The sequence below is a fragment of the Perognathus longimembris genome, chromosome 6 (assembly GCF_023159225.1).
Source record: "Perognathus longimembris pacificus isolate PPM17 chromosome 6, ASM2315922v1, whole genome shotgun sequence".
NCBI classification, from domain to species: Eukaryota; Metazoa; Chordata; class Mammalia; order Rodentia; family Heteromyidae; genus Perognathus; species Perognathus longimembris.
The window spans coordinates 57,332,991-57,477,169 of NC_063166.1; the positions used below are offsets into that span (position 1 = coordinate 57,332,991).

General features: G+C 38.5%; 1 protein-coding gene across 1 annotated transcript; it reads right to left on the reverse strand.

Moving 5' to 3' along the window:
* Positions 1 to 12,979: 12,979 nt before the first annotated feature.
* Sptlc3 (serine palmitoyltransferase long chain base subunit 3) lies at positions 12,980 to 110,753 on the reverse strand. The gene is made up of 12 exons (XM_048349366.1): positions 110,637 to 110,753; positions 87,892 to 88,074; positions 74,343 to 74,497; positions 73,606 to 73,745; positions 65,044 to 65,168; positions 64,501 to 64,594; positions 59,100 to 59,205; positions 53,828 to 54,047; positions 46,403 to 46,529; positions 21,688 to 21,823; positions 15,711 to 15,840; positions 12,980 to 13,126 (listed from the first exon to the last, which is right to left on the reverse strand). Exons 1-12 carry the CDS (start codon positions 110,751 to 110,753, stop codon positions 12,980 to 12,982), a joined length of 1,680 nt encoding a protein of 559 aa, XP_048205323.1.
* Between the last annotated feature and the right edge of the window lie 33,426 nt (positions 110,754 to 144,179).

Consider the following 144,179-nt stretch of genomic DNA (forward strand, 5'->3'; position numbering starts at 1 on the left):
TTTACATATATAACATTTTCACTTTGTACCAAGAAGAGTTCTGTTTGTATAGCCTGTCATGTTAGCAAACCCACTTCTTGATTATTTACTTAGTTCTTTTTATTAGGTCAGATTAATTGTAGAAAGTAAGACAGTTCATTATGACATTTCCATACATGCATATACCATAGTCTAAAGTGTTACTTTTTAAAGACATTTCTGAATTTCTGAAGGTTGCACAAGGGGGTTAGCATTTAACACACCTAAGTTCCAGTGTTTCTTGACTAGTTGCCTCTCCCATCACTCTGCTCTATCCTGTCTGTTTTCCTTTCCCAGTATTTCTTTAGGGAAAATCTTCAGAGGTGGAAGTTTACAGAAAATGTACATTTTTCTCATACATTGAAATTTGGAAAATGCTAATAAAATGTTAAAAGGAACTTGTCTTCTTTGAGTCTTATGAGTGTCATTCAAGAGGAAGACAATGAATGTAAATCTTTTAAATCATTTCTTGGTGCTCTTGTTAACTAAAGCTGTCTTTAACTTGCATCTTTCTTATTTTAAGCATTTCCCCTTTAACAGAGCATCTGTTTTACCATAAGCTTCGCAAATATAAATCCAAAAAGACCAGAGGAACATGACCACGATATTATGATGAGCGAGAATTTTCTAAAAGCACGCTCCTACATTCTTACTTCTTCAAGGTGAGGACCCTCCATATATAAGTTTTATTCTCCACTTCACCCACATATATTCATGTTGAAGGTTGTGTGGTGACAACTGAGGAAGATACCACATGGAGATGGGGTAGGAGTGGATTGCTGGGCATGCTTATGCATTTTAGTAGTGACCTCTTCTAGTCCTTAAACTGTCACTGAAGAGTAGCTTTGAACAAGCTGTGAAACTCTGAAAGGTCATAACCCAGGAGAGGAAAGGACTCCAGAAACGTGCACCAGGGAAGATGCAGATGGATAAACAAGCCATAAAACGGACCATATTTTCCCCTTCCTAACATTTCACTGATGAGCTGGCTCCAGGCTATTACCCTGTGAAAGTGAAATTTTAAAAGAACTAATGCCAAATAAACCTACACCAATCCCCAGTTGGCTTTCTTTTCACATCACTAAGGAAACCCAGGGGAGTCCTGCCGTGAAGTGTGACAATTTGAGAGGCAGAGTGAAGATCACAGAGGCGACAAGCCCATCACCTCTCTTTTCATATCCTGAGGAGCATATGGGACAGACTTAGTGTGTCCATAGTTCTTGTGGCTGGGTTGGCAGATGGATACCCATTGATCTTTTACCCAGCCCAGATCTTTTTAAGGTACCTTAATGGAGAGCCACCTGGACTACTGTGGACAGCACTAAGCATATTATTTTGAAGCAACTAGGCCAATGTATCCATAAGTAATGAGGAAAGATTTGTCTAGCTTGCTAATGTGGTTATGGCAGGATGTAGCCTCTAGGTCCTATAATGTATAGATTACTGTAACTGATTTTAGTACCTCGGATACTGTATATACGTGTATTGGAAGTAGGGAAGGGATAGGGAATACCAAAATTGAGAAACAAACGATAAAAAGACAAACCATTGCAATAGTGATACTTTCAAAATCAATTGGTGTAAACCAACTGTACAACTCATGGGGGGGGGACGGAGGTGGGGAGGGGGAGATGGGGAAAAATGAGGGAGGAGGTAACAAGTTGGATAAGAAATGTACATGCCTTATAAAAAACTGTAACCCCTCTGTACTTCACTTAGACAATAAAGAAGAAGAAAAAAATGTGCAATCATGACTGTCCAGATTCCTTCAAATAAATTACAAGGATCAGGGTCAAGTCAGTCATCAGATAAGGTTAAAGAGAATTCTTCTTCATGCTTGCTTTTCCTTTCCATGGGCTGAAGCCTGGAGCCTCAATCCTACAGTTGGGATCCACAGGCTGGAAAACAGATGAGGTCCTTGAAATACTATGGGGAGGAAAATGTCAATTAGAGATACAAATTGTTGGGAACAAGATATAATAATAACCCATCAAATTTTGTCATGAGAGTTTAGTTAACTGTAAATTACCCTTGTGGAATTTCTAGATCAATTTTGAGATTAATTTTGCTCAGAAGTATTATATTAGAATATTTGTTAAGTAACATAATATAGAAATGATGCAAAGAATATCAATTTCTGGAATCTTTCCCATACAAAAAAATCTTTATTTGGTTTTCCATCATTTGACAGATTGTTTTTCTGGACATAGAGTTTGAGATTGAACATTATCTTTTTTTTTAACTTGAAAAAAATTTATTTGGATCATACAACCATGTCACTAACTTTTACTTTCCTGAGTGATATAACAAATGTAACAAGACACAAGTTGCGTTCAACATTTCAGATAACCCAAAGAAAAAATATTTTTAAATTCTATAGCTTCTATTATTGATGATGTTCTTGTATCACCTTCCTGTGGTTGTACCTACACTATCTCTGTAATGTTATCTGAGTATATTGGAAACCGTGTATACTGGTATTGGAAGTAGGAAATTGAAAGGGAATACCAAATTTGAGAGACACAGGGTAAAAAAAGACAAACAACTACAAAAGCAATACTTGCAAAACTGTTTGGTGTAAGTGAACTGAACACCTGGGGGGGGGAAGGGAAAGGGGGAGGACGGAGGGGGGTATGAGGGACAAGGTAACCAACAGTACAAGAAATGTATCCATTGCCTAATGTATGAAACTGTAACCTCTCTGTACATCAGTTTGATAATACAAATTTGAAAAAAAATATTTTAAAATGCCAAGGGGGGGGGGGAGACAATAAAAGTGTTAGTCTTTTCCTGTTTACAGACATTTTACACCTTAGATTTAAAAAAAAATATTTAAACTTCCCAATCAAAATCACCATACATACCTCTTGAATTTTTACATCGAGGATTGAACATAATTGTGAAAAATATTTCCAAATCTGCCACAGTTAGTTCTTTAGGTCATAACACATTACACAAAGTTATAAACATGTCACTTTTTCTCTTGAAATAATGCTCATGAATTTGGTCCACACTAAAAAATATTTTGCTTTTACCATGAATTTGTTCAACTATGTACATATGCATATATTTTGTAAGTTGCTTGAAAACAATATTGGTATTTGCCCAATAACATTTCAGGATCAATGTATTTTAAGTTCCAAGTCTGCTGAAAACCTTAATTTTTAAAGTACAAATCCTTTTTCTGACTCTCCCAATGTTGGAGTCAATCTATCCATAAACTCAGGTGATTACAGTTTTCTATGATAACCAGGAAGCAACAGTATGAAACAAAAAACACTGAATGACATTCAAATCTTCAAAAGCAAACTGGGATGGAATATACAGTTCTCCACAATGGTCTACGCTGACAGCAAAGCAGATTTCTAGATGGGCAGATTCCTTTCAAGACTGGTGGTGAATGCTACAGCATGCCATCCACACCAATGGTCTTCTTATGAAAACTGTCCCCAAGTCCATTTGACATACTTTCAAAAACAGTCTTTAATCCAGGTGTGGCAGTACATACCTGCAATCCCAGCACTTGGGAAGCTGAAAGAATTATTCCTAAAAATTTGAAGACAGCCTGGGTTAAAGTAGCAAAACTTGGGTCTCAAAACGTTAAATGTCTTTAGTGCTCAAGTAAGAGGCCTGTGAAAACAACACCATACACAGCTAGGAAAACTTAATTTTTTTCATCAACAGACTAACTTCAACAATGGGGAAGCTGATGTCCTTAAATCTGAAGTTTGATGTACTCATTGAGTTAAAACTACGGGAGTTTCTTCGTTTACGCTCACTTGTCAATACCCCCAGGTCACAGGTTGTTTTCTTCCGCACCACCTCCTCCACAGGCGCCCTTCTTGTGGTTGCGGTTTGCCGGACACATCTCGCAGGAGGGATCTTCGTCTGCCTCGAAGAAGAGTTTCACAGCTTCCCGGTGGTTGGAGCACATCTCCTGCTCCTTGCCCAGCGTCGACTAGATGAAAGCCAGGGTACAACTGGCGGACGATCTGCACCATGTTGCCGAGCTGGAAGCTAGGGGAGGTTTTGCTGCGGGAAGGTCTTCTGGCACTGGGGGCAGGTGAACCTCCGGGGAGAGGGCGGGGAAGAAGACAGGTCGTCGCTGTAGAGTCTTGATCCTCTGCATCCATCTCGTCTAAGACGTCCATGTACTCTTCCGTGTAGATGGTGATGCTCAGGTCGTGTCTCAGGGTGCTGCCGTTGCTGCGGGGCATTCCCTGATGGTGCCCCGAGGCACCCAAGGGGCACCCATCCCCACCACCCCGGGCCCCAGCCCCCTCCTGGCTCTGGAGGGCGTCTTCTTGAGGGTCCCTCAGAAAACCTGGCGAAAGCTGTTCCACCTACCGATGGGCCCCCTTTCTTCTTCCTCCTCTAACTCAGAGGCCTCCTCCTCTTCCTCCTTGGACTCCGCCGACTCCCACTACCCCGAGTCTTCCGAGGAGTCCTCCCACTCGTCATCGCCCTCCTCACCCCACAGTCGCGTCACACACGCTCGGCAGAAGTTGTGTCCACAGCCTATGGACACGGGGTCACTGAGGTAATCCAGGCAGATGGAGCACATGGCCTCCTCCTGGAGCATCTGCATGAGGCCGGGAGTGGGCGCGGCCATTTTGCAGCGCGGTTGGGCGGGAGCGTCGGCGGCAGGGACGGCGGCTCCGGGCCGGGGCCGTGCAGGGCGCGCCTGCAGGCCAGTGGCCTCCGGGCTGCGCTGCCACGCGCGCACGCGGCTCAGGGTGGCGGCTCCGCGGGCCTCGCGGGCCCTGCTCGGCCCAGGGCGCGCGGCCCCCTCTGGGGACCCGCGGCCGGTCCTCCTCACGCTGCCCGCCAGCCGAGGCCGGGGTGGAGCTAGGCCCTCGCGGGTGTGCAGGCCCCAACCGAGCTCGGGTCCGCTGGGCCTGTACCGGGCTGTGCCCCTCACGCGCGGTAGGCTGGACGCGGGCTCCGCTCCGCCCGGCGTGCAGGCCAGAACCAGGCCGGGCCACTCACGCACCCTAGGCAGGACGCGGGCTCTGCTCCACCGGGCACGCAGTCCGGAAGCGGGCCGGGCTCGGCCTCTCAGGAGCGGTAGGCCAGACGCGGGCTCCGTTCCGCTGGGCGACTCACGTGCTGTAGGCCGAACGCAGGCTATGCTCCGCCGGGCCGGAACCGTGTTCGGCCCCTGAGGCGCGGTAGGCCGGACGCGTAGCCTCGCCGGGCGTACAGACCGGAACCAGGCCGGGCCACTCACACACCCTAGCCCGGACGCAGGCTCCGCTCCGCCGGGCATGCAGGCCGGAACCGGGCCGGAACCGGGCTCGGCCCCTGAGGCGCGGTAGGCCGGACGCGGAGCCCTGCCCGGGGCGCAGGCCGGAACCGGGCCGGGCCGGGCCCCTGAGGCGTAGTAGGCCGGACGCGGGCTCCGCTCCACCGGGCGCGCAGGCCGCAGCCAGGCCCCACCTGGCCCCGGTGCAGCGCTCTGCCGCTCTGAAGACTCACAGTTCGCAGGGTGGCGCCACTTCCTCTGAACATTACCTTCTTTCTGAATTCTGAAGACATTGCAACATTGTCTTTTATCATCCAGTATTGCCTGGAGATATTTCCCTTATGCTTGCAAATGACAAAGACCGGAAACCATATAAATGTGAGACAAAAATATTGTCAGTAGCAAAGGGTCCCTAGATATTGAAAGGAACCTGCTTTTCCTCCTCTAGATTGGTCAAGCTTATAAAAATGATGATTCTCAACACTGGTATGGGCTGAGGAATTGGGCAATTTATACAGTGTGAATTGGAAATAAAATTGATATGACCCCTGAGAAGTTTTTTTTTTGGGGGGGTGATATTTAGTAGTGAAAACAGTTCCTTTTACTATTTAGAGGAGACTTGTTTTGTTTCTACCTGATAATTTAAGCTTTTCTGTCTGTCCTTAGTGCAGCAAAACTTCATAAAGACGTATCTAAATGAAAGCCTTTCATTAAAAACAACAAACCTCACCATCTTAATACGATTTTATTTTCATCTTCTGTTTCAGCCACATAGAAATATTTCTTTTTATTGTTTCCTTCATTTTTCCCCTTGCCTTCAATGTTTCCCATTTGTTTTCTGCTGTCTTTTTATTAGACGGATATTGATCTTCCTGTTGAGATGCTCTATATCCTTAAAAAATTTCTCTCATGATTTAAATTTATATGTTTGTTCTTGGTGTTATATTCTGAGAGATTTAAAAGCATTTCTTCTTTGCTTTCTATAGATTTTTTTCACAAAGTATTGAATGTTGAGGATTTTTATTTTTCATGAAATTTGGGTGTCTTTTTTGTATTAGCTTGATTTTTGTTTGGTAGATGTGACAACACTGGAAAAGTTTCTTTCCCTCAACTTGTCTTTTCTCAAGTATCTGGTAATCCTTATTCATAATGTTGTTTACTGTGACTAACTGTCAAATTTCTCTTCTGCCTGGATATTATAAAAGTGAAAGAAAAATAAAAATGTATTTTTCATGAGAGTTTCATCTTATAAACTATAGACATTTTTTTTTTCTTTTTTGGCAGCACCAGGTACCACAAATATAAAGCCTCATGACTGTTAGGTTTGCTTGCTTGGCTGGTACACTGCTGAGCCATTCTTCCACTCAGCTTTTTGTTATTTTGGAGATGGATTCTATTGGATTTTTATACTTGTGCTGGCTTTGAACTGTGAGATCCTCTGGATCTCAGTCTCCTGAGTAACTAAGATTATAGGCATAAGTTGCAAGCACCCACTTCACTAAAATATCTGAATGTTTCTATATAAAATTTAGATAACATCAACTATTGAACTTATTATCTTTCATATTTTATTGACACTAGTTAGGTTTGTTTTGTTAATAAAATCTTTCACAAATATATGTTTTGAAGTTTCACTTAAGAATTTTTTAGAGTTAAAAATGTTTCATACCTATTTTGTTGGAAATGTAACAGCCTATTATCTAAGTAGAGTAGGAATTCTGTTAGAGAAGTCTATAATCTGTGACTTTGGTTTAGGGAAGCATTTATGTCTGTGAACTTTTTAGGGGACCAGAATAAATTATTTGAATTGTGTATGGGCACTCTAGAATAGTTTCATGACAATTGCAGTTTTTAAAAAACCACACCTATTTATGAGGAAATCATGTATTGTTGCAAGAGATATTCTTTTACCCTTTAGAAGAATTCGTGGACCAATTGACTGGCTCCGCATGTTGAAAGATTTCATTTAAATGATGCAAAAATATTTTTCTGTTGCTACCCATTCACTTTTCACACCCCAAACTTTATTCATGCTGAGGATAGCAGTCAAGTTGTAGAGTAGATTGAGCTCATCGCCTTGGAGCCATTACACTTCTTTGGTCTTCCTTACACATTTGCTCCACTCATGCTTCAAATCTGGAAAAAACAAACTTACAGGCTAGAGAAACAAAGAAGCAGCAATTTCCTTGCCTCAGTCCTTGGCCTGTGATGAAGTAGAGAGCACCGATGTGGTGATTGGAGCCAGACCTACCCTTGGCCATGGGCACTGCAGCCCAACTAAACCTAATTAAGAAAGATCCTGAATAAACTTGGATAAGAGCCAAAATCACTAGTCCCTTCAATCAATATTTTTGATATAAAAATTAGCATCTGGCATGAATAAAAGGGAGCACTGTTTCATGCTGCAGGACAAAAAAATCCTTTTGCTTCTATTCTGGCTTTTTGTTGTTAGAAATTTTATTGGTATCTGTCTATGATAAATTCAGAGAGCAGTTGACTTCATAAAGGTCAGATTTCAGCCTTTCAAGGGGACCAATGGATGCAAGAAGAAGGGGAATAGCAAGTTCTCTTAGGTTCACACTGGCATAAGCGTTTAAGTTTTCCAAATGAGTAGTGATTTGACTTGTTTTTACACACACACATACACATATGTATATTATATGTATATATATATATATACATATACTATTGAATGACTCCTTATATGCATATTTTAGCTGAAGTGACATTTTAAGAAAGTGGATTTGGTAAGGAAGAGAATAAGCAACCCAGGAAAGAATGGTGTAATCTTAGAGTCATGGAAGTCTATTTTATACTCTGCTAATCCTGGTAGGAATACTGTTACTATCTAAGAAGTCCTCATTAATCTCTGCAAGAGTCGCCAGAAGATGGTGTATGTTGCAGTTCTCAGCAGAGTCTCTGGTACATTTTAAGTGATGAAAAGTTAGTACTGTCTTTCAAGATACCATATATCAATTTTAGACTTTATTTCTAGTTTCGATCCAGGGGATTTCACGTACAGGCGTAGAAAATGTAAAGGTTGACTTTGGATTCATTCTGATGCTTTTGCTATTTTGATGCAGTATTATTTAAATGAAATTTGAAGAACAAATTAACACATCCTTACCTTTCAGAGAGACTCGTTAGTGGCGGGAGGGAGGGGGAGACATAAAGGCTGGCTTGCTTTCTCATTTTGGCATACTTCTAAATGGCCAACACGGTTGCACAGTTCCCCATGGGACTGACTAAGGCTTTTGTTAGAATTATGTCACAGTTCTCTATTCTTTAACTCTAACCCAGTCATTCTCCTATTGTGTATGAGCTCAGTGATGTTCCCATAAATATTTAACAGCCAACTCCCCAGATCCTTGACTGTAGTGTTGGGCAGTTTCCAAACACTACAGTCCAGGTGCCAATAGTCCTCCTATTCAAGCTACCAAAGAGACATCATTGAATGAAACATTTGAAAAAGATGTGCACAATTGGGCTTCAAGAAAATTTAAGTCTGGAACTATACAATTTTGGGGGGAAGGTAGGAAGAAAAACTGGGAGGAATCAAGGGAACAGGTTACTGTTTGGGTTACTGTTCACAAACAAATGTCTTCATTATCTGACTTATGAAACTGTAACCTGTCTGTATATCACCATTACAACAACAAATTTAAAAAAGGAAACATAAGTATGTCCCACCCACCTCTACCAATTGTTCCCAGGAAAATTCCAGAATGTAAATGTCTACCTCAACTTTCCTTCAATCAGCACCCCCACCCCAAGACAATCTAAACAATATCAACACAAAACCACTGATTTTTTTTCTGCTGTCAATTTTTGTGATTAATTAATTTATCTAAGAAACTAAGATTCATAAGCAGAGTAAAGTTAAATTGGCCATCTCAAATATTTCAATAAAGCACAGACATGATATACACATGTACGCATACATACACTCCACATAGTTTATGTTCCAGCACCACATGACAATGTCTTACTGTAATTTCCTGCAGCATTTAACTTCCTAAACACTACATAGTTGGGCAGGGTATTTGGGAAGAATAGATTTCAAATATATTGTTCATAATGTTTAGAGACTAGAGAAAAGTTCAAAGAATTCACCAGATGATATTAACATTGCCATTGTTACAATTGTTATTATTGTTATAAATCAAGCTTACATTTAAAAGAGTTTTAAGTGTCATCATCAGAACTTAGAAGTTTAGAATCAGAATAAGCCAGTTACATATTGGACATCTTTGACAATACAGGGGAACATTGTATGTTTCAAAAAATGTTGAGAATTTCACCCTACTAAGGAACTGTCATTGGAATGAATAAGTAATAAGAGGTTGAAGTTTTGTTAAAGATAGGAAAGGAGACATAAAGGACATCACATTTAAAGGAGCAAACATATATATATATATATATATATATATATATATATGCATATATAAAAGAGGCATCTTGTAAGGAATACTATAAAAGAAAAGTAGAGTAGAAATTTTTCCCAATTATATAGAAAACAATTCTTCACTATTGGCTTTATTTTTGTATAAAAAGAAGTTATTTTAAAAAATGGAAGAAAATATCCCAATGGCATAGCCATAGCATAGATTTATTTTACTTTATCACTCTTAAATTTGAACAAAAATCAGAACAAAGTTCCTAAAATCAGAACAAAGTTCCTGATATCTTTTTAGAGACTACTGATATACCAAAAAGGTCTATTAGGGTCTCTCAAATTTTGTTATATGTTCAAATCACCCAGGAAATCCACAGCTATTTGATGCCATGGGGCACCGTAAATTTTGGAGGCTGTGGTTTCTGTCAACCAGAACATGCTGAAAAGCAATATGGCCAGACATCAGTGACACTTTTATTCTATGTTACGTTTACAAATGAGGCTATGCATTTCCTTCCTTTGCAAATACATCTTCCTCACAATTAATCATTTTTTTGTCTTCTACTTCCTTAAAGATTTCTTTGTAGAATAATATCCTCCATTTCTCCATCATCTAATGAGATTTTCATCTCTATGGCTTTATGTTCTTTCTTCTTTTGTTAAGGAAAATTGTGTGTGTGTGTGTGTGTGTGTGTGTGTGTGTGTGTGTGTACACATGCAAACAGATGGGTTGGGAGATGCATAACATTGTTTTGTTGGAAAATTCTCTATCTCATGTGATCCAAGCTTGAATATAGTTATTAAGACTCAAGAGTCCCTATTGAAATCAAAGTCTTGTTAGCCTAGCAATAGAGAATTCTTTCTTGTAAAAATAAAAATATTCTCACAACTCACCTTCCTAACCAACTTCATTCTACATGTTGTATATTCTTAAATTACTGGCTCTATGGAGTCAGTTTCTCCTAATGTACTACATGTAATTCATTCTTCATGGATTACAGTTGTTCTGCTGTGTGTATATTCAGTGTAGATTTTAACAAAAATAAGTCTTTTTTTTTCTTGTATGAAAAATCTAATAAGTTGCCCAGGATTCTTGACAAACCTGTATAAAAAGTTATAAACCATCACTCTACCCTTCCTGTCAGACAGTTAAGTAATTTATTCTTCATAAAGAATTGGACTGAAGTTCAATGCAAGTAGGAGGGGTAAGCATTCCTCCTGAAGAAGAAACCTGTTCACCTAGGGAATTAAAAGATAGGGGTTAAAATATGTAAACATAATAGACAAATTCAGTAAAAGGGGGGATGTTTATTGTTTGCTATACTTTGGGAAAGACAGTATCTTTCTGCCCTCTTTACCTCTTGTTTACCTTTATAGAACCCCAGAGATCCATGAATTTTGGACAAGTAACCAAGAGCAACTTCATTTAAATACATGTAGTAAAGAGGGAAAACCTATACAGCTTGCTTTCTATGACTATGCTTTCTTTACACAGGTAATGTCATATCTATCTGAGAAGAGTTGGAATCCAACTATCAAAATCAGTCATTTGATAGGGCCAATGTAATTCAGAAATCATTTCTTTTTCTCCTCCAACTTAACAGTATTCTTTTAGTTTTAACCAGTCTTGAGGAACTTCATCACTGTGACTATTAAACTGATGTACCTATGGGGGATTATAATTTATAAAAAAAGATTTCCAGTCTAAATACCTTTTCCTCATACAAGCTTTGAGCATTGGGGTGTACTGCTCTATCCAATGCTGTGGGTTGAATTTCTGTTTCAGTGCACAGCATGAAAGCTTGGGCCCATCTGTGTCACACAAAGCCAAGCCTCTCTTGAAGTGATTTGTTTATAGTGTCATTTGATGGAGTGGAATGTTCTGTAACTCATTCGAACTGTTACAGAAGCTTGGCTAAAAGGTCACCACTGCTCTTTAGAGTTTCCAAGTCTGGGCACCATCTGGGAGCTTGTTAAAGATAAGGTTTTTTCTTGGCTTTTTCCATACCAAACTAGAACCAATTAGCAAAGTCCTAATTTTTCTGAGAAGTTTGTGTCCATATTCTGTATGTGCATGTGTGTGCGTATGTGTAGGAGAGACAGAGACAGAGACAGAGAGACAGAGAGAAAGAGAAAGTGAAGAGAAAGAGAGAAAGAAATCAGAGAGGGACAGAGAATTAGTCAGTGGTCCCAAAGCATGCAAGTCCACTTTTTTGCCAAATGAAGTAAATGTATTATTTAAATAAAATGTATTATTTAAACAACATTTAAATAAACTTATTTAAATAAAATGTAGTATTCAAAGTCACAGTATTATCTAATAGACCCAAATGGCATGACAATCTTAAAAGTGACAGACTCTGCTTTAAATGTCCTTCTTGAATCAATACCTTCTTCAAGTGTAATCTAGATAGTCTGTTCTAAAGAAAAATTGAATCTTTCTTTTTACTCAGAATTCAGTAGAAACATGGCAACCTATTCCTTAAAGTAATAAAGGTTTCCTATGCTAAATTTTCACTCTGCATGTCATCAACAGCTTTTGAGCTGTTTTCATTTTACCACTTCAAATTTGTGCTTCCTTTAAGTTCCCTTCTTCATGAAACAAAACTCTCAAGTTTTCCAAACCTCAAAAGTTCAGTTGTAAAACCATAGGAGAACAGCAGGAGGAAAAGAGAATTTCCTTCAATGATATCTCTAGCTGCTGCTGGCCAGGTCTGCTCACTCCTTACAAACACTAACTGTGTCTTTTGACACTTGGCTTTGGAAAAAGTCCAAATGTGGCAAATGGTAGAGGCAACATTTCTTTACCCTCCTGCTTGGAAATTCCCATGGTATGGATGAACTATAGCTACTACATTACAGATGGAGCAAGGAAGTCAGCAACTCTCTACCACCCTCATCCATGTGTGCAAATGAAACCAGTAAACACATTGTGAGATTACTCAATTGGAAATCAAAATCCTTTCATTTGGTTGGAACCCCTAAAAGGGTCTGGACCAAAGAGACTGCACAGTAGCAGTGAAAATGCAGGCTTACTGCCATTAAAAATATTTTAAGATGTGTGTGTGTGTGTGTGTGTGTGTGCATGTATTTTCAGCAGACACTTGAAAAAGGAGAAATTTAAACATGTAACTACGTTTTTGTTTCTGAAGTTGCAAGAGACGTTAGAAACACAACAATCATTCCTTCAGTTCAATTAAGTTGGCCTAGAAAACAAAATTGTCCTTAGGAGAGAAGAAAAAGCAGTGTTTATTCCGTCTGAAGCAAGTGGGGAGGTCGTTGCAGCAAGCTCTTCATGTTTATGTTGAGGATGAGGTACCTTAATCTTCAAGTTCAAAACTCATCTCCTCAAATTTCTCCCCATCATCAAAGCTTGTCCCATCTGTGAGTGCTCCGTTCTTTGGCTTTTTATTCCGGGAATACCTCACGTTCAGGAGATCACCCAGTTCATCGGCGGCTTCCAGCACCTGCAATGACATTCTGTAAGTTGTCTTTCAACTCCTACATTAATGGCAAACTTCATAAAGACCCACAGTCTTATTTTGGCAACTTAAAAGTGTTTTTAAAGCAGAGTACTAAGATAAAAGTACATCAGGTTTGGGCTGGGAATGCTAGCTTAGCATACATGAAGCCCTGGGTTCCATTCCTCAGCACCACATATACAGAAAAAGCGAGAAGTGGCACTGTGACTCAAGTCGTAGAATGCTAGCATTGAGCAAAAAGAAGAGTTCAAGCACCAGGATTGGCAAAAAAAAAAAAAAATTAGGTTTATAAGACCTACAGGAAGATGGTCGTGTGTGTGTGTGTGTGTGTGTGTGTGTGTGTGTATGTGTGTCCATGCGCGTGTGTGTATAATTTGAGTTCAAACTATACTCTCTTTTATTTTTTGTTTTTATTTTGGTTGCCTGTGTTCTGTAAAACTGCCACTCTAAGACACAATGGGCTCCTGCTAATTGTGAATCCAATAGCGATTCTTATTTCTCACCCTATTTCACATTTCATGAGATATTAGTGTGTGTGGGGGGGGGCGTGACATTTTGTTACTCTTCCTCCTTGAAACTTCCTTTACATGCTCTAGGCTACACTAGTGCCTGTTGTTTCTGACCTTCCTATCTCTACTCAAGTCAGTTCTCCTGTCCCAGGATGTGAGCACTTCACAGGAGTCATCCCCAGCCCTCCCTGCTCTCTCTTGTGTTCAGACAATTATATCTTCTTCCACTGGCCTCTTCCTTCAGTTGCATAAACAACAGCAGCTCAGCCTTGCATGTTCTTCTGAATGCTAAAATTGAGTTTTTCCTCTTCGCTTGCATTCATGGCACGTGGGCATGTCGTTTCACTTACAGAAATCAGCTCACCTTAATCTCTTACTCCCATGTAAGATTCATGGATCTTCACTTTATGTCTAGTCTCATGTAACTGCTTCCCACCCTTCTCTCCACCAGGTTAGAGATCTCAGATTTTCTTGCATTGTTCCCCCTACATATATGCTCTCCATTCAATTATTTGTCAAATCTTGGCAATTCATAGATTTGTCATGTCTGCTTCTAGATTCATTTCCTTTTGTTACTGATGTCATTAATTTATTATCTCTGGTTTTATTCTAATAATTCCATTTTAGATCTTAATTCTCACCTATATGCCACATTTATCTTAGAGTAATATGATTACATTACTATTACTGATCATAAACTTTAACTAATGCCCCATAATATTTATTTAATTTTAAAAGGCCCAGTTAAAAAATCATTTCCTTGTGATTCTGTCCCATGATAGTTGCTGATTTCTACCTTCATGTTCTCACAGTGCTCTGTATTTTCTTTTCATGCCTAATTTATTCTGTCTGGTATTTAATATTGGAGTTTTTTTTTATTTTTAAATCAGTCATGCATCTTGGTGCTGTCCCTAAGTTTTTTGCTCATGATTAGTGCTCTGCCATTTTGAGCTACAGTTCTACTTCTGGTTTTCTGGTGCTTAAGAGTCTTATAGACTTTCTTGCTCAGGCTAGCTTTGAACAGGGATCCTCAGATCTCAGCCTCCTGAGTCAATAGGATTCCGGGTGTGAGCCACCTATGCTTAGCTTCCTTCTGGACTTTTCTTGCTCTAGGGTTTGTACCTGATAGGCAGTAGTGTTTATAAAATTGCATCCATATTATGAGAGTTCCACTAACTTCATGTGGTTGAGATGCTTCAGTTGTGAAATATGACTCACTCATATAACACTTAAAAATCAAGGAACAATCAAAGTTTAGAAAAGATATTCACTTAAATTATGTCTGGCTGATATCATGCAGATCTGTTTTTGTTGGTTTTCTAACATACTCCTGAGTTGGGACATATTCCATTATGAGAATTCTCATAAATATGAAGCATATGTGGCAGTTAATACTAAGGATAATAAGATTGCATATAAATAAATAGAACAGTATTTGGCAACTTACACTTTTTTATTTTTGGTGGTACAGGGTTTTGAATTCAGGGACTTATGCTGGCTAGACAAGTACTCTACCACATGAACCATATTTGCAGCCCTTTTTGCCTTTAGAATATATTTCGGAGAGTGTATCATGCTTTCTTGGCCCATACCAGCATCTAACTTGGATCTTAACTCTTATGTCTCCTGTATGTCTGAGTTTAGAGTCATGCATTATCACACTTGCTTATTGGTTGAGGTGAAGTCTTGCTAACAGTTTGTCTGGGGCTTGCCTTGGAACTGTTATCCCCCCAATCTTTACCTCCTGAGTAGCTGAGATTATTGGCATGAGACATTGTCCCTAGCTACTCAACCTTTTCTATGAAACCAAAATCCTGACTTGACTCAATTCTTCACTAAAATCATATTCTTGTTTCATTCTGAGCTCATCACATGATTAAATAGTGTTGAAATACTCTTGTTTCCCAAGCAGTGAGTGAGTTTCATTTGTCTTCAGTGTTGTTTCCTAAATGAGCCTACAAAGATCCCCAAATCTTGCTCAAAATTAACAAAACAGAACAAAATTCTTACTTAGAATCCAAGGTACCAGTAAGAGATCTCTTGGGCTGTGAGGAACTCACCTTGTCTAACATTTCTCGAGTGTGTAAAGCTGATACGCAGAACCTAACTCGAGCTTCTGCAAGTGCAGTAGCTGGAAATCCAACAACAACCACCCCGATGTTTTTCTTTAACATAAGCCTTCCAAAAGCTCTTAGGGAAAAACATAAAAAAGAAAAAGAGGTTAACTGAGAAAAAACAGAATTAATTATCCTGCTGAAAAATAGGATTATGGCTAATCAACTTATTATTATTATCATTTATCATTTATTATTTATCATTATTATCATTTATCATTATCATTATCATTGTTATTATTATTTATATTATTTTATTTTTATTTGCTGGATATGGGGCTTGAACTTTGGGTCTGGGCTCTGGTCCTGAGGTTTTGTGTTCAAGGCTAGTGCTCTACTACTAGAGCTACAATTCTGCTTCTGCCTTTTAAAAATTAGTTTTAGTGGAGATAAGAGTTTCACAGACTTTCTTGCTTGGGCTGGCTTCAAACTGCAATTCTCAGATCTCAGTATCTTGAGTAGCTAGGATAAAAGTCATGAGCCACCAGTGACCACGTAATCAACTCTTTAGTTTTTATGATAGAGGATGATTAAAGTCATTAAACTCTATCAAATGCAGTTGACAAAGAAATGAGCAGTCACTCAATGTCCCATTATTGAATGCCCTATTATCGAATATGTGGTATTATGGAACCTTGATATACTCATTAGGTAACTGTAGGTGTGGAGTCTTTGACATTGAGCAGGAAATGCTGATAGAGGAATGTCTTTAAGAGTTCAGCATTGACATAAACTTTCTCTTTTGTAGTCTTCCTAGAAATAAAAATAAAAAGTGAACACTGTAATTATGAGACAGAACATACCTTAAATTCAAATCTATAAGCTTATATACCTTCAGACAAGTAATAGTCCAGTTTGGATGAAGGCAGACAAAGAAATATGTATACAAAAGTGCAACTCAAAGGCAGATGTAGCCCATTGGACAGAAGTCACATAACTATAAAGCTCTTTGATGCAAAGTAATGCTTTCCTTCATCCTTCTAGTGTTTTCTTTACTAAAGGCTCAGCTTAGTAATGATTCCAGAATATTAAACTCAAGGTCTTAAATTGCTTGTGCTGAAAACCAAGGTCAGATTAAAAAAAAGTATGTACCCCCAAGTGCATCTTTTCCCCCTTTGGGCCCTGTTGGTCACTACAGGAAACCTTAATTACTGAGTGGCTCTAGCCATAAGTGGAGCAAATGCTTCAGATCCGTTCTTAGCATTAAGAGGTTGCTGCTGTATTATTTTAGGCTGGGAGCTGACAGCACCACAGAAACCTTTTTCCAGTTATAACTCAGGAAGAATTTTGAACCAGCCATCCATTCATCTGTTTTGCTGTTTAGCAGTCTGCCTTTGGGTTGCTTCATGCAGAACACAAGTTACCAAATGAAGCCATGGAGACTGTAAGATCTATGGAACACACAGCTCTCCAGCCCCTGGCTCAGGCAAAAGCAAGATTTGCTTTGATTTCCACCAGGAAAGTTACAAGGCGATGAAGCTTTCTAGCTGAGAAAGCTTGAAAACAGGCACTGTTCTTTTCTCCTTCTTGATCACCCTATGGAAGGTTGCCCACGGATCTACACAGGATGCGAGCTCCAAATTGTCTGAGAGACAAGTCAAGTGCTTTTATTGCTAGAGTACAAACCACCTGACCCACGGTCTCCGGCCAGTTTTCAGGGGCTCCCCAAAGATTGTTTCCACTGTCTGCCCGTTTCCCTTTGTACCAAAAGGAAGTGAGTTTTGCCAAAGAATGCAGAGAAAAATACAGGACTTTGTTGATTCATTAGCTGAATCTGGGGCCTCCCCGGAGCATGTTTGAATTTAAAAGTTACACAGCTTACAACTAGCATCCCTCAGTTAACGTGTATGATTTCACTGAACATTTCACATAATCAGCTTCTGTGTTTGCAACCACCCCCAAAAGCAAATTAGAACTGGCAGAGGCTAGCTGAAACCTTACTCTTTAAAATACAAATAATATAAATAATAGCATCCTCCCTCATGCAAAGTCACCACATCTTGGGTGCTACAATCTTTTTAGTGTCTGACAAGGATCATCGAAGAAAATAGAAGCCTTGAACCACATATTAACTCTAATATGTTTCTGTTATGGTTGATAGCAGATGATACTGAATTTCTGATGCTTAGGGTTGTAACAGGATTTTGTTCAAAAGGATAATTGGTAGGAAACTATCTTTGTATTTTATAAATGTGAAAATAGGGAGAAACCTCAATTTTTAATGGTATCAAACATTTTTTTGGTGCCAGTACAGGGACTTGAATTTAGGGTCTGGGCACTGTCTCTTAACTATTACATTCAAGGCTAGTGTGTTGACACTTGAGCCACAGCTTCACTTCCAACCTTTGGTGTTTAATTTCATGTAAGAGTCTCGCAGACTTTCTTGCATGAGCTCACTTTGAGCTATGATTCTCAGATCTCAGCCTCCTCAGGATGACAGGTGTGAGCCACCAGCACCTCAGGGAGAAACCACAATTTTTAATAGCATCAAAATTTTTTAAATGTGTAAATGAAAAAAATGTTTTTATAGTAGAGGATACAATTTACTTCATACGAGCTTTCCAATGGCAGAAACATGATCAAAAGAAACAAAACATCAGAGTAAACTCTGGCCAGCAACTCCTGCCAGCTCAAGATGGCGTTATCCTTCCTGAGTAACCTGCTCTCAGTTCCCTCTGGTGGCCCAAACAGATATGGTTTTTTTCTGTTGCAGTAACTGGTACCTTTTGAATCACCAAAGATGACATTTCAGAAAGTTACTGTGTTACTTCAATTAGATGTGGATGTTTTTCCTTTGGATTAAAGCTGGAGAGACTGTACTATCTATTGAAAAGAACTTGAGTTTAGGAGGCAAATGCACCTGGTTCTGAATTCTGAGCCCTGCCTCCTACAACCTGTGTGAGCCTTTGAAAGTAGTTTTGACCATCATAAATCTTAGCAAACTTATTTATAAATTACAGATAAGCATCCGGCCCTGGCTGGGTGATCACTGGGGAGAAATAGCTTTATTTAGCATAGAATCCAGATTAATCAATGTTAGCTTCACCTAACAATCTTAAGGTGGAAGGAACAATATCATGTACATTATCGGTGCCCCAAAGCAGCCTCCTTGGTACAATGTATGACAAGATCTTTTACTGCTACTTTTCTGGAAGTTCTGTATTTTTTTAAATTAATGTTCCCAAAGATTGCAATAATTGCTTTGGAGAATCATGCAACTATTGAGTATAACCCTGTATTCAGTTGAAAGTAATAACAACAATGACCATTGGCAGAAAATTAGTTGTAGTAACAATAATGCTCTGAACCTAGGTAAGTGCTTCCTATACATTATTAGTACTCATAATAAGACTGCTAATACTGAGTAGTTTTCATTTAAGGCAATATGGCAAAGGCTGTAGAGATTTTATTCTGTTGGATCTTCCTGATGATTTTAGGAAGTTGGCATTATTATGTCCCCCCCCCCTCTTTTTTTTTTTTTTTTTTTTTTTTGCCAGTCCTGGGGCTTGGACTCGGGGCCTGAGCACCATCCCTGGATTCCTTTTGCTCAAGGCTTGCAGTCTACCACTTGAGCCACAGTGACACTTCTGGCCTTTTCTATATATGTGGTGTTGAGGAATCGAACCCAGGGCTTCATGTATACGAGGCAAGCACTCTTGCCACTAGGCCATATTCCCAGCCCTATATTCCATTTTATACACGAGAAAACAGGAGCTGTGGAACCACTCATTCAACTTTACCTAGATAGGGACAGGCTAAATCAAAATTCTTTTTTGATATTCAGCCTTTGACTGAACTGTAGAGCACAGCTTTTTCACGAAATATATTGTATTAGTGAATCCATGTATTGAAATGCATTTGAAATTCTGGGCTACAACTTTCTTCACTAATGTCTTAGTGAAGAAAGTTATGTAATGGGTTTCTACGAAAGATAGGAGAGCTATTTGGGAGGTAGATTGGGTAGGACTGGAGTTTGAGGCCAGTCTGGGTAAAAATGCAGTTGCCTATCCAAAAAATAATGAAATAAAAAGAGATCTAGAAGAAAGGATTCTTTTCATCACAAAGAAATGATAAATATTTGAGTAGACAGGTATGTTTAACTTGATTTCAACAGTATATACATATTGAGTATATTAATATATATTAATAGATATATATTGTATAATGTATACAGTTTTATACTTCTACATACCAGTTAAAATAAATTTGATGATTTAAAAAAAACTTCATGCTTTACTATTCATGTAATCTTCCAATTGGATTGGTTCATTTTTCCAACCTGTAAAAATATTCTGATTCTAGGGTTGGAGCCATGGCTTAAGTGATAGTTCACCAGCTTTACCTGTGGGAGCGCCACAGATTCAACTCTAGTACTGTCTCTGTGCTCCACCCCCTCCTCCAATTCTAGTTTCTATCATCAAAATCTAGCCCACTCTTTCTTACCATCATGCCAGTATTATGTACTAAATTCCTGAATATGTTTATTTTCAGTGCCTTCTTTTGGGATAATGCTAAAGCATGTAGTAGACATGAGCTAAGTTTGGAGTATTCCTTCCAGAACATACTATTTGCCCAGCCTCTTGGAATAAATGTATATGCATATTTTCGTGCCTTCCAAATTCAGATGCTACTTGCTAGATGGAACCAGTACTGCTATCCTCTCCTCTTTCATTACCATAGAAAGGTTAAGTGTATGGTGTTTCTTGCTCGCTCAGACAATTGTCTTCAAGACCAGATCCCTGAACAAAGTGCCAATAGGTAGTCATAACAAATGTGGCATGTGAAATGGCTCATATCTGTGCTTTAATTGATTGTTATTATGCTGTGTTGAAATGACCCAAAGCATGCTTTGAAGAGTCAGTGGTTTGGGAACTTACAGCTCAGTCCTACTCATGATGAATTCTCAACCTCTGGGGCCCAACCTTTCATCAGTACTTTTCAATACAGCGAATACTCTGCCAATCTGTTCAGATGGTCAGAAGGGGTCGAACAGAAAATTCCAGCAGTGGGGTTCTGTTGGAGGGAAGTTATGATCTCTAGGATCAGAGAAATGTTAGGTTGACTATTACTTCCTGCCATGTTCTTACTCAAAGTTACCAGGATACCTTTTATATTTAGAATAATTTTAATTAACTTTCTTCTTATAACAGAAGGAATTAGCTCTTAAAGGCCCAAGAACAGTTCCTACAGGAAATTGTATATTCGATACCATAAAAAGTTATTTTTTCCCCCACAAAGTTGTTTCTAGTGATCAATTTCAGTTTCCATCAGTGGAAAACACCCCAACAGGCTTATAGCAGAGGTATTAAAATTTGATGCTAAGAGAATAAACCTTGGAGTGAACTTAGCTTTGGGATTTTGCCTCTTAGTTTTACTATTATTTGATTTGTATGACTATAGGCAAATTGTTAAGCGCTCTCAGCTTCAGTTTTCTGCCCTTAAAATGAGAATACTTTCTTCTGAGGATGGCCCTGACAGTTCAGTGCAAGAAGTGGACAGAATCTGGTTGTTTTGATGGTAATGTCAGGAGAGATAGACTTCAGAAGTTTTTGCTGAGAAAAGTCTTGGCTCAAAAGGAGACTTAGGGCCATCTTTACCAATGAGTGATTTCTTTTGTTCTAAATTTCTAGAGCTTGACAATGGTGGCCGAGAGAGGAGTAGGTCTTAATACCTACATTGTTTTCCATAAGACACATATACACAAATATGTATATATATACACGTATATATGTATATTTGAAACCCAATGGATGGTTGGCAGCTGAGTTCTGAGAATCTGTACAAATAAACTCCAAACTTGAATTTCCCCTTTCAAATGCATCGTCCAATCCCTATAGAACAAAGCCTCATAGTGTCAAAAGCATCATCGTAGTCAGGTTGTCCTCCGGTTTAGGCACAAATCTGAGAAACACTGTGTACTTACGATATTTTACTAGGCATGTAAAGGAGCACAGGAATGACAGGGGAGTTGTCATTGCCATAGGTAATGAATCCCAATCTCTTCAGTCTCTGTCTGAAGTAGTTTATATTTCTGTGAAGAGCCTGTAGTCTCTGTACTCCTGAAAGGAGACCACAGGAAAGCTGTCATTTCCCATTGGGAAATTAAAAACAACAACAACATCAACAAAACTCAGATCAATTTTGCAAATATTTATAAGTCTTTTGTAGGCTTGCATATTAGTTGGGTAAGTGTGGTCATAGAAAAAAAAGAATCTCCCTAGTGAACCAGTGTGGACATTGTTGCTGAAAACACAGATGTTCTAGCTGTTATAGATAACTAAAGCCAGGCGTGGCTACAGGGCCAGTGGGAGGCAAAGAAGTACCCATTCTCTTTGGGTACTGTGCTAGGTGCTTTAAACACCTAGGGAGAGAAGAATGTGACAATGATAAACATGGACACACATACACACATTAAATTTCTCCTTATGGAAGTCTCTAATCAAATGACAATTCGTCCCATCTGAATTCAAAGAAATAACATATCCCCCCAGAAAGATGGGTCTGGCTGGCACCAGGGCTGTTTTGTGAGGCATTTGGTGGTGGTTGAGAAGGATCTCTGGTTTCCTTAGCCAGAAAAAAAGGACAACATTGGCCCACAATGAAAGGGAAAGTAATGCATGCGTGTTTGTGTCAAGGTTATTGGTGCTTCAAGATCAAAGGCTTCTTTCCTCTGTCCCAAATGAGTATCCTGGTGCTAGGGTCACACACATGAGATGATAAAAGGAATGAAGAGAGAGAACTCTGAAGATATTGCTTACTCCAGTCCCGCTTCTAAGTGGGTAGGGAGAGTTATGAGTCTATTCCCAAACGAGAATGAGTAGGATTGAGCATTTAAGTCCTTTATGCATTTGATGCACTGCTATTGATCAGCAACTTTATGTAGTTTCTTAAAGCTGATGTCCATCTGACAGAGGTGCTGCTGCAGAAGTTATCCAGTATTTTGAGCACCATCACCATGTTAGTTTATAATTCTCCAAATACAAATATGATGATTTCCCTATAAACATGTTAATTGTTTTATCTAGTCCTGCAAATTGGCCCCAGGCTGTGCTTGACAAAGGATTGAGTTGACTATCTTCTAATCAGCAGCTTTTCTCCAGTGAATTTTGATATTTCAGTAAATTTGGTCTTCTGTGCTACAAGAACAGCATGAGGGTCCTGTTTGGCTAATGGAATACTCCACTATCCTGATTATTGGTTCAAAGGTGCAATGTAACCTGGTACTATTAGACTTTCAGATCCAACCATGGAAAAAGTAAAAAACAAGTGAATCTTCAAGCTACGTCTTTTGTCACCGTGCGGCCAGAGCCTCCCTGAAACTAGTGTCAATTAAGATGAAAGCTAAGGCACAGGCCATGAGGGTCTAGCCAGGCATATATTAGACCATCATTTGGACTTCCCTATTGTGTGAGCCAATAAGCATTCTCTTCTGTCACCTACAAGCAAAAGTGTCCCGAGGATTAAAAGTGGACAATGGTTTGTTCAGGGGGACTAAAGGACAGCAATAGTAACAAAACTGATTACAGTCCACATATATGTAATGCCACCACTGTGTTAAGTACTGGACATTTAGTATTCACAATAACCATAATAAGGGAAGTACTATAATACTATGTTACATGTGAGAGAAATCTGGGTAACTTAAGTTCAGGAAGTTGCTATGTAGCCAAGTTGAAACTCAATCAAGCAACAGTATGTTATAATGCTGTATCTCAGTAATGGATATGTCTCCATCTTATCTCAAATTTACTGAAACTTTCATCTCTTCCACCTGTTCATATCATAATTATGGCATTGTTTTTCTGGTAGGCAGAGTTGAGAGGTTAAAGGATGAGAAAGCCTTTGGCAGTTTGAGGTTGTATAGGGTTGAGAAGGATATCAATGATTGAAATCTAAGTCCTGCTAACGAAAGAACCTGGCAAGATCCCTCCACTTTAGATATCTGTAATCAAGGAGTGAGGGTGATCAAGTAAACTAAGCCTGTATCTCATGGAGTGGTGGGCTCAGTCACTGTACGAATACTTCAGATTTTCCTTTCAGAGCTTTACTTTGATCATCAGGCTCAATGGATTTGACCTTTACACCATAATTATGCTAACAATACATGTAGAGGAATGGGGAGAGAGTTGAGTAGAATATCAACCAAAGAGTGCCATAATGAGTGCTCCAATTTTCCAGGCTTGTTTGCTCTTACAACTCTTCATCAAAACCCAGTTCTTATGGAAGATCTTTCCCCAACTCTGCCAGATTCCCACAAACAGATTGTGATGGAGACTCTATCTAGTTTATTGTACTTTCTCAGAGAAAGTAGCCTCTCAATCCCACCATCCTGGCCACAGACAATGGATGGGAGGATGCCCTTGATCTAACATTAGTCCATTTGCACAAAGGAACTATGAAGTAGTCTGTTACAGGATCCTCAACAGAGACAAAATAAATGTAAGTTGAATCAGCCAGATTGATAACATAGTATGGAAGGGAAAGCTAACAGTTGATAGTAATGGCAGTAATTGAAAGACACACAGAGAAAAGGTTGTTAGCAGAATCTAGGAGACAGAGTAGAAACTATGGTAACTTATGAATAAGAGAGGCTGGAAGTGTGCAAACTAGTTGATGACAATAGGAAGAGAAGATAAAGGAATGGAAAAAGGCTTATTGTCTAGTGGGTAGGTATATATTGATCAAATAATTAATATAAAACAACAACTCTGATGAGCACTGTAAAGAAATGCTATGTGGTGTTACAAAAGTTCACATTAGTTATTGATTAGAAAAGAGCCAGAGAGAAGTATACTACATAGAGGAGATAATGTGACAGTTCTATTTATTGGCAGGAGAAAAGAATGACCAAAAGTCAGGCAAGATGTGGTTCAATGAGAAATAAGATGAGGTCAGATAAAGAAGAGATGTGAGACTACAGAGACTATAGGGACTGAAGAATTCAGGACTAATAATGATTGGGATGAAGAAGGTAAATCTAAAAGGGAAACAAAATCAGAGTAATGGGGGGGGGCGCCACTACTTTGGAATTGTAAAGAATAGTAGTTGTAAGCAGTTTTATGTGTGTGTACTTTTCTTTTTCTACCTACCTCCTTCAGAAAACAATACTAAGCCATTATAGATTTTTTTTGTTGTTGTTGTGGTTTTGTTTTTTGGCCAGTCCTAGGCCGTGAACTCAGGACCTGAGCACTGTCCCTGGCTTCTTTTTTGCTCAAGGCTAGCACTCTGCCACTTGAGCCACAGCTCCACTTCTGGCCATTTTCTGTATATGTGGTGCTGAGGAATCGAACCCAGGGCCTCATGTATTCGAGGCAAGCACTCTTGCCACTAGGCCATATCCCCAGCCCTGCCATTATAGATTTGCAGTAACAATATAAGGCATCTGAGAGGCAGGGAGCAATTTGTATAAATTCTGTTGTATGAGTAGCCCTCTTTTTCAATTATCTTGAACGTAGTTGTACAAAGGAGTTGCCATTTAACAAAACAGTTTAGGAATAGAACACATTTTGATCTATACCACCCCTTTCAACATTCTCACTCATCCTTTCTAACCTATCCCTGCCCTTACTTTTCCTACATCTGTAGCATATATGTTGGGTTCTTGGCTACATTCTCCCCTTCTTCTTGTCTTCTAAAAAATAAACTCTTGTTACATGTCAAAGTGTACCTTGGAAACATATCTATGTATCAAGAACAGGCTATCTACCATTCAAAATGAGAAATTAGGAAAAAAATACTTGCTTTAACTTAAAACTCATACATGGAAATTTGGTGCTCATGAACATAAGGCTATAAAAGGAGGGGAGAAAAAAAACAGAAGAGACCTATGGTAAAATGTGTTATGGAGGTGACTGAAAAGAAGGCAGAGATACAGATCCTAGCCATCAAAATGTATTCCATATGTCCTGTACCCCATTTTCTTGATTCTTTATGCTGATCATTAGCTGCACAATGAACAGATGACTGCATCAGACTGGCCTGTTGATTTCTAAATGTTCTCCCTTAAAGACTAGAAGGATTTCCTGGCCTGGAAGTGCACAATTGATTTAAATTGCTTTTCCCAATGGCATTATTTTTGCACTTGCAAACATAATGACTCATCTATCATTGGACTTTCAAGCTACTTAATTGGCCCCGTCTGTCCCCTCTGCCTTGATTAACCCAGGTAACTGGGTCATCAGCAATTGTCATCACTTCTCTACTTCTAGATCCTTTGGTGACTTAGCCAAACAGATGGTAAGATCAGTTCCAGGATTATCTGACTTGTAAGGACTGAATGGTTTATTCTTGCCCCGTCTTTCCTATCTTTGAAGCAGTTATTAGCACAGCATGGTGAATAAGCCATTATGACACATTTTGTGGTCACCATGTTTTCTCATATAGGTCTCTATAAATGGTTGGCCAAGATACAGTTCCTTTCAATTACTCTATTACTCCTTCTACAAAATTGGAAACATTTGTATTCTCACAGAGGGCCTGGGGGCAGAGGGGAATTTGTACATATAAAACACGACTCATCTAGACAGGATGTGGGTGATTTTATTAATTACATTGTGCATTGAGATCCTTGCTGGAAGACTGCATTGTAAAAGCAGGCAAGAATGTGTGTGTTTTGGTTGTGATGCTTTTACGGAGGTATGGCTACCATGATATGGAATGTGGTTACTAGAATATTGAGCCCTACAGAGAAATCCCCTATGAAATGCCGAAGGTCCCCATTCAAGCACTTTCTAATTCTTCTGCCACAGGGAAGCTGTCTAACTCACAGAATTGAGTGCCATGGTTTCTTATGCAAGCTTCTGGAGAGTTTGCAAGGTGATTCTTTTGCCAAATTCTGGATCAGCATTGAGATGGAGGAGTAGACTTGAGGATGGGGGGATAGGTAAAAGAGTACAGTGCTTGCCTAGTGTGAGGCCCTGAGTTCAAAACACACATTCATGCACACATACAGAGAAAGAGAGAGAGAGAGAAAGAGAGAGAGAGACAGAGAAAGAGAGAGGAGCTAACTGGGCTCGCATCAAAAGAATCATATTGTACTTGGACAACTGAAAGCCTGAAAATGTTCCATTGTTATCTGAGTAAAAAAAGACTAGCTTATCTCATATGACAATTTCGAGAAATAAAGAAGTTAACGTAGGAGAACTGCTCAGCGATATTGCTGGCATCTCAGAAAGACTTGAAAAGTTTTTGCACCTTTTTTTCGGTAGGGCCATAGTTTTCAGTCTCTTCAAATATTATCTCAGAGTCTCTTAGAGAGGCTGGCAGAATCCTATTCACAGGCTGTATATTGCAGACCAATTGAATCAGGGTCTCTGGGGATGGGACTGGGCATGAACTTCTGTTTTTACAAAATGTAACCCATCATTTCCAGTCTATCCCTAAGAGCTATGCATGCTGTTAGGTGGTGCCTGACCCTCTTTCGGCTGAGCCATATGCCTTGGTTGGATATGGAAGAAACAACTGGGTAACAATGAACTCTTGTTTGGCGTGATTCCCTTTCAGCAGTTCCTGAGTGTTTGGGCTTCTCTGCGAGTATATTTTATAGGGGTCATCTGTCCCCTACCTTCCCCTAAGACCTACCTGTTCCAAAGAGCTCATTTAACTGGAGATCAATACTGTGATCTCTCCCTCTTCCCTTTCAAGAAGGGGAATAGAAAGGGAGATGAACCCACCATGCCTGCATACGACCTGCTTGTCACCTGCTGTTCCCTCTGTTCAGATTTCCAGCCTGCCAGGCTTGAGAGATGGGCTAGGTTAACAGAGGCCATGGATACTTTAACCTTCCCTCCAATGCTGTTAAAACAAAAACAGCTGGGGCAGAGGAAGGAAAACAAATAAAACACAAAGCATCCTACTACAAAGCTTTGCAGTCCCCTAATAAAAACAATGGTCTGTTGGCGTTCCCAAAAATATGTTTGGGACAACTCAGTCTCCCAGAGGGCCAGAAGAAATTATGGACAGTGGAAAGTACCAGAATGATCTGCCTTAAAGAAAGAACATTTCTTCCCCATGGAACCATTGGTATGCAAAAAAGAAAAAGAAAAGAAAAGAAAGTTATTTCCCTTTGTAAGATTGAGGGGGGGGGGGAGAGATTTGATCATTTTCTGGGCCAATACAGTGCCACTCACACTTTTTAACAGAAGCATGGATATGCCCAGATCCAATGGGTTTATTATGTCCTGAGCTTAAAAATGGACATAGTAAAATGTATATTGATCATTCCCTCCTTAAAGTATTTACCACACTGCCACTGTCAGAATAAAGACTGGACAGTCTCAAACACATTCCCTGGCGATATTACATTAAAAAAAAGTGAAGTTCTTGTCACTAAAGATGGAAAATATCTTTCCATAAAACATTTCTCACCATTGAAGAGGCTGGTGTTTCTGAAACACATTAACTCAGGGGAAATAAATGGACATTCAAGAATGCCTGCAGGGTTATAAGAATGCCTCTTCCTTCTCTTTCTGTCTGGGTCCTCTGGCTACTCCCCACTGGCATGGCCGTGGGTGGGAGATGATTGGGAAAAACCTGGCAGGAAAGTTTTGATGTGGCAGCAGGAACCCAACGTCTGCTATTTTAAGTACTGGACATCAGACAAGACATTTTGTTTCTAGCACACTCATGGGCAGAAAGATCTCAGTGAAGATCAAGAGGCTGCAGAGTGGTGCGAATCATAAGAATCACATTAGCAGTGACGAGCTTCCCACTGGGGTGGAGACAACAGTGTTTGGAGTGGTTTGCTGAGAGCTGTACACATTTTTATCAGGCACCAAGACTCTCCCTTTTGATGTTGAGATTCCAAGGTTACAGCATGTTTTATAGTCACATACACATGTGCCAAGGGCTATCTGGGCTGCTGTGGAATGCACCCAGGAACAAGCAGGCTTGGACATCAGGGTGGGCAGCTGCCTGCATGGCTTGATTTCAAGGGCTCTGAAGACATCCCTGCCTTCATGTCCCCACCAGCTGCTAAAATACACCATGAAAGATTTAACCCACTCAGAGTGGCGAGATAGCCCATCCTTTGCTCTTATTATGAGCCAGAAAGTGGTGTTCTGCCCCCTTAACAGATGAGGAAATAGGTTTAGAGACTAGGGAGGTATCACCCAGATTATATGGACATTGGCTATGATTATGAGATTATCAAAGCCTGCTATTTGTAAAAGTGAGGAAAATCATTCATTAAAGGCGTTAAGGTCCATGGATCTTGGTCAATTTCTACGGTGGGAGAGAAAGATGAAAAAATTCTGAGATTGCAAAGAAATGGTCTAGTGGAAGACAGAGGAGATTTTGAATAATATACAATGGGAAATAAATGCCAGAAAACAGATGTAGACATTCCCATTGTACTGTTTCAAAAACACCTATGGAATAAATGATAATTTAATGCTCATCTCATATAAATGGAAGGATGTTAGCAGGTCACTATTTATGACACTTTAAACAATAAAGCAGGTAATGAGCCTCCTGGGAATCCTTGTAAGTCAATGATTTTTGTTGTTGTTTTTTGGTACTGGGGTTTGAAAACCCAGGGCCTTCTGGGTACTCTACCACTACTTTGGTTTAGGTTAGTTTTTCAGATATGTCTCTTGCATTTTGCCTGGGGCTTGTACTGTGTTCCTCTTACCTATATGTTCTGTGTAGTTGAGATGGCTGATGTAAACTAGTACATCCAAGTTGTTGGTTGAAATGGGATTCCATTAGCTTGTTTCTCAGGCTGTCCTTGAACTATAACACTGTTGTCTTTATCTCCTGAGTAGCTGGGATTACAAACATGAGCCACTAGGCCAGTCCCTAAATCAGTGATTCTTAGGCAGATGGGCACATCAAAGCCTTTTGAAATATAAAATTTTTACTTTGCAGTGATTCTGTTCTAGAAAGTTTGGGATTGACTCTCTCTCTCTCTCTCTCTCTCTCTCTCTCTCTCTCTCTCTCTGTGGTATGTGTGTGTATGCTGATCTTGGGGCTTGAACTCAGGGCATGAGCACTGTCTCTGAGCTTTTATGCTCAAAGTTACTTCTCTACTACTTGAGTTACAGTTCAATTTCTGGCTTTCCGTGGGAAATTGGAGAAGAGTCTCACAGACTTTACTGGGCTGGGTTTGAACCATGATCTTTAGATCTCAGCCTTCTTAGGTCAAAGTCACAAATTATACTGAAGTCATCAATTCACTAAAAATTAATTGTAACAGAAGCACTAGAGAACAGTTTAGTCTCAAATAATTTTTTGTGACCCATCTATAAGTGAAATCCATCTATCCCTTTTTCTTATGAAGATAAGAAACTTACCATCTTACTAATCTAATAAGTAGAAGTGACAGTAATAATAGCCGACATATTTCCAAGGACTTTGGAGAAGGATAATTAATTCAATATCTGCTTATTTAGGGCCTGTTGCATGTACATGACTGCTCTGTTCACTCAAGGACTAAAGGATGAGGGTATCTACTATTTTCAAGAGACTTATAAACTAGAAAACTTGATGTAATCATAACAGAAGTTTGAAAGTCAAATGTCCTACGAAATAAGTGCTCTGGGAATTTGGAGCAAAGACAAAGTTGATGTCTTTTTCATGTGAGTTTGGTGGAAGTTTCAGCAGGAATGAGTGAACACTTGCTGAGTGGACTACAGCTTTGGAAAGGATGAGTGGAACCGGACCAGTGGGGTCCATAAATGCCACTCTGAAAGTCACATTTCTGATGGGTAATGGAAAGCAACAGCAGCACTGGCAGCAGAAAGTGCTACATTCTGAAGGCGTCTAGAAAGATGTGTGAATTAGGATAAGAGAAAGCTGGAGGTGGCATACAAGCTAGACAGCCGGAGGGGTGGCAATGTTTCAGGAGATAGAAATAATTGTCTGAGGCAAAGGGCAGGTCTAGGATTAAGTAATCAGGTTAACGGAGTTCCTTTAAAGGACACTAAGAAGCCATACAAATGAAGGTGGTCACCAGGAAGCTCTTTTGGAAGTGGCCACCTACATAATTAAAACCTTTTGTTTCCCAAGTGCTTGCTAGGAAGGGGTATATTGGAGCTGTTCCCTCTATCCTCATCCTATCACCTTGGCATATACAACAACAGAATCATGGTCAAAGGTTAGGAGATAGTGAACCCAACTTCTTGGTTTGAAATCAACTGCCATAATTCATTTTTCTGGATCTCGAGTTCTTCATTGGCAGAATGGTAATAATGACAATGATAATAATAACAACAACAATAAGAATATCGATTTCATACTATTATGGGAATTAAAATTGCATACCTAATCCATTTCAAAAATGTGTTTAATACAATGGACTTCCATTACCATTTAAATTGAAAATGTTCTGTGGCTCACAAATATTAAAAACAGTCACGTGGACTCAACTTGGATAGCTTGATTTGGATTTGCTAGCTAAGGCTGACCCTAAGGTCAATGCCACTATAGCCTATGACCTTTTAAGTTGTTTTAGTTCCAAGGACATGTCCCAAATAGATTGCTATTTCCCAGAATTCAGTGTTCACCAGCATAACATTCATCTTCAATGCCCATGGTGATGCAGATGATCACAGGGCATTCTAATCATGTGAACGCCTTCTATTTTACAAAATGCTAAAATCTCTGGAGACATTTATCAGTTGTTATGACTTAATCCAGTAAGCTCTTAGAGGGGACTGGGCTCTTCTCCAAGAAAGAGATTCAAGGAGAGACAGAGGGCTTTGATGTGAGGAAGAGTCTCCATGGCTGGTTTTAAGAAGTCAAATGTGTAGCAAGCAGGTGACTAGCAGCTGAGAACAGCTTGGCCTGACAGCAAGGAAATGGTCACCTCAGTCTTCCAACCCCAAAGCACTGAATTCTGTCACAGTCACATGAGCCTGAGGTGCCTCCCTGCCCTCCCCACCACCTAGGAAGAATCCTCTGTGCGCACCTGACTTTTGGCCTTACAGAGCATAAACAGAGAACAGAGCCCAGACTCTTGACACAAGGAAACTCATAATACATGGCCATTGTTTTTAAGCCTTGGTTTGTGGTAATTTTGTTATGCAGAAATAGAAAGCTAATAATACATATCCTCTAATGCAAACACACACTCTGGGCTTCCACAGGCATAAATCCACCTGCTTAATCCTCCCCAGCTGTTCAAGGAGGGAACTGGTTTTCTCAACAAAAACCTCCAAGCCAGAGCCGGGACTCAGTGGCTTTCTTTCTTTTCTGCTTAGTTGAAAATAAGTCCATGATGGATAAACACAAAGACTGTTGTGTAATACCATCTCCTCTTCCCTCTCAGAGCGGATGCCCTTTCCTTCTTTAGTCCTAGTGAACCAGTGTGGGATTCCATGTGTGTTGTATCACCATCTCACCAGCTCAGAGCTGAGCCACACAGAGGAGACTAATTGGGAAGAGAAATCTTCCAGTAGGGTTTGTGGTGTAAAAGGATATCATGTTTGTAGGATGGCTAGAAGGAAGTGGCCCCCATGACATCTTAAAAAAATTCTCTTCACACTCTTAAAAGGGACCCCCCCTTTTTTTTTTTTAGGACTCCTTTGTAAGAAAATGTAGAACTTACTGGGCTGCCCTAAAATTCTGCTGCTGGTTCACTCAAAAGGAAGTAAATGAAGGGACAGACATTTCTGGAACAGTTTGCTAGCCATTTCTGAACAACCAGGTGAATGGTCCCTCTTAAGCCAGAGAGTTTGTTTACAGGATAATTTTGCATTTATTGGACAAATCCATGTTGACCTAAGCAGCCATAGGGCGGCAGGGCAGTGTCTGTCACCTTGATTGCTAACCCTGACCTTAGGTCTGCACACACAAAAAGACCAGGTAGAACTTTTTTACCCCCCAGAACAGGTGATTAATCATGGACGAAGGCAGGCACTCAGTTGAAAGCCAGTGGAGCGTAGTACCTGACATCTGTTTTGTATTAGCTATTGCTGAAATGCCAGTGGCCTGAAACCATTTAGAAAATGCAGCTCGCCATGCCCTCTGTCTCTTTCTGAGTCTCCAGCTGGTAACCAAGTGGCAAGTTTATTTAGGAAGCACCAGCTAGTTCTTGCCTCAACAAAGGCCCTCAATGCCAGCACCCTCACATAGTGCATCTGGGGTGGAATTCTCTGTCAATGCCTCTTCTATTCATCGAGGCACCCCCAAGAGGACAAAACAAGCATATTGTTACTGAGTTTGTTGGGGAGAAAAAAAATGGAAAGTAGTTTTGTATTCACTAAACACTCCTTTTGGATGGACAATAAGAGACATGAGAGGACCTTTAAAAATGTATGTTTAATTCTTTCATCTTTCATCTCTTCCACTGAGGAGGAATAGAATATCTAGAGAAGAGTAACTTTCTGCAAGAATACCAATAATATACACAAGATAAATGTGACCATGCCATTTGATGAGCATAGTTCACAACAGCCTTCAAGCAACTTTCATACACACACACACACACACACACACACACACACACACACGACTTCTGGGATGAAAGCAGTTTGTGACTATATCTCATATCAAACACAAAATGAAAGACAGTAGGAAAGCGAGAAAAATCCTCTCTTGGGGGCTCCTTGCTGTCAAGCAATGTAGTCCTTTCTTTCTCCTGCTCAGAACCCTAAATCTTCCCACTTACACACTTCTGCTTTTCATACCTATCAAACTCAAGTGTAAAAATATGTGTGCCCTGTTCTAAGGACCAGATCAAAGGTTAAAGGTCACAGCTGGAAGGGGCTTGTTGCCACTTTCTCCAAGTCCTCAATGGGTTAAGAGCAGGGTCAGTACCTCATCTGACAATTTCGTGTTAAACTTTCAAAAATGACCAGGATACATAAAACAATCCATACCAAGAATGATTTTAGAATGAAGAGTGATTGTATTTTTGGAGGGAAGATATTCACATCAGAATGGTACTTTTTACTCCTTTGTCCTTTTTTTATGGAAAATACATAAAAAGGAGTTAAAAAAAAGAATGAAGTTACTTGAACTGCCTTGGCATGCTATTTCTCTTAACTGAATAAAATCCAACAAATTAAGTTTTGGAAACGCTAGACATGGTACAGAATGAAGAAATTATTTGACATGGACTTGCTCACTTGGATGTCACAGTAGAAGCAAACAAGGTTAGTGCTTCTCAAAGAAGATGCCATCCTTTAATTGCTGTTCATCAGGATCTTATATTCATTTGCACTAAATCCTAATGTGGAGTCTCCAGTTTCCTTTCTCTCTCTGGGCCCAGAAATTTGTCTCCTCTTGTGACTGGTCAGCTCCGTTAATCAGGGGCTGGGATGTTCAGGTAATGGACATTGAAGGCTGATCCCTCTTGAAGAGTATTAGCTTTCTCTTCATGTGCACCCCGAAAATAATTTCAGGAGAGTTGAGTGAGTTCATGCTTACTCAAAATAAGCCCCTTTAAATAAGTCTCCATTTTAAAAACTGCAATTTGCATTTTATCTCCTTTCAAGAAAAGTCCTAATGTTTGTATGTTATTACTTTAGCAACATAAGGCTAATGATACCAAAAGGTCCCATGTGGTGGGACTGTGAATTCTGTGAAAAACAAACCAGAAGTGGTTGTAGTATAAGCTAAAATAATGTGCTTGAAAGTTCCAAATAAATAAAAGAGAGGCAGCTTTAATCCTTTCAGTTTTTTTCTTCAAAATTCTTAGCTTCTTTTATTCTACCCAAAGTCAAATGTTTATTGCTAAGTAGAAAAAAGATGGAGAAACTGTCTAACATATATAATATATTCATATATGTCCATCAGAGAATCTGAGCAAAAAAAATAAACCCCCAAAACCAAGTCCTGGACTAAAATGATCATCTATTTCTCAAACTAATTTCTTTCCAGGTAGATGGTCAACTTCACTGCTCAGGCCCTTTTGAAGTTAGACAAGGGTAATATGAATTCGAAATGCAGCACACATCTCCAGTCATATAAAACACTGTGGCCATTGTTTTGCAGCAACTTCTGTAAACTGTATGTGAAGCTAGAAAAAAACCATAAATGCAAGGAGCCTATGTACCTGGAAGAGAGCAATTTGGCTCAACAAGAACACCTGCTTGAGACTGTATATGAGGAAAAAGTACATTTCTTCCATCTTAAGCCAGTGATGTGTTGGGACTTATGTGTTTCAGGGAATTATGCATTTTTAACTGATCCCAACTGTCCACCAAAGGATATTACAAAAAACTATTAGGACTTCAAATTCCTAATGACTTTATTTTCTGTACCAGCTTTGGTTTCTAAGCCTTTCATTACTAGTCACCAAATAATACCATGAAAACATGGAGTTTTTGGATTGAAAAACATCCTATGTGCACATAGTCATTAAGTTGGGGGAGGAGAAGGAAGGAGAAGGAAAGGGAAATGGCATGTTGGATGCTTAAAGATCAACATACTATCCTCTATTTCAGAAATAAGGTAGTTGCTTGGACAGAGAAAATTAGCTGGTGCTCTGGGCTTGCTGATTACTGTGTATAAAACTGTCAAATACACTTTTGAGTTTTAAATGGTGTCTCCATAGGAAATCTTAAGGAGGGATTCAGTTAACTGCCTGGATAATTAAAGGAAAAAGTCCAGTTTTGCTCCCATCATTTGAGTAGCATTGGCTTGAATTATCCCGATTACTCACATTGCTTCTACATCTCACAGCGTCTAGACAAATCCTGAGATAGTGCCACGTAAAAGCATTCATGTATCAGAAGAATAGAAAATGGATTATAGACTTGGGCCCACACATGTGCCTACCCATAAAGTAATTACAATGCCATCATTTGAACTAAAATAGTTCTATAGGCAACCTTGAAAGAAATCTTGTAAATATATTTGAATGATGTTTTGATCACAAGCCTGTCCAGGAAATTTAACTAGTCCTAAACCCAGCATTCAGTATCCACTCATATCTGATGCTTAAGGCACAAATAAATAAGTAATCATACAGTGTTTAATGAGTATAACAGCTGAAACACTTTACCCTTTTGTCATTATGTTAAAAATGAACTATACCACTTGGGGGAAGAAAGGGGTTTGGGAGAGAAAACAATTGAGAGAAAAAACAGAGAAGAGGTAATACTTCAAAAAGAAATGGACTCATTACTTGACCTATGTAACAGTAATCCCTCTGTACATCAACTTTACAGTAAAATATGTTAAAATAAGTAATCACTACCTTCTGTGTGATTGATATAATATGAGTAAAAAAAAAATCTGTTGGAGACTCAAGGAGAGAAAGGTTATTTTCTGACTATGATCATCAAGATTGGATTAGAAAGATAAAAAAGGCCTCAAGAGGTCAAAGAAAAATATAGCTGTGGTAGGTTTGGGTATGAGGGGGATAGTAGGGATAAGAGCCTTTTAGATGGAAGAAGACTGTTGAACAGGCCTGTGAATGCCTGGAGAGAAGTGGCCAAAGCTTATACTGAATAAGGTCATTCATTTGGCCAACACACAATTGTAAGGACAAAAGAATTCTATTTTTCCTAACTTTGTCACTTATGAATTTTATTTGCATATCAAAAGCAAGTGTAGTTTACCAACATAAGATATTATACCTTAGGAATTTGAATGTTGTATTTATTTTCTAAATAAAATAAATTTGCACTGCTCTTTTCCTTTCCACTGTCATTCCTGGCCACTGGATTACTTTTCTAAAAAATCAAACACTTCCATCATGTGATAGCAAATAATAATTTTGTGATTCTTAAGTTTGGTGGTTATCCCACTAGCTGAACACAGTGGGGAGAACACTGATTAAATCAGAGGTAGGTTTTTCTTATAGCCATTTTCAGGAAATAAAGGATAAACAAATGAATAAATGAATGAATGAGCAAGTCAATTGACTAATTGAAATTTAAACACAGGCCAGATAATTATACATCAAATCATGCCAATTTTTCCTGTCTATAGCTCATAAGACTAATATTACATAAAAATGCTAAAATATCCAAAAGTTTAGATCTTTAGGTGAATGTATCTGTAGATATAAAATATATAGAGAAGCATTTTGTCAGACAGCAAGCATCAGATATTCAGTTTGTGAATAGGTTGAGCAGATGATTTGATGATGAAACAATGCTCATATCATTTCAATACCATGACATCAAAATTATAACAGCCAGAGCAGGAAGATGAGTAGCTGATAGCAGGGTGATAATTATAGTGCAAAGCCGAACAAATCCCACATAATTGTAGGAAAAGCCATTCTATCCAAGTCATAAATATGAAATAATTGGCCACAAGTCATCCCCATAATATATCATCCCTTAGTCTATCAGAAACTTCCTTTTATTTTTTGTTCTTCTATTTTGGCAGTACTGGGGTTTGAACTCAGACTGTTGTGCTCATTATTAGGTAGGTGTGCTACCACTTGAGTCACATCTCTAGTCTTTTATGTTTGGGTTATTATTTATTTATTTATTTTTTTTTTGGCCAGTCCTGGGCCTTGGACTCCGGGCCTGAGCACTGTCCCTGGCTTCTTCCCGCTCAAGGCTAGCACTCCGCCACTTGAGCCACAGCGCCGCTTCTGGCCGTTTTCTGTATATGTGGTGCTGGGGAATCGAACCTAGGGCCTCGTGTATCCGAGGCAGGCACTCTTGCCACTAGGCTATATCCCCAGCCCTTGGGTTATTTTTTGAGATAGAATCTGGCTTAGGAAAGTCTGGAATGAGCTCATTCTAGTTAGGTGTTTTCCTGTAGCTAGAATGACAGTTCTGTACCAACACACCCAACTGTTTATATTGAAATGGGATCTTGTGGACTTTTTTTTTTTTTTTTTTTTTTTGTCAGGGTTGGCCTGGAACCATAATCCTGCAAATCTCTGCCTTCCACCTCGCTGGGAAGACAGATACTCACTATGATACCACACTATCAGTTCATATGGGAGCCTTACAAACGTTTTGCTCTGGGTTGGCCTCCAATCACAGACATCCTGATTTCTCCCTCCAGAGTAGCTAGAATTATCAGCATGAGCCACTGGTGCCTGGTCCAAGGATTTCTTTGTTTTTTTTTAAACAAAATGATTTGATCTATTGCAGATATATAAGTGATAAAAATGATTGTGAATAAAGTCCCTCAAAACATGTTAATAGCTGCCTATTAGATGCCTATGGCCAAAGTGAATAATGTGATCAATGTTGCAACTCTGAACTCTTATCAATATTACAAGCTGCAAGGAACGATAGGGAAACAAAGGTATAAGGGTGGATCTGTTGTGAACAGCCTGTGCTTACTGGAGCAGCAGAAAGCTCTTTGCTCTTCTCCATGACAAAATAGTTCACAGGTAATAGTATGGACAGGTATGACTTTGTGAGTAATCAACTGAATATGTTCGTTCCTATTTTGAGATAAATAGGGGTTTAAAGAAGTACATGAGAACATATTTTATGCCTTGCTTTCTGGTTCACTATTCTCTTCTGCCTCATTTTTGCTGTCCTAGACTGCTGTCTGTATTTGCCAAAATTTTTATTCTCTTCTCTTTGTTTCCCTCTCCACATATAAAAGCAAAGTTTTGTATAAAAGAATGTTTTTCCAACTTGAGCCTGCATGTTACAATCCCCTGGAGGAATGCTTACACAGCTTGCCCATCCCAGTCCTAGAGCTTCTGGTCATCAAGACCTCTTTAGTTCTCCTAGCCTCAGAAGATGCTGGGGAAGATGAGGCCCTTCCTTCAGGGACCTTTCACAACTACTTCAGCACAAAGACATGGCCATGTTCTTCATCCTATCATGCATTCCCACCTTTATAAAGCAAGAGGTGATGAGTGGAGAGGTGTGGGAAATGTGTTCCTACACTGATGGCATTAGATCAGCCTATCACTGCCACAGGCAAAACTAGACAAGGACACAGGTGAGAATTACAAGGACAAGGATGGCCTTCATGAGCATCAGAATGAAGTCAGAAATTCTGCTCCAGTCTTTTGATGACAAGAAAAGGCCCCAACCAAAAGGGAACCCTACTACATTGTTGGTCTAACCACTCTGGAAAGCGGTATGGAGGTTCCTCAGAAAGCTAAAAGTAGAGCTCCCCTATGACCCAGCCTTACTTTTGGGCATCTACCCAAAAGATTACAACAAGCAAGATCACACTAAACCCACCAGCACAACTATGTTCATCGCAGCACAATTTGTCATCACTAAAATATGGAACCAACCCAGACGCCCCTCAGTAGACAAGTGGATAAGGAAAATGTGGTATATATACACAGGGAATTCTATGCCTCTATCAGACATTGCCACATTTGTAAGGAAATGGAAGGACTTGGAAAAAATAATACTAAGTGAAGTGAACCAGACCCAAAGAAACATGGACTCTATGGTTTCCCTCATAGGGACTAATTAGTACATGTTTAGGTTAGTCATAACAGATCACAATAGCCCAATAGTTATGCCTGTATGAACACCTAAGATGATGCTAAGTCAAATGAACTCCATGTTATGGAAATAAGTGGTATATCATTGTTGTAATTATTTTCAACATGCCATGTGAAACAGTAACCCCCTTTTTTCTTTTTCTTTTCTTCTCTTGTATTCCTTTCTCGTGGTTTTACCCCTGCTATCACTATATCTTATCTTAGAAACCTAGATACTGTATATACGTGTGTTACAACTAGGAAAGGGAGAGGGAATGCCAAAATTGAGAGACAATGGATAAAAAGACAAACAAACCCAAAAGCAATACTTACAAAACCATTTGGTGTAAACAACTGTACAACTCATAGTGGGGGGGGGTGAAGAAAGGAGGAGGGGGGAGGTGGGGGAAAAAGGAGGAGGGGGGAGGCGGAGGAAAATGAGGGAGGAGGTAACAGGTTGGATAAGAAATGTACTCACTGCCTTATGTATGGAACTGTAACCCATCTGTGCTTCACTTTGACAATAAAAAAAAAAGAAGGCCTTAAATAGGTACTTCATCAGCACCTGCAGCATGACATAATGAAGACTGATTTGACTTGAATATATACACTGAGGGGCTATTACATGTCAGGCACAATAATAACGGCCAATGATATGATATGCACAGGATGCTTTGTAGCTATCAGACATTCCTACTCCATTAGTGCCTAATAGGAAGGGTTTGATGCAGAAATCTTAGCGTGGAGGTTGAAGCTGTTTTACCCACTAAGGGATTCCGATGCAAAGCCATATTTTCATATAAAGAAAAGGAAAAAGGGGAGAACATTTGAAAAGGATATGGAAAGAGAACAGAAGCTGGGATTGTGGGACAGAGGGAGGAAGGGTTGGAGGCAGAAAAGGAGGAAAGGAGGAGAGAGAGAGAAATCAGAGAAAACCAGAAGTCCCCAGCTGGGCTTGGGAGGGATGGGAGAGAATGATTAAAGGGGTGACATTGATCAGGATTCATTGTAGTCATATATTACTTTGTCAAATGGAAACTTTTTTGTACAACCACTTAAAGATAAATTTAAGAAAGTAATAAAAAATAAGCAAAAGAGAGAGTGTTGCAGATAGGTGATGAAATATGACAGGAGAAAGAACTGGAAATTGGGTAAGAGGAAGCAATGTAGAAGGGACAGAGTCCCCAGAGCAAAGGGACCTGGGACCCACAGGCAGGGCAGTCCAGTATTCTGAGGTTTGCTGTGCTGGGTGGGATGAGGCAGCCACTCTTTGAAGGGGAAGAAGGGGAAAGGGAAGGTGTGCAGGAAGAGGGAAACAAAGAAGTGCATGGCAGAAGAAAGGGCTGGTGTCTTTAAAAAGCAGAAATTAAACACAGAGATGGAAAAGGGGAACAGCATTGTTTATTTGCTGAGATAAGAGGGGAAGAGAGACTTCTCTCTTAAAATAAATATTTGCAAAGAACAATGCTTGCTGTCTGGCACAGTGTTATGTATACAGAAGGAAGACAAAGAGCTTCTTCTCTCGGAGTTGAGAGAGAACAAGGAAGAGAATGAATATATAAATCTTCAAGTGCTCATCACTTTACACAAATGGAAGCAAAGGGACGGGGAATGAAAGGGAGTCGGAGATGGCTGTGGAGGTCAGGGGTGCTCCTCAGAAGGCTGATTCTGAGCAGAGATGGTACCCCAGTCAGAAGAGAAGTTCTAGGGATTGACTCACAAGTGCAAAGGTCTGGCTGCTGGAGCTGCTTCTCTCTTGCTCCAGGAGCGGCCTGGCTAAGCAGCCTGGGCCAGTGAATGAAGTATTGAAGGGAAAAATCCTGAGAAGCCCAAAGACCACAGTCAGATGGGGAACTGACGGGAAGTTCCAAGCAGTTAGATTTTATTTTCTTTAAAAAAAAAAAAACAACTGATACGTTTTCTCTCATTTGGATGTTACAAAAACAGTCAATCAGTGATTACATGAGGCTAAGAAGGATAAGAAGAAAGGGGAGAGAAGACGTTGGATAAAAGTGGTCTATAGAACAAAATAGCTGGGGACTAGAGCTCAAAATTATCTATCTATCTATCTATCTATCTATCTATCTATCTATCTATCTATCTATCTATCTATCTCCCCTGTGCCCAGTCTTGGGGCTTGAACTTGGGCCCTGTCCCAAACTTTTCTGCTCAAAGTTATTTCTTTATGACTTTCACTTCTGGCTATTTTTGGTAGTTAATTAGAGATGAGAGTTTCATGGACTTTCTTGCCCAGGTGGCTTCAAACTGTGATCTTCCGATCTCAGCCACCTGAGTAGCTAGGACTACAGGTACAAACCACTGGTGCCTAGCTCCTGTTGTATATTTTATGAGTAACCAGAAGAGAGGAGCACTGAGGCTCTAAAGTAAAAGTCTAGGTACACAGCTGGGTGTCTAATTACTCTGAATTGATCATTATATACTTTAGATATGTATCTACATCACATAAATTAGTTCAATCAAAATTTTAATTATATTTAAGAAGATGGAAATATTAACTATCCTGATTTGATTATGATATACTGGATATATGTATCAAGTTAATATATGGTAGTCCACCAATTGATAAGATTAAAATAAATAATAAAGGCAGATGATTTTCGCTTCTGGGTAGAGAACAAATCATAATAGGGTAAACACAGATGTGAGGAGAATATTTAGGAAGTTGATCAGGTGAGAGTTAAGGTGGGGAGTGATGGAGGTATGGAAGTGATCAGATTCTGGAAATGTTAAAGGATGTTCAATGCAGGATTAGCTGGTAGAGTGGGCATCAGTCTGAGAGCAAAAGAGAATTCTAAGATGGGCAAAGGCTATTGGAAAATCTGGAGAAGGAAGGGAAAAAGTAGAAAATTATGGCACCTTTCCAACGTGTTAACTGTGTATCAAGCATCATGTTATTTTCCCTATTTATATCACATCATTTAATCCTCTAGATCTTCCTCCCTCCCTCCCTCCCTCCCTCCCTCCCTCCCTCCCTCCCTCCTTCCTTTCCTCCTTCCCTCCCTCCCTCCCTCCCTCCCTCCTTCCCTCCCTCCCTCCCTCCCTCCCTCCTTCCCTCCCTCCCTTCCTTCCTTCCTTCCTTCCTTCTCTCTGTGGTATTAAGATAGGTTTGAACTCAGATCCTTATTCTTGCTAAGAGTGGCTACCACTTGAGCCACATTCCCATCTGTTTTTTGCTTTTGTGATTTTCAATCTTGCACTTTTTTCTAATCCTCCTACTTGTTTTTCACATGTAACTGAAATTACAGGCACATGCCATTATATTTGAATTATTCTTTGAGATAGTGTCTTGCTACCCTTTTTCTGAGTTTGACCTTGAACTTTGAGCCTTCTATTTCTGCCTTCTAAGTAGCTAGGTGTACAGCTGTGAGCCCTAGCTAACCTCAACTTTCAGCAAAGGAATCGAGGTTGAGAGAGGGCAAGCATTTGACCAATGCTGGAGCAAACAGTGGGCCAGGCACTGGGCTCCATATGGTCTAGCTACAGAGCACACCCTGTAATCATCTGTGCAATTCAGCACCTAGTTTTTCTGAGAAATGGAAGGTTACTGAGGGTTGGGAAAGGGGCTCTAGGAAGGCAGCGTCAAGATTGGAAGCTGAAAAAGAATGTTGACTGATTAATTGAAAATACATCTCAAGAATTTAACAAAATAAGACAACAATTGGCAATGCCTTCTTTAGGGTGTTGTTGGTATGGGTTGTAGCCGAGTCCCTGGGCTGGCTTTTGCTATGTCCACATGAGGAAAATGACTGCACTGCAATCTTTCTGGGTCTCTCTCAATGTAGTCTCATTTCTTGAGTGATCTCTTCAGCTACCACAATTGGGGTGGACCAGATTTCCAGCTCCCCATCCTTTGAGATAAACATCCCCTTAATCTTGTTTAGTACAAACGCTGACATGAAATCCAGCAGGCTGGCAAGATGGCAGTTGAGTTGTGACATATTTATTAAGCTCAGCACTGAGTCTGACACTCAGAGGAACAGCAAATTAATTCAAGACACACTTTTTTTTGTTGCCTTTAAGGGGCTTACAGCATTGGTGTGCCTGGGGGACCACCCAATATCCACTAGGATTAAAGAAATCAAATCTCTACTTGGGCCTCCTTGCACTGTACAGAATGACCGGCCAGGAGATGAAACGGGCTTGGTGCCTGTGGAATGCACACCCGGCCTGCAGACCCTCGGCCTGCGTGCATTAACCCCACCAGCAACCTGGCTGCTGCAGGAGGAAAGGTGGCTGTTTGTACATAAACATTGTCATTTCGCTGGGACTGCTATTTCATCTTTGAACCTTGGCATCAAAGGAACACTGACCTTATTCCTGTAGCTTGCCTTTCTTTGAAGCATATGGCTTTGCATTGCAGATTAAAGTGAAGACATTCATCAAGGAACAGACCTGGCCAATCGTTCCCCAAACTAAACCTGTAACAAAGCCTTGAAAGGCTCCCATCATAGTTGCAGGTCAGTGGGCAGGAGATGAAGGCTTGGAGCCAGGCTCCTCTTTCTCAGATCCTTTTAGGCAGTTCTAAAAAGACACAGTGCATCCTTTCTAGCCCTGGGCAACTTTACCCTGAGAGTTTGCCTGTCTCTGCAGAAAGGCATAAATGAATGCAACAACCTCCAACCTGTCCTGCTCATTTAAGAAGACATTATTGCAAATGAGGCCAATGTGATCATTCACTGTGTGCTTTTGAATTCTTCAAAAGATGTGCCAGACAGAATCACCTGAAACTGGATGGTTCTGCAGATCTGCTTTTCTGCTGGAGCCTTTGTTCATTTCTTTGAAAAGAAACTATCCTATCTTGCTTCCTATTTATCCTATCTTGACCCTAAGAAAACAGATCAGACACTAACCATTCAGTTTGCTTTTGTTTCCTTCTTAAGAGGAGTAAAGTGAGACTTTAATTATGAGGTTTAGAACAGTAACCAAATAATTATTTAATTTTAAGGCTAGGAGAGAGACCAAGAGGAGTATTTCCCACCTCATAGATAGAAAAATTGGTGATAGATGACTACAGAAGGGCAAAATATTATGCCTTTACAGTGAATTAATCTCTCTACAGATCTTCAACTGTGGTCAGAGAAATACAGTGAGTCCAAGTAGTGATAAAGCCAGAAACCAATCCAGAGGAGGGAAAAGAATGGTTGTAAAACTGAAAACATGGAAATCAACTATCCTATAAAGTTTTAAAACATTATTAGCGAGCCAGGCAATGGTAACTCACATCTATAATCTTAGTTATTCAGGAGGCTAAGACCCAGTGGTTTGAGACCAGCCTGAGAGGAAAAAATCATGAGACACCAACTCCAAAATATCCAGAACAAAAGCCAAGCAAGCATTTAGCCCTGAGTTCAAACCCCAGAACTGGTTAAAAACAAAACAGGATTTAGTGAAAAATCTGTTGTGAGGTATAAGCTAATTTCCCAAATCACTTCCCTCCACCCCCCCCCCAGTTGCTCATCATTAAAGTAAGGCCAAAAGACACATTATGAGATAATTTATATGCATTTTTGCCTAAATATGAATTGATTTTCCATGAAGAAGTTGTTGAAGCTCAAAAAAAGTATAGCTTTAGAAAACCCAACTGACTTAGCTCAGTTTCTAAATGTGTTCCTTTAAATATTTATTCATTTATGATTTTTGCAGTGATGGGGCTAGAATTTAAGGCCTTGAGCATCATAGGCAAATGCTATACCATTGAGAGAGTCATACTGCAGCCCCAGACCTGGGTTATTTTACTGCTTTTTTGTGTGTGTGTTGGGGCTTGAACTCCGGGCATTGACTTTCTCTTGCCAATTTTGCTTGTGGGTGGCATTTTACCTCTTGGAATTTAGAATATTTGCACACACACAAGGAAATCTTTTGAGAATAGGACCTAAATCTAAACACAAAATTTGTGTTTCATAGACACTGGCTATGCATAGCCCACAGGAGACTTTTATACAATAATTTTAGTTCTTTTGCACTTTAATGGTCCAACCATATGAAGTCAACTGAGACATTTTATACTTGGGGCATAGAATTAGCATGCAAAATTTCAGGTTTTGGAGCATTTTAGATGATGGATTTTCACATTCATGAACTTTACCTGGCAATGGGTTTCTGGTAAAATGCATATGTGAATAAATATTCTACTGCTTTGAGGGTAATAAAAAAGGATGGTTATCCCTATAGGTCTTCTATAGGCAGTTTGACAGGTTGTACCATGCAAGCCAGCTGGGAGGTGGGATGTGTCACAAGGATTGTGTAGCCAGTGGGGAATTCTAGAGTTAACATCACTTGTTACTTTCAATATACTCATTAGCTTGCCTGGCAACAAACATCTGAGTCAATAGCTATATCCTTCTTCTTCTGATATAAAGAAGAGGTGAAAGACAGAAGGAGAGTACAAGGGGCTTGGGAGAGTTTTCCAAAAGAAGAAGATTTAGGCTGGGTGCCATTGTTGGCTCATGCTCATAATATTACCTACTCAGGGGGCTGAGATCTAAGGATCACAGTTGGAAGCTGGCCTAGGCAGGAAAGTCCATGAGGCCCTTATCTCCAATTAAACTGGAAGTGGAACTTTGTGATTCAAGTGGTAGAGGGAAAGCCTTGAGCAAAAAGCTAAGGACAGTGTCCACACCCTGAGTTAAAGCTCCAGTGTCTCCTCAAAAAGAAAAAAATAAAGATTTGTTTCACTTTAGTTGAGCAAAGTATTACATTTGAGCAAAGTATTGCTAGGAAATACAAGGAAATTGCTGGAAAATTATTGTCTCCACATGACCTTAAGTGACCAGTAGATTTCCTTTATCTAACCTCTATCTATATAAATATAAGATCATTTAAAAGTTGAGCATTACATTGACTACTTTGCTTTTAAGGAAATACAAGAGAGAGCACAAGAAAACTCAAGAAAACACACACACACACACACACACACACACACACACACACACACACACCCCACGGATGTACCCATACATGCATGCACATATATCAGATATATATCAGCATACACATATTAACATGGAATTTACTTCATTTTAACATAATTGATCACAAAGAACAATCCAAATATGCTGATCTTAGGAAGAGGTGATTTAGAAAGTTGGCTTCAACTAAGGATTTGTGTGGGTGTTTTACACACATACTCTAGCACATTTATCACCTGCTTATCACATGTTTATCTTGTACATTCATCACCTTGATTTGCAAATTGTTGTCAGAAAAAAAAGTGGGTGTTTTGAGAAGGTGAGAAGTTGACAGACAGAAGCCTGAACGAGAAGCTCCTGGAAAGTAAGCTTTCCCCAGTACCTCTTACCCTCTGTGGATCCATCGTAGCCCATGATGAACTTCATTGCCTGAATGACTTGTTCAACTACTGGAAGGCTCATGGATGTAGCATAAGCAGCACTGTGTGAGTGTACTCGTAAATAATCCACAATGTCCTGAAGAAGCAATCCAAACAGAAAGAAGTCCCTCTCAGTATTGGTGAAAATCATCTCCAGTCCCATTTCCATGCATTATAAACAAACAAACATTTGATTCTTGCAGCTCAAAGGATGAATAGGCAGATTTTCAATGGGAATCACCAAAATGCTGATTGTTTTCTGCCTTTCCTCTTCCTTAGCCTCTCCTTCAAAAAATTCACAAGCTATACATAGGTGGGACACGGCAAGTTTGGAGTTAAGGTCTACAAGGCAAAACCATATGTGTGAGGGAAAAATGATTTCAGAAACATCTGTTGAATACCTATTATCTACAAGCATGAGGACTTGACATATAGGAGTGCCCAAAGAATGTAAGGGTTTGGTTTTACCCTTGTGAATATCGTATGTGATTATACTCATAGAAACATAATGGTACAAAATGAGTACATGCAAATGAATTCATGTAAATGAGCATATGCAAATGAAATGAAGTAAATGAGAACATGCAAATGAGCTACAAGATATGTAGGAAGACAGGCTACTGCTAGTTGGCTTAGACAGGCAGTGTTCCAGAGAGGAGGTAGGACTGATACAGCTCCCAAGTCTCTAAGACTGAGAGGAAAAACGTGGAAGAATAACATGAAGTTAAACAAGATAGGGAGGCAAGACAAGCATGCATGTTTGATTGTAAAAATGGCTGTAATTCTTCCATTCCATGTATGTATGATAGTTGCAATCCAAATTTGCTGCTCTTCCCATCAGGAAGTCCATGAATGTGGGCTGGACTTGTGTCTAGTTGTGAGCAGTAGAATGAAGCAGAGGTGATGATGTGGTGTGTGTGTGTGTGTGTGTGTGTGTGTGTGTGTGTGTGTGTGTGTGTGTGTGTGTTTGCCGTTCCTGGGATCTGAACTTAGGGTCTGGGTGCTGTACCTGGTCCTCATGTGCTCAAGGCTAGTGCTCTACCACTTGAGCCACAGTACCACTTTTGACTTTTTCCAAGTAGTTTATTGGCATCTCACAGCCTTTCCTGCCTGGGCTGGAGCCTCTTGAGTAGCAAGAATAACAGGGATGAGCTACTGGTGCCTGGCTTGGTGTGCTACTTTTGAACCTCTTCTCGAAGGGTCCGGTCCTCTTCAGCTGCCATGTCAATAGTCCTGAGCTAGCCTGCTTATGTGGAGTAAAGTCATGTGGAGTAGAGTCATGTGGACTAGAGAAATGGCATCACAGCTGAGGCCTTCAGTATCTAACAAGTCCCTGAGGAGAATAGAACCACTCAGCTGAGCCCTGCCCAAACTGTTTATGTACAGATTTTTTAGCTAACTAAATGGTGTTTTTTTTGTTGTTGCTGCTTTGTTGTTTATTTTTTGTTTGCCGATCCTGAGGCTTAAATGCTGGGCCTGGACGTTGTCTCCAGGTTCCTTTTGCTCAAGGCTAGCACTCTACCACTTGAGCCACAGTACCACTTCCAGCTTTTTCTGCGCTTAATTGAAGGTAAGAGTTTCACAGAGTTCTCTATGTGGGCTGGCTTCGAACTGTGATCATCAGATCTCAACCTCTTGAATAACTCTGATTACAGGCATGAGCCACTGCCCACCCCCCACCTTGGTTGCTATGTTTTGAGTCAGCTTGTTATGCAGCAAAAGCTAACTGGTACATGTTTGGAAGACAGGAAAGGACATTTGAGACTACAAACTCAATCATGTTGAACCTGGCTAGTGGAAAGTAAACCAGAGAAAACCAGAGCATAGTCTAGGACCACATAAACTGTGGTTGTGCCTTGGTCAATAGAAAACTATTGGAAGTTTTGTGGAACAGTTTTGTGTTGATCTTCAGTAATAGGAACAATCTTTAACCTACAAGCCTGAGTCTGAAGACAAACATAACGTCTACGGTAAGCTGGCTGAGAGCCCCAAGAAGTTCCAGTAACCTGTTTCTGAGTGAGGAGGAGTGAGGAGATGGTATCTGCATACTTGGGTTAGCTGTACTGGCTCAGGGCCTGGGACTTTCAGGGTGGCCTGTAGAAAATGTAATGAGCTGATGACAACTGTATGTATCAGCAGTGAGGTCTTTAAAGGAGATGGTACCTTCTCTTTAGGATAATGCCACAGCTCAGACTCCCAGCTGTCTTCTCTGATCACTGTTTTTGAGAATGAACTTGGTGGCATTCTTGAGAACTGAGATCCTTTGGTTTGGAAAGTCCATAGCCTCTTAATTCTACTTTATTGGTTACACTGGTTCCTGAGGGCTGTGCCATGTCCTTCAATTGTCTATCTCTTTTGGGGTGGGTGGGCATGGTTGTTCACAAGCAATTTAAATATTCGAAGTTTATCTTCCTAAGTGAAGTGACTGGTCGGCTTCACAGGTGTATGAATGATGGTTAAGTCAATAATGTAATGACCATACATGACCCATAGGGGGAGCCAGGAGTTCAATTCTGTCCAGGCCTCAATATTTCTTTTCTTCTAAATCCACTTCCATATTTTCATCTTTGTTGACTTCCTTTCTTCCTCATCTGCATGTCAAATGATTTATTCTTTTAGTTGTTTTTTCCTTTCCATTTATTTTTCCTTCTTTTTTTTTAAACTCTGCTTTCCCCTGGGTTATTTTCTTGTTAATTTCTCCATTTTCTTTTCTTTCTTTCTGAGTTTTTTCTCCTGTCCTTCTAATCTTTATTTCCCTCTCTCCTTTGTTTCCCCCTCTTCCTATCTCCCTTCCCTACAAGTATATACCAAAAACTTCTTCTGAGTTATATCTTCCACTAGAGTCACATCCACCGCTTTGTTTCATAATGCTTTCAACTGGACCTTGGGCAAGTTTCTAAAATCTCTCTGTGCTTTTCTTTTTCCTCAAATGAGATCTAACAGTAATACCTATGTGAAAGTCATTATAAAGATGGAAGGCAGTAAATGCATGTAGGCTTCTTAGAAATGTGGTGCACCGAGAAAACAATGTATTGGGAGGCTATTGCTGATGCATTGCCAATCCCTCTTCCCATCTCTCTTCCCACAAGTATGTGGGCAAGACTTCTGGGTTATATCTTCCATGTGCATGTGTGTGAATCTGAAGAGAGGAGAGAGGGTAGAAGGAGGCTACTTCCTGGCATCCATTATCCATGCAATAATTAAAATTAAGTTTATGCTTCTTTTTTTTGATGAAGCACATGAAGTAGTTGAAGTTATTTTTCCCCCATACTGCAGCATGAGGAGGATGAGAGCCTGCCTAGAGGTCATCAGCCACATGACCTTCAGGAAGTTCAGCCTGGAGAATCTGAGCTCTTCAAAGAGCCAGCATTTATTTTTTCAGTGGCCACAGAGAAATGTGTCCTTCCTCGCCTTCTCTGCAGCCTTTAATTGGTGGGTGGAAGTAGAGAAGAATTCCTGATACTCAAGTCAGTATTATATCAGCAATACATTTAAAAATTTTTACATCTATCACTCTCACTTCCTAGTGGGATGAAGGGCTCTTTGAGAGCATGGATAGAATGCATTCTTCTCTTAAGATCTCCAGGGTAGGGACTTAGCAGGGGCCCTAAGATGGGGGAAGACTGAGTCCTTGGCAAGCATAAGTGGGTACAGTGCTGCCATCTGAGGAGCAAGTCTAATGACATCCTCAGCCTGGGGAGGCATCACGGAGACAAGGATATAAAACAAAGCATCTTTTGATCCCCAATGTCCCTCATCTTAATTTCCTTTCATAAACTGAGAAATTTCATAAATCAATCACAGCCATTCTTAGTTTGAATAAGTAGCCCATCAGAATATCACTGCTCCCTTTCAATATCAAGACAGTTGATCCCACAGTATTATTACTTGGAGCTGAGTCTGAGTTTATGGGTTCAGGCTAACTCACTTGTGTGGTTCACCAAGTGGGCCTCTGGAAGTAACTTTCTGGTAAGTGTTAAGGAATGCCTCAATTCTGGTTTACTGATTTCCCTTCCTCATTTCCCTATTGAATATCATGAGCTATGAACTAAGTTGCCTTGGGTCTTTTGTAAGGCTAGCCTGGGTTGTGTCTTTTTTCAGAGTGGGTTAGAGGTTTCCAAGTCCATTTGTAAGTTCAAAACCCTGATTGTTTTCTTTTGCCCATAGGCTTGGAGTTCAAGGGCAAGGGTGGGTTTTCAGGAGGAAATCAGACAGGAGGCCCTTAGAATAAACATCTTGGTCCACGTTCCATGACCTCTATTTACTTCAAAGGGCTGTTAAATACAGCCAGGGCTGGGAACACCAGGGCAGAGCTGGCTTCTGTAAAGTGCCTGCTATGCCTGGCTTACAGACTGTGGGGGCTAATGATTATCCCAAAGTTGGCCGCCCTCCTCCAGAATTCCAGTCCTGCAACCTATCAATCATGAAGGCAACCTTTGCTTCATTTGTTTGAAAGTTTCTCTGGTCAGCCTATGGGAGCTCTGGCAGTCAGGCAGGCAACAGTACTTAGGATCCATGCCTAAAGGATCCATGCCTAAAAGTCTCCAGTGCTGACGATTATCTTCTCAGAAATTGGATTAAAAAATGACCATAAAAAAGAGAAAGAAAAGAATTTATCATGATTTGGCAGTGAGCCATAATTATCTGAGAAATGTAGAAAGGCAGAGTCTTCCAGGTGGGCTGTTCCCTGTACATCTACACCAGCTCCAAACTCAAAGTGAGCAAAAGGGAACTCCTGTAAGTCTTAAGAGAAAGAAGCCACAGCTGCATGCTGAGGGATCATGCTTGTAATCTTACCTACTCAGAAGGCTGAAATTTGAGGATTCTGGTTCAAAGCCAGTCTGGTTAGGAAAGTCTGTGAGAGTCTTATCTCTAATTAACCAGACAAAAGTTGGAAGTGGAGATGTGGCTCACATGATAGTGTGGCAGTCTTGAGCAGAAAAGCTAAGGGATTGTGCCCAGGCCCTAAGTACCAGCCTCTGTACTGGGCACCAAATATAAAAAAAATAAAGAAAGAAAAGAAAAAGAAATTATAGCTGAGTAGTGAGCCTTAATGGGTAGAGAGGACATTGTGCGGATGATCCTGAGGACAAAGCAAAGCATCCACTTTTGGTGGTCTTAGCACCAAATCACATTGTTTTCTCCCTGAACACATTTTTACATATGTGTGTGTATATATACACACACATGCGTACACACATATGTATACATATATGTATGTATATATCTCATAAGATATATACATACATATGCACATGAATACATATTCACATAAGATATACATATATGTATATATATAAGAATTATAGAACTCTGCAACTTTGAAAGTCATACTTTTGTTATAAAAATAGACAGCTAGGAAGATTTTTTTTTCAAATAAAAATCTTTACTGTTAGAGCAGGAAGCTGGTGGCTCACGCCTATAATCCTAGCTACTCAGGAGGCTGAGACCTGAGGATCACCGTTGGTAGACAGCCTGGGCAGGGAGGTCCATGAGATGCTTATTTTCCAATTTATCACAGAAAAAGTTGGAAGTGGTGTTGTAGCTAAAAGGCTATCCTTGAGCAAAAGGGATGTAGGGATACCACCCAAGCCCAGAGTTCAAGGCCCAGGACCAGCCTTGGGAAAAAACAAAACAAAACATTTACTTTAAGCCTAATCTCCGTCCTTTAGTTTAAAAGAATATTTTAAAACACACTCAAAATGAAAATTCACCACAAAACTGTTTAAAGTTCAGTAGAATAAAACATATGATTTAAGTTGACACTACATATAATTTAGAAATTAACCTAAGTTTGAAACTTTAATGTGCAGAAGAGAAGATGCATATATTACATGACTTCATGGGCTCATTAGGCTAGCAGGAAACCAATTTATCTGGATTTGTCACTCTCACCAACACCATTTTAGAAAGTGTCTGTCTGCATGAGTTTTTAATCACCAAGCAATGACACATGCACACAGTATCTTATGAACTTTGCTAATTCCTGTTCATCTTCTAAATCTTTGAACATTGCCTCTGTCTTCAGAGTTTTGTAGGGCAGTATCTCCTAAAATGGGCTGAGGCTCTGCCAAGTACTCAAAATTTCTGCTGCCATCTAGTGGTATGTTTAAATACTGCAAAGAAACATGGATGGGATGGAGAAAAGAGAGTGAAGACATGAATGGTACAGCTGTCTGGATTCAAGTATGCACAGGTGATATTTTGAAGGCCAAAAAATGAATAAATGCATACACTTTGCTGCATCCATATCAATTTGAATTGCACTAATTTTCACAATTGGTCAGTATCTACCCGAGATAAACAGAAAAGTTAGGTAGACAAGGGTACTCTTCTTTTACTAATTGAACTACCAGAGTTCAGGTACTGGTGCTTGAACTCAGGGCTTAGGCACTATCCCTTAGCTTTTTTTTTTCTTTCCAGGCTGGCACTCTAAAAATTGAGCCATACTTCCGTTTCCAGTTTTTGTGTGTTTGTGTCTCACAGACTTTCCTACTTGAGCTGTTTTTTTTTTTTTTTTTTTGCCAGTTCTGGGGCTTGGACTCAGGGCCTGAGCACTGTCCCTGGCTTCTTTTTGCTCAAGGCTAGCACTCTACCACTTGAGCCACAGTGCCACTTCTGGCCTTTTTCTATATATGTGGTTCTGGGGAATCGAACCCAGGGCTTCATGTATATGAAGCAAGCACTCTTGCCATGGGCCATATTCCCAGCCCCTTGGGCTGGCTTTGAACCTTGATCCTCAGATCTCAGCTTCCTGAGCAGATAGGAGTATAGGTATGAGCCACCAGAATGTGGCTCTCCCACCCCTCTTTATCACTTTTGTGACTTGGCATACATTATTCCTTCATCATGAAATGAAACCTCCTGTCATCTGTCTACAAGACTAACAGTTACTCTATACAACTTTCTGGACACTGCCTTGCAGAGTTTGTTTTCTTCTGTGTTCTTTTTCTTGTAATTAACTCCTTCCATGCTCTTTTACTACTGGATGGCACTCCAAGTGCTTGGGGACTCACCTGGCTGGATTCCTAGTATAATTAAGGTGGTAGTAATCAGAGGGCATATATAGAACTGAATTGAGACTTTCAAGAAATTCATAGAGGGGGCTGGGGATATAGCCTAGTGGCAAGAGTGCCTGCCTCGGATACACGAGGCCCTAGGTTCGATTCCCCAGCACCACATATACAGAAAACGGCCAGAAGCGGCGCTGTGGCTCAAGTGGCAGAGTGCTAGCCTTGAGCGGGAAGAAGCCAGGGACAGTGCTCAGGCCCTGAGTCCAAGGCCCAGGACTGGCCAAAAAAAAAAAAAAAAAAAAGAAATTCATAGAGGCCTTGGATACTGTGGTATTTCCAGGCTGGGCAGATTTTAACGGGCCACCAGTAGTCCATTACTTACCTTTTTCCCTGCTACGTAGCCTCCAACAGCTCCAAAGCTCTTGCTGAATGTGCCCATGTATACATCTATGTCATCAGGGGACAGTCCATAATATTCTCGGATACCTCGGCCAGTTGCACCCATGGTTCCAATACTGTGAGCTTCATCAATGTAGAGGTAAGCCTTGTATTTCTTCTTTAGTGCCACAATCCCGGGAAGATTTACAGCAGTACCTTCCATGCTGAAATAAGGGGGAAAATGCTCATCACTAATGAATACCCTCCTTGGTGAGTTTCTCTTCCAAGACCCCTAATAGCCTGTTCTGACACCAGCCAGAGATGACAAAAGTCTGTCAATTCTCTCTTCTGAAGGATAGCATATTCATCTTGAAAGGCTGCTCAGCATGCTTCTGTTACTTGAATAAAGTCATATCCATTCAATGGATTGAATGCTTTGTGTTCTTGTACTCAAATACCAAGTCAACAATAAACTCATTCAATTATTGATCCAATCTATAGTTCTGACTAGGCCACCTAGTCCAACCATTTTAGATCCTGGATGTTTTGCTAGTTTAATTGCATTGCTCTCTGATGAACCATTTTCACTTACCTGTTGTTATCTATTGGGTCAGCTCAGGCTGACCTAAATTCTGTGTTTGAATTCCTAAAGACTAAAATGATTTAAGAGGTTAAAAAGCATAGAAGAGCTTAAGATATCCCAGCACTCATTAACTTATAAAAAGAAAGTTCCAAGGACCACTCTTCCCTGCTCACTGCATGGAAGTTTTTTTTGGGGGCGGGGGAAGGTGAGGTGGGGAACAGCCTTAGAGCTTGAACTTAGGGTCTTATTCACTCAGCTGTTTGGCTGGTGTCTACTACTTGAGCTATGCCTCCATCCTTGCTGTCTGCTGCTTATTTTGGTGTTGTCTTTTGGGCCAGTCCTGGGCCTTGAACTAAGGGCCTGAGCACTGTCCCTGGCTTCTTTTGGCTCAAGGCTAGCACTCTGCCACTTGAGCCACAGAGCCACTTCTGGGCGTTTTCTACATATGTGGTGCTGAGGAACTGAACCCAGGGGTTCATGTATATGAGGCAAGCACTCTTGCCACTAGGCCATAGTGCTGCTTATTTTGAAAATCATGTCTGACAGTCTTTTCTGCCCAGGCTAGCTCTGAACCTCAACCTTGAATAGCTAGGATTACTGGCATGAGGCACTGGCTCCCAGTAAGTCAAAGTCATATATTAGGCTCTTGGTTCTATGTTTTCCATTTCTTTAGAACAATGGAAGTGAAATCTGACACATCACAGATCCCCTGCAAGGTTTCAAGCACACATTGGTTGCTAGCTTTCTACCCTAGGGTAGCTGATTCCATAGGTCAGAGGTGGCTGGAAGATGTCCACAAGCTCCCAAGAGGAGCTGACACCACGCATGGAGACAACACTTTGAGCACCAAGTCTATAAATGAACCCTTTGGCTTAGGCTTTGGGTTTCTTTTTCATTTTTAGTGAACAGTATATATTTTTATATATATATATACACACACACACATATATATACATGTATGTATATATATATACACACATATATATGTTAACAGAAATTTCTGATATACATACTTTATATACTTTCTTAGTCATTTTCCATTAACAGCATATACTAATGTGTATATTGGTTACAATTAGTAAGACAATGTCAATATGTTATTATTAATTAAAATAGGTCATATCAGGGTCCATACTTTTATATATTTTGTAAGTTTTTGACACAACAACATTAAGTGAAATGGTTCACAGACTTATATGTCATCTTAGCAGAGATGCCATGCTAATCTCATCATTACCTAATTTTGAATTTTGGTATATGCAAATCTAAAGCAAGAACTTAAGTGTTTTACTTTTCATGGTATTTTAAATTGGAAGTGGGGCACTGTTGGCCCACACTTGTAATCCTAGATATTCACAAAGCTGAGCTCTTTGAATAAAGGTTCAAAATCAGTCCTGGCAGATAATGAGGGTCTTGAGACCCTCATGTCCAATTAACTAGCAAAAGAGCTGGAAGTGGAGGTGTGGCTCAACTGATAGGAACCACAGCCTTGAGCAGAAAAGCCAAGCAAGAGCTTGAGGTCTGGAGTTCAAGCCCCAGTATGTGCATGCACATGTGCTATGCACACACAATTGAAGTGCAAAAATACTTCAAGTCTTCCAGAAAAGGGAAAAATATAAATTACTAAGTAAAATTAAAATGAATATTTACATGTACTTCTGGAACTCAATGGATTAAACAGAGCTTTCAACTGGATTCGGTTCTCAGAACACTTTGTAAGGCCTATCTGCATTCACAGTTTTGACTCCACTGAAGGTGAATTAATTCCTTGACAACACACAGTCTCTCTTGTTTAAAAAGAGCTTGTCAAAGAATTCAAACACATTTGCAATTTAGTTTAAAAACTAACCAACTCTCCTTCCCAATTATGTGTATTTAAAAGAAAGACATCAAGAAATTATTCACTGACCTGGCTCCAAGTCACTGCTTCAAAGAACTATCTTTACCTATAGATGTATTTTAGTTCTTTTTTCTACTAGTAAAGTTCTACACAATCTCCCAGTTTTGGAAGATTGTTCTCAAAGAGGGCTGCCTGAAAGTTTTTCCTATCCTGAGCTACAAAACCTGATCCTCACATCAAGAGTGAAGGTGTGGGCTGGTGATATGGCCTAGTGGCAAGAGTGCCTGCCTCATACACATGAGGCCCTAGGTTCGATTCCCCAGCACCACATATACAGAAAATGGCCAGAAGTGGCGCTGTGGCTCATGTGGCAGAGTGCTAGCCTTGAGCGGGAAGAAGCCAGGGACAGTGCTCAGGCCCTGAGTCCAAGGCCCAGGACTGGCCAAAAAAAAAAAAAAAAAAAAAAAAAGAGTGAAGGTGTACTTTGCCTGCCCTAGAATCTGGGCTAGCCTCTGCCAGAAGTCTCTACCTGGTTCCTTTTGGCCTCTTAATATAAAGGAAGGACACGGTCCTGCCCTAGTCATGAACAAGACCTGTTGCTCGAGTGGCTTTTCTTTGCAATGGATGGGGATATTTGTCAGTAAAATGCTGGTGGTCCTCTTCATTTCAGCCATGATCAAAGACCTTAAGACAAAACTTTCCTTTAGTAGGACCAAGTTCTGTTTATTTGTACTTGGGTTCTGTTGACGCTGCTGTCCCACAGCCAATCACTTCCTCCCACTAGTCTAAGTCTGAATGACAGATGTTTAGAAAAGGGATGTTTGCCTCATCCCAGGTTGGCAGCTAACAGAAACCACAGAGGAGAACAAACTATGCTTGAGATCATGACAGTGTTCATGAGATTTCTCCCTAAAAGTAGCAAGTTTAGGGCCAGGGAGTCCTTCATATTGCAGAGCGAAGTTTCTCAGTGTTGCTATCTTGAGCTCAAGAATTCCTTATCAGAGAGCTGTTGTCTTTGCTTTGTAAGAATTTTAGTAGCACTTCAAGCTTCTCCCCACTAGAGTCTAATTGGCCCTACCATGATTGTGGTGACTAAAACTTGCCAAGTGTGCCAAGGTTTGAGGTGGTGGCAAAAACCATGCCACACAAAGACTTCAGCAACAGTGCTTACTCTTGGGGTTGATCTTCAGATGCAAAAATATGTCATGAGATGGGCTGGGGATATAGCCTAGTGGCAAGAGTGCCTGCCTCGGATACACGAGGCCCTAGGTTCGATTCCCCAGCACCACATATACAGAAAACGGCCAGAAGCGGCGCTGTGGCTCAAGTGGCAGAGTGCTAGCCTTGAGCGGGAAGAAGCCAGGGACAGTGCTCGGGCCCTGAGTCCAAGGCCCAGGACTGGCCAAAAAAAAAAAAAAAAAAAAATATGTCATGAGAAGGTCAGCTACTATTCATTGGAAGTGTCATGTTTGCAACCATAGTAATGCTGTGGAGATCTAGAATACTTGTCTTTGGGTAGGACTTTCTAGAATTCAAGTGACGCCATTATTATTATTATTATTGGTAGTAGTAGTAGGAGGAGTAGTAATAACAGTGCTACTACTACTATTATTATTAATTCGAGTGAATTCTCTCCTTCTTTCCAAAAGGAGTGGAATTGTATTTCACTTGTTACTTGTCGATCACATGAATAACAAAGGATGATCTCTAAGGGACTGGTCCAAGTAGCTGTCTAACAGTAATGCTACTTCTCTTTTCCAATTTCTGTTGCAGCCATGCTTTAATACTCTTTATCCTTTGGGAAGTGAAACATTTCTCTCTTCTTTCCTATGATTATTTTTCACTTCTTTGTCAGCGTCTCAAAGCAAATATTCCTCTTGACTCCTCTAAAATTCCTGAAGATTCTTTGAGAGGTGATTTAGGAGCAGACACTCTGAGATAGGGAAAATAATCACTGGGATAGTTCCAATCTCACCACGATAATCAGTTTCAACAGGGAATGAAGCAAATTCAATTATAACCAGCTATATAAAAGTGCTGCTCTGAACAGCTTAGTGGGTGTTTTGTGTGCTCACTTTAAGGGAAAATTCTACCATGAGCATATCTTCTGATTCTAAGATCTCCCACACACCCTGATGAAAAGTCGGGAGACCGAGTTGCACTCTAAGTTTATCCCTCAAGGAAAATAACTGGGTCTTTTGTGTTCTGATATAAATCATTGACCTACTTCAGAAGTTATCTGGAATTCTGATGTGCTGTCCAATTAAAGTAATCAATTGGCTAATACAAAGAACTAGCTTCCTTCTTTCCTTTCTGTCCCCTTCCCCTTTCTTTCTGCCTTCAACTTTGTCCTTCAGTATTTTCTCTCAATGCCAGAGTCCAACATTTGAGCGACAAGTCTATTTTTAGATTCTTTTTTTGCTGGATATTGGAGATAAAGTCTCAGACTTTCCTGCCTGGGCTGGCTTCCAACCGTGATCTCAGCCTCCTGAGTAGCTAGGTTTGCAAGAGTGTACCACTAGCATCCAGCTAAAAACATTCTGATGTTGAATTGCCTTAAAAAGAGTCTGAAACTCTGTGGCTATGAAAAGAATCAGCTAAAATTAATGATGAGGATGCTCCTGAAGAAGGCTTCACAGTCATGCTAGTCTACAAAGTATTCTGCCATATGCAAATTCACCAAAAAGATAGTGGAACCAAGGCTTGTCAACTCCCATTGGCTGCTCCATCTCAGGTTTCTCTGCCATACATGCCTCTAGCTTATTTATTTATTACTCTAGAAAAGTTCAGTTTTTCCCATTAGTCAGCTTGCTGTGGACCTTGGGAGATAAAACGCTCTCATTGTTTATGTACCTGTAGATGCCTTCCACCAGGATGAGAATCTTTTTCCAAGCTCTGCCAGTTCGTGGTTGGCCATAGATGATAGCATCTCTCAGTACCTTCTCCAGGCTTTCCATATCTTAAAACAATGTAAAAAAGAAAATTGAGTCATGAGAAGGATATTTCTTTTCCTCTTGCATTTACATTCCTAGGAGACATCATCTTTTTTAGGTTCACACTAGAATTGTTAGAGAACAAATAAAGCTCCTGGAGAGAGAGAAAGAAGAGAGAGAGAGGGAGGGAGAGAGAGACACTGAGAGAAAGAGAGAGACAGAGAGAGGGAGAGGGAGAGGGAGAGAAGGAGAGAGAGAGAGCGAGAGAGTGAGAGAGAGCGAGAGCGAGAGCGAGCCCAATATTCTAGTAAAATTTCTCTCTGCCAAGAAGAATAACAGTGTTTGTTATTCAAGCAGGCAGGTTCTCATCTTCTAACTTAGAGAGTTTGAAATTCTACACTCAGGCCTCAACTGACTCTCCTGGTTAATGATACAATGCCACAGGGCTTTCTTTTTAATTCTACTCTTATAACTCATTCATTGTGTTTTCAGTGTAACCCATTCTTGGCCTTCATGCTTTTCCTCTATAGAGGAAAGAACCTTCTTATTTTGCTTCCAGCTCTATCCCAAGTGCACAGTATTAGCTACAATAATATCAGATTGACAGAACCAATTTCTTTTCATGGAGAAATAAAGCAGTCCAGGAGACAGGAAAGGGACTGTAACTTTTAGATCCAACTAAGACATGTTAGAAAGAATAATTGCTTCTCCATGGCAATAATTGTATTTCTTTAATTAACTATGTTGTTTTGTTTCCAAAAGATGTTGACAAGAGCATGTATTAGGAACCCTGTATGCATATATGTATATATAATAAGCCACTAGGTGGCAGCTGACTTAACAAAGCAAACAATATTTTCACCACTTTAAACACTTTTACCTGTATTAAAACCTTATTTCCACTTTTGCTGAGTTGAATGAACCCAAGTGATTGGAGAAAGCAGACTCTCTTTTCTATAATGCACCACACAGGCTGCTAGTCACAAAATAGACAAAGTATTGAGGTTTAAGGAATATTTTTGCTTCTGGGACTTGGAATTTTAAAGTGTTTATGTTTGTTTTTTTTTTAACAGAAGTGGCACATGATGAAGGTGACTGTCATGCCATCCTCATAAAAATTAGCAAGGATTAATTTTGAAATCAATACCACTAATCCTAAAGAAAAGCTTCTCTCTATTCTTCCCCCCCCCCTTTATTGTCAAAGTGTATTACAGAGGGGTTACAGTTTCATATGTAAGGCAGTGAGTATATTTCTTGTTCAACTTTTTACCCCCTTCCTCATTTTTCCCCTGGCTTCCCCCTCCCTCTTTCTCTCTCCCAACCATGAGTTGCACAGTTGGTTTACACCAAATGGTTTTGTAAGTATTGCCTTTGGAATCGTTTGTCTTTTTATCCTTTATCTCGCGATTTTGGTATTCCCTTTCCCTTCCCTAGTTCTAATACTCGTATATACAGTATCCAGGGTACTAAGATACAGTGATAGCAGGGGTAAAATCACAGGAAGGGAATATGAGAGAAAAAAGGGTATGGTTTCACATGGCGTGTTGAAAATAATTACAACAATTATATACCATTTGTTTTCATAACATGGTGTTTCATAACATGGAGTTCATTTCACTTAGCATCATCTTATGTGTTCATAAGGGCATGGCTATTGGTCTCTATAGTCTTTAAAAAAAACAAGCAAACATGAAAGCAAACTTTTGTATGACTATGAGTGGTTTCATGTTATGTTTTAAAATGATATTACCAAGAAAAATCTTATTGCCTTTCAGGACTGGTGATTCTCATTGTATATGACCCAAATGGTAAGCTGCCTGCAGAAAGACTTACTGGATTTCTCAGAGCGCCTAGTGTCCACACAGAATGATACGTTTGCTGAGGAGAAGTCAATTAGGACAAAGGCATGGATCTAGAAATCACAGAAGCTAGACTGAGAAATAGAGGGCTTCATTGATCTGCACCTGTTCTGGACCTATATTAGCCTGGGGGCAGTTTCCTCTCTCTTTCTCCAGGTGCCTTTCTGCAAATACTAGAGGAGTACTAGATGGGTTTCAAATCCCTGTAAGATTTAAGGGATATGTTTGTGATCTGTAGGTCTTGTGGAATTCTGTTCCAGCCAGCCACACATCTGCAGAAATTTTAAAGTAATGATGCCCACTAAAGTACACAAACTTGTATTATATGAATCCTCAGGATACCTTCAAGAAGTAGTAAAGAACTAGTAGGGTATTTTTGAGGCTGATTGTTTTTTCCCTCAAGTATGCAAACTAAAGCCAAATTTATTTAAAACAAGATAATACTGAAAAAGAAACCCCCCAAATCCCAAAGACTAAAGTCCTCAAACAAACCCATTCTTGTTGTTCCATAAGAAAACTGAGATTATGGAAATTAAAACATAACAATAATTTTGGACACCACCAAAGCCTACAGTGCTATTATACATGTTGTCATAGAGCTGTAATAATGTACTGCGTAATTGTGATCAGTTTAAATTTGCGCATCAACAATGTCTTAGATGTTGTTTGCTACAAAGCCTGACTCATCCAGTGTGTTCTTTCGCTTTGTGGAAGACCTAGAGGCTAGAGATGGCATGGTGCTTATGAATGTGTAGGTATTAAGAAAGAAATCATGGGGGCCATGTTCTGGAAGGCAAGTGCAAAGCAGTCCTAGTCTTTTGTAGGCATTGTTAACTGGACTACTTTATTACTAAATACCTGGAGTAAGCTAACTATATGTTGAAAGCTCCAGCCAGGCTCAAAGTACAAATACTTTTGGCAAATTTGAGCATGTATCTGTTCTTAAATTCAATGCCCAGATAATATCCCCAAGCTTCCCAGATCTGGGACAGCTACAGATAGTATCTTAGGAAAAGAGAGCATGAAGATGCAAGTGAGGGAGAATCTTCTGAGAAGGATGGATTAGGTGTAGTTCAAATTATATTTTCTTTAAGAACTGGATGTTTACGTCTCCTCTGTTTTTACTATGGTGATAAAATTGTTCTTGGGCAACTGGACTTCTGAGAACTGAAATGTTCATGAGCTGTTTCCTCACTAGCCATTTCTCTGCACTTGCTCTTCTTCTTCACTCAAGGCTAGCATTCTATCACCTGAACTACAGCTCTACTTCTTACTTTTTGGTGGTTCACTGAACATAAGAGTCTCACAGACTTTCCTGCCAGGGCCAGCTTTGAATTATGATTCTCAGATCTCTTCCTCCTGAGTAGCTATAATTACAGGTGTGAGGCACCAGAGTGCCTGGCTTAAAAAATAAAATTTAATAAAAAAAGACTAGAAGAACACTGCTTTGGTAGTAAATACTCTTCACAATTTTAATGTATGGTTTCCCTTCCAGTGTTCTATAAAGCTTTAACTTAAATGTGTGTCTCTGTTTTCATCTCTAAAACAACTAAATGTTTGTGGTTGTTGTATCTTTGTGAGGTTTTTTGGAGGTCCTGGAACTTGAACTCACGGCCTTAGGTTTGCTTGCCAGGAGCTCTCCAAAAAAAGTGATATTTAAAAAAACTTAAATTGTATTTGAAGTTTTATACATCTTAACATTATTTTAACTCAGTGAATTTTAATAAAATGTAGCAAAACACTCCAAGAATCAACAACTGTGGCTGGGAATGTGGTTAGTGGTAGAGTGCTTGTCTAGCATGCACAAAGCCCTGGGTTCGATACCTCATCACTATCTAAAAAGCAGGAAGTGGTACTGTTGCTCAAGAGGTAGAGAGTTATCCTTGAGTTAAAGAAGCTCAGGGACAGTGCCCAGGCCCTGAGTTCAAGCCTTAGAACTAAAAATAAATCTCACAGTCTAACAAAATGAATAACAGGAGACTGGCACCTAAACAGGGTGGTCAAAGTGTGTGAGAAGAATGGAGAAGAATGCAATCATATATTCAATACATATCCTTTGAAATTAAGAAAATTGAGGTAAGAGGTTGGGTTAGGAGAAGTGGGGAGAATGATGATAACAGAGACATTGATCAATATGCTTTGTATTCAGACTGATTTGTTAAATGGTAACAACTTGTTAAATTGTACAACTACTCAAATTTAAAACTTTAACTTAAAGTTAAAAAAAGAATTCACCAACCACTTTAACTTAAATAACACATTTTTCATCACCCCAGAATTTCTTTTATGCATCTTCTCACTAACTGTCTCCCTCCCTAACAGCCAGAAACCAGAAAATTGGTTTTGTCTGGTTTTCATTTTGTTATCAATGAACACACATGCTATTTACTGTCAGTAAGCTCAAAGTTGTATATTTTTCATGCCTGGTTTACTCCTTTCAAAATTGTTCTCCATGAGAGACATTCAGGTTGTTTCTTTGCCATTGTCTAGTGGCATTCCATGTGTTTTTCTAGACCTTCAAGTTGCTTCTAGAGTTTTCTTAATAATGAAACAGGTCCCAACATTCTTATGTAAATTTCTTTGTACATATGTACCTTCATTTTTCCTGTGTCAATACTTGGTGTAGAATATATAGTTCATAGGATAGGAGCATGTTTAACTTTGGAAGGCTTCCAAAGAACATTCTAAAAACATTGCATCATTTTCCACAGCCTTAGCATTCTAGTTGCTCCATATCCTTGCTAACCTTTGGCATTGCCATCTTTATTGCAGCTCTTCTTGTGGGTACACAAAGGTGCTGTAGCCAGAGCCTATTGATTCTCACCACTTCCCAATGTCATCATGACTCTTTGCACTTTAATCCATGATTGAGTTATTTAACTAAAGAGTTTTCACAAAGTACAATATCAAGGGCAGAGCTGAGTGCTCTGAGAGCTGAGTTGCTCATCATCACCTATTTTTTTAAGTGTTTCCTCATGGAGAAAAAGCATTCTGTATCCTTCTCACAATTTCTGTGCAATCCACAGTCTATCTTAAGGCAGTTGAAACAGATGATTTGGAGCAGTGCTTTGTTGATGAGGTTGGAGAAAGGAGGTGTTACACTACAAAACAAACTATTTATTTCCTTGCCCAGAATACAAAACTTGAACAAGTCTTCCCACTTTGCCAAGGTAGAGCTTTAAGGAAGGGGAGAGTGTTAGCATTTCTGATAATTAAATGACAGTGCAGAGTGAATCACTCTTGTCTCCTGATGCCTCCTCCTAAGAACACTCACAGGGGGCTTAATGAGTCGGGTACAGATTGCAATCTGAAGGTTTAATATAACATTGGGAACATAAATGTACCTGTGTTTTATTAGGATAAGCTACCAGTTGGAAGATCAAGAATGTAAACTTCCTCCATGATCTTTCTTTTCTTCTAAGAGCAAGACAATCCATGTTGGAAAAACAAAATGGCACTTACCATTGTGTTTGAAGCATCTTATGGTTGCTCCTGAGATCCGGCATCCCATGACTATAGAAGCATGGTTTAATTCGTCACTTACAATGAGACTTCCCTGTGAAGAAAACAAACACACAGAACACAGGCCAATGAATGACATGAAAGAAAGACAATGTGTGGGAATGAGGAGAAACTTGGAAACTTTGAATGCAATTTCTTAAAACCTCCTTAAAATTTAAAAGGTCATCAGTTCAAGCTGTTGAATATATGGATAAAATAATAGACAGCAGCTAGCTCCTGGGGATAGAAACATTATATCTTTATTAGAACATTTTCAGACAATTTTCAACAGAGAAGTTCATCAAAAATTTTGGGTTAGTACTGCCTAGAGTCTAAATGATTGATCACTACTATTGATTGACTGGATTAATTCATTGATGGTATCAGGACTGGAATTCACAGACTCAAGTTCACATTATTTTTGGCTCACTCAGAGAAGATCTACTCTAAGTTGAAATTCATAGGAACAATACAATAAAAGTCATTAATACGAAAAATGCTTACCTTTCCAACTAGTGCAGGGATATTTGTTGCATTAGTTGCAAATCCCATCCCAAAGATCATTGCGTCTTCTACACTAAGAAACTTACACACAAGTGCTTCCAACTCCTTATGTTTGTCCATGTTGCCTGCAGAAAATTATATGTGATTAGTTAAATTACAAGCTTCTCAGAGATTTCCCAATATAAATACAAGCAGATTCCACAGCTATTGGTACAATTTAACTCTGAGATGCACTAGATATCATGCCAAGTCTGCTATTTAGAGTACCTCATTCAATACTAATAGCCAACAGATACATGAAGGAATGAATGTTCAGTATCCATAGACATAAAGGGAATGAAAATCAAAACAACATTGAAATTTCATCTCACTCCAGTCTGAATGGCAAGGAGAAAAATTCTGGCAAAGATATAGGTAAGAATTCTTGCTGTTGGCAAGAATAAAAGCTAGTAGAGCCACTGTGGAAATCAATGTAGAGGTTCATCCAGAAACTCATTATAAAACTACCGTCTGAGTCGATTATACCACTCTTTGGCCTATACACAAAAGAATCTAAGTCATTGGAGACACCTGCACACCATAGAAACAACCTAGGTGCCCAAAAGCAGATGAATGGGCAAATACATATACCTATATCTTTATGATGGAGTAAAATTCAGTCATAAGGAATAATGAAGTTATGTTATTTACAGGAATATGCGTGGCACTGGCGATCCAACACTAAGTGAAATTATCCAGATTCAGAAAGACAAATATTGAATATCTTCTTTCATATGAAGAATTTTTTTTAAAAAACTTGAAAACTTTGTCATGAATGAAAGAGAAAGATAAATTCTTTAGGGGAGAGTCTAGTGGAAGAGTATGAGTGTGAGTATGGGAGTCAGAAACAGCATGTGATGCTGTGGGAAATATTTTCTACAAAATACATTTGACAGAGGACAAAATATACAAATGAAGGATGCTGTGATGAGTAACCATGAGATGTCAAAGTTGTTACTGAGATTGAAGTGACTGAAATATTGCTGGCATGTTTAGCCCTATTATGAGACATTATGGTTGGGAGAATTAAAAGTTAAAATTTGACACCACACAATCAGTTGTTTGGCTCTTTTATTTTTGCCTAGAAGAGACTGTATCCCCCTAGAATCGTCCTAAGGTTAGGTTGTAAAGATCACACCAGCCTGGGCATGAAGATACTGGATTGTGGCCCCAGTCTACCACCAACATCTGAGTGGCCTCCAGCTACTGCTCCTTGAAGTCCCTGAAGACCTGTGAGGCCTCTTGTAACTTCTTAAACTCTTTTCTCCACGGTCTTCCTGTCCTACCCGTCACCTAGTTTCAGTTTGGGAATTCTGTCCAACATGACACTTGTTCTCAGCTGCTTTCCTCAACTTCCCCAGACAAAATGTGTCATTTTCCCTTTTGAGATTTTGCACCTTCACCACCTGATAATGATTACACTTGTTTAGTTGAACTAGCTAGGCTCTGGGAGACAATCTTCTTTGTGACAGAATGGATCCTCCACAATAATAATATCAATGTTCATAATATCAAAAAGACTATGGTAGTATTGTTGATGTTTTTGCTTTGGTCACTACAGTGCTTAGTTCAGTGCTGGCATAGAGGAGAAGCTTGTCGTGTTGCATGGGGTTCTTTCAGTGGAGAATGAAGAGTGGTGAGCTTTCAGACAGAGACTGAATGAGGAAAGACTACAAAAAGCCATGCAATGCCCAAGGCAAAAAAGAGAGGAAGCAATGGATGTCATTTTTTGGAGTCTTCAAGAATTAGCAGAAGGGACTCAAGATTTGTTCAACTTTCTAATGCTCCACATAAGCCTTCTTGTTCCAGAGGATCAAATCACACTGTGCTCTGACCCAGTCAACTCCAGGTGAACGCGGAGAGGCTGGGGATAAATCACCTTTCTTTCTTTTTTTTTTTTTTTTGGCAGTCTAGGGTATGGACTCAGGGCCTGAGCACTGTCCCTGGCTTCTTTTTGCTGGAGGCTAGCACTCTACCTCTTGAGCCACAGCACCACTTCTGGCTTTTGCTGTTTATGTGGTGCTGAGAAATCAAATCCAGGGCTTCATGCATGCTAGGCAAGCACTCTACCACTAAGCTATGTTCCCAGCCCCGATAAATCACCTTTCATCTTTCCAAGTCAATGTTCCCATCAGTTTAACTATGACTGTTGCATCACTGAAAATGCTTATGAGAACATGAGCTATGTTTTGTAAAGAGAAAGATTAATTTTGAAATATTATTATACTGTTCCTTTTAAAAGTTATTGATTGTTATTGTGAAGATGATGTACTGGGGCATTATGCTTACATAAGTCAGGTCAAGAGTACATTTCTTTTTAAACCATGTCACCCTTCCCCTGTTCTCTCCATTTTTCCTCCCATCTCCACCCATTCGTCGTATAGTTCATTTGCAGCATAGTGTCTAGTGAGTATCACTGTTGCTTTTGTTCATCCTTTGTCCTCCATTTCTGGGCCCCCTTATCCTTCCAAAGACAAATAAATGAATAAACAAGACAAAAGGAAATGAAAACAAAAACAGCAAGAAAGGAGGAGGAGGAGGAGGAGGAGGAGGAGGAGGAGGAGGAGGAGGAGGAGGAGGAGGAGGAGGAGGAGGAGGAGGAGGAGGAGGAGGAGGAGGAGGAGGAGGAGGAGGAGGAGGAGGAGGAGGAGGAGGAGGAGGAGGAGGAGGAGGAGGAGGAGGAGGAGGAGGAGGAGGAGGAGGAGGAGGAGGAGGAGGAGGAGGAGGAGGAGGAGGAGGAGGAGGAGGAGGAGGAGGAGGAGGAGGAGGTCATCTTTCTGGAGTTCATTTAGATAAATATTTTGTATGGTCAGCTGCCACAAAGCTATGAGAAATTTGTAAGAGTGTTGGATATTTTTGACTTTAGAAATCCCTGTCTTTGAGAGTTAGTCTTGGCTGGTCTGAGGTAAAGTGAGATTCTTAAAGGAATAATAATATTCCTTAAAAACAAAGTTCTTCTGTAGTAGTTAAGTGAAATGTTCCTTTTCTTATTTTCATATTCAAGAAACAAAACTGTAAAATTGACTGTAAGATAGTTCTAATATATGTGGACAGGTCAGCATGAATTATATCCTGCCCCTTTGTATAACTGTTAAAAGCCATAAAATAAAATGAATGAAAATAAAATGTAAAAAAATGTAGAAATAGCTTGGGAAAACAAAATAGTCAGTAAAACTAGACAATCTTCCTTCTCCCATTCAGGCCATAACTTCATTGATTAAGCATGTGAAGTTGTAGTTGTCAATAATTGAAGAAATTATATGGTATTTAAAATATTATCTTGTGTGTAGAAATTTTTTAAATCCCAAGAAAGTATAGTTATAACCTTAGTTGAAGGTACTAATAAATATGAAGTAATTTTTATTTAAGCTTGATGATATTTTAATTTCTGAACTCAATCACAAGCATTCATTGTTTAGTGACTGGATGAACACAGTGCATATGTTGACTCTTCTTATTCTAGTGGTATATTTATCCAATGAGACACCTAAAATCTGATTTGTGAAGTGAAGAATAAACACATACTGGATATATCACCTTGCCAGCTCACATGTACCAAACATTGGTTTATTGCCATTAGTCAAATTCATGACAAATTACTAAGATTCAGCTTACGGACATCTGCTGGAATTTTATTGAGTCTGACTGGCTCATACTCTTTATTTAGAAAGCAGAGACTGCTGGCCTTCCTACTGACATATTGACATTGATTAACATCAAAGAGACCTTTCCACAGTTGCCAATTCTTCCTTTAGGGCATGAGTAATGATTACTTTCCAAGCTGTGACTGTGGTCTCTTGAGGTCCAGAATGCCTTGTTTATGGACTGTTTGTAGACAGCTTAAGAACAGCCTGTCACTTACCGTAAGTATCTGCCAACTATCTTATATGTCTGTATTAATAGTGCTATGGCTTTCTGTCAGTCCACATTTGTGCCATTTTCCTTAAACTGGGGATTCCTGCACTCATGACAACTTCATACCTTAGGCCTAAATGAGCCATTGACCAGCATTTCCCTAAAGCCCTTGTGCACCATGCTCTCCTCTTTGTTTCACTTGTGTGAAGTTTGGCTGAATTAAGGAGCCATGCTGCCTTTTGAGAACTTTTGGAAGAGGCCAGATGTTGTATCTAAAATGGGATTAGGGCATAATGTTTTGCTGAAGACAGTTGACTGCTGCTGTAGCCCTCTTGACTAAAGCTGATAAAGTAGGAGACTCTAATTGTTTGGACACACCTACCTAGCACTTTAACATAAATCGCTCATCACTTCTTCATATGTTCAAGCATTAGCAAATAACTAAAATCTCATGTAAAACAGAGGGAGAGAGTTTGGTTAAGACTGAGATCATAGGATCTGTTAATATCTCTTTGTAGTACCCTATTGGGGATAGTAGAAAATTGTACAGAGAAGACTTGAATACTGACAGTGAGGTTTCTGTTCTTACTTGGGACTCTCATCATCCAGCATGGGGCAGAAACACTGGGCTCCTAGACCACAGAGACTGTTTTCACCAAAATACTTGATCATCCCTGTGTGACCTTGGGACCAAGGACAGCAGGTGTCTTTGAAGCTTGGGATGAAATGGTACCAGAGAAACTTCACTTCATATGGGAGAATCAAAGCACCAGCATGGTCTAAAGGTAGATGAATAATCAAAACTCAGAGACAACTTTAACTTGTTAAAAAAGAAAACTCTTAAGGACTTCTGTACACCTGAGCTTGTAATACACATGGCCTTATATTCAGTAGCCATGTGACCTTGGGCAAGGTATTGATTTTCTGCACTTTGGAATGCTTTTTCATAAAAGAAAGTTAGACAAAAGATTTGGGGCATTGCCAAACCTGGATGTGACTTTATCATGTTTTCTCCACTTTACTTCATTTAAGTGGCAGAGAAATCTACTATGACTTGGATAGAGATTAATATATAGACTCTAGCTGGGTGCCAGTGGCTCACACCTGTTATCCTAACTACTCTGGAGGGCGAGAGCTGAGGATAGAGGTTCGAAGCCAGCCCTGGCAAGAAACTCTGTGAGATTCTTATCTCCAATTAACCACCAGATAACCAAAAGTAGTGCTGTGGCTCAAGATGTAGAGCACTAGCCTTGAGCTGAAGAGCTCAGAGACAGTGCCCAAGCCCAATGTTTAGGTCCCATGACCAAAAGAAAAAAAAATAGAGAGACTCCTGCAGAGTGTCTTAGTTTTAGTTTCATCTCTCTTTCTTTTTTCTTTTTTATTGTCAAAGTGATGAACAGAGAGGTTACAGTTTCATACATTAGGCCTTGGGTACATTTCCTGTACTGTTTGTTACCTCCTCCCTCATTCCCCACCTCCCCCTTTCCCTCTCCCCTCATGAGTTGTTCAGTTGGCTTACACCAAATGGTTTTGCAGGTATTGGAAGAGTTTATTCTACTTCTTGGCTCACTAAAAGAAACTCAAAAGTATGTGCGGTGTCCAGATTGGTTTTGAGTTCAAGGCAAAATGTACATGACTGGAACCTGAAGGATGGTAACAGATATGTGAAATATATAGATGAATGATAAAAGAAATCTGGATACATTTCTGATCTATACAACCCAAGCTTCTACAGCTGTGTTGGGCAACAAGTGAAAAGTCATATCATATAGTTAGACAGCATTCTATGTACTGAGAAGAAGCAAATGTCAAAATAGTCAGAAGTGACCTCCATTCTACCATCAGATCCAACATTTATGTGCTGTCAAGAGGGTAGAGAATAAATGAGTAAACACTGAGTCTCTGTCAAGTGATTCTACCCCTCCCCGATTCCAGTCAGCCCTCTTTGCACAGATAATTGCCTGAATATGAGAAATTATGGGCAGATCTGGATAAATGCCAAAGAATATATGGAGGGGCCAATGTTGAAGAAAGTTAATCTGTATGTTTCAAAAATATTATTGGATTTAACTGAACTGGTAGTTTAAATGAAAGAGGCTAAATATGATACATGTTGGTTTGTGTACTGGATTTGACAACCTGGTCAATTGCTATTAAATCTAGAAGATTCTCCTCAAGTTATTCTAATGACATATACTTGTCGAAACCAGTACATTTTTATAGAGATCCAGAGAGAAGGGCATATTGTTACTTATTTAAAATATACTTTAATTTAGCCTTGTTGAAAAATCAGGCTGATTTTTTTCTTCAAGAGTTTAAGTGAATGAGACTTATGTTCTCTAGATATATCTACCCATCTTTGAGGAAAGAACACAGGAAGATCTTTGATATTGTGAATGAAGTGCTAACAGAGAACATGTCAGGAAGGCAAGTTGTAGGGCTAGACTAGGGAGTGTGTTGTTAAACTGAAAAACAGAACGGATTTAACGAAGTTTCATATCACTACTGACATGAAATAACATCACACTGTAAACTTTTAGAATGGAAAAGGATTTCCTATAACCTCCACTTGTGTAGATTCCCAAGGAAATATGCCATTATGATGATTTATGATGATTTGAGAAATGAGGATATCGAAGGCTACGTTTTTCAAATTTGCAATTATAGTGGAAAGGATTGCTCTTGAACAGCTATTTTAGATATATGTGTGCTAGGCAGATACATGGATATACCTAAGGAGAATCAAGTACAAGCTTTCCTTTTCAAGGGCAGAAAATACTGCTAAGTTGACATGAGCTTTTGTTGTCACAAGACTTAGTAACATCCCTTGAATTCGTTTTGTTAGATGTGGATGGATGATTGCGAGTTCTGGGAGAATTATGGCAGCACAGAGGACTGCCATATGTGATGCGGCAAGTGTATACACAAATAATATGCCATTACTACACATCCATTTTTTCATCCTTGGGTGTTCAGGGAAAGAAAAAAGAAGAAATTCTAACCCTTGAAAAGGAAGAATAATGCAAAAAAAGCTTCTGTACAGCTTGCTTGAATTGAGCCTTTCTTGGGTTTGAAAATCTGGACTGGCACAATGTGTTTAGTGATCAAAGAAAACTTGCCTCACTAATTTTCTATTACTTACTTGCCATTTTTCATTTACACATCCATACCTCAGTCAAATGGAGGATTTGCACTACACAAAGTCAAAGGCCTTGGATAAACTGTTATACCTAGAGTGAGTCTGCTAATGTATAATTTTATATCACTCACAAATTTCTAACCATCCACACAGCACTTTGACAAAGTAATGGAGAAAAAAGGTTGACAGTTGCCATTCTATTTGCATAAAAATCATACAATTTGAAAGGGATATAAAAAAATCTGGGCATATTCCAACCAAAACATCAGCAGGAGGGTAAAATAAAATGTGTCTTAGATATTTTTGAAATCCATGATTAAAGACTCTAAATGGTTACATCACTCTGTTTCACATTCAGGATATAAAAAGTGCATTCTGCAAGGCCAGGAGCCTATGGAATGGTAATACAATCAAGACCTTCCTTAATTATGTGTCCACTTTTTTAGTTGTCTTCTAAGGTAAAGAGCAGGACATTGTTTCTGCCATTTCTTTTTTCACTTTGGCAAATTCTCAGCTGTATTTTGAGCTTCTTTCTATCAGGCATGGTTTTTCAGATTATATTCCTTTCAGGATTTGCTATTTCATTGGTGTGAGTCTCTTTCGACTTGGACTGCATTCTGGTGGCTAGAGAAGGGAGATGGATACCTGCTTAGGAACTATCTATCTACTTTTCCACCACTGGAGTAATTTTAATTTAGTAGAATATTGTAAATTCCAGTGAATTATTGAGTTTAGGTGCTTAAACCAAAGTGTTTATGCTGCCAGTTGGTAGGGATGTATGTTGTGAATCCATTGGAACTATCAAGCTGTTCCTTAAGACCGTAAGTCACATGCTTTATAAGAGTTATTTAACTTTCTCCAAATAAATGACCTGCAGAAGTATGTCATTCCTAATTCTTGCATGCTGTATTAAGATTATTACTTACGTTACAATGATATTTTTGGAGGAACTGTGGATTGAGTTCGGGAACTTCATGCTTGTTAGAAAGGCTCTCATCACTTGGACCATACCTTTGACCTATTTTTCAATTTCCCTCAAATGGAGAGAGAGGAATGTAAGCTTCCTTCTCACAAATTTTATTCCTTTGGATAAGAAAAAATTATTTTTCTAAAGGGAATTAGTCATCCTGATCAGTCTTCCTACTCATTCATTATTCATTCAACCCCATATTCCTGAGGGCCAATCCCTCTACACATGAAGCTGATGTTTGCGAAGCAGAGGCAGGCTACCTATTCATACAAAATAAGATAATTTTCATCAATGATAAAGGTCACTAAGAAAATTGAGTAAAAGAACAGTAAAATGTCCTGCAATAAAAGGCATATCAGTTTTTCAGCTTAGAAGTATGGTGAGAAAAGAAGCCATTTCACTTATTCAGGAGAGATTTCAGGATAACAATAATAAACGGCCTGATAACAGCAGAGTTTGAATGCTTTCAAAAGATATTCATATCTCCTTTTCATTTCTAATCATCGCAAAGAATCTGAGCACTAACTGAAGAAAAGGCCAAATGAGTGACTAGACCTACCCATTTCAAGTCTGGTGCTGGCCACCCCTGCGCCGTACTTATATAAAACCTCCTTCACTTGCTCAGTGTAACTGGCTGTGAGACCAAGGAAGTTGTAGGAGCCCATGTTGATGACATTTTTGAGGATTCTTCCAGTGAACCTGCATGGAAACATATAAGTGAATACCATGACCTATCTCATTTAACAGCCTCCTCGGAACCCAGAGGCCTCAGTTCCAGCCCCAGTCATATTTCCTTTTCTAACTTACACAGCCTCCAGCATGAAATGGCCTGCTTTTAGAAGACAGTAACCTATACTGTACTGTGTCAGAGCACAGGGAGAAAGGCAGCCAGAACCATGGCATGTTACTTAGCACTGATGTTCCTGAGAAGTATTTGCTTTCATAATGCACACTGTGGTTTAAAGCCTCAGAGTAGCCTTCTAAGGGTTGATTATCATTGTTATCTTCATCAAAGAAGAAGAGTGTATGATTAGTCAAGAGAGTTAAGGAAGGCTTTTCAATGGTAGGTACTGAATCTTAGGACACAAATGTAAGTATAATATAAATGTGCCATTTTGGCAACCTAATTAATGTGACTTCCCCATAAGTATCATGAGGTCCTTAAAGGGTGACGTCATAGGAAATCAACTTCTTCTATGCCTGAGTGTTATCGGATCTGTATCCTAATGGCTATGCTAGAATTTTCCTGAAAGGACTGAGTTTTCCCCACCAAGCCTCTCCAGGTGGATGCCGTACCTGAATGTCCAGTTATAGTCATCAGACACTCTCTCCAGCATGTCAAAATAAGGCCCTGGTTCACTGCAAATGGGCCTGTTCCAGTTATCTCTGATTCGCATATACAGGTTTCTGGTGAAGAAATTCTCAAAGTCTTGATACAGTGGCACAAAGTCCTGTTAAAACAAAGGTAGCAAGTTAGTGTTGGTCTTGGTTTGTTTGTTCATTTATTTATTTACAGTTGGATGCAGAGAGAAGGCTGGAAGAACCCTGTAGAGAATGTTTTTGAGCCAGGGCTCAAAAAGGTGAAGGAACAGATGGAGTTCACAAATAAAGTTGTGAGGCTTCCATCCCTAAATAACTTACTCTTCTTTGAAAGTGTGTGTATGTGTGTGTGCATGTGTGTGTGTGTGCACGTATGTGTGTGGGTATGTATGTGTGTGAGAAGGTGATAAATAAATATGGGTAACAAAGGTGACACCACACTACCTGGGAACAGTACAGCAAGTAGTGGAGATCCTAGTGCTTCCAAGAAAGGGAAATTCCAATAGAAAGGTATTGACATGTGTTTATGCCCAAAGAGTTGAATTGGGAAACAACAATGGAGATGATAATTTATTATTTGCTTTTTCAAACAGAAATATCCTCCTCAATCACATTTTCAGAAATGTGGAGTTCCTACTACTCATGAAGAATTTGGCATTGATTTGAGGAAACAGCAAATGCTCTCCTTTGCAAAACTTCTCTCCTATGGCTGAGAGTCTACAACTGAGTTGACAAACTTGACAAACTTGACTTGGCATGGGAGGTAATGGCCCTGTATGATCCAGCTGAGGCACGACGGCACATCTTCTTGTATAGTTAATTCTTCTTGATAGTTAATTAATATATCTTCTTTTTTTGTTTTGTCAGTCCTGGGGCTTGAACTCAGGGCCTTGGAACTGTCCCTAAGCTTCTTTTGCTCAAGAATAACATTCTACCACTTGAGCAACAGTGCCACTTCCAGCCTTTTCTGTTTATGTGGTACTGAGGAATCAAACCCAGGCCTTCATGCTTGCTAGGCAAGCACTCTACTACTAAGCAAATTCCCAGTCCTTAATATATCTTCTTGATATTTAATTCTAGGCAGGAAATGTAAAAGCTCTAACCTAGCACTTACGCCAAATTCCCTAGGCATTCATGGGATCAGGACAAGAGAGTGTTAGATTTTGTTGAGGAATCAGGAAGGTCTTGTGAAGGAAAGATTGTGGAGGTAACACAAAGCAGAATGAGGTTAGTATAGGCAAGGATGCTTGACACAGATACTTATGGTATATGAGTTTTGTTTGGGAGCATGAATAAGAATACAGAATCCTTGTGCCACCTTCGAGTAAAAGTTAAGGTCTCAATTCATCTGACTTTTGATTACTGTTCATATCCCATCCTTCACTACTCCTTGGGTTATAGATGAGACTGTAATGCCAAAGAATGCAAAAGACTTAATCAACTCAGCCATTATTCTGCAGATCATAGGGAGCCACTGAATGATTGGGCATGAACTTTCTTTTTTTGGCTACTGAAGCAAGTGAAGCCATCTTTATTGCAAATGTTCTGTTCTCCACACAAATAGATCACAAAGATATCCTGTAAACCCAATACTTCAGGGCCCAAATCTCATATACCTAGTAAAGACATTTATACCATGAGATGGCAAGCAGGAGGAGCAGGGCTGACAAATCCTGGTGACATAATTATTCATGATTTGTTTCCACACCCACTGGCTTGCCTCACCTTCTCATGTCATATTTCTGGATTGTCCCCACTAAGCACTCCAACTTCTTTTTTTTTTTTTCTCAAATTTTTATTATCAAACTGACGTACAGAGAGGTTACAGTATCATACGTTGGGCATTGGATACATTTCTTGTACTGTTTGTTGCCTTGTCCCTCAGGGCATGAACTTTCTTATCACCCTCTCATCCTCTCTGGGCTGTCTTATTTTTCTTATGAATTTTGGAGCTCATTTCCTGAGAATGAGGAGCATGGAAAAGCTTTTTATAGATAGTCTTATGCTATTGATTTCCCCAGCCTTGTTTTGGTCTATCCCAGAGGAAAAACTCACAGAGTCTATAGGTTTGCTGGCAGATGGATTCATCCAAATTTCTTGTGGTTTCACCCTTTGGTGCTCAGTGAACATGATAAGATTCTTATGAGGTAAATTATGATCCTCTGTGGAAATGAACATTCATAATCACATACTGAGACCATGTATTGCATGTGAATTTGAAGCTACTGATTATGTTTGAAAGTGTGCTGAAAACTATATTTCATTTAAATAGTTGTGCTATGTTTTATTATTATTTAAAGCTGCAAGCTTACAACAATTACATGTTCCTTTTTGTTTTTACAGGGGAAAAAGACATATTGTTGAGACTATAGATGGGAAATTTTGAAAAACTCATTTTCATTGTTTCATTATTTCCCCAGATGACTTGCTGGTTCATGGATTACCCCCCAATGTTATTTATATCCCCTTATTTATCTAAGTCTTTATGTGGGATGATGCTCTATAAAGTTATCTAGAGAGAGAAGAGAGTACTAAGTCTGCAAGGAATATTTCTGGAATCTCATTGGACTTAAAGCTTTAGGCTTTATGAAGGGTCTTACCCAAATTACAGGCTCCATTGGTTTTGGAGTAAAGGAGGAAAATAATCAAAGTACTCACTCTACAAAATGTCTGACCAAGGTGACTTAGATTCTAATCATCCTCTTGTTTCACCAAGTGTCTGAAACAATGATTTTAGATTGTCCCTAGGCTTATCTAGTGTCCCTCTAAGATGTCAATGAGGATGAAAAGGGAATCTTAAGGTAACCCATGTTGAGCAGATTGTAAGACTCTAGTCATTCAGAACTTGTCATTGACTTGAGAAAAGAATCTCCAGCTGTCTATCTCCTGCTTCAGGAGGATGTATCATCGTGCTCACTTGAGAGGAGGCAGAAGATTATTTCACTCTACTTTAAATTTATGCCTCCTAATTCAGAGATCTAGAATGCATATCTATGCAGATTGGGCAGAGACCTCTTTATTGAGATAAAGGCTTTAAATGCAAGTTACAAGGAGTCAAAGCTATTCTGAGAGCCTGGGATAGGTTTCTTGCTGGGGAAGGTTTGTAAATTCAATGGTAATGCTATAAACTAAGCACTTGTAATTCCCTTGCAAGGAAAAAAACAAAAAACTAAAAGGACCAGACTTTAACCACATAGAGATTTGTATGTGATATCAGTACTATGCCGGTTCTTATTCACAAATTCGGTGACCTATTTAGAACTGAAGATCTGATCTGGAAATGACCTCAATTGCTTTTGGGCATGGTCCTTCTTTCCATATGGGTGGCTTTCTTCCTGTGTGGGAGTGTACTTTCACTCTACCTCAATCTTTGAGCATCAGTGAGCATTCTTGTGGAGCAGGCCCTACCAAGGGTCAATGTCCTCCAGTTTCTGTCAAGTTTCCCACAGCAATTACCTACTTCAGAGAATGGAGCTGGGCTTGATATTTCATAAACAGGCACTTCATTAGGACATACGTTTGACTGTCAACTTAATTTATGACCTGGCTTAGTCAATATCCTTTATGTCTGTCTTTTGACATGAATGTGATGGAGTACTCTAGGCCATCAGCACACAGTCATTTTAGAGGGTAGGGTGCAGGAAAGTAGAACATCAGTGTAAAAGAAAAGTAATCATGGTATGTCTTTGTTTTTCTGCATTGAGGCAATCTTTCCTTTCTTACCTTTAGATTGTATAATAATTTTGTTTAATATTTCCTTATGTAATAATTTCTAATTTCTAGATAGTCTAGGCATTTCAATGCAGTTTTTGTAGAAAACTTGGTAGAAGTCAGAAAACTTGACTGCACAAACTGGAAACTATGAAGATCTCAAAACAATGCTCTTTGCAATAAATCATGATGCAGGCCTTGGTGTTCATAAGAAAGTGAAAACTTATATCAATTACCCATTATAAAACCTGCTTCCAAACTTGGAAACATGTCTCTTATTAATTTAACTACACCTTCCTTCAGTAACACATAAAACCACTGCTTTGGGGTGGGAGAAGTTAGAGCTGTTATCAAACACCAGTTATTCATTTGTGTCTCATGGATACTATCATCATTGCTCAACATTTCCTTTTATGTTGTTTCCTCTTAGGAAAAATATGTTTCTCTTACAGTAAAGCTCAGAATAACAACAAAATAGGTTGTATCTTCTTTTCTTGTGAGGGAAACTGTATTTATAATAGTTCTTCAAAGCATGAATCAAAGGAAGTGTGGCATGTTTAATTTTCATTTTGAAAGAATTAAACGGGGCCTCTGAGCCGCCGCCATACTGGCCCGACGAGCTCTCGGCGGGGCCCTGGCCTACGCGGAGGACGGCGAGGAGCCCTGCGCCTTGTCCTATCACTCTGGGAGCGCGGGGTCCAAAGCCGCGGCCATGTGGAGGTGGGATGTGGAGTGCAATACGTGCGCCATCTGCAGGGTCCAGGTGATGGATGCCTGTCTCAGATGTCAAGCGGAAACAAACAAGAGGACTGTGTAGTGGTCTGGGGAGAGTGCAACCACTCCTTCCACAACTGCTGCAAGTCCCTGTGGGTGAAACAGAACAATCGCTGCCCTCCGTGCCAGCAGGACTGGGTGGTCCAGAGAATCGGCAAGTGAGCGTGCGGCCAACCCGGCCCTGGAGTGCTGGAGGCCCCGCCCTCGGAGCCTTTGGGACTCACCAGAGGCACGACTTAGCACTTTGTTGGTTTTAGTTTCCTTCCTAAGTTCTCTACAGTTATGCTAATTTATTAGAGATGCCCTTGCCTACCTCTGTGTGTGCCGCACGTGGCTGAGAAGTGCAAACGGAAGGACCCTGTGGGTTCCCGTTGTGCAGAAGGCATGAAGGGAGCTTCCCTTCCCAGAACACTGCCCACACTCCAGTCCAACACCAGTCCAGGCCAAAAGGGTGTCACACGGTGTTTTAATAAATGGTTTATTCTGTTTACTTCGAGTTGTTAGAATTTCGTGTTCAGCCTTAAACCTAATAATTTGTCAAATAATGTGAAGAACTTGATATGCTCTTTCCTCTGTGGCAGTCTTAAAGTTTATTACCAGGAAATGTATATATGTGAGAAAAGACTTCTGTTTTATGAACTTACATCAGGGGAGGTGATCACGTAACAAATTATGGACCACACATCATTTTAAAACTCTGTACTGTATATATGCTTATCTGAACTAGGGAAGGGAAAGAAAAATGAGGGCGGGTGTAACAAGTAAGACAAGAAATGTACTCACTACCTTATTATGTAACTGTAACCCCTCTGTACATCACCTTGTCAATAAAATTTAATAAAAAAAGAATTAAATGGTATTGTGATTTGGGATTAAGTGTTCTTCAAAGGGTCATATGGTTGACACCCTGTGGAACTATTGAAAAATCATGAAATCTTTAAGGAAGTTGAAGGAAATTGGGTCATTGGGGTCATGCCCTTCAAGGACATGAGACCCTTGAGATCTCAGTCATGTCCCCCTCCTCTCTTTTTATTTTGTTCTCCAGGTACCATAACATAAGCATAACATAACTTTATTCTTACTTGAGTTTCTCACCATGAGGTTCTGACTTGCTTCCAGCCCAAAAAGATGGAGCCAAGTGAACATAAACTTCTGAAGCCTCAAGGCTGGAACTAGGAGTCTGAAATGTCCCCTATTTTTAAGTTGGTTTTCTCAGACATTTTATCACAGAGATGAAAACCTGACTAACACAGATGGGAATGGGTAAAGATCCCAGACTCAAGTACTTGTATGGATCCTCTACAGTCTCATAAAATGTACAAAAATAAAGATCATAATGAAGTTATAAATGCCTAGTAAGACAATCGAAAGTATCATCAATGCATCAGAAATGCTACAGAATAAACAATAACCTCCTCCTCCTATTGGATAAACAAGGTATAATCAATGGAAAAGTAAGAAGACAGGATACTATAACTCAAAATATTTGCCGGGAATTTTGATGTGGACATTGGCTAACTATAGGACAGTTTTAAGTTGGGAGTAAGTTGCTTTATATTTGGGAAGCTAGATCCCTTTATCCTCCTCCTATTGGACTAATAACTTAAAAATAAATAAGCAAACAAACAGAAACAAGGCAGAGCTTTGTGGTAAGCAGCAGGAACTAAAAGGTACAATAATGCCCTAGTGTACAAATGGGGAGGCTCGACAGCAAGATGACTAGCATTTAGTTTTAACAACTCATTCAGTTTCACTTTTGTAATCACCCCACAAAAATTATGTGTGTATGTGTGTGTGTGTGTGTAAATAAATCCACATATAAAATATAGGCATGTCTATAGGAACATTGCAGAACAATGCATCCTTTAACAGTTCAAGAGCATAGCAGCCATGACTCAAAAGAAAATTAATATTAAATTCAGTACTTTTTCTAGAATATGATGAGAACTGACCAAGAGAATATTTGAAGGAAAATAACCAGAAGACATATTAGGATAGATTTCATATTAGGATAGAGCCAGTATCTCTCTGATGGGCATGAAAAAACTGAAAGAAGACAAGAAGGGAAAAAGGAGAAGGAAAAGAAAGTGAAGTAGGAGAAGAGAAAGAGGATATTTCTAGACATGAAGAAAAGTTTGAATTTGAAGATGTAGAGTCCATCAAGTACTGGCTAGAACAAATGAGTGAAATTTCACACCCAAATGAAAACTACTTCCATTTCAGACCTCCAAGATTAAGAAAGAAAAATCCTGAAAGTGTTTAAAGAAGATTGAAGATAGGTTATCTGTAAGGGAAGAAGAGTCAGATTGCTTTCACACTTTTCTGGCACCAATAGAAGTGATTATTAGGAATATTATTTTGAACTTAAAATCATGCGTTCAGCCAAGTCAACAAATGAATGCAGAATTACAGGTGTGAGCCACTAGCCTCAGGCTTTATTTAGAACTTCTATGTGCTTGAAATAGATTAGAAGGTACTATCACGAAATGAAGATACTTATATATCAAAATGTGGTTATTAGTATTAAACAGGGTTGAAAGCCTATAAAATCACTTGAGTAGGCAAAAAAGTAGTAAGTCTAAAGGAATGAGCAACACTCCATATACAATTGAATGCCTAACAATGTAGATTTTTGGGGGGATGTGTCACCCAGAGAAAATTTCCAAGTATTCTAATAGGACTATGTGAAAAATTGTGAAGGAGATAATTCATTAAGGTAGTATTTGAGATCAAAATACGAAAAGAACAGTTGGATTCCTATTATTTACTGTCAATAATTAAGTAGAAAATGTTCTGGAGAAAAAAGTAATAAAATATCATTATAATATGAAACATATCCAAATAAAAGGAAATGGTGAAACTTTTACACAACATAAAATTTTATTAAAAAGATAAGAGGTATGTGGAGATAGGCTGCAAAGACTAAATATTATGAAAAAGTAAACATTTCCAAAGTTAACATATAAACTAGCCACTTAAAGGAACAAGTTCTATTTTCAAAATTCAAGTTAAATCTCAAATATTCACTGCAAAAATGTTACTATTTACTTTAAACTTGTGGAGCTATTTAAAATATAAACAACGAGATCAATATTTGTAATAGTAAATTAAAGTAGTTAATGATATTGGGATAATTAGGAATGTCTTTAAAAAAATTGTCTTTCTACCTTACAGAGCACATAGAAATAAATTAAAATTGGATTTTCTGAATAAATGTAGGAAATAAATGCCTCAAATCACAAAATTATTGAGTGAATCTAAGGAAAAAATTATTGTAATTTTAAGATGAAAAAGTGCCATCCTACACATGACTGATCTCCCTTCCTATAAAAGAATAGTAACAATAAAAGAAATTAAAGAAATATTCAACTATTAAAGAAATATTCAACTTAAAATTTTATAGGTATTAAAATTTATGTAGATAGAGCAAAGAGCCAAGGAATAGCCAATTAAATTCATTAAAACAGAGTTAAGTGGATAGATTACTGATACAAGAATACAGAGAAGAGTTCTAAATCAATAAGAAAATTAAATTAATAACGTTATGAAAGTATAAACAGGCCATTTAACAAGAATAGGTATGAATGAGAAAAAAATCATATGCAAAGAAACTCAGTTTCACTATTAAGAGAATGCAAATGAAGGCCTGAATGAAAGTATTCACTCATCAGATGGATTTTTTTTTGTTTATAATATGCATGTTATGAAATGTTGGCAAGGAAGTACTCACAGAAATTGCTCACCCGAGTTTAGCTATGCAAGATATTTTAAAAGGCAATTAATATCCCTCAGAAGTAAAATATGCTTTCATTAGACCCAGAAAGCCACTTTTAGGAATTATCCTAGCACAAACACAAATGCTACTCATTGATAAGTTATCTGCAAAAATAACAAAAAAATGTGAAAAAAGAACACAACCAAAATGCACGATCTACCAAAATCATTGAATTCCATCATGCATCTACTAAAAGGAAAGAAGAAATCCAATAAGGAAATGTTGATATCTCCAGGTAGATATTCCAGGTAATTAGATTAGATACTCTAGCTAATGAATATAACTCCAGGTAGCTACTCTAGGGAATCAATCTAACTCCAGGTAGTTAGATTAGACAAAAAGTAAGTTACATGATATAATTCTGTTTGTGTTAAGGACAGGAAAGATATGTGAAAATGAATTAAGTGTAGTTTGTGCACAAAAAAATTCAGGGAGGATATACAAGGAATTTATGGATTTTTTGCATTATTTCCGTAATAAAAAGGAAAGAGGAAAACATGCAGGTTTAGTAGAAACTTGTCTTTAGGATTTATCATAATCCCTCATTCCACAAGCTGAATGTATACTAGTTAATATACTATGTCATTAACACAGTTCCACCTCTTCAAAATCAATTGATTTTCTCTGCTATCGGAGATGACAAGGCTCAATGAATGCAAATATTTGGATATTTGTCTTGAAATCTTTTTTTAGCTACTACTTACTGGAAAAATCTCTAAGACTAAGCTAGAAGTGTCTGGGATTTACCTGTCTAAATCCCTGAGACTATCTGTATCTAGTGTAACTGCAATGCCTTTTATACTTATGTTACATAACAGCTCATGCAGATGCTGTTAAATATTGAGATCACTGTGGCTTCAGAAATGTGGAGCTGTAGAATGGGCTGTGCTTGAAGTTTTTAAAATCTCTGATAAAACTGACATACATTGATTATGTTTGTGAGCCTCTGGGCTTTTCCAAGTCAGAGTGTTACATCACTGGGAAAGTAACTTGATAAGAGACTTTTGAGGAATTGCATTTCACTGCTAAAGTTGCCTTTGATTTAAACAACAACAACAACAAACAATAAAAAACCAACAACAGAAAAAAAACTTATGGAATTGCCCAAAGTGAAAAATTATGAGGACGAATCAAGATAAATATTTAAAACTCTTTTCTATCTGTGTTGGCCTTTCCTTGCTGGTCTTCAGTGACTGGGAGTAGAGTCTTTCTGGGGGCTCAGGGATCTGGGCTAAGAACTAGTTTTGAAGTTTCTGTTCTTTTTCACTTAGTTAATACTCAAGCAGAGTAGATATTATCAGAGCCTTTGTATTATGGGCTCATTTCAGAGTATTTGGGCTGGAAATTAGAATTTGAAAAAAGTGAAGTGAGATTTAGTTAAGAGTTCAGTTTGAATGGATCATGTGATATTAGAGAAGTCATTGTGATTATAAAGCAAATAGAAAAAATGGATTATTGCATTATTATATTTGATTCAGAGAAAGAAAAAAGTAAAACTGGAAATTAAAGTATCTGTCTGTGATTTTGGAGAAAACGTAATAGCTCTCTTCAATGGACTTGATAAATATGTTTTCTTTTGTGGTTTCATTTTTCCCATGGCTCATGTGTCTTGTGGGGCAATATATTTTGCACTCCTAGTGATCATCTTTTAAAAATATTGTAATTCTCATTTCTTAAAAAAGAAAGAACAAGGGGTTCTTGGAAAATAGCCTATTCTCTGTTTTCAGGCAGACACTTCAAGATGTGCTTCAGATAGCTTGTGGACACAAATCAAGAATATTGTAAGAAGTGTAGCGCTGGAGGAAGTAGTAGAAAGATAGAAAAAATAATAAAAGGCATGCTATATAAAAGGCATTTCTGTCATCATATAGAGCATTGGAGGCTACAGCTCTCCAAGGATTGTCTGGGCTTGAATGGATTTTCCTTAGCCAAGATCCCTAGGGCTAGCTTCTATCAAAGCCGAAGTCCAAAAGCTTAGCTCCATTATTTTAGTTCAGAATGCATGTGAAGGGCATTTCCATCTCTAGAGCTCTCTTGTAGAATAGACCAAGGGCTTCTTTGTGTCTGCTATCACAATAATATGTCAATATAAGCAGAACTCTTTACTGTGATGGATGGGACATTGCTATCTGCATGCCTCACCAAGCAAGAAATTTGGGATTACCTTGTGTTCCTCCTCTTTTGTCTTCCATACAATGCATGCTCATTATTTCTAAATATTTCTGTAATTAGTTGCTCTTTTATTCCACTTCTTCTCTGTTTCATGCACAATCTATTTATTAAGCTATTGTAAACTCTACTGTCACTTTGTATCTAGACCTCAATTGAAATCTCATCTCTGATTTCTCTCAATTCTCTGAAGTTTGTTTTCTCTCTCACCTTCCCCCACCCCCATGCATGGCTATCTTGAGAGATTTTGTTTTACTTTTCTGACGTAGGTTAATGTTGATAAACCAAAGATATAGTAATAATTGCACAGGACCCATCTGAGACATTTCTATTTAAATGCCCATTCTTTAAACTCAACTTGGCAAAAAAAATTTGATCACTTTCCCCCTTTTCAGCTGTATCATTCTGCTCTGTTCTTTCCATCTCAACACAATTGCAATCTTTGATTTGTACAACTCCCTAATACCCCAGGTCATATCAACCATCTTTAGCTTTCTACCTCTTAGGCGTGTCTTGGCTTTATCTCTATGACTACCCTATGGTTATTGCCTTGGTTCCAGCTCAACTACCTTGCCTAGAATTTTTTTTTTCTTGTCTAGATTGCTTTTCTACAATCTACTTCTCAATGTTACAGAGAGAACGATTTTTTCAAAATCTTCAAATATGTATTCTTTTGCTTGAAACCCTTCAATGCTTTCTTATTGTTTTTGTCATACATGTCCACAGCTTATAAAAAGTCATTGTAGTCTGGCTCCAGCTGGCCTCTCACACAGTCTTTCCCTTCACATAGTCTTCTCCCACTCAGCACACTGTGGTCATCAGAATTCCTAAAGGACACAATGCTCTCTCTCTTTCCCTTGGACCCTCTTGGCCCACATTCCCTCTTTCTAAGCCCCTTCTTTCCACAATCTCAATTCATCCTCCGCTTTGCTGTTTGCTCTTCAGTGTTCAAATCTCAGTTTGGCTTTCTGCTTTTCCCCACAGATTTCACTGAACAGCAAGTTCAGGTTGGGCTTTTCTTCTTGCTCCCCTGATCCTCTCAAATGGTCTAACACTTCTCAAATTTGGTTGATTTGTTGTTGTTGTTTACAGTTAGTTCTTGAGCACTCAAGCCTCAGCATCATGTATTCAGGATTTTCTGAAGGAGTCACAGAGCATAGATCCCTGTAGCTTCATCCCTCTTCTACAGCATTGACTTTTAGCAAAGGAGTGATTTATGAATCTGTTTGCACACCCGACTTCAAATTTTCTGATGGCAAGAGCTGTGTTTTCTTCTATGAGCATTAGCATCTATTACCCAGTAGCATACATATGCTCAAAACATGCTAAAGGTAGGCAGGACAATGATAATGAAGTTAGGGCCAGGCATGGTGGTACACACCTGTAATCTCAGCTACTTGGGAGACAAAAGTAAGATGACCATTGTCTGAGGCCAGTCTGAATGAAAGCACAAAACCCTGTCTGGAAAATACCTAAAGTTAAATTAATTATTAAGCTTTATTAACTTAATTAATTAAAACATGGATAGAGATCTGTAGGGATCCATAACCTGGCAAGCACAAAAATCTTGTGTTCCCTACTCTAATACTGCCAAACATAAACAAACAATTTTTTAAAAGAATAAAAACAAAGAGACAGAGGAAAGAAACTGAGGCTGGATATGATTTTCTTCTGAAGGTAAAAATGCACTTAGCTTAAGAAAATTCCAAAAGAAGTACCACAGCTGGTTTGTTCCTGAATGTGTCTTTGTCTTTTAATAATAGTTGTTTATGTGATCACTAGTAGAACTCATAATACTTGCTAAATGACATGCCCTCTGCAGTTCTCTAGTTACCTTGAAATTCATGTATTATCCATATTCTTTGCTGAAATATACTTAAGGCTCCATCACAGGGGAACAGCCTATGTTCATACTTGGAGTACTGCAAAGTAATCTTTACAAGTAAAAGATAACTTTATACCATAATAAAATCCTTTCAAAATAAATTTAGCAAATCATTTTAACACAATGCAGGATTTCTGTAAATCTCTGATTATTTTCTAGTTTGTGTGTTTGTGTATGTGTGTGTGTGTGTGTGTGCGTGCGTGTGTATTTTGGTGGGAAAACAAGATGATACAGGTTTTTTAATAATAGGTTAACTATGAACATCACTAGTAAGTAGTCTAAACTGTGGGAGCTTATGTGGCACATGAGACATTTGGCTGTTTCTTAAGAAATACCTGATGGGTAAAGTGTATGGGAATCAGTGCTAACAGGTAATCTAGCAATAAATTCTAGAAATACGGTTAAATGTGCTACTATGCACAGACTATTCCCCAGTGAAATATACCAGTAGGGCAACAATTGAGAGGCTCTCACCTCAATGAAATAAAAATGTCATTTTTTTTCACTCAGACACACTTTCTTATTTCAGGAAAGAGCTACTCCTCCTCCTATTAATAGACTTGACTAAATAATACTCCTCCTCCTACTAAAAGACTAGACTACAATCCTGCTTAGGTATCTTGGCTTTTATATTTTGGTTTTTTCTTTAGAATGACATTTTCATATCTACCTCATAGGATCATTATGTAAATTAAACATTGTTATGCTCTGAAAATATTAAGTCCTGTGTCTAACAATTAGTAGTTGCTTAATAAATGTTCTTTAAAAAACAAAAAGAAGCACCAAAAACAATTCTATAAGCATCCACAGGATGGAGTTTAGCAGGTAGAGATGAGTAGAATTTATTCATAATAGATCTTGAGTGGTTATTTTATTTTATTTTGTCATGGAGTTTGAACTCTGGATGTGGATACCGTGCCTGAGCTCTTCAGCTCAAGGCTACTGTGCTACCACTTGGGCCACAGAACCACATCCAGTCTTCTGGTGGTTAATTGGATGTAAGAGTCTCATGGACTTTCCTGCCCTGGTTGGCTTTGAACCACAATCCTTAGATCTCAGCCTCCTGAGTAGCTAGGATTATAAGTATGAGCCACCCGCTCCTGGCTCAGTGTGTCATCCTTTCTTGGTTCTGTACCCTGTGAGACTCTTCCTGAGAAGATTTTAGAGAAATGTAGACATTAGCAAAGATTTGAATAGATGCACATACGTACTTTTTGTTCTTCTCTTTCGACAGCTCCATTGCACTTCTCAATTCCCCAGTTTCTCATAAAATCTCTCAGATAACCAAACAGGGTTCCAATTCCATAGCTCATGTAAGTTAAAACCAAAGCACAAAGAGGCGCTTCTTCTAAGACCTCAACAGAAGACTTGTGAAAACAAGGCTTCCCATTTTGCTGAAAATATAAAAGAAAACCCCAAATTAGCCATTTCTAATTACAAATATACATTGTGGCTTGAAACATTGAACTTTCAGTCTTTAAAATTTGAATCAATGCATTTAAGGTCATAAACACTACTTGGAAACAAAATTAGAAATTTATCATTGAAAAGGATAAACAGAATCATTTTACACCTTCTAATGAAATGAGTATTATTGACTTACACCTCTTATCATATTAGAGGGTAAAATAAGACAGATTTATGCAAAAAGAGTTCTCAATGTTCACTTTTGTCTTAAAGCTGTCTTTTTTCTTGCGAAGTTTATATTTGACCAACTTCCATACTGTCTTGCTAGCTTGAAAGTTTGTGTTGGCACTGGAAAAAAATCAAACACATAACACGGAATTGCCATGTGTGGTTGATCTTCACATACATCAATTGATTCATTTTGGTATCAATCTGTGTCAAATTAGGAAAATTAATTGTTTTTTCCCTGGATGAACGGTAATACCCCAGTATGATATTTCTTTTTAAGGGCTGTGCCTCCAGATATTTTTGGTGAGGTCTGCTGTTTTCTGCATTCATCATTTTTGCTACTTTTATAAAGAACTATGTATCTTTGAAATAGCACAAGAATGTTTAAAAATTCTTAATTACAAAAGCAGCTCAATGTCTTTAGACCTAACGCATATAAAAATATGGATACTTCAATATTTCATTAGTTTCCAGGAAAAAAAATACTCGCAATCTTTTGTAAAAGGAGGAGGATTTTTGCATACATTTTTACTCTTTAAATAAAGACGCTTATACTCTCATAGTAACAATTATGTATTTCTTTGTGTTTTTGTAATTTTACATAAAACAGTTATTTTCTATTTTTACTCAGATAAAATATTTGTGCATAAAATGTAAAAATAGTAAATGAGAAAAATAAAACTATTATACAGTAAAAAAAAAAAAGATACAAAAGCCATTAGTTGAAAAGTCAATGATGAAAAGGGAAAAGAACTGTAGGACATAGTGCTTTTTATAGGTACCACAGGGGAAGAAGGGTAAATAAAAGAGGCTTGGTTTCAGTCAGAACCTTGATTTAAACTGCTCAATAAAGGAATCATTTGGCTGATGTATAGGAGGCTAGATTTTACAGGAGGATATAAAGAAATAAAATTCATTGGCAGTCAAGGCCAGGCTAAGAGGATGATCAGTTTCCCGTTCTCTTGCATTTCCATTTTTATAAACTGCTCATGTGGCTGAATCAAGTAGAGAATTTCCCTTGAAATTCATGAGAAGTTTCTGCTTCAATTTACTGTGAAGCAAGCTTGATTTGCAAGCTCGATCCACCTACATATAAATATGTCCCTCAGCTGGTAACACCATCTTGGTGTATATGACTGTTGTTTTGGCTCTGTGATGTGTTCTGCAAGAAAGTTATGACAAAGCAGACATTTTCAGCAATGTCTTTGAGTCCCCACCAATGTCTTCTTTCATCTCTCTTACATAATTTTATTTTTCATGTAATATTTAATTTAAACTTGAATTCACAGAGAGAAATTGTGAGATCTGCATGGAAAACATACTTACTGGTTATGTTCAAGTCTTTCATAACAAGATGGAATGTATTTACTATATTCCTTTATTTAAAATTAATCACACCCCTTTTGGGCAGTATTTCTCAATCTGGGCTTTGGCACATAATTTGAAATGTGAGGTTTTGTCCTATTAAAATGATGAAACAGAATATCTTGCTTAATAAGTTTGTTATTGAAACTTGTATTATTACTGCTGACATAGAACTGTTATCTGAAATATGCTTTGACTTGCTCTACCTTTCACTTTCTTTTAACTGAACAGATTGTGAACCACATTGGCCATTGTGCATAGTTATTTGAGACATGATGACACCAGCAGTTTGTTTGCTTCCTGAAAAACTGCTACATGTAGAAGTAAACTTATGTTGGGAGATGCAAGGAAGAATCATCATTGTGGATGTTGCCCTTATATCCAATATGGCAGGATCTGTTACTGACTGCCTCTTTTTCACAGTCCTAGGCTAACATGAAAAGTACGTAGAATCAATAAACACGGTCTCATTCTCTCAGAGCTGCCATGCTGTATGTGTACTATTGGGCGGGGGTACTTATACAACTGACCATAAAATAGAGCAATATGTAAATGTCACAAGGATGGGTCCATAAGGAAGCATGCCACATGATATAAACAGGAGTGGCTTCCTAAAGTAGATTGAGTTACAGGCCAGACTCGATGTGAGGTAAAGCACCATCCTGGAGAAGATCTGCAAGCAAACCAGATTGTCTAGGTTCATTTACTGACTGTGAGACTTTGTGCACATCCATTCATTTCTCTGGCCCCCAAATATCTCAAGTGTTCAATACTTTGGAAGCTGAAATACACACGCACGCACACACACACACACACACACACACACACACATACACACAGTGCTTGCAATAATGAGCACTCATTCAGTATTATGAATAATACTACTTTTAGGTAAATATTTGAAAAAGGAGGAAAAGAATGTATTTACATACAGCCTTGGTCAATACCTATGCATCAAGAAAAAGGAAAATGACTGACTAGTATGGAGACAGCAAATATGAGAGATGAAGAAAGGTAGAAATGGGAGTTTCAAAGGGAAAGAGAATGAGACATTGAGAAAGGCCATTGTCTATGAGGATTCTTACAAAAACACCTTGAGTTAATGACTTATCAGCCAGTTATCCCTACAGTTTTACCAGATAGTCAGGATTTAGGAAGAGAGAGGTAAGGGATGGAGGCAGTGGGTCTAGAAGTTAGTAGTGCCTGTGAAAGAAGACTGATGTGAATAATGAGGCAGAGGAAAGGTGGAGGCTTCGGATGCTAACACTGAAGAGGAAATTCTTAGTGTAGGAAATTAATTAATTAAATAATGCTAATCAGAGAGAAACTTAAGGAATAGACTCATTTTTTAGATCCTTTAGGAAGATGAGATGACGAACACATGTAAACCTCTGTACAGTAATGTTGGACTCTCTCAGTATTTTGAAAGACTTTTGTTCTCCAACAAAAGTCTTGTTCTGCTCCATATCTTTAGGATGACTTAACATGCATACTTAGATTGCATAATACCCATTATCAATAAAACAATAATAACAACAACAAACCCAACTAAAATCAAGTGAATTCTTCAGAATCTCTTCCCATTCACAAGCAAATGTGTCTTCAGGGTAAGATTGCTTGCATATCCCATTATGTTGCTTGTCAGTCTTTGGAAAGTTGATATGAAAATCAGAAGGAAGAGATGGTGTACAGGCCTTGATCACACTAAAAGGACAGGAAGTGTAGGGATAATAAGATTTGTTCTGGATGCTGAAATATCAAAGGAAATCTAGAGGACTGGTGACAGGAAGGTCTTGTTCTTCCCTGAAGTGGAATGTGTACAGAGCGTTCCCCATTATAGTCAAGAGTTGGCATTGTGCCCCTCTAAAAGTATGTAACCAACCCAGATGCCCCTCAGTAGACAAATGGATCAGGAAAATGTGGTACATATACACAATGGAATTTTATGCCGCTATTAGAAAGAATGACGTTTCCCCATTCATAAGGAAATGGAAGAACTTGGAAAAAATTATACTAAGTGAAGTGAGCCAGGCCCAAAGAAACATGGACTCTATGATTTCCCTCATAGGGAATAATTAGCACAGGTTTAGGCTAGTCACAGCAGAGGATCACAAGAGCCTAGTAGCTATGCCCCTATGAACGCATAAGATGATGCTAAGTGAAATGAATTCCATGTTATGGAAAGGACTGTTATATCACTGTTATAATCACTTTCAATATGCCATGTGAAACCATAGCTTCTTTTGTTGATGGTCCTCTTATATCCCTTCCTGTGGTTGTACTCGCGCTATCACTGTATCTCATCTGAGCATACTGGATACTGTATATACTGGTATTAGAACTAAGGAAGTGAAAGGGAATATCAAAATCGAGAGACAAAGGATAAAAAGACAAAGGACTCCAAAAACAATACTTGTAAAACCATTTGGTGTAAACTACCTGAACAACTCATGGGGGGAGAAGTGAAAGGGGAGGGGAGAGGGGGGAATGAGGGACGAGATAACAAACAGTACAAGAAATATGCCCAAGGCTGAACGTATGAAACTGTAACCTCTTTGTACATCAATTTGACAATAAAATAAAAAAAGAAAAAGAAAACACAGAGACAAGTAAATAAATAAAATAAAAGCTATCTCCTCAGAGAACTTCTTTTCACAGACAACACCGACTTCCAAAGACATTCACATCTGAGGAATCAATATGCTAGCATATTGTAGCAGTTACATTTTAAGCAAGGAAACTAAAATTACTGTAAGTGATGTGGAGAAGTAAACTTACTTTAAGTATTATACTGCAGAATAGGTCATTAAGTATCTGTGGGAGAAAAGACTGCCATGAAGAACTCCATGGACCTTCTTCAGAGTTAAAATTAATGTAACTGGCAGAAATCATAGAAATGCAACTTATAAACATAGTAGGAAATTGCCTTAAGGGCACAGAGCAAATGAAACATTTATTCAAGATAAAGATCTTAAAAGAACAACAAGTACATGGCAGCAAGGCATAACCTACTCCCCTCCATTAATCCTTTTTCAATTCCAGCCTGAGAAAAGTCCTACCCTGAGCCAGTAGGGCTAAGACGATGGAGCCTTCCCCTTCCTAGCTCCAGTTGGGAACTATGGCATTTCCATGCAAGGGAAAGCGCCAGCTTTTCATAGTATCCACAGCTCTCTTTTTCTTTTTGACAGAGTTTAAATTCCATGCAAAAATGGCTGAGAGTTTGGGAATTTATTTCCATCATTTAACACCTACTGTTATGGCAAAGATACTCTATAGGCATGGCACACTTAGAATACTGTGGCCCAACTCTCCTTTCCCTAAGTCACTAACAGGATCCCATTTTCATGGTAGAAGAAGAAAATCAACGATGACATATTACTATCCATTAGAGTGACTAGTCCTACTGTCCATAAAATTCTTCGTGTATTCCCCTATTGAAGTGGATTCTGTGTTGCACCCACTAGCCAATTGGTGTTGCCCACAAAGCAGAATTACAAAGCATGCTCCAAGAGAATTATTGATTTTATTTGGAGCAGAGAGCAGGAACCTTCATTCAAGGTTGCAGATTGTTCTTAAGAACAATGGAGATTTTGGTAGTATTCAAACTGTAGATAGTAGTCAGTTTGTCAGAGATAAACAAGAAAATAATTAGGTAGGAAGAACCCTCTTGCGATTAGAACAAACCTCAAAGATTGATCTCATAAAAGGATTCATGTCAGGGATCAGGAATTTGACTGGATCTGGATGTGCAGCAATTTATAAGCCCATCACATTGACAAAACCAATAGAGCAATCTGCCAAGTAATCATAGACTAACTTAGAGACACTAGGCTTAACAGAGTAGCACCTTGAGGAAATGACACGGAGGGAGCCTTGTTCGAGCAGTCATTTCAGTGCATATGTCATTCTCTAAGGAACAGCATTACAGATTTCACATTATAAGGTAAGTAGATGTTGTGAAAATAACTCAGTCAAGTCACTAAAGCAAGCAAACATAACAATTCCATGTGGGTGATTAACACTCAGAGTTGCTGCAATGGGTTAAGTGTTTAGTTACAAACTGAAAATATGAGACATGTCAAGAAATATGTAAAAATGAACTATTCCCATGTGAAAAACAGCAGGCAAGAGAAACTGAAGCACCCAGATGTTTGCCTTATCAAAGGTTGCAAAGTAGCTATTATAAACATATTCAAAGAACAAAAGGAAACCAAGGCGCAGGAAACTTTAGAAAATAAAGGTAATGGCATCTCTGAAAAAATCGATAAGGAAATATAACCTATGAAAAAGAACACAAGGAAGTGAATGAATTGAAGGGCATAATAACAAATAAAACAAGAATGAGAAAATTCAGCAGTATATTAAAACTAGGAGAAAAAAGAATCAGAAAACTTTTAGAGTTTATGTAAGGCAAGAATAAGAAAAGTCAAATAATAAACAAAATGATGAAAAACCATCAGGGATTTGAAAAATGTGAGCTTCCGTGGAATGCACAAACATTTATACATAACAGGTGTGCAAGAAGGAGATAGGATAGAGATATCAAAGAATAATAAAAAATAATTTCAAGGAACATTGACTTCCAACTCTTCCAAATTTAATGATACACAATAACCATATATTTGAAAGCTTAATATTTTCAAAAGAGGATAAAGCAAATAAAGGTGCTGCTAGACACGCTATACCAAAACAGTGAGAAGAAAAGAGCCAGGTGTGGTATCTCTATCTATAAACTTAGCAACTTGGGAAATAGAGGTTGGAATGATCACAGCCTGGGAAAAACATTAGCAAGACCCCATCTCAACAAATAAGTTGAGCCTTGTAGCCTAACTATTTGGAAGATTGAGGGTTAAGGATAGACAAGTCAAGTTGTTTGTGTAAGAGGTAACTGTTTCTAGAAACAGACACCTAATATTGTATAGTCTCTAATGACACTGTTGAGTATCTTTGTATATTTTTTTGTTACATTCTACTTTTTGTAAATACCTCAAAGAAGCTTTGTAACAAAATGTATTTCTGTATCACCAAAAAAAATGCAATAACTACTTACTCCCAAGATACAAGAGATAAGGAAGATAGGCAGAGAGAGAAAGGTTGATCAGGGGACACTGTATTCATGTATGGAAATGTCACAATGAAACTCTTCATGAAGAACTGATATATGCTAATAAAACCTAAAGCAAAACAAAAAAACAGGTTATGTAGGGGTGGCTGAAGTGGTAGAGCGTGACTTTAACAAGTACAGGGCCCTGAGTTTCAGCTCTAGTATCTTCCTCACATTCACACAAAAAAAAGCAAGAGAAAAGATGATAAGCAAAAACAATCCATTACGTAGAAACCATATAATATACTCCTAAGTCATAATAAGTGAAAACATAACCAGAAGACACTTTGAGATCAATAAAAATGAAGACACATATGAAAAATACTTTGCTTCAAATATTAAAGAAAATTGTGCATTCATTAGGTTACTCCCTTTCAGGAAGAATGTGAAGCAGAAAGACTTGTAAACCAGAGCTCACTTGAGATGGTAACTATGGTGGAGGCTGTAAGGTCTGCTGGACATAATTCAACTTTGGAGTTATGTAGCTATCCTTCACCACCATGCAATAATTACATTATTCTCCTCAGGTGAAACGTGCTTGACATACTCAGCACTTTTATTAAGTAATCCTAGTAAGCCAGAACAAAACAATGTTTTTGGCATCTACTGTCTCTGTCTCTGAGAATACCTTCTTCATCAGTAATAACCTGCCCATTTGACAATTATGCTTATCAATCATAATGTGGCATATGAGAACAGTGGGTACTCATAAAGATGTGCAGAAGCTTTTAATGGATGTTATCTTATGTACCTAAGTGATAGTTCTAAGAGATAGGTGGTAGATAATTCTAATATAGTTAGAATGATCTTTGCTTGACCAGAGAGATCCAAGGCACCAAACTACATGGATAAGACAGTAAAGCAAGAAAACCCAAGATGAATCAACTCCACAGCTCTAGAGCTGAAGCCAGATCCAACATGAAGTAAGACCTTTGAGGCATTTGAGATCGAAACCTAGTTCAGAAATAAAATACCTATTGGGATGAATCTTTATCCTCTCCAGATGGCTACTGGTAGCTGCAAATTCGGGAAAGTGACTGTTTTGGGCATGGGAAAGATCACCAGGTGGTTTTTATTGGAGCTTGCACCTTCATGAAGCTCATATTCAGTGGGAAGATAAAGTGCACCCATAAAAACAACACATTTGAAGACTAGAAAGAAGTATTCAGTAACAACATCTAGCAGATTGCATTTATTAAAAGCACTAGTAAACAGGAAACAAGATGCTCAATAATTAGTTCCATATTTCTATGTATCATTCATCTAATGAACAGGTATTGCGTATCTGTTATATGATAGCTATAGTTTGGGTTCTACTTGACATGGAACTGAGCAAGAGGGACACAGTCTCTTCAATACTGTCATCATTAGCCCATATGTATCCAATTATATATAAACTTTTTAAATAACTAAAATGTAGTAAATGTAGACTGTCAGGTTCTCAATTGCACTAACCACATAGTAGCTTGCTTGGTAATTTCATGTAGTTGTGGATCCTTTACTGGATAGGACATACATAGAATATTTTAATCACAGTAGGAAAGTCTACCTAGATGTACTTCAGTGTATGAGTTGAGTAGTTGGAAAGAGCTGGGTAATTGAACATATTTACTACCTAGTTCTTTACAGATACAAAACAGCACTTATAAAAAGGGAAATGATGAGTATGGGTGCCTTGGAATAAATAGGATCTAGTTCTGAATAAAAGAAAGGCTTGCCCAGTAGAATGATATTTAAAAAGAGATGTGAAGCATTAGTAGATATTTACCAGAAACAAAAAGCCTCCCTAGCAGAAGAAAGAGCTTGGGAACTATGAGAAGGTGGAGTTTGGGCTCAGCTGGCAGGAACAGTGAGGGTTATGTGTGGCTGTATGCTAGTTCCCTCCACCTTGTCCACTGACATTATCTCAATGCTTAGGGCAGTGACTGATATGTGACATGTGCCCAATAAATATATGAAGGAGTACTCAGTGAATGTTCTGCAGGACAGGTTAATCATGTTAAGGAGTGCTGCCTGGATTTCAATCAGGGAAGTCATTGATGAGTTTAAACAGATGATAGCCTAATAAAATATATACTTTCTAAAGTGCCCTTGGAAAGTGGTATGGAGAAAGGATAACTTGGAAGACTATTTATTCCACCATTTACAACAATTTGTAAATGATAATTTTATAATCATTTCTACACTCATCAGGGAAGAAGACTCAATGAAACCTGCTTGCTCAATTGCTTCTGGTATTTTGACTGATAAAAATCAAAAGGGATGAGTCTTCTAAGTGGCCCAGGAATGAAGCAACCACAGAGCTTCACAGTGTGGTGTGCTCTGAGACATGTCTTCACCATGATTGGCAATGACTCACACTGAGTTATAAAGGAGGGTGGAGTACCTGGAGGGTTCTAAGAGTAATATTTACTTGAAGTCAGCAGGCTGAGTCTGGATTACTTACAATCATTTTACTCTTTGAATATGAAAGAATCATTTTCTTGTACCTATTTATTGCTGAGCTACTAAACTTTGGATACCACTCCAAAATTACTGTCCTCTGTAGCTAGACCAAACAGGGTTGGTTGTTTGACTGTCTGAAGAAGCAGAAATCCTTCTGACTCAGAAAGAAAGAAACTTGCCAAGGATGTTCCATTCTCTGTATATTTAGAGAAATTAGCTTTAGGTTGCTCTTACCTGTTTCTGTTTTCCCTGCCATCCCATATAACCCAGTTCTTTCTTTTTTTTTTTTTTTGAAGATGAAAATATATGAAGTGGATGTGTGGCTCATATAATGATGTGTTATACCGACAGTCTAGAGAGAAGCTACATAAGAGTGCAAGGCCCTGACTTCAAGCCCCACTACCAGCAACAGAAGAGAGAGAGAGAGAGAAAGAGAGAGAGAGAGAGAGACAGAGACAGAGAGAGACACAGACACAGACACAGAGACACAGAGACACAGAGAGAAGAGAAGGGAGAAGAGAGAGAATGCAAAGTTACTTGTACACAAAGTCTTTTTTCTTCATTGAAAATAAAAAAAAAACCACACACACATATTTTTCATGAAAACCTTCATTTTCTACAAAAACTCTGTATAATGCCTCCAAATAATCAACTCACTAATATGCTAAAACAATAGTTCATTTATTTTCTTCCTGATAACATACATGGTCATTGCTATAATTATTGGATTAATATTTCTTATATGGTGTGCAATAGAGAAAATAAATCTTTCCCAGGGTAGGTCATCCTTAGTTTTTACTTGCACAAACAGCTTAATAGATGAAATTAACTTTTAGTCATCATAGATTTTTGTGCTGGATATGAGTAGGTGCCAGGTTTACCTCATCTGATTGCAGCATAAAGATTGCTACTGCACTGAACGAAAGAAAGCTGATGTTGGTGACTTGTTTAGTTTAGCCATAAAATCATTGTTTCAGTAACATTATGACATTTTTACATTAATATATCATTTTTCAAGGTACAAATGACGGGATAGTAGATAATGAGTTGTTATAATCTTTTGTTATTTGCATTACTTCTTTTTCTGCATGCTAACCTGAGTCTGTGGATACCTGATTTAATTGTCTTGCTAAAAAGAACAGGTCAACCTTGCTAACATACACTCACAAACCTGATGTCCATTGCTTGTGGGATTTTCTTGAACATACTGTAAAGCTGGTGGAGAAAAGCAGTCCAGTCTTATTTTTAAATCATTTTGTTGCTTATTCTAACAAATATCAAGCGGCAATCTACAGCTCTATGAAAATATTTTCTAGTAATTGTCACTGATATGCTAAAATTAAAAAAATGATATATGTGAGTATTCACATACACATTATATATACATATATGAACTTATTTAGATACACATATGTTTTAGAGACTATCTCTTAAGTTGACATTATGTCATTCCTACCTTTGGATGTTGATATATCATTTCTGTTTGTGGATTTATGAATGAGATTGTAGATAATAGGTTGGTACAATTTTTTGAATTATGGTGAGATAAAAAATGATATACTAGGATTCATATTATTATTACTTTGCCAGTCCTGGGGCTTGAACTCAGGCCTGGGCACTTTTCCTGGGCTTGTTTTATTCAAGGCTGGTACTCTACCACTTGAGCCACAGTGCCACTTCCAGCTTTTTTCTGTTAATGTGGTACTGAGGAAATGGAACTCAGGGCTTCATGTATGCTAGGCAAGCACCTACCACAAAGCCACATTCCCAGCCCTGGTATTATTTTTATGTTTGTCCTAAACTTCTGGCTTTACTGTGCTGAACCCCATAAAAACCCTCTCAGCTCTCACATTTTACCAAAGCAGAGATGGAGACAGAAATAGGATAGATTTCTGTAAAGGCCAATGTTGATGATAATGGGGCACTTTTATGAAGAACTGTCTCTGGTGTCTGGTTGACTGTTGAAGCTTTGCATGCAATCTTATTTACAATGCAAAACAACATGGGGTAGGCACTCACAACAGTAGAGTAGGTACTGCTGGAATGGTCATTTTCCAGATGTGACACATAAAGACAGAAAAGTTAAGCGACTCGAACAAGATTTCAGACCTGCCAATGTATAACTGAATTCAGTCCCAGAAAATGTGAATGGAAAATCCTGCTCCAAACCTCAATGTGCTGATTTGAGTTACTAGTGGAGCTAGGCTGTGGGGGTGTGGTAACCGGTTAAGCCATGTATCTAAAGATCCTAGTTGGTTTAATCTGCTGTGTGGGTGGTGTGAAAACATTACTTACTTTTCAAACCTTGGTTCATTGTATGTGGATTTGGACAGCCTTTTGTGAAGATTAACCATAGTTTCTATGAGGGTAAGAATGATATATTATGTCTTAATGTGTGGAGCAATCATTAATTCTGATCATCACTAATTCCACTGATAAGATGTCCTAAGGCATGTAGAAAAAGAGTTTTGCTACATGTATCTTTTATTTTGAAAAGGAGAAGAGATGTACAGGTACTTCTGATTGACGAACTTTTGTAATTTAAAGTTGAAACTGAGACTAGAGAAATTAGCATTGCAAATGATGTTTTAAGAGTCATCACATCATTGTTGTCCTGTTCACATTCCTTTAGCGTGTTGAAATTTAAAAAGTATAGTGACTTTCAGGAAGGACTTTCAACTGGGATATGAGAAGACCACCCAGTGTGGATGAGCTGCATTCTTCCACATGTAGGAAGAAAGGGAATGGAGTGGAGTTATAAGGATTTTCTAAGCTAAGATCCCTTATTTATACTGGATTTATACTAATGACACATAGGAAAAAAAGCTCTTGATCACTTTTGAATTATGTGTATATGACAAGAAAGTTTCTCTAGATGGTGGCCTTGCGGTGACAATTTTTTTACTTGATGAGATACTAGTTACTGTGTTAGTTCTCTTATTAGAGGTTCAACACATTAATGATATATAAGCAGTTTTAGAGCATCTGTAAATTTTTGTCTGGTGATAAACATAAAAATGTAGACACTGAGACCAGCCTGCACCTCTAACTAGCTGTTTGACTTAGTTTGTAGAATGGAGCATAGTATCATGTTTACCTCATAAGGTTATTTGAGAACCAAATAAGTTAGTATCTGTAAGGTCCTTAGCATATAGTGTGATGTTAAACTTTATGAAATAAAATTTTAGTAAATTATCTCACAGAAGACAGGAGTGGTGACACAGATATTCCTGATTTTTCTTGGAAATCAAACTCTGAGAGTATAGAGCTTTATTAGTATTTGATGACAAGCCTATATATTCTGAGATATTTGCAATCTTTCCTGTCATCCATATTTCACCTTCTAATAAAAGGTACTATGAAACATTGGCAAATTAATACTACTATTACATTTCTCTTCAGTTTCTTCTCATGAGTTCCATTTGCATAAAACACGTTGCATGTATCTAGGCTTGGAATATATTGTATATAAATCTGAGAATCCATATAAAAGCATGTAGCTATCTGGTCACATACAATAACTGAGTGTCTTTGGTTCTTACAGAAAGGTAGTGGATATTGTCACCATGTTCCTCAACAAAGGTTAGGAAATTTGTAAATTAGTCAATAAAGAACTATATTTTTTTTTTTTGGTACTGAGGCCCAAAGGCAGGGACCTCATGTTCTCATTTGGTTTGTTTTGCTTAGGGCTGATGCTATTATTGTCTACTACTTGATCCATGCCTCTAGTCTGCTTTTATTTGTGCTGGTACTGGTCCTTGATCTCAGGGACTGAGCACTGTTCCTTAGCTTTTGTTTAGTTTTCTTCAGGCTAATTTTGTACCTATTCACCCAAGCTCTACTTCTGGCTTCTCTCTGGTTAACCAAAGATAAGTGAGTAACAGACTTTTATGTTCAGACTGGTTTTGAACTGTGACCCTACAGATCTCAGTCTGCTGAGGATCATGAGCCACTGGTACCTAGTTCATAGGGACTAGATACTTCTAAGACTAAAAAGGAACCTGTGCATTATGTAAGCAACACTTTCTTAATCTTAAAGAACTTAAGTGAATAGATAGAATATTAATAACAAGGGACATAAAATGAAACAAAATATTTCAAGCATCAGATTAACAAAAATGGGTAGTTCTTATTTACACCACAGTATTATCAAACACAATATAGAGGTTCTGGTCTAGGTGATGAGGATTTATCATAAAACAACAGAGAAATCCTTGCTACTTCGCAAGGTGAGCACTACATAGCACTCACAAACTAGAGACAGAGGTAGACAAGAAATTATGTGTGTGCATATACATATATATCTATGGATGTATGCATATGCAAATAGTGTTGAATGGTAAATAAATGATTAATCAGGGATGGGTAAAGGGAGGGCATTTTCTATTTGATTTAGTTTTACATCTTATCATCTTAGGAAGGATTGCAAACCTAAAACCCATTGAGTAAGTGGTCCCTGTGTCAAGATTTCAAGGAACAAAAGAATGAGTCTATGCATGTCCAGGGCAAAATTTTTCTGGGCCTAAGGAAAAGAAAATGCAAAAATTTCAGGTTGGACAATGTGAAGAGAAACCAGGTCAAGGAACAATAAGCAAGGAACTAGAACAGAATGAGACTAGGAGATAATAACAGATGAGTCAGAGGCAACCAAGGCATGAAGCTTTATTGCCACTATAAGGATTTGGGCTTCTACTCTGACTGAAATGAGGATTGCATAAAGGATGTGGGTGCTTGAAAGACATCTCTGGATTTACTTTCATTAGGATCACTGACTGCTGTGTCCCAGATGATGGTGAGACAGAGGGCAAGAGTAGAGAGAGGAAATGAGACAGGATCGTGAATTCTTTGATTCTTTCCGTTAACAGGTAGGATGGTCTATGCCCTTCTCACCCAGTAGGCTTCAATTCAGTCTCCAAACCTGGTGTGCCTTGTCCTTTGGTCATCATGTTCTAGGTCCCAGTCATAAGATTGACAAAGGCAACTCAGTGCTGGGTCTTCCCACACTCTTTAAGACCCACACACTGAGTCATCTCCGCTGAGACCACAGCTATCACAGGACAAAAAAAAACACCCATTTCCACCGTGCTCTTTATGATTTCTTGAGCAGAAGCATCAAGAAGCATAATATGGTGGTTGGTTGTTGCTTTATGCCACTACATTTGGGGGTAGCTCATTATGTAGCAAAAGGTAAGTGGACACAGTAAAATGAGATTGGAATCTTTCAACAATCCAGGTGAGAGACAATAGTAGTTGCCAGCAGAGAAGTTGCTGAGAGGAAGACAAAGAGATTTCAGATTCTGTTTATGTTGTGAAGGTAGTCATTCTTAGCTGATAAACTGAATGGAGAATTTGTAGAATGAAAGAAAATATTCTGAACCACCAAAAAGATAGTGCTATAATTTACTGTGATGAGATGGGAAAGATGTAAGGTGAGCAAGTTTGAGGGATGGGGAGACAAGTATGAAGAACTCAGTTTTGTATGTATTAATGCCTTTTGATTATCCAAATGGAGTGATTCAGTAGGCAGAAATGTTTTGTATATCCAAATAGGTGTGCTTCCATTAATGAATTGTAATATGCATTATATACAAGTAGATGACACATTAAGTTATTCTGAGAACTATACAGTTAGAATGGAAAAAAGGTACAATAGCTGAAACTCAGCATACTTAATTGCCTATAGATCAACTAGATGAGTGAGAAACAAGGATAGAAACTAAAGAAATAGATATTGATAAAGGTGGAAAATCTATAGCATCACAGTCTAGAACCCAAAAGAAGATGCTTTAAGTATTTATAAGTTCATTTTTCATTACTCTAGAGAAATTCTGGAGGCCAGGTACTTACAAAGAAAATAGTTTTATTCAGCTTTCAGTTTTGGAGGCAAAGTCCCAACAGCATAGTCCTGATCTTGGAGAGAGCACCTTGAGCTATATCTGCTCATGGTAGAAGGGACCATGGCGGTGGCGTCATGTACAGGAGGAAGAGATCACATCCAGACAGGAAGCCACAGAGATGTTCAGGGTTTGAGCTCATCTTTTTTTTTTTTTTTTTTTGGCCAGTCCTGGGCCTTGGACTCCGGGCCTGGAGCACTGTCCCTGGCTTCTTCCCGCTCAAGGCTAGCACTCTGCCACGTGAGCCACAGCGCCGCTTCTGGCCGTTTTTTCTGTATATGTGGTGCTGGGGAATCGAACCTAGGGCCTCGTGTATCCGAGGCAGGCACTCTTGCCACTAGGCTATATCCCCAGCCCTGAGCTCATCTTATAACAACTTTTTCTCTGATGAGATCTATCTCAGGGTCCTACCTGAACTACCATAATTTTTTCTAAGGACATGCCTCCAAATGACCTAATGACCTTCTGGTAGGCCTCATCTATTACACTGAAGAACATCTACTCTGGGGGGATACATTCAAACTAGGTCCAAACCAACCATTGCAAAGAGGAAGTGAGTATGTATGTCAAATGGTGCTCTCAGGCCAAGTAAAGTGAAGCTAGAAGTTACTACTGGACTAATCAAACCGTAAGTTTATGCCTGTCATTTATTGGATGCCTACTGCAAACCAGATATGGTACTGAGCACTCTTAGTATAGCAGTAGAAGAGAAAGAAATAGTTTCAGGCTAACTTTAATAGATAATAGCTGTTATTTATAGTGTATGCTACAGTAGGTATAAAGCTTACTAGGAGTCTTAAATGGTCTGTTTTATTGAGTCTTCACTATAGTCTTAAAAGTTGTAATTCAGGGACATGAAGCTATCCACCATGTAGCAAAAGTAGTAAATGGCTTTACTCAAACTCAGTACTACAGGATGCCCAAGCTAGTGAGTTTTCAACTGTCATTCCTCCTTAAGTGATTCATATTTCTTGGAGAAAATTCTGAAAGATAATTTGGCATTAAAGAAGGCAAGACACAAACATTTCCTTAGAAGTTTACTCAAAGTTTTAAGAGAAAATACATAAGGTAGTTTTATAGTGAAAGCACATGAAATTAACTTTGAAGTTAAAAGCAAGATTATAACATGATTTTTAAATAAACTACAGCATACATGGCATTATTTATTGATTCATTTTGGGTTATATGTAATTTTCCCAAGCACAGACTGAGATACTCTCTTCATGGACATGCATCATAGGATTCCTAGGGTGAACAATGACTCTTAAGGTTTGGTATTATTTAAATGCTTGTGCTTTTATGTTGGTGATATTTGTATTCATGCCTTTGAGGTTTAGAGTCAAACTCTTGTCCATAGCAAAGACAAGCATATAGTCCATATGCTGAACAAATGAGACAAAACAATAGTTTACAGCATAAGGAAAGGTAAGTTTGTTAAAAATTGATAACAAATGAATGGCCAGAATAAATGCTCTCCTGAAATTGAAAAAGTTAAGTTCTAAAAATGATTATGAAAAAATATTGCAAAATGACCTTTTAAGGTATTTTCTTGTTGTTGTTGTTGTTGCTAGTCCAGGGGCTTGAACTCAGGGCCTGAGTGCTGTCCCTTTGCTTTTATGCTCAAGGTTTATGTTTTAATGTTTGAGCCACATCTCTACTTCTGCCCTTTTAGGGTAGTTATTTGTGCATACTAAGAGCCTTGTGGGCTTTCTTGTTGCTGCTGGCCTTGAACCTTGATTGTCAGATCTCAGCATCCTGAGTAGCTAGGATTATAGGCCTAAGATATGGGTGCTGGGATTTCCTGGGCATTTTAAAGAAATATAATGGCCATATGTCCAGTTTCTATTGCTGTTTCACTACCACTAAACTTTATTGTTTTGTTTTCTTTCCTGTTGTTTATTCCCTGTTGTCACTGTATTTGATTTTAGTATCCTGGGTACAGTATATATCTTTATCAGAACAAGGGATGGGAAGGGGAACATCAAAATGGTGAGACAAAGGACAAAGGGCAAACCAGTGCAACAGTGATACTCACAAGACAATACCTTGGAAATTAACTGTACAACTTGGAGGGGGGAGGTTTGGGGAGAGGGAAAGTGGGAGAAAAATGAGGGAGGGGATAACAAGTTTGACAAGATATGTACTCACTACCTTATTTATGTAACTATAACCTCTCTGTACATCAGCTTGACAATAAAATTAAATTAAAGCAAACAAACATATGCTTGCTCAAGAACACAAATGAGTTCATTTCACTTAGCAACTTCTTATAGGATCTTATGTACATAATTATTGAGCTATTGTGATCCTCTGCTAGGACTATCCTAGACATTTACTAATTATTACCAATGAGGGAAACCATGGAATCTATGTTTCTTTGGGTCTGGCTCACTTCACTTAATATTATTTTTTCCAAGACTTTCCATTTCCTTTTAAGTGGGGTAATGTCATTCTTGAACTCAGGGTCTGGGTGCTGTCCCTGAGCTCTTTTGCTCAAGGTTAGCATCCTACTACTTTGAGCCATAACACCACTTCCTACTTTCCCTTGATTAATTGGAGATAAGAATCTCATGGACTTTTGCCTCCTGCATAGCTAAGATTACAGGTGTGTGCCACCAGTACCCGGTGGTATGGAGCTTTTTAAAAATTGTTCTGATATTGTCTCTTAAAGAGTTACATATTGTAAGCTTGATGGATTTGGGAAGTAGTATAGAACTTCTATATGATGTGAGACCTAGTGGGAGTATTCTTTCTGTCTGAAAGTATTGTTGGACCCCCAGCATCTCTGACTTTCTGTTTCACAATGTGATATTTACCCACCTCCCCTATGCCCACCCCCTGAATAACCTCCAGAGCTGCAAGTTAAATACAGCCCTTTTCTTTATGAAATTACTCAGCTTCAGGTGTTTCCTTTATTATAGTAATGAAACTGCCAAATACATTCAGATCAATGATCACAATACGTAGCATGTGAAGTAGTGAGGAATAACTAATACCTGGCCTGGCCTGAATTCCTGGCTCATAAGAAATCACAAACAATCCAATGGTTGTTTGTAAACATTGAATTTTTGGAATGGTGGTTACACAGAAATAGATAACTGCAACATCTATGATATTTCTAACTATGAAGTATGATAATAACTTGTTTAGTTGCTTTTCTCATTTAGACTGTTAAATCTTTACAAATGGAGTGAGAATATTTCCATCTCATTGCTACATATGATTTGTAATAATAATCCCATGAAAAACAGTGACTCAGGGAGAAACCAGAGAAGTCTTGACATACTGAAGATTGATTTAAGGAACCCAAAGGGAATTAGGAGAATAATACCAAAGATATTAGTAGAAAGGTATTAGGAAGATGATTGTCAAGGCAAGAGTAGGATGCAAATTTAGAGTATCTCCAAAACTTTAGTTTCTGAATTCTACTAGACTATTTCAGCAAGTGAGAAGCCTACAGGATCCCACAGGTACAAGGACTTATGTGGCTTGTCTGGCAGAAAACTGAGTCACAGCTCTTACTCTAGAAGAAACATGTCATAAGAGGAGAGTAGATCTACTAGGACGTGACAGGCCTCCAAAGACACGGAAAAGAGGAGCAAACAGGTGGCTTAACTTTCTAGAAGTAGAAAGGATTTCCATAATAATCTGGTTGAGTTTTTTCCTTTCATCTATGTCACAATTCTCTCTCTCTCTCTCTCTCTCTCTCTCTCTCTCTCTCTCTCTCTCACTGAGTTATGAAAAATTTCTCAAGTATTCTATGGACTATATGTCTTACAGCTCTTCCTCTCCTTTCTAAAATACTTCACAAATATTACCATATCTGCTACCTAATGATTTTGCATTCAGCTCTGGGGTTTCTTTTCCTTCTTTTACTCATCTGTCCCCAAAATGTTTTAAAATGTTTACTAGCCACCTCAATCTATGGTTCCTTATGTTCTTAGAAGGTTATAGAAAGAGTTTTGGCTATAGAGGGAAATATATTAGGCTTCAAATCCTGGTTATGCTACCTGTGATTCTGAACAGGTTCCTTAATGACTTGTGTTCTGTTATTTCCATGATGGACACAATACTACCACTACATGAGGTGGTTGTGAAGATACAGGATACTTTCATACAGAACATAGTCAGCCTGGGCCTGGTGCATTGCAGGACCTTAATGTATGTTAGTTTTTCATAGCTCTCTGAACTCTACCTGAAACTTACTTGTCTTCAAATCATATCTGGTTTATGACTGTTCTTGTTCTCGCATTATCATTTTATCTCAATGTTTTTGCTTAAAATACGTTGACCCAATACTTGGGATTTAAATCAAAGCCTCTCACTCTCCCTTGGCATTTTAGCTTGAGGTTGGAACTATACCACTTGAACCACACTTCACTTTTCAGCATTTTGTTAGTTAATTGGAAATAAGAGTCTCTGATTTTTCTTCATGGGCTGACTTCAAACTTCCTCTTATCCTCTTATCTCACCCTCTGAGTAGCTAGGATTTCAGGCATGAGCCACTAGCACCCAGCTAACAACTTTTTTGTTGTTATTGGTTGTGGGGCTTGAACTCTGGGCCTGGGCACTGTCTTTGAGCTCTTCAGCTCAAGGCTAGTACTCTACCACTTGAGCCACAGCGCCACTTCCAATTTTCTGGTGGTTAATTGGAGATAAGAGTCTCACAGAATTTCCTTTGTGGGCTGGCTTTCAACAGGGACCTGCGATCCTCATATTTCAGTCTCCTAAGTAGCTAGGATTACAGGTCTGAGATACTATGCCTGGCCTAACAGCTAAAATTTTAACTTTGTATTTATCTTTATAAATCCCAAATGATAACAGATTATTAACAAGTATTTGTGAATGAGTGAGTAGATGATGGGAAAAGTAACTTGTTCATAGGACCTACTACTGTACAGCTGGGAGTGGTACAACATTCAAATAAATAACTTCAAAAATACTTAGAATTCCTTTAGCCTCACAATATCTTTTTGCTCAAGAAAAATTATTAGCATTATTAGGGGATACTTGACATATTCTTCTTCATGCTTTAGGGTCAATTCAATAACAGAAAATGTAGACCCTTGTCCTGTGGTACCAAGAGCAATGAAGACATAATATCTACTTCCCAAGGTCAGGCAAAAGCATATTACCATGTCAGAATTATGTAATCAGTATGCGTTAAAAGGCAATTTCTTTGTTAACAATTATAAATTAATAATATGAAACTAAGCAAGGCAGTAAGAAATTGCAAGCAATGTCTTGCTTATGGATTGAGGATATTAAAAGTCCTCTGGTCTTTCTCTGTAGACATGCTATTGAGGGGAAACAATGAATCCTCACACAATAGTGCTCTATCAGCAGTCAAAGAAGGATGTCAAATTAGAACTACAACAATGGATTTAATCAGTGATGAAAACTCATTTCAGAACATATTCAGGGCCTATGAGGTTAAACAAACAAACAAACAAAAAAATGTGATCAAGCTTCCCCAAACACCCTAGAGAGTGTAGAAGGTTCAGAGAATAGAAAGGTGTGGCCTTTTGCAAGCCTTGATGTTGGGGGTGCTAAACCACAGGCCAAAATATTCAAACAATGCGACATTAGCACAAAGGAAAGTAAGGTTCTCCCCCAAACTACACAACAGTGATTTTCCTTTGGTTTGTTATGCTGAGAATCACATTATCAACAGAATTGAAAGGGTCCTCAAATAAAGAAGGGAGACGTTGTAGCCAAATATTAGTATCTCATGCCTGGAATTCTAGTTACTTGGGGGAATGAGAAATGGAGAATAATTGGTCAAGGCCAGTTTAAGAAACAAACCACATTCATAAGATCCCATCTCATCCATTAGCTCTGTGTGATGGTACATGCCTCCAGTGCTAGCTACTTAGCATCCTAAATTTGGGAAGATTAGGTTTCCAGGATAGTTTAGGCCAAAAAAAGTTCTTGAGATCTCATATCAAAAGAAAAAGCAGAGCATGGTGGTGTCTACCCATCATTCTGACTATGGAAGGACTTGTAAATAGGTGATAAAGGCCTAGTCCATTCAGAGAAGAGAGCAAAACCAGATCCTGAAAATAATCAGGGATGGAGATGTAGTTCAAGTGAAGGGGACATCTGACTAGCAGTTGCAAGCTCTGTGTTCATACCCCAGAACTTAAAAAAATACAAAAAGATAACTTTTGAAGGCATAGGTGAAAACCTGGAAAAGTTAGAATGATCCAGAAGGTAAATAGGTGAATGACCAGTGATATGAAGGTCTTTCATGGGTAAGAAGCATCTTGAGTAGTAGTTTGAGTGATTTCTTGATTGATTAGTAAGGGGTTGAAATCTCTCTTCATCTGCTGTAGATTCAGGTCTCAGAGGGAAGAGGATAGGCCCACGGTATTTTAGATACTTTCTGATGGCTTTTGGTAAGAGAAGAATACACTTTGGGACCACATCATATGTATATATATATATATATATATATATATATATATATATATATATCAGCATTCAGAATACTTCCTGCCTCTCCCAATTGGACCCATGAATTTAGTTCACTGAGTGGAAGACTGACCCCAGAGTCCAGGTGATCCCACCTGTCCTGGGATCTTAGAACAATGGGTCTTTTCTCTGGGTGGATTCTGAATTCCTGGAATGAACAAAAGAAGATTGCATGGACTTCCTTTGTAAGGCTTGGCCTCTTATTTCGCAACAACAAGGCTACCTGTCTGGCTGATCAAGGGAAGCAAAGTTTGGTCATCTCTGTGGCTTCAGAGCCTTAGACATTGCGTGGAAAGTAGCTAAACTGACTTTGTACAAGAATTTTCACAGACCCAGGCTGCTTTCTTGGATAATTTCTGGAGTTCCTTCTCCTCAGTGAAATCAAGAGAAAAGAGTAGGAAAGTATGGGGAAAAAAAGCAATGTGTTTTAAAGTTGCCACTTCAGTTTCTGCACACACCATGTCAGAGTCAACTCTTACTTTCTGAAGCGTCCTTTGGAAGGAATGTTTGTGATGTCAAGTTGCTGTTGAGCCAGGTTGTGACTGATGACAATGATCTATTGAACACCAAAAAGAATCTGCCTTTAACCAGAGGCATTTTGTGTATGCCAGAGAAGCTGCCATGCGTACACATAATCTCAGCAAATTTACTGTCGCTTCTTTGTCTGACATGCTAGGAATATAGCAAGTCCTGTAGTGGACTGAGGTCTTGATGGAGAGCTTGCGCTTTCACACGCCTACTCCCAAATGCTTGAAAGAAAATGCAGATCTAATAGGTAAGGCTGGGTTATACAGAATTAAGGGCTGTGTGGGTCTCTGTGTCCTCCCTTGCATAGAGAAGACATTTTCTCATTTAATTCATACTTGAATATGTTAGTAGCCAGTTATATGAAAATACCAGCTGAAGCCAGGAGTCAAAACACATAAAAATACTTTGTGAGGAGAACTTTGAGGTAGGACTGCCTCAAAGAACTTTACAAGGAAATATTAAGACAGACATTTAAGGCACGCAGAATAAGGATGGAGATGTTGCTTCTTACCTGAGCTTCTTTGACTATGCCATTCTTGCTGCATTTTTCACTTTGAGAGCCATTGCTCTGTTTCTTGTGATTGAGAGCAGTTCCATTGCAAATAGCACCCCCTCCAGGATTAGCCATCTGTGGGAAGTGGATGGAGCCGGTGAGGTTTTGAGGTGAGTTTTCCTTCTGAGTCCTTGGGAGCCCAGAGCGTTAGTTGGTTAAGTAGCTGAGGGGATGGGACTTAACACTTTGGGGCCGAGCCCTTAAAGGAATCCTACCCATCAGGCTTTTCCAGAAGAAGATCAACAGCCTATCATTTCATCAGGTCTTTAAATCACCTTTATACTCTTCAACTCCAACCAGAATGTAGATTCCATGGCAACTAATCTGCTTCTAAACCTGGGAAGGAAATTTGGCAAGCAAACTCCTCTCTGAGTGTGAAGAAAGAAAAAAAGGGGGAAAAAAGAGCAGTGGCAAATTTTCCAGAGGCTGGCTGGGAGGTGGAGAGTCATTTAAAGACACACACACACACACACACACACACACACACACACACACACACACACACACAATCACAGAGCTGCCCATGTATGGTACAGCCAGTTCCAAGTTATCCCCCTTTCCCTCCTTCCCTCCTTCCTGAATGTCATTACAATCCTTTTTTTTTTTTTTTTGGTTGTAAACTGATCTCAAAAGTCAAGATTTCTTTGTGCTCTGTAATAATATTCAGAAGTGATTGCCAGAGGCCAGAGGGAGAAGGAAATGAGAAGAATTATTGTTTAATGGGTACAGAGTTTCAATTAGGGCGGAAGAAAAAAAGTTATGACATTGGTTAGTTACATAGCTATGTGAATGCACTAAGAGCCTCTGGAATGTACACCTCAAAGCTAAATGCACACTTAAAATGCTAAATGTTATGTGTTGTATAGTTTACCATAATAAAAACTTATTAAAAATAAAAATGTCATAGTTCACACAGAAACATATGAAGCACAAACATGTAAAATCAGCGATGTAATGAGAGGTCCTAACAACAATTCCAGTGAGATAGAAGTATGAAAGAGAATATTTGATTGCTTATCATGAATGCACTATTGTTGGTTAACATAGCCTAAAAGAGGCCATTTAACTGTTTCATATCTCCAGTTTTCTACCTATAAAAGAAAATAAAATATTTTTTCTACAAAAAAGATTTTGAGTGCCTGCTGGGGTGAGAGGAGGGAATAACTTTTGCCTGAGATTGTTCCTGATACAGGAGTTGTGAGGGAGATAGTTAACACTGTGACCTAGTTGCTAGACATTTCTTGTTTATGCACAAATTCTTATTCTTTTTATTTAAAAAATTCTTTCTTTAATTATATTTTTATTATCTTTAAGGAGTAGTGCAAAGGAGTTACCATTCAATAATTCAGTTTATAAGTACAATGCATCCTGATTGCTATCATTTCTTTCACCTAATTTTTATTCTTTCAGTGTACTAATCATCATAGGTCTGTTTTTTTTCTTTTGATTATAATTAAACAGCACTGTTCTTACCAGATTTGTTGGAAAATGTCAATCATTTACAAGTTGTTGTGTCTTTCCAAACCCAATATGGTGGTTTCCCTTTGTTAAGGCTCAGAAAATCATACTCCAGAGCTAAGAGCTTAGAAGAAAAGTTCCTCTCTTAACTTCTCCTTCCCACCACCTCCTGTTCCCCATCTCCTCCCAAATAATAGTTATGAAATGAGTTATAAAGACGGAAACCTGTTTTCTTCAAAGCAAGACATTATGCCTAAAAATACAGTCTTTTTGTTCCAGATATTCCATTTTGGAGCTAGCCAGAAAGACATTTTCTAACCTACCTTGTCTGATGGTAGATCAGAGTAAGACCCTCTTTCAGAAAAGATTATCTCATATGTGGAAGGAAGGAATGCTGTTCTGAGAAACTAGAAGAATCTGGACAGGTCTCTACTCAATGTAAAGTGGCTTGTTTAGCCTAGGGTAGACAGGATAGCCCTGGCCTTTGGGTCATCTATCTGAAGGCTCTTGTATCATGTAAAACTAAAACTATGATAAAATAAATGCATGTTTGTCTTGACTGATTGATTTGTTGTGCTGTTGTCTTTTGGCTGATGTCAATTTTGCCCCTAGGAAAGGATGGGAATCACACCGCTTTTGGATTTATTGAATCAACAGATACACATAAACCAGTCAATTCACAAAAATGAAAAGACTGAAATGGCACCAACTGCCAGAACCTCATCTCTTGGCTCTAAACTATCTTGGTTGGGGTTCCTTTCTCCTCCAAAACAATGTTGTTTCCAGAAGAGGTGATTGCAATGTTCATAGTGTCAAGTGAGGAATTTCATTCTTACCCCTTTCAAGAAGTGTTGGAGGAATAAGGTCGAAGTTCAAATGGTAAAGTTAATACTAATAAATGTCCAGTCTTGACTGTGTTTCCTATTCACTGTGTGTGTGTGTGTGTGTGTGTGTGTGTGTGTGTGTGTGTGTGTGTGTGTGTGTGTGTGTGTACCAGAGCTGGGGCTTCAACCTGGGATACTATCTCTTAGCTTTTCTTTTCTTCTCTCTTTTCTGTAGGCTGGTTCTCCATTCTCCAAGCCACAGCTCTACTTCTGGCCTTTTTTGTGTTTCAATGGAGATAAGACTCTCCAGGATTTTCCTGCTGGGATTGGCAGGATCTCATCTGAAATCCTCAGATGAGAGCCTCCTGAGTAACTAGGATTACAGGTGTGAACCATCTGGATCCAGCTCAGATTTTTTTGTGATATTTCTCACAACCTCTGTTTCCAAAGAAGAATGAACTGTTCACTAGTCTCCCTATTCCTTGGCTACTAAATAGGTTGTTGGGAGCTAAGCCTTTGCTGTCATATTTCCTTCTAAAATTAACACAGTGGAAAGATGAAAAAAGTAGGACAGAGTAGTGATTACTGTTGACCTGACAGACTGCCACATGTCACTCAGAAAGATAAATTGTCCTATACAAAGCTATTATTTATTATTATTAATTAGTAGTAGTGATTACAGTAGAGCCTATGAGCGCACTAAACACTTCCTTTTCTTTGAATAAGAATCCTGATATTAAACAGAAAATTAGATGTATCTTTTCTTTTGTTCTTCTGCCTGTCCTGGGACTTGAAGTCAGAACCTGGGGTTCTTTTGCTCAAGGCTAGCACTCTACCACTTGAGGCACAGTGCCACTTCTGGCTTTTTTAAAAAAAAATTTTCTGTTTATGTGGTACTGAGAAATCAAACTCAGGGCTTCATGCATGATAGGCAACACTCTACCACTAAACAACATCCCCAGCCCATGTCTTTTCTTTCTTATTTGCTTTTCTTCTTTTGTATTCTCTACTTTCCTTTCCTTCAAAGTTTCCTCTTTATTTATCCCTTGTTTCTTTTCTTTTGTAAAGGGGACAAAAACCTTTTGTAAAGAAAGCATCTCAAAATGCACCTTCAGCTTCTTTTGATTATTTTTATTATCTTTAGTTGCACAAGGAGTTGGCATTCAACAAAGCAGTTTATAAATACCTGTTGATCAATGTCACACCTTTCAACATTCATACTCACCTCTCCCAACCTATTTCTTCTCTTACTTTTCTTAATTTTAGGTTCTGTATTGAATTTTTTTTACCATTTAACAAAGAAATTCATGTATCTGATGTGTCTTAATGTGTGTCATTTCTTCAACATCTCCCCTTCGACCCAACCCTTCCCTTACTTTTCTCAGTTCTGTGGTATATGTGATGGGTTCTTTCCTGCATTCTACTCCCTTCCCCTGCATTCCTGAAGCCCTCTCCCCTCGAGCTCCCCACCCCACCCCATACAAATAACCATGTCCTGGTACTTACTTTGTTGGGCTTTACCTTTGTCTTTCTGAAGAATTATACTATTTGAATTTTCCATAAAAAGTATTATACTTCAGATAATTCATTTATAACTGCTTGCATATCACCTAGTGTCTTTATTTGTAGATTTATAGGCACATTTCTATCTAACAAAAATGAAGGCAATCATGTAACCTGAGTTTCTCTAGGCCTGGCTTACTTCCCTTTAATATAATTTGTTCCCAGGTCTTTCCAAATCCTTATGAATGGTACAATATCATTCTTTCTGAGAGATGAGTAGAATTCCATATCTATGCCACGTTTTCTTGATCCATTCATCCAATGAAGGGGATCTATGTAGATTCCATATCTTGACTATGGTAAATAACATTAGAATAAACATAGTTGTGCTTGTGGTTTTAGTGTAGTCTTGTTTATATCCTGTTGGGTAAATGTCCAGGAGTGGAATTTAGAGTAGTTCTATGTTTATTGTTTTGAGGAACCTCCATACTGCTTTCCAGAGCAGTTGAACATTCCCATCAAATGTGTTTTGAAGTTCCCTTCCCAGATTTTCTTCTTCGGAGTCAAATGAACTTGTTTTATTTCCTGAATTGTCCTCAAATCATGGTCCCTAGATCTCTATCTCCTAAGAAGTTCAGATTATAGACACTGTGCCCAGCCCAGTGTATGTTCTTTATGTCTGGTTTCTTTCACCCAATTGTGATGTTTGAGTAAAAAGTAACTTGTTCATTTTTCCTGCTACATGGTGTTCCACTTTTTAACTATGCCACTATTTATCCATTCTGTTGTGGAAATCTGTGTTGTTTCTAGTTTGAGGGTATTAAAATGATCACTAATAACAATTTTCTAGTCTGTCTTTTTTGTCAAACATATCTATGTATTTATATTGAATATGTGCCTAGAACTAGAATTACCAGAAAGTAACTTTGCATCTGTTCAACTCTGGAAGATATTGATGAATAGATTTCCAACTGGCAGTACAGTGACTGTACTAATATTGAGGTATTAAGTTATTCCACATCATTTGTGTGGTCAATCTGACTAAAATCTTAACCTGTCTGGTGAACATGTAGCAGTATCTTATTTTTTAATTTAATTTAATTTTTTGCCAGTCCTGGGGCTTGGACTCAGGGCCTGAGCACTGTCCCTGGCTTCTTTTTGCTCAAGGCTAGCACTCTCCTACTTGAGCCACAGCACCACTTCTGGCCATTTTCTGTATATGTGGGGCTGGGGAGTTGAACCCAGGGCTTCCTGTATATGAGGCAAGCACTTTTGCCACTAGGCCATATCCCCAGCCCCAGCAATATCTTATTAGGGTTCACATAGTTGTTGTTATCTGTAAGATAGACTTGACATCTGGTTAAATATATAATTCTAAAGTCCAAGTCAATGATGCTTTACCTCTAAAACCCTAAGTTTCAAACTCCAGCATTTAGATTGGCTTGGATTTATTGATTTTTTGGTTTGTTTCTCTCCCATCCTGAAATTAGGATTCATGATACTCGACAGAGATGATGCAGATTTTGTTTTGTATGTGTTTTCAAACTGAGTAAATGTGTTGAGTAGAGCTAAAATCAGCTAATCTTATGCTTGGTAGACACAATACAAAATGAAAAATTAGACCCTGAGTTTAAAGAAGAAACATTACTATCAATCCCTGTACTTCGTGCGTATGCCTTCCCATTTCCTCTTTCCAACGTTGGCCATTCTCCTGGATGGCTGACACTTCAGATTTTCTTGATTGATTTTTTTTTAAAAAAAGTACATAATATAACTCTTTACAATTGACTTTTTAAATTTTCATTTAAAATTTTTTTAAGGCTTTATTTCTTGTTTGGTTTTTGTTTTTTTGCCAGTCCCGGGGCTTGAACTCAGGGCCTGGGCACTGTCCCTGGCTTCTTTTTGCTCAAGGCTAGCACTCGCCACTTGAGCCACAGCGCCACTTCTGGCTTTTCTATATACATGGTGCTGAGGAATCGAACCCAGGGCTTCATGTATATGAGACGAGCACTTTACAGTTAGGCCATATTCCCAGCCCTTAATTTTCATTTTTGATGTTGTTATAAAAGTGATGTTCCACTTTCACAAGTCAGGTAAAGAGTATATTTCTTTTTGGGCAATGTTACTCCTTCTTTTGTTCTCTCACCATTTTTCTCTCCTGTCCACACCCATAAGTTGTTTAGTTCATTTTTTATTTATTTAGATTTTTAAAATTTAACTTTATTTATTGTAAAGGTGATATATACAGAGGGGTTACAGTTACATAAGTAAGGTAATGAGTATATTTCTTTTATGTCTTTTCAAACAATGTTAGCCCCTCCTTGTTTTCTCCCACTTTCCCTCCCAATTATCCTCCTCCCCAAATTTTAGAGTTAATTTCCAACTTAGTGTCTAGTTAGTATCGTTGTTGCATTGATTCACCCCTTGTCCCACTGTTTCTGTGATTCGCCTTCCCTTCCTCAAATCTAATTAACTGACATACAAGACAGAGCATATCATAATCAGAAACTGGCTGTGGGGAATAAACCAGAGAGACAGAAAAAAATGAAAGAAAAAAGAAATAACTGTGATCTGTACACACACACACACACACACACACACACACAGAGAGAAAAAACCCTCTTATCATTTATAGCAGTGTTTGGTGAGTACCACTACTGCATTTGTTCGCCCTTTAGGATTAATTTCTGTGTCTTTTTCTTTGCATTAATATTGTGATATATTGTTTCAGGCAAAAGTAATTTATTGTTGTTGCTGGATAACATTCATTTGATAAAAAATTAAATTGTTACTACAAATGTCATATTCACATTTGAGTATCATTTTCTCTGATCGCACATACACACCCCCCCCCCCACACACACTACTCTCCATTGTGGTGAAATTAGTCTTTTCTGAATACAGATGCTTTGAAAGAGATACTGAATGAGTTTGGAGTTGGAATAGAATGTCATTTGCCCTGTAACAACAGTGGTAAATTTCCAGAAGATCTGGACACATTTAATCACATCCTTTTCTCTTGCAAATAGTTATCTTTATTTTGTTCCATTCCAAGTGAACGCATGCATATAACTTTAGAGGATGACATACAAAATATATATTTAACCTGTTTTGTAAGTTCTGGAAACCTGGCAATTTCCTTTCAGTCCAGTTCCAAGTTGGTTAGTTTCTAATTTATGCCTTGCTGATATGTGAGGACAATCAAAGAAACCACATGTGTAGAACATATTAAAAAAACCCAAAACTCTGCAGAATTGGACCACAAGCCATTAGTATCTCAGTTATATCATTGTTTGTCATACACAGAAGGATAAATTATCAAGAATTTTCTTGTCATGTTTTAAAAATTTCTAGGACTGTTTTTTAACGTTCTTAATTTTTTGAAATATAATATTATTGATATATTGTATAAAATATGCAATTTAGATATTATATAATTTATAATATAATTTTATATTATACTTTTTATAGTTTAATTTGCTATGAATATTTCATGGAAATGAAATCATACTATAAGTTGTATTTTGTAAATGGCCTCTTCCATTTAGTATAATGTGTTTGAGGCTTATCTACCTTCATATGCAATGTTTTTGAGGGTCATCTTCTTAGTACTTCATCTTTCTCTGGATGAATTATACTCTTCCTACAAATTTACAATATTTTGTTTTATATACATATATTTTACTTATCCATTTATGATAGACTTATGGATTATTCTTGGCCAGCATAATAATGTCAATTTTTTATGTGGAAATATACTTTTATTGTCTTGGGCACGATGGTATGGTATGCCTATTTAGGGTTCTATGACTCTATGGCTTCTGACTTATAACTCTAATCACTCTTGCAATTTCCTAAGTTATTCAGATAATAAGATTATCTTTGTCCTTGGTTCTTAAAGCAGATTTAGAAGGATTCAGAGTGATCATGGTGATTGTCAGTAATGTTCTACTGCTTCTGGCCTCAGAAAGCAAAATCCCTCGCCTATCTGCCTACCTTCTCCTTGGTGCATTTTCATCCCAGGCAAACATAAAATTTCAGACATCAAAATTTCTCTTTTTTCTGAATAATTACTTATTTATTGTCAAAATGATGTACAGAGGGGTTACAGTTTCATACGTAAGGCAGTGGGTACATTTCGTGTACAATTTGTTACCTCCTTCCTCATTTCCCCCCTCTTGCCTCCCCCTTTCCCTCTCCCCCCATGAGTTGTTCAGTTGGTTTACACCAAATGGTTTTGCAAGTACTGCTTTTGGAGTCGTTTGCTTTTTTTTTAATCCTTTGTCTTGATTTTGATATTCCCTTTTCCTTCCCTAATTCTAATACCAGTATATACAGTATCCAGGGTACTCAGATGAGATACAGTGATAGCAAGGGGATAACCCCAGGCAGGGGATGCATGAGGATCATCAACAAAAACAAAAAAGGTACAGTTTCACATGGCATGTTGAAAGTAATTACAATAGTGATATAACACTCATTTCCATAACATGGAATTCATTTCATTTAGCAGCATCTTATGTGTTTATAAGGGCATAGCTATTGGGCTCTTGTGATCCTCTGCTGTGACTAGCCTAAACCTGTTCTAATTATTCCCTATGAGGGAAACCAAAAAAAGATTAAAATTTCTGTTCCTAAGGTGGGTCATAGAAGCTAAAATGCATTCTAATCTTCCATCTTTATGTCTAAGAGGCACCCATACAATTCTCTGATTTACATTTCCTGACAGTAGGTCCTATGACCCCTATAATAAGGAATCCTATGCTTTAATGGCAAGGAAGAAATGCTGGACAGAGAGACTGTGAAGAAACTGAATAGACAGTCTTGCTGGGTTTTCTCACTCAGCCTGTTAGCATTAGACACATGGTTGGTCCATGCTTGATCACATGTACATAATGAGGTAAAATCCCAGAGGACAGGGCTTCGATAATTTCTGGGTAGCTGAACACATGAAGAGAGTGGTATGCCATAAAAGGAATGTAGCTTTTTACCCCTTTCCAGGTATCTTGCCCTATGCATTTCATCTCTGTACACTTTGTAACATCCTTCTGAAGGAACTAAGAAGTGGATACAAGCAAGCATTTCCTTGTGTTGTGTGGCCACTTGAGAAAACTAATTAAATTTAGGCAAGAGCTTGTAGGAAGCCTGACTTGTAGCTGGTATATCAGGATCATGGATCATAAACGGAGGCTTGCTATATACGTTTAGATTGGGGAGACAGATAGTCTGAGGGATGAACCCTCCACCATGGAACCTGAGGTAAGAAGATGGTATCAAAATGGAATTGGGTTAGGTTAGTTAGCTGGTGTCTGCCTCAGAATCAATGACTTGCTTCCTGATGGTGAGCGATCCCACAACTTTGGGCTCACAGGAATGATCTGTGTTTTGAGCAGGCTGTAGGAAATGCAGAGTTTGGGTCTATTTGGTTATTGTTTATTTATTTAGTGTCCAGCACTGGCCTTGCATTTTTGCATGACATTTTTGCTTAAAGCTGAAACCAAGCTACTTAAACCACACACCTCCACTTTGGGCTTTTTGGTGGCTAAATAAAGCTCACAGTCTCTTGCATTTATCTGCCAGGCCTGGCTTCAAACCAGCTAAGTATCTGTGATTATATGCATGAGGTACTCATGCCACTGGAGCCAAACGGTGCTGGCTGTTTGGTTTTTCTTGATATCATCAATGTTAAATATCTAAGGATAGAATTGTTGGGTCGTTTGGCAACTCTCTGTTTAATATTTGAGGAACTGGGCTGCTCTGTGTAGTGGCTGCATGGTGTTATATTTCACCTCCAGTGGATGACTCTCATTTTCACATCTTCAAGCACTTGTTTTTATTTTAGAAAAGAATTTCTGATGACAAGACGGTCAACAATTTTCCAGTTTGTTTTTGGAAGTTGGAATTCACATGCCTTGTCTGTCACTGCTTTAGATAAACAAACTCTCTTTTTAAAGTAAAATTGTTTCTTTCCAACAAGGGAAATAACTTTACCCAGGAGATGAGTGTCCTTGAAGACAACTCTAGAAGAAGAATTTTTGACAGACATGGGGTTGGTTATCTTGGCAGTCAAAATGCCAAGGTCATCAGTGTAGCAATGTATTCATGCTTATTCTGGCCCTGGGCTGCCCTTGTCATTGTGGGAGGCTGACAGTGTAAGACACACTCTGTTCTCTTGAAAATCTGATAAAATATGTTGAAGAGATAAAATAACGATAAAATTAAAATTTATGTGTCCTTTGTGTAAACAATATTGCTTTTGAGTGCCATTCACAACACCAAACTCCTTACTACCTGTACAAAATATATTAGGCTTTTAACAGAATTGTGGGTAGTAGAAAGTGAGAAAACACACACACACACACACACACACACACATACACACACAAGAAAACAGGAAAAAAAATCTGAAAGCAACCTGAATATATATCAGCTGTACAATGACTCTTCTTTCAGAACTCTAGAATGGAACATTATGTAGGTATGATAAAAAGAATAACATTAGAGCTTTTAGATTGACTAAAGAATGGTGAGAAGAGGCTGAAGAGTAATTCAACCAAGTGATTTTGTAAATAACACAAAATAATTTTGTGAATAACACAAACATTTTTTTCTGAACATGTTGACCCCATTCTGGATCACCACCTCCATTCTCTTGTATTCTATCTCTCTTCTCCTGCTACCCTTGTCAGCCAGTTCTTCTTACCCCTTTGTTTCATCTCTTGTTTTCATTTCTTCTCCTTTCCCTACTTGAGAATTTGCCTTTTGGCTCCTGTGGTTCTGTGACACACAGGGTTCTGGAGCCAAACTTTTATGCATATAAGCTAGAGTGAAACTTTTGAGGGCGATTCAGTTGTTCCAGTTTTCTTACTATTTCTATTTCATGGTATAATAGATTTTTCCAAATGGCACAAGATTATTTTATAAAACATCGTGGACCATGAAGACACAGTGTTCCTTGCTTTTATCTGGGGAATAAGAAAATAAATATTAACATTAAAAATGGATTGTTCCATTTGTGAGCTTGAGTGTTATGTAATTTTTGAGTGTATAATTTGGAAGCACTAAGTACATTTACATTGTTGTACAAACAATATCTAGAACTCTTTCTGCCTCATAAACCCAAACTTCACACCCATTAACTTTCATTTCCCCTCTTTCCAACCGTGATAAACACCATCCTCCATTCTATCACTTTGAAACTTTGTCCTTTTGCGCAGAATATAAGCACTTCTAAAATAAACCAAAGAAAATGCGAAATTCTCAGTTTTGGGAGTCTGTGAAAATATTTTCTTTTTTTTTTTTTTTTGCCAGTCCTGGGCCTTGGACTCAGGGCCTGAGCACTGTCCCTGGCTTCTTCCCGCTCAAGGCTAGCACTCCGCCACTTGAGCCACAGCGCCGCTTCTGGCCGTTTTCTGTATATGTGGTGCTGGGGAATCGAACCTAGGGCCTCGTGTATCCGAGGCAGGCACTCTTGCCACTAGGCTATATCCCCAGCCCTGAAAATATTTTCTTGATGTTTGATTTTTGAAAAGGTAAAATTATATGGCTTCCACCATTTCTTTTCCAAACATAACATTTTCTAAATATTGTCCAGGAGCAACTTGGTTACACAAAGTAAAAAAATTATGAACTTGTTTTTCTAATATCAATTCATTTTGGATCTTTAATTTTAGTGAAGAAAATTCTACCACCCCTTTTTTTCTGTTTACTTCCAGTGGCATGAGGCAGAAACTTAGACTAACACTCAGATTGGCTGATGGCATTCCAGCCTAATTTGCCTAAGTGGATGGGTAGAACTTCCATATGCCTTGTCTTATACCACCACAAGCATCAGTATGATAGTTGAGACAGGTGAACTTGGTTATCAACCAAGTACAATATTGGAAATGTAAAGAGAAAATAAGAAAAATTCCTCAGATGCTTATAGAGCGTTTGTGTGAGGAAGTGGTACTGTGGATCAAAGTGGTAGACTACTAAGCCTTGAGCATAAAAGCTCAGGGACAGCACCCAGACTCTGAGTTCAAGCACTATGACTTACCATATTAGATGGTAAAAGACAAAAAATATACTTGGACATGATAAATTACATAGGATTCTAGACATTCACACAGTGAGATCAAGGAGGATATTCTTAGGGGAAGATCACAAAGGTTCAATAGCTATGGGTATATGATCATATAAAGTGTTTTTTTAAATGAACCCCAAGAAATGGAATCAAGTTTTATGTTAGTTTGCTTCTTTTTTATGTGTCACTGATTTTGATTTTTGTACCTTTTGTCTTGTATATAGTTTGTGTATTTGGAGGAGGGGAAGGGGGAGCACAGAAATGGTGGGACAAAGTGGGAACAAATGCAGCAGTGAAACTCACTAGACATTCACTATGTTGAAATTGAGTTATACAAAGTAGAGGGGAAGAAGTAGAGAGGGAAAAATTGAGAGAAAACGAGAGAAGAGGTGACACTGTTCAAAAAGAAATATACTCATTACTAGACATAGGTAACTGTAACCCCTCTGTACAATCACCTTTACAATAACAATAAAAATACATATGTGTATACCTGTGTTTATATGTATGCATGTCAATGACTTGTGAAATATGTCTATGACCCTATCAATTGTACCATCTATCTATCTGTCTGTCTATCTAAACATACATCCAGGTCATATTTATAAAAGCTAATTAAACAAGGCTATAAAATGCAATATTTGTAGAGTCAATTTTCAATATGAAATGCTTAAAGGAAAAGTGTTTTGATAGTGACAGATTCCTCCCACACTGCTTATACCATCTCTTAAAGGACTTCATTTTCTACAATCTCTTCTGTGTTGATTGTCCAATTCAGCAGAAACTGATGTTTTTGAGGATCCACAGACACAACTTCTCTTAAGGAACATTTTGTCTTCAACTTGTCTGGTGATCTTTGTGAAGGAGTTCACACAAGAGAAGATTCAGGCGCAGCCACAAGGAGACTGGAAAGGTGAGAACTTGCCAAGGTGTTGAAATCAAGAAGTTCATTGTATTAAAGTGAAGGAAGAAAAAAAATAAAGTAAGGGAAGAAAAACCTGTATTTTATAACTTGCTTCATGAGCACAGGAACAAATAAATCAAGCTCATGATCTAAGTCATCCAATAGTATTTTTCTGGTTCTACTGCAATCACTCTGAAAAAAAACGACAACCACTCTCAAGTTCCTCCTGAATCTTTTGTGTATCTGTTTGCAAGTTTCTCATATGTCTTGAGGATGGAGACATATGAAGAAGAATAGGACTCCTCATCTCTTCCTCAATACCACTATTAACCCTTGTGTTTGTCTTCCCTTCCAGTGTCCGGGAGGCAGATGCTCTGAGACATCAAGGCTGTAAACATTGAGTGAGGTACAGTCATGGTTCTGCTGTTCTCATTCCTGTTAGTTAATTATTGTTTTCCTAAGTCTTATGGAGACTTAAGTGATGCAATGTTACTGGCTTTTGACTTGGCCTTTCTTAAATTTAATTTTTTATTATTATCTTTGAATAGTTGTACAAATTAGTTGCCATTTAACAAAGTAGTTTATGAATACGATATGTTTTGATTGGCTCTCCTTTCACCATTTTGACCCATCCTTCCCCATCTACTCCTTCTCTCACTTCTTAATGATTGTAGGATGCATGATGGATTCTTGTCTGTATTCACCCCCTTCATTTCCTGAGAACCTCTAACCATCTTCAGGCCTCATGCCTACAAGCTTACATGGAATACCTTATTGTCCTCACCTGTCACACTGTTTCTTTGTCCTTGAACTAAAGTTGTCATTTGAACTTTTGATGTCTCCATTAAGTCTGTGTGTATAGTCACCTCTCTCAAACCCTCTGTGTCAAGATGGCTGAGTAAGAATGAATAAAGTTCAGGTTTTGGTAAAGCCACTGATAGGCCACTAATGGTCTGTTGGTGATTCTCCAGTCATTTCTGGAACAAATGTGGGCATTTTTTATAGTATTATTATGCTCTTCAGAATTTATGTTCTTATTTGCAGATTTGTTACATTATCAGGGACCTGATGCAGACATGAGTTTACTTAGACTATTTTGTTTTATTTATTTTTTTCTCCATAACCTCCTGGATTTGCAAAATGACTGGCATCACTTGTAATTCAGTATCTGTTCAGAAAGGGACACACCTGTACATTCCACTTGCACAATGTAGTAGAAGTGAGAAAGATAAGAGTCTGGAAGAAACTGGTGCCACCCAGACCAGAAATGACTTATGGCTGCATCAAGATTGAAGAGCCTATTACTTTCTACTTTGCAGCTTTTGAACAACATTCCACTGTGTAGTCTAGCTTTTTCTGATTTATATCCTGTTAAAGACTCAAATCATGTCCCTCAAACGTATGTGTTTTTCAAAAATACAGTACTAAGTTCTTAATATTTAAAAATATTTTTAAAAATGCTTGCCTTGAAATCTACTGAGTTTATATTTTCAAGGCCTTTTTATCACCAATGCCCTTGTAATCATGTTAGATGTACACTATTTATTACATTTAAATTCTGTCAATTGTATTCAAAATACCACTATTCTAGATTTGAAAGAACTATGATGATTCCTGATCTATCACTTGGCTAGCTTAACTAATATTTCTCTTTCTCATTCAGAGAAGTCACACTCAATGTGCACTCAACAAAGCAATGGGTTTAAGCATACTTTTTTTATTTGGCTGCTACATTTTCAGGACTGAATATTGAGTCCAGGACATCATATACACTAGGCCCATGTTCTACCAGTGAACCACATGTCCCTTCTCAGGCCAGAGTATACTAATCAGCACAAACACTTGATTATTTTTAAGTCCATATCATTATAATTGCCTGGGGGTATTATATCATACATTGTATGAACAAATAAGACATTACAATGTTCTTCCTCAAGAAGTGGAGTGACTTGATCATAGATTTAACGTCATAGATTGATGTAGGCAAGTTCAAAATGATTGTCTTTAGGATAAAGAAATTTCCTTTTGAGAGGTATGGAAATATGTTTCTGAAAATTTCTTTAGAGAAACATGAAGAGGGAATCAGTTTTTAAAGTACTGAATTTACCAAAGTAAAGTTCAATTCAGTTCTCCCATTGAGCATTAACATTATTTAGACGCCTTTATCCAATCACCCCCCAACCTGGGTCTGTTTATGTCTGTAATTTATGAGTTTGTAATGAGAAAAAAAAACTATAGAAGTGTGACAGAAGCTAGTTTTGAACACTGTGGTATTTATTATACCTCTCTTCCCCACTAAAACCCTTATCTTTACATTTGAAGCCTTTTTTTGTGACTGGTCATAGGGCTTGAATTCAGGGCATAGGCATTGTCCCTGAGCTCTTTTGCTTGAGCCTAGTGCTCTACCACTTTGAGACACAGCTCCATTTCCCATTTTTAAGTGGTTAATTGGAGATAAGAGTCTGGCAGGGAATTTTTTCCCCAGATTCACTTCAAACAGATCATCAGATCTCAGACTTCTGAGTAGCTAGGATGACAGGTACGAGCCACCAGCCCCTGGCTAAAGCCAATGGTTTGAATACGAAATTGACATGCTATTATAAAATAAATGTGTCCTCTGGTGTCTAATTTTTCTGCTTACTTTTGTTACATTATATTTTCCTTAGTTTCTAGGTTTTCTTTTTAAATTATATTTTTATTAGCTTTAGGCAGTTATAAAAAGGAGTTACCATTCAACAAACCAGCTTGTAAGTATATGCACCTTGACTGATGTATTTTTCTTTTGCTATATGATTAAATATTATTCTTTTAAAAATTATTCTTTTTATCTTTAAATAACTATAAAAGATGGTTACAACTCAACAAGTGAGTTTATGAGTACAATGATGTAGTTTTTCTGATTCTACAAAGATAGAAGGGTTTCCGTTTACGGAAATGAAATACCTATCCATGAGCATAAGACATTGTTCTTATGGAGAGGACATAAGACCTATAAATATGACCCAGAAACACTCATAAGAGCTCTAAGTGTTGAACCTTCCCTAGAGTAGATAGACATTTATTAAAAATGTCTTCCCAAGGACGAAGACAAAATAGGAGAAGAAATCATTTCTATGGACAGAAGATGCTTACTGTGACCCTGAAACTGTAAACTTTAGACAGGACAGAGAAACAGCTTTTATATCTACAGAATCCCCACCAGAACTTCCAAACTAATGTTGCCTTTCTCTTTAATCAATGAGGAAACCCTTCAGATGTATTGTAATGCATTGCATAATAGGAACAATCTGGAAATCAAACTATGTCCTAAGAGTCTCTAATTAGTGTCACTTTCATAATTCCTTCCCTCATGATCATTTCATGGCTGATTCTCTTTCTAACAGCATTGCATTATTCTGAAGACTCAGCAGCACAGAAACTAAAATCTGCCCGTCTCTTCTTTGCTGCTTACTCTTTCCTGGGTAACTCAACCTTCTCCTTTAGACTTTTGGAAAGACTCTTGACTTAATGAAACGGTATACTTGCCCACTGCAAATGAACAAACAGAATCGCATGACAGTTGTGGGACTTGACCACACGATTCACTCATGGCACAGTTAAGATAAGATCCCATTTCTCCTGATTTTAGATACTGTGTTCTTTTCACTTGATCACACCTGTACACAATGTACCTCTACCAAGAGGCAACTACTGACAAACTACCCACAAATAGTTATCCATATTCCTACAAGGAAATCGACATTTTGGGGGTTGAAGAGCAATAGCTTTGGGAAGAGATCCTTTGATAGATAAGCTTAGTAATGATTTGCTTATTCCCTGAGCTTCCCAGAAGACATTCAGGCCACAGATAATAATGGGGCTGTGTGTGCATGGGGAGGGACCACTGTGAGGAAGCAAGTCCTGAGTCAAAGCTGGCTCATTAAGGCTCAGAGGTCAGGGAAGATAAGATTTATCCTAATGAAACCCTTAGGGGAGTGTCCTATGCCATTTCTTCTTTGTTTCTGCATTTAGACTTGCACAATCTCACAACCTATAGGAAAGCCTTTGTTGTGACATATCCAGATGCATGTTGCACACCCAGAGCTCCTTTCTTACAAAGAGAAAACAATGAAGCCGGAGTCTTACCCATAAAGGTTAGCTCTCTTTTAAATTTACTTTCATATTATTGTTTTCTTTAGCTATAGCATTCTGCATAATGTAGCCAGAGCTCTCATCTTGTTCATATAAAATTCAGATAATTCTATCTTATTACCCTACTAATGGTTCAGCACCTTCTATGGGTAACTGAAGATCTAATTCTGAATAATTATCTAAGGAGCCATCAGCCACAACTGGACATTTAAATTATTTAAATTTCACTTCTCTTTAGACAAAAGGCAGGTTCAGTATTTAATGGAAAGATAAGCTTTGGTGAGGTGCCAAAAAGCAGTAAGACAGAAAGAGATAGAGACTATCCAAATTAGGAAATCTTAGACCTCTAAAAGAAAGAAGAAAGCAATAAACCCATGCTTATGGAGGTTGGCATAAGGAATTCCATCTGTTAAGGCAGTGGGATGAGGGTTATCTCTCTCCTTCTTTCCTTCCTTCCTTCCTCCCTTCCTTCCTTCCTTCCTTCCTTCCTTCCTTCCTTCCTTCCTTCCTTCCTTCCTTCCTTCCTTCCTTCCTTCCCTCCTTCTCTCTCTCTTTCTCTCTCTCTCTCTCTCTCTCTCTCCTCTCTCTCTGATCTGATCTTGTGGAGGTTTTTGTTTTTGGATTTGGCTCTTCTTTTAATTATTGCCTTATCCATTTCTCATTCCCTTCCAAGCAAAATACATGAAAAAATTAAATAAAACAACAAGGTCACAGATGATTAATCACATAACAAAGGATTAGAATGAAAGCAAAGTAGGTATCATATATGAAGCTCAAAAATGACAGCAATATTCAATGAATTGAAATAGGGAATTTATAAACAACTTCATGAACATACAGAAAACACAAACAAGTAAAAGATTCCAATGAAAATAGAGATTAATGGAACTAAATGAATATCAAGAAGATACAAGAAACAGCTAAATGACCTCAAAGGGAATACAACCAAGAGTTGAAACAGCTGAGAGGTCAAAGAAATATACTTACTTCACACAGGGTATATACATGTGCACATCTGAAAGAAGCTGGGAGGAGGGCACAGAATGAATAGAAAATGGGGGAGGGGGATACAGTAGAAAGGGCCCAAGAGCTGCAACGGTCACTTGTGAGAACAAACTAAGCAATAAATGGCAGCATGGAGGAGGGAAGAAATGAGAGAAAAAGAAGGAACAGATTACACTAAGCAAAAGAAAGGAAATGTATATGTATATATCACCCAATCTGGAAGGAATGGTTTTACAGTTAATAATCATAGAGGTCATAAGCATTGCAGACTAGATCGACAAAGTACATCAAGGGTAAGATTTTTTTTTTTTGGAAAAAGAATGAAGAAAGTAAAGGGGGCTGGGTTGAGGGGTTGGGGGAGGGAAGGAGGAGAAAAATGAGGAAGGGGGTAACAAGTATGACAAGAAATGTATATGTATTCTCTACCTTAAGTGTGTAACTGTAACCTCTGTACATCATCTTGGCAATAAAAATTTTAAAAAAGAAGAAATGAAAGAAGAAAAAAAAGTAAGTGAAGTAAAGAAGTCAGTGCAAGGCATGAAAAGTATGTTCATAGAGAGATGAAGTTTCAAAACAAAATCAATTGAAGTCCTAGCTATGAAAAACAAAGAAAAAACTCTTTTCATAGCAGAGGAAATAAAGATGGAACATGATGCTTGTATTATTCCATTGTAATAATAAAAATTAAAATGAAATAAAAACAAGAAGCACCATTGCACCTCACTATTTTGATGAATTCTCAGTGTTTGACAATGATGGGGATATGTAACTACTAGATCTTTCAGCCACTGTTTTTAGGGGCACACTAATTTTAGAAACCAATTTAATATCAACTATGGTATTGATGCTTTTCATTTCAATAGTATAAGAATCTACTTCAAGAGACACACTGTGGCGCTGGGAACATGGCCTAGTGCCAAGAGTGCTTGCCTCATATACATGAAGCCCTGAGTTCGATTCCTCAGCACCACATATATAGAAAAGGCCAGCAGTGGCGCTGTGGCTCAAGTGGTAGAGTGCTAGTCTTGAGCAAAAAGAAGCCAGCGACAGTGCTCAGGCCCCTGAGCTCAAGCCCCAGGACTGGCCAAAAAAAAAAAAGAGACACATTGTGAATGTTATCATCACAAAGCAAAGACAAATATTGGAGATGGTGGACAACCCAAATAACATTTACATGCTATAGTCATGTAACAACATATACTGTACTTCACTAACATGTACAATTAGTAAATGTAAATTCAAAATATATTTGAAAAATTGGAGATCATAAAAGAGGCAATTGTGTATTCCTGTGAGAAAAAATATAAAATCATTTCATATACCTAGTACTGGTGGCTCATGCCCTTAATCCTAGCTACTCAGGAGCCTGAGATCTGCGGATCACAGTTGGAAGCCAGCCCAGCAGGCAGCTAAGTGTATGAGAATCTTATCTTCAATTAACCACCAGAAAACCTGAAGTGGCTCTGGGGCTCCAAGTGGTAGAGTGCTAACCTTGAGTGAAAATGCTCAGAGAGTGCCCAGGACCTAAATTCAAGGCCCATGACTGTGAAACCAAACCAAAAACAAACCAAAAAATTTATAGCAGCATTGCCTATAAAAAAAACAGGTTGAAAACAACCTAATTTTTGGAACATTAGATTGAATCAGTAAACAGTAACCTAACCTTGTAAGTCAATTTAGGCTTTAAACTCAGCAATATTATATTGTATGTATATATAGTTTATTTTTTTGCATGTAAAATATGTTTTATTGTTCTTTAAAAGGGTTCAGGGTTTGGTTTTTTTTTTTTTTTTGGCCAGTCCTGGGCCTTGGACTCAGGGCCTGAGCACTGTCCCTGGCTTCTTCCCGCTCAAGGCTAGCACTCTGCCACTTGAGCCACAGCGCTGCTTCTGGCTGTTTTCTGTATATGTGGTGCTGGGGAATCGAACCTAGGGCCTCGTGTATCCGAGGCAGGCACTCTTGCCACTAGGCTATATCCCCAGCCCAGGGTTTGGTTTTAATCAGGCTGCACACCTCTCATCAGTTGGACATTGCTTCAATGTCAAACTGGCTTCAGCTAGCAATACTTCATTAAATCCAAAACAACAAAAAGTTCTAATTTTGAGAGAAAGAAAATCCAGTTCTGAGAACATCAGTTTGCAATTATAAACAAAATAAGGGCAAATGTTTCGTGTTGCTTCATACACCCTTCTCACACAGAACCAGGAATGTAATTCTCCTTAGGCAGGTACTGACACCGATATAGGCAGTCGATAAAATTTAGAGCATTTCAAATGAAAAAGTTTTTTGATGGTATTGATCAAAACTCGTAGAATCAACAGCCTTTATCTACACTTAGAAAGTATGATGTTCTTTTTTTTTTTTTTTGCCAGTCCTGGGCCTTGGACTCAGGGCCTGAACACTGTCCCTGGCTTCTTTTGCTCAAGGCGAGCACTCTACCACTTGAGCCACAGCACCTCATAGGGAATAATTAGCAGAGGTTTAGGCTAGTCACAGCAGAGGATCACAAGAGCACAATAGCTATACTCTTATGAACACATAAAATGATGCTAAGTGAAATGAACTCCAGGTTATGGAAATGATTGTTATATCACTGTTGTAACTACTTTCAACGTGCTATGTGTAACCGTAGCTTCTATTATTGATGATCTTCTGGTATATCCTTCCTGTGGTTGTACCTGCACTATCTCTGTATCTTATCTGAGTACATTGGAAACCGTGTATACTGGTATTAGAACTAGGAAACTGAAAGGGAATACTAAGAGACACAGGGTGAAAAAGACAAACGACTACAAAAGCAATACTTGCAAAACTGTTTGGTGTAAATGAACTGAACAACTCTTGTGGGGGAAAGGGAAAGGGGGAGGGGGGAGGGGGGAATGAGGAAAGAGGTAACAAACAGTAAAAGAAATGTATCCAATGCCTAATGTATGAAACTGTAACCTCTCCATACATCAGTTTGAAAATAAAATAAAATAAATAAATAAATAAATAAATAAGAAAATAGATTTTCAAAAAGCTTCACTACTTTATCTGTGGGGGGAAATGCAATCTCTTATATCTAAATTCCATTGCTTTTATCATGTTAATAAATACTAAAAATCTAAAAAAAAGTATGATGTTCTGATCTTGAGTCTATATTAAGTATCTACTGTCATGTTCAAAAATAAAAGAATTTTGATTAGTATCATCATTTTTTTAACTTTAAAATTCTAGAATGATTGGCAAAAGGCATTATTTTTATCTTCTGGTATGAGGGAAGAGAAAAATCTACAGATTTGCACTTGTTAAAAATCAAAACTCTGGCAATGGAAAATTGGCAGTTCACATAGCCGGCCAACATGTGAGGTATTATCACCAGTGTAAGACGCAGTTATATTCCACTTAATTATACAAAGATAATTTATATCCAATATGTATATATTATTGATATATTTCTAGATGGTGAAAATTAAAAACTGAAAGAATAGAATAACACATAAGTGAAGATCAAAGGAAGGAGGTGGTATGATCTGCAAGATGTATAGAGGGAACTTCCTAAAATACTGATATTTTTAAATTATGAACTTATAAATTCTTAATTATATATAATTTATTGAATAATAATTGGAAGTATGGATTTAAGAAATTGCTAAGTAAAATGTTTATAGATACTTGATTAAATTGACTGCTAGAATTGTAATCCCTTCCATTAGTTTAATTGACTTCTTCCACATGCATTTTTCCCTTTTTTATTATTTAACTGAAGTACAGAGGGGTTACAGTTTCATATGTAAGACAAGTACATTTCTTATCTAACTTGTTACCTCCTCCCTCATTTCCTCCCCGCATTCCCTCTCCCCATTTCCCTCTCCCCTCTATGAGTTGTACAGTTGTTTTACACCAAATGGTTTTGTAAGTATTGCTTTTGCAATGGTTTGTCTTTTTATCCTTTTTCTCTCAATTTTGGTATTCCCTTTCCCTTCCCTTGTTCCAATACACGTATATACAGTATACAGGATAGTAAATTCAGTTACAGTGATAGCAGGGGTAAAATGAGAAGGGAATACCAGAGGGGAAAAAAAAGGATACGGTTTCACATGCCTTGTTGAAAATAATTGTGGCCAAAAGGGAACCTTACTACATTGTTGGTGGGAATGTAAACCTGTTCAACCACTCTGTACAGCGGTATGGAGATTCCTCAAAAGACTAAACATAGAGCTCCCTATGACCCAGCAGTCCCACTTTTGGGCATCTACCCAAAAGATTACAAGCAAGACCACACTAAAGCCACCCACATAACTATGTTCATAGCAGCATAATTTGTCATTGCTAAAATATGGAACCAACCCAGATGCTCCTCAACAGATAGTGGATCAGGAATATGTGGTACATATGCACAATGGAATTCGATGCCTCTATTAGAAAGAATGACACTGCCCCATTCATAAGGAAATGGAAGGACTTGGAAAAAATCATATTAAGTGAAGTGAGCCAGACCCAAAGAAACATGAACTCCATGGTTTCCCCCATAGGGAATAATAATTAGTACATGGCTAGGCTAGTCATAGCAGAAGATCAAAATAGCCCAATAACTATGCCTGTATAAGCACATAAGATGATGCAAAGCAAAATGAACTCCAAGTTATGGAAGCAAGTGGTATATCATTGTTGTAATTATTTCCACATGCATTTTTAGCATGAATTATAAGAAGTGGTTTTCCTTCCTTACCTCTTAGTCATCACTATTTCCTACTGTCTTCCAAAAGTAGGATATCATTTGTCCTTTAATAAAAGGACAATTCTGTTCTATTCTATTCTCTAAATTGTTTCAGGAACACAGATTGACACATGCATGAAAATACACACTTACAGAGACAGTGAGAGAAAGAGAATTTAAGCACAAAGAAAGGACTTAGTAAGGTACATTACCTTAAGAGTATCTTGTGTGCATGAACCAAGAACTTAATAATATGTAGAGAAACAGAGCATATAAAAGAATCATTTTATTTAAAAAGAGTAAAAAGGGGCTGGGGATATAGCCTAGTGGCAAGAGTGCCTGCCTTGGATACACGAGGCCCTAGGTTCGATTCCCCAGCACCACATATACAGAAAACGGCCAGAAGCGGCGCTGTGGCTCAAGTGGCAGACTGCTAGCCTTGAGCGGGAAGAAGCCAGGGACAGTGCTCCGGCCCTGAGTCCAAGGCCCAGGACTGGCCAAAATAAATAAATAAATAAATAAAAAGAGTAAAAAAAGAGATTCTCAACATAATGAACTCTAATAAAAAGAGATGACAGCCAAGCACCAGTGGCTCATGCCTATTATACTAGATACACGAGAGGCTGAGATCTGAAGATCAAAGTTCAAAGTCAGACTGCTTAGGAAAGTCTACAAGACTTTTATCTACAATTAACTAAAAAAAGATCTACAAATAGAGCTGTAGCTCAAGTGGTAGAGTGCTAGTTTTGAACAGAAAAAGCTTAGGGACAGTGCCCAGACCCTGAATTCAAGCTCCAGGACTGGTACAAAAAAGAAAAAAAAGATGGAAGATTATAAGCAAATAATAAAAAGCACAGAGGGTCTGTCCAGAAGATCTAATCACCAGGAACTAGTTTTCCCAGAAAGAACAGAAATAGGTCTACAAATTATCAAAGAAGGAATAGGACCAGAAGGTCTTTTAGAGCTGAAGGAGAATAGATTTCTTGAAATGGAAAAGATTCATATCTAGATGTTAATTATAAAAATGTGATAAAACTGAAGATAGACAGTGTTTTGCCACAATACTTGTGAAAACATCAGATGCTAAAAATATAATAAAATAGTTTCTTCAGATTTCTGAATAACTGTTTCAATTCTCCCCCTCCTTTTATTTTTGTCTCTTTTCTCTATTAGGCTATCCACCCATCTATCTTTGATCCCATCTATCTATCCATCTGTCCACCCACCCATTCATACTCCATATTAACATAGCATTTTTGAAATTGCCTTTATTGTTTACACATTTTCTCAAGCTTTTTTCTTATAGTGGGTGCTATATGCAATATAAAGAGATCTTCCGTGTTTTCCACCTTAAGTTGGAACAATATTACCAATTCTTCTAGAATGACATTGCTTTAAGTGTTTTAAAATTTTACATTGAAAAGTTTCCTTTGTGGTTTATTTTTACCCTCTACAGAGTGATTATACAAGGAGAAAGTCTATATCTTCTCAAATGGTCTTTCAGCTACTAACTTCTTTTTATCACACTAGCAAGTCTCTAGAATGACAGATTCCACAAATCATTTTCCTGACTTTGAAATGGGAAATGCAATTCTGTACACCCCAAACAGGTAAACTTAAGAAATCAGATAAACGTAAGTAGATAGGTAAACCTGTGTATAAAACTTATCAGGTGAGAGGTAATATAATGATTTAAATCTTCCTTCCTAAGATAATTGCATAATTATATATACTGTCCTTTTAATTTGTAAGTGTTCTTTATCTAAGAGATAGGACATACTTCAGTAAGCTTTATATTACTTATCAGGATGAGGAATAAATGCAATCAAATCAGTTTGATTTCTGGGATTAATTTTGTGAGTTATGAACTTAATTGAAAAGAAAAATCTTTAAAATCTACAATTAATACTTTTTGATGTGAAAACATGGTACTTAAGAATAACACAGGCTTTTTGCCCCAATAAAAATATAGTAAGTTTTAATTACAGTTTAAACTCTCTACTGCAGTCTTTTCTCATCTTTTTCAGGATTTTTGACAATAATGTAGCATTGAGAATATAGGTATTATTTAAGTGTTAATTTTATAAGACTCTGATGTGCATTTGTTAAACTGATAAGAATATTGTATTTTAAATTTAAATTATTTAATTATTGTTATTTATCATTTTATTGTTCACTATTTTGTCACTGTTTCTGCCATTTTTATTAATACTGATTGATCTTCAGAAGATAATTTTGAATTGTTACATTTTGTTTTCAGGAAGGATGAGTGAGAACTTTTTAGTGATCTATAATTCCTTTTACTCCACTAAAAGTAACATAAAATAAAACACACACACTTCACACATTTATATTGATGAGTTTTGATTGTGTACTATCTGTAACTACCTCAAATAATATTCAAATTATTTTCAGCATCTACAGTCTTCATTCCTGTCAGTCCATTCTTTCTTTTCTGCTTTCTCCCTTGTAAGCCATTATTTACTTTCTATCGCCATAAAGTAGCTTCCTCTCAATCTGAATTTCAAATAAATGGAATCATACAACAATCTTCCTGGCTTCTAGTTTCCTTTATGTAACACCTTTTGGAGGATGGGAGGGTACTGGGGTTTGCACTCACTTAATAAGCAAGCACTTGAGCTATGCCCCCTGCCTGTATGCTTTCATTAGTTTTAAGACTTGGAAAAAATTATACTGAGTGATGTGAGCCAGACCCAAAGAAACATGGACTCTATGGTCTCCCTCATAGGGAATAATTAGCACAGGTTTAGGCTAGTCACAGCAGAGGATCACAAGAGCCCAATAGCTATGCCCTTATGAATGCATAAGATGATGCTAAGTGAAATGAACTCCATGTTATGGAAAGGACGGTTATATCACTATTGTAATTACTTTCAACATGCCATGTGAAACTGTAGCTTCCATTGTTGATGATACTCTTGTATCCCCTTCCTGTGGTTCTACCCGCACTATCACTGTATCTTATCTGAGTACATTGGAAACTATATGCTGGTATTAGAACTAGGGAAGTGAGGGCTGGGGATATAGCCTAGTGGCAAGAGTGCCTGCCTCGGATACACGAGGCCCTAGGTTCGATTCCCCAGCACCACATATACAGAAAACGGCCAGAAGCGGCGCTGTGGCTCAAGTGGCAGAGTGCTAGCCTTGAGCGGGAAGAAGCCAGGGACAGTGCTCAGTGCTCAGGCCCTGAGTCCAAGGCCCAGGACTGGCCAAAAAAAAAAAAAAAAAAAAAAAAGAACTAGGGAAGTGAAAGGGAAAATCAAAATCGAGAGACAAAGGACTCCAAAAGCAATACTTGCAAAAAACCATTTGGTGTAAACCAACTGAACAACTCATGGGGCGAGAGGAAAGGGAGAGAGGGGTGGGAGGAAAGAGGGAGTAGGTAACAAACAGTATAAGAAATGTACCCAAGGCCTAACATATGAAACTATAACTTCTCTGCACATCACTTTGACAATAAATAGGAAAAAAAAGACAGTCTTGAGTTTATACTAGGAGTAGCATAGGCCAGGATTCTCCAGGATTCTCCTATATATTCTTCTTGTAGAGTTGAGAACAGACATATGCCACTGTGCCCAATTTTTTGTTATGATGGAATCTTGGAAACATTTTGCCCTCAATTTGTCTATCAGATTATAGGCATGAACCACTGTACCTGGCATTAACATCATACTTTTGAGACTCAGTCACTCCACTGTTGCTATATCCTGGCTGATCTTTGTACCTTCCATTAATTGTACTAGGTTTCTGATAATGCTACCTATCTTTTGTTTTAGTTTTGAAATTTTTCTCCCTTTGACTGACAACTTATTGTTCACCAAGGCTCAGTGTTTGAAGGTACCATTGGTGAGATGAATCTGCACAGATTTCTGGTAATTTGTCAGTCAAAAACCTTAGTTTTCTGTGACCCCACCCTCACTTATATTTCTAATCTTATCTCCCAACCACTAATATACATTTTCTATACACCCTATATTCTGGCTGAAATGGCTAGCTGGTTGTTCCCTAGCGCTGCTACCTTTTTTTCTTTCGCTACCACAAGTCTTACCATGGCCTGGCCTTTCAGAGGTCTTAGCTCAAGTTGTCACTCTTGGTGACTCCCAACTCTCCAAACCTATAAACCTATAAATAAAGATTCAGATTACCTTAGGAACAAGGGTGATTGTCTTTATTTCAGGGTGTTTTGCTTTTATTACTCTTTAACATTACAAAAAATTATTAGGGTGTGCTGGTGGCTTATGTATATATCCTAGCTACAGAGATTAGTAGGATTATGGTTCCAAGTCAGTTGAGGAAGAAAAGTTCATGACACCCCTTTTAAAGAAATAGCTGGACATGGTGGCACATGCCTGGCATCTTATCTATGGGAGAAGGTCACATAGGGAAGATCATGGTTCCAGACCAGCTTGAGCAGAAAAGTCTGTGAGACTATTTCAATGGTAGGTGGGTGTGGCTGCTCACACCTGTCTTTCCAGCTACAACAAGATGTCTAAAAGGGACGGATTGCAATCTAGGCAGGGGTTTGGGCAATAAATGAAACCTTGTTTTAAAAACAAACAAACACCTACATAAACTGGATACCAGATACCAGTGCCTCACGCCTATAATCCTAGCTACTCAGGAGGCAGATATCTGAGGATCCTGATTGAAGTTAGCCCAGGCAGACAAATCCCTGGGAGTCTTACCTTCAATTAAGTAGCAAAAAGTAAGTAGAACTCTAGTGAAAGTATTACAGAACCAGCCTTATAAGAAACAGCCAACTGATAGCCTGAGACTCTGAGTTTAAGCCTCACTACTGGCACACAGAAACAAAAATGACCTCTACAAATCAGGGCTGAGGACATGGCTCAATGGTAGAGCAACTACCTAGTAAACCGAAAGCCCTGATTTCAAGTACTAGGACCACCAACAATTTTTTTTTCTTGATACATACTAAACATACGTGCTTACAGATCTCAAAATTAGAAGACATGATTTTGAATGTACTTACCCTTAAGAAATGACAAAAGTTCAAGGTAATGGGTATGCTAATTGCCCATATTCGACCATTACATAACGGATACACAAATTGAACACCAACGTTTGGCCCAGTACTGGTGGTTTATGTCTGAAATCTTAGCTATCTTGGAGATGGAGACTGTGATTACATGTACCTGTTTGTTATCCCAGCCAGGGTGGGTGGTAGAGGCTGACTAGCCTATAAAATGAAACCAAATCAAAACGAGCTGGAAGCATGGCTCAAGTTGTTGAGCACTTAAGGTCTAACAAATTGAGCACTTGTTTAACAAATGAATCACCAGTACCAATGATAAAAAAAAAGTCACTAGTTCAGAAAGGCACTTTGTATTATGAGTATTATACTAATACACTATTTATTATGTGAATCATTATTTATTACATAATATAGAAATTTATTATGTAAGTATACATTATACATTTCTTATATAGTTTATTATTACATAAGCATCTGACATATATAAATACATTTTCAGTATGCTTGTAGGTCCTCTCTAGGTGCCAGGTAGCTTAAAGGTGATGATGTCTTTTCACTCCTTTCCTGTTCACAGTGGAATGTTCACCCAAGGAATAAGCTGAATGCCATGTAAATGGGAATGGTAATGGCTGATTTTTACCTGTGACAGTCACTTCTTTTTCAGAAGTGGGAGTTGAAATATACAACCCACCCTACTGTTCAGCTTGCCATGTTCATGATCTGACAATTTCAGTGTGTCAAGAATATAGACTATAGACTACACTTTAGTTCTGCTATCTCAATATTTTCTCTCTGCTGCTTCCTCTTGTTTACCTCCCTGCAGGAAAGGAGTCAGTCAGCTGTGAATTGTGTATAGTGACTCCCAGGGCTTGTGGGTCTGTGGATGTAGTAGCTGTTGAGAAAAAAACAATAACTTCTTTATGTCTCCTGAGAAGATCTAAACTCATAAGTTTCAAATATGGGGGGGGGTCTTTGAATGTGTTGACATGATGAAAAATGATTGAGGAACCCAAGATTTTGCTCACCATGGGATTTTATCTTGGTGTATCATGCATTTATTAAATCATGCTCTTACTTGTTATTAGTCTCTGAATAATTCCACTGTACACTTCTGAAATAGTAAAAGAAGAAAAAAGGCAAATAATGTGTTTGGATCCTAATACTGAGAGTTTGTCCTCTGAAAAGATCTCAGGAGCCAGATGTTTCTGATGGCCTCTTTTCTGAAAACTGCAGGTTTACTTTGAAGAATTTGTGGAGATGTTGGTGGTAGTAGGTATAACAGGAAAAAGGAAATTACCTTTGGGGAGGAGAGAAAGGAAAACTTCCTTAGCTAGAGGGGTGACTTCTGGCTTTGAGATGGCTGCATTCTGGGGGAAGACAGCCAGTGTTTATTGTGGGATCATGAGGTTCATGTTTGAGAGCTGGTCCTTGGCATTCATGACCAGTCATGGAGAAGTTTCTTAGGCCTCAAATCTCAGCTTGTTCCAGTGGCATCCTACTGGGGACAAAATGTGCTCTAAGTCTCAAGGTGTTTGCAGTAGGTGCTGGACAGCTTCCCTAAGGGTTCTGAGACTTCTGAAGGCAAGTTTAGTGGTCTCTGTCACTGAACAGATGACTTGATGTTCCTTGCCTGGAGCTAGACATCTAGCTCAGTTTTGTGCACTTAAGATTTTCCAATGACCCTGCAAGCTACATAGTGAAAACTTAGCTCAAAAAATTACAGATCGTTTGAAATATTTTGTGTTTTCATAAGTCCTATGACATGGATTTTTATGGGTTGGTTACATATTTTAGCTATGACAAATTGTGCTGTGATGAACATTGTTGTGTTGGTGGCTTTAGTGTGTTCTTGTACTTTGCACTTTTATAACTGATTCTACTCAAACCCAAGAATGCAGCCCAATTCTATCCTGGATTGATGCTACCTCTGTTTCAAATGTTGATGCTTGCAGTTCTAGCTAGTAGGCTGGAAGCACATAGCACTTTTGTTTATTTATTTATTTATTTTTGCCCATCCTGGGGCTTGGACTCAGGGCCTGAGAACTGTCACTGGCTTCTTTTTGCTCAAGGCTAGCACTCTACCTCTTGAGCCCCAGTACCACTTCTGGCTTTTTCTGTTTATGGGGTGCCGAGGAATCGAACCCAGGGCTTCATACACGCAAGGCCAGCACTCTACTGCTAAGCCATATTTCCAGCCCACATAGCACTTTTGAGTAGTTGTGATGGGGTAATACAAATGCCTGTTGTAGGCTCCTGGCAGAAGGGATTTACATTCTCAATGAGTTTGCTCCATTGAGTTTTGCACAAAGATTATTGTCAACTAGCTGTTGATCAGGGGTAAGTACAGTAAAGTTAAGTACAGTAAGACACAGCTGCAATTTTGTCTCATTTATTAGTTATGAGATCATGAGAAAGTTATTTTATTTTTATTTTGGTGGTACTGGATTTTAAATTTAGAGCTTCATGCTTGGCTAGGCAGGTGCTCTACTGCTTGAATTATGCTTCTAGTCTTTTTATCCCTATGGTCATTTTTGAGACAGGGTCTCAGTTTTTTTTGCTGGGTCAACCTGGACTGCAATTCTCCTATTCATGGTTCCTGCTGTGCTTGGGGGGACAGGTGTGCACCCAACCTTTTCTGTTAAAATGGAGTCTTGAAACATTTTTGCCTGACCTCAAACTGAACTCAGATTCTCACATAACTAGGATGTTGGGCATGTCCCTGTGTGTCTAGCTATTGATAGAGAAAGGCTCTTGCAAACTTTTTGCTAGGATGGCTTCAAACTAAGATACCCCTGATGTCTGACTTCCAAGTAGCCGGGATTACAAAAGTGCATCACAATCGCGCAGGTAGCAAGTTATAGAAGAGTTTCTGAGTTTAATATTTATTTCATTCATCAAATAAGTATATTATTCCTAATCTTGTGCCAGATTACATGAAATACAGAACTCAAAACATGTTAGTTTTCCACTTTACTATTTCATGTAGTTCCATGAACCAACTTCTCTCTAATCATGTTATCAACATAAAACTAGCAAAGGTGAACCAAATTTTCTGACATTAAATGTCCACCTCCTAAAATATGGCTACAAACCACTGGGAATAGACCTTGTGCTGGGCTTACCAAAGGAGCACATGATCACCACTGCCATCTCTGAAGATCACACCAGGTTCCACTCCCAGCCTCTGAAAGATATATTGAGAAAAGCAAGGTATTCATGGCAACAGTCTGAATTTAGTGAAGCAAGTATTCATGATAAAGATGCTTTCTCATCTTTCCTCCCACAAAGACTAAGGAGGCCTCCTGCCAGAAGGGAAAGCAGAATCTCATTCCCAACAGATATCTTCAAGGAATGCAGCTTGATTATCTGCCCAGAAACTAGATGAAGAAAGAGGGGCAGGAGTGGGTTGCAGGAGAATGGCAGAGATGTTGGCATGGTACGTTTGGAATGCCGTTGTTTGGGATGGAGTGACAGAAAAGAGCTAGTTGGTGCTAGCTTGTTTATTTGACATTGAAGACAGTGGCTGGAGTCTTGTAGTCTCTGTAACAGACTCTGAAAGTCTTGAACAAAGGTCCTAAAAATTCCTCTTGGTCATAGAAGGAGGGAGAAAAGCAGTAGTACTTCTAGAAGCCTGGAAAATCAGATAACTGAGCTTAGGCTGACCTCTTGTGGCTCAGTATGAAATAAATGATTTCACTAAGAAAATGTTCCTCTGACTGGATTGAATAAGGTTGAAGCCTGAGGGGTGGGAAAAAATAACCAACATATATTTTTGGACAATTTGATGAATCTTTTCAACTATATTTTGAATAGTAGCTGTGGGAAAGCTATTTCATTATAGTAACTATGGGTTTTAATTTATTTTTTTGTGAATACAATGATATAGATTAAAAACCATCAAAACTATGGCTTTTGTTTTGAATCCATTTTTTAATGTGAGAGGCCTCCACTCTTTGACTTTCCCGTGATGAGTAATCTGAGCCCTTTGTGCATGTCAGCAGATACTTCTGAGGATGTTAGCAGATATTTCTGGAATGTTTCATTGTTACCAGTCTCTTGTGTTGCAGACTGCTGTTTGGTCATCTCTCTCCATCTCTCCCTGCATCTATGTGACTCTGTTTCCAAACACTAATGATTCTCTCTAGTCTATTTGTTAGAAAGTTTGAATTAAAATGATTCCTCTAAGGAACAACTAAAAAAGGCTGTGAATGGAGCATTGATGATACTTGAAGGCAATTGAAAGGAATTCCAATACATGAGAATAAAACTTTGACTGTCCAACCCATCTTGTGCTTTCCTAGAATCCATTGGCTGCCATTTCTCTTTGATTGTCCAATGGCCATGTTTTCAAGCTTCTGAGGTACAGGTTTTTAAAAGAGTGCAGGTTTTTAATGGCCTCCAGAGGAAATGACCCCGAATCTGACTTTAGGAAGCAAAATATCAATCTATATTTATTAACCCATACAACAAATTGCTTACCTACAACTATGCAATCATGCTTTTTAAATAGGACAATTTCTGGGCACCAGTGATTTATGTCGGTCATTCTAGCTACTTAACAGACTGAGATCTGAGAACTGAAGTTGGAAGCCAGCTTGGGAAGTCAAATCTGAAAGACTCTTTTTATCTCCAACAAATGATTAAAAAAAGCCATAGCTGAGGATATTTCTCAAGTGGTAGAATGCCAGCCATGTACAAAATAAGTTTAGCAAAAGTGTAAGGTCCTGAGTTCAAGTCTCAGTACCACAGTGTGCAACACACACACACACACAAACACACACACACATTCTTCAATGGGATAGAGTTTTCTGGAATCATATGTTATAGTCTGAAGAGAGGCTAGACATATGCCTTTGTGGAGGAGTATACTCTAGCTTATGGATCCAGATGAAAAGTGATCTTTTTAATTATAACATTTTAATTATCTTTAAGCAGTACACAAAGAGTCGCCATTTACAAAACAGTTTATGAATAGACTATAGCTAGATCAACATCACTCCTTTCAATATTCTTACCCATCCCTCCTCTCCCTACTCCTTCCCTTATTCTTTTTAATTTTGTAAGATATATGTTGAATTCTTGGCTGCATTCTCCTCTTACTCCTTTGATTTTTATATTTTGGCCTAGAGTTAGTTTCACACTTTGATCCTCTACCTATGGTCTTTCATGAGGCATGGAACACAGACTTACACCACTACATCCAGCTTATTGATTGAGATAGGGTCTCACTAACATTTTCTGAGCTAGCTTGAAACCACTATCCTCATCATCTCCATCTCCAGAGCTGAGTATGTATACTGGGGTTACAGATGTGAGCTACCTTTTTGTTTTGCAGAAGAGGAAGATGCCACATTCCAACACTGAGGTGAAGAGCTCTGACTGATAACAGAGGCCTCAAATCTAGGTGTCACTTTGTAAGTTGAATACCAGGAAGACATAGTTACTGCTTTGTCTGTTAACTAATTCAGAATGATGTTTGATGAACTTTTTTAAATGAGTGGGACTGAGAAACCTGAGAAGGAAGCTTTCTTTCTTTGTTACTGACGGTTTCTCTAGAATTACAGAATCAGAAAAGCCAGGCTAGTTCAGGGCCTGACTAAGCTTATTCAATACAAGTCAGTAGAGATCAGATCTTTTAGAGTTCTTCCATTCAACCATGGAAAATTAGAGAAACCTAGTTGGGGGTGGTAGTGATGTAACCTCTAAGTTTTCTGTGAGGAATGACATTTGACATAAAAATAAGATGTGTTTCTGTGAGCGTATCAACACTCAGTGGCTTGGATTTTATTTATTTGCAGAGCAAATCTTACCCTTATACTGAGTCAAGGAGTTTTGTATCACACTCACACAAAAAATGCCAGAGTTTCTGAAATCTGCCAAACACAGAGGGCTCTTTGT

Excerpts from the sequence above, each read along its gene's own strand:
- Sptlc3 (XM_048349366.1), bottom strand. The coding sequence starts at position 110,753 with ATGGCTAATCCTGGAGGGGGTGCTATTTGCAATGGAACTGCTCTCAAT. Across the intron at positions 88,075-110,636 it reads GCATAGTCAAAGAAGCTCAG|CAAAATGGGAAGCCTTGTTT; the intron begins GTAAGAAGCAAC and ends TTATATTTTCAG. Across the intron at positions 74,498-87,891 it reads TCGAAAGAGAAGAACAAAAA|GACTTTGTGCCACTGTATCA; the intron begins GTACGTATGTGC and ends TTGTTTTAACAG.